Genomic DNA, 139,355 nt, shown 5'->3' on the forward strand with positions numbered 1-139,355 from the left:
CTACCAAAATCCCATATCACCACCATGACAGTATCAGCCTGAAAAATCATGAAGCCTTAACAAGAGTAAAAATAATTTCTGAGGCTTTTCCTCCCCTCTCTGCTTTTTGCGTGTTCACCTCCCGTAGTTCCCAGCAGCAGCAGAGCAGGAGATACACCACTGACCTCTAGGACTCAGCTGGATGTAGTGCCCGACTCCATGGAGACCTGCACCCCGAGGTTTTTGGATCCTCAGCCACTGATGATGTCCAGATGTTCTTAGCTATCCTGGTGTCTTGCTAAGCATGGCAGTGATAGGGGGATGCCCAAGAAGCTCAGGGTGGTGGTACTTTGCAGTCAGCGCTGCGGGCCGGCAGAAATCTGCTGTCTTCTGCATCCATGCTGTAATGCAGAGGGGTTTTGCAGGCAGTTTCCAAGGGCTTTTTCCCTCTAAGGTGTGTTTTACTTGTCGTTCAAAGGGTCTCTGGTTCCAGACACTGTGCGAGCCTTGCCTGGCCCTCGCGAGGGGTGGAGGTTTGGAGCTCAGTGGGATCCCAAAGCCGGTTCTCTGGGAGGCTGGAGCCCAGCTTACCCGCAACGCTTTGCACAAAGCCGCAGCTCCTGCGCCTGGGGAAGCTCAGCAGGAGCCTGGAGCAGCTGCTCCTGCTGAGCAAGATGCAGCAGCCGGCTGTCAGATGAGCACCATGAGGCAGAGCTCCTCCTGAGCTCAGAGCCAAGCAACCGAGGTTTCCCAAGCTCTGCGTGGCCTCATTTTTTATTGCAGGTGTTGCTTTGGTGGTGAGGAGCCACACCAGGGCACACTTCTGTGCTAGTGGGCCAGCACCACTGTCCAGACTCTGTATCTGCATCCCTCCTCAGCCTGCCAACCTCATTCCCATCAGATTTTCTCAGGCAAAACAGGCAATTTCATGCCCCTGCTAACTTGATTCACTCCCGCTATGTTTTTGAATGTGATGAAAAATTTGTGTATTTGTGGCAGGAAGAAAAGGTCCCCGTGTCACTGGTGGGAGGAGAGGATGGGAGGGGGATGCCTGGCCCTGTGCTAAGCGTTACTTCTGTGTAGACGGCTTGCCTTTCTCCCCCATTTGTGGATGGCAAGCCTACATCTCCTCGTGCCCATGACCCCTAAGTCATTATCCTAATGCCTTTAACCAAAACTCCAGCTGTCACTGACAGCTCTTCCTTAAGTAGATAATAGGAGCCCAGAACAACAAGATGTCTCTCTCTCCCCTGCAGCCCTGGTACCCTTAAGGACGTCAGGCTTGTGCAGCACTGGGAAAGATACTGTTTGTCTTCTGAGATGGGATTGCTGTGTGTGTACTTTAGCCCTGGACTTTGCTCCACTACCTTGGGTCTGGAAGAAGTGCCTAGATAGCTCCTGGGTGGCTGCTGGTGGGTCTGGCCTTGGGCAGGAAGTGTGCCTGTGCCTTGCGGAGGAGGCACGTCCGTGCTTGGGCAGGAGGTACACCCGTGCCTTGACCTCTGCGCTTCCAAAATACAATGCAAAGATACCATCCTTGGGTGTCGTTAGCCCTTAGCTGGTTCTGTGCACATCAGCCACATCCTTGGTGGGGAGAACCTGGAGGGGACCTGTGGAGGTGGAAGCAGCAGCAGGAGGCTCCGGCTGGGCTGGCACTGCTCTCCGGCAGTGTTTGCAATCTTGACAGCTAGTTCTGCTCTCCTCTGGGATGGTGTGGAATTCGGGATGGTTGCTGCCCTTGGAGGTGGTCTGCATGGCTTTCGTGGATAGACATGGCAGTGTGAGGACCTCTGCTCTACTATGCATGTTCGCACCCACCAGAGATCCCCCAGCCTAGTGCTCAGCATGTCTGAAGAAATAATGTGTATCTGGAGGGGGGGGTGGTGGGAAAAAGGCCATTTTGGCAGTGGCAGTTCATGGTTTTGGATCAGCTTTGACTAGCTCTGCTAGGAAAGGGGCAGTGCAGTCTGCACTTCTGGATCAGACCAAAGGCTGCCTCGGCCATCTGAGCACGTCGGCTCTAAGCTTTCCTTGCAGCCCCAGGTCTCTGTGTTCCCACTGTGTTGCTGAAGCGTGAGTGCATCCCACTGCCTGAGTTCCTGGCTGCCACGGCAAGGCTGGAGGAGCTGGTCCCCGAGTGCTGGAAAGCGGAGGCAGCGGGAGCTGCAGCCAGCCGGGCACGGTGGCTTGTGCCTGTAATCCAAGCGCCAGGGAGGCTGAGGCTGGCGGACGGCTTGAGCCCGGGGGTTCTGGGCTGCAGCGAGCTGTGCCGAGCGGGCGTCCGCGCTAAGTCCGGCATCGATATGGTGGTCCTTGGGGAGCCGGGGCACACCAGGTCGCCTAAGGAGGGGTGAACCGGCCCAGGTCGGAGACGGAGCAGGTCAAAGCTCCCGTGCCGGTCAGTAGCGGGATGGCGCCTGTGAACAGTCCCTGTAGCTCAGCCTGGGTGAGAGAGCGGGACCCAGCCTCTTTTGGCGTCTGTCCCCTGCACGACCCTGCGCTTGTCAACTATCTGTGCTGGGGAGCAGTCACAAAAGGGTCAAGTAATACTGGGGAAAGGCAAAACCATCTCCCACAGATATTTGAGCTGAAGGTGCTGCCCTGGCCTTGCTCACTCAGGTGTGCTCATATTTTGGTGGCATGTGCTACGATTTCCTGCAGCGGTGAAAAGCCACAGTGCAGGACCCAGCCAGACCTTTGGGATGTAACTACTAACATGGGAAATGACGGGCAGCAGAATTTCCCATCATGTTTCTGGCTCAGAGACCCTGCACACCTGTGAGTCAGTAAGCATCCCTCAAACACAGCCCGCTCCAGACTGAGATGGGGCTCCAGCTCCCAGGAACGTCTCATTAGTCTGCTCCAACGGGTATTTCCTGTCACAGCTCATTTATGTCCTCAGCTCTGAGCTTTACGCTCCTAGGAAAACACTGGTAAATCAAGAAGCCTTTCTCTATGAGGGGTATTTCAAAGCAGGGAGTGGCACATCTCTTATCTGTTCCTCAGTAAATAAAGCGTACTGAGCTGTCCTGGAGATAGAGCTCCCTGATGCGCCTCACTTGGCTTAAAATGAAAATAGAGCATCATGATGTGCCTCTTGTGCCTCAAAACATGAAGTCTGGGCTTTCTCAGCTGCTTAAACCTGCTTGTGCTTTGAAATCTTTCCTGCCTATCCATCCACCCATTTTTAAACATAAAATACAAAGCAGCTCAAGGATGGTCTCTCAGTTCCCCACTGCCACTATGTGGCCAGGCAGAGCCCGCACAAGACGGATGTCAGGAATCTGCAAAATCCTGAAAAATAGCCGGGCACGGTGGCTTGTGCCTGTAATCCAAGCGCCAGGGAGGCTGAGACTGGTGGACGGCTTGAGCCCGGGGGTTCTGGGCTGCAGCGAGCTGTGCCGAGCGGGCGTCCGCGCTAAGTTCAGCATCGATATGGTGGTCCTTGGGGAGCCAGGGGCCACCAGGTCGCCTAAGGAGGGGTGAACCGGCCCAGGTCGGAGACGGAGCAGGTCAAAACTCCTGTGCTGATCAGTAGTGGGATCGCGCCTGTGAACAGTCCCTGTAGCACAGCCCGGGCAAGAGAGCGGGACCCAGTTTCCTTTTGCCAGGGGAACGGGGCAGCAAGGTACCGAGATCTGTTACCGCTGAGGCACGAGCGGCACTAACACACCGGGGAATCCCAGCCAGGCCAGAGGAGCAGCGAAGGGGCTCACAGGGGCTTCGGGGGAACAGAGAGCAAGAGGGAAAAAAAGGAGGTGTCTCTAAAAGAGGAGGGAGGGGGTCCAGAAACACTCTTCTAAAGAAATTCCTTCATCAAAGAGATACCCCCGATCCTCTGCTGCCCCCCAGCAAGGTCCCACCGAGACAGCAAACCGCAAATCATGTGAGAAACAACGATTTGGGGTTTGCGCAGAGGAGGTGCCAGCTGCCCTGGAAGGGGCTCCCTTTCCTCCATCAGCCCCGAGTCCGGCCGCCCCCTCAGCAGAAGGGCACCGAGCAGGGGAACCAGGACCCCGAGCCGCCCCGCCGTGCCGCCCCGGGCGCTGTGCCGGCATTAGAGGCGGCAGCGCGAGGAGCCCAGCGCCGGGCGTGGTGGCGCGCGCCTGTAGTCCCAGCTACTCGGGAGGCCGAGCCCGCCGGATCGCTTGAGCCCAGGAGTTCTGGGCTGCAGTGCGCTATGCCGAGCGGGCGTCCGCGCTAAGGCCGGCATCAATATGGTGAGCCCCGGGGAGCCGGGGCACACCAGGTTGACTAAGGAGGGGTGAACCGGCCCAGGTCGGAGACGGAGCAGGTCAAAGCTCCCGTGCCGGTCAGTAGCGGGATCGCGCCTGTGAATAGCCACTGCAGCGTAGCCTGGGCAACACAGAGAGACGCGGGTTCCTTTTGCACGCAACACCCACCGCACCCACCCCCTTTTGCCGCCCCCACGCACCCACACCCCCCCAGCACCATACCGCCTCCTGCTGGACCAACGCGGAAACGCGGGCACAGCGCGCCACCGCCTCCCGGCCCGGCCCCGCGGCTCGGCGCATGCGCGGGAGGCGGCGAGAGCGCGGCCGCGGAGCGGAGAGAATTGGCGTCGGGCGCGACCCGTAGGGGTCGTTGGCGCAAGCGCGCGGCGGGGAGGCCGGGACCGCCGTGGGCCGGGGCGGGCGGCCGTGGCGGTGTGGGCGCCATGAAGTCCCGCTTCAGCACTGTCGATATCCGCGCGGTGCTCGCCGAACTCCGGCAGAGGTACCGTTCCCCCCGGCCGGGGCTGCACCCCCGGTGTGGGGCCTGCTCCCACCCTCTGCAACCCCGAGGAGCGGAGCGGGGCCCGGCCCGGCGGTTCCAGGCCCTGGCCTGGCTGCCCCCCGAGCCCGCCGTGGCACATGTGTGGGGCGGCTCTGCCTCCCGCCGGCAGCCCGGCCCTGCCTCTCCGCGGTGTCCTGCCCCGCTCTGCCTGCGCTGCCCTGCCTGCACTGCCCCGATCTACTCTGCCTCCTGCCTGTGCTGCCCTGCCCCACTGCACTGTCCTGCCTGCACTGCCCTGCCTTCTGCCTGCACTGCCCTGCCTGCATAGCCCTGCCTCACTCCTGGCCTGCCCTGCCTCCTGCCCTGCCCGCATAGCTCTGCGTAACCCCCGCTCTGCCCAGCCCCTCTGTATTGCACTCTCTGGCACAGCTCCACATAACCCCCCTCATCTGCTCTGCCTGCCTCTGCCCAGCTCTGCCTCACTGCACTGCCCTGTATGACAGTCCTGTGTAGCCCCCCGCTTTGCCCTGTGCTGCCTCTCTGCACTGTACAGCCGTGCCCCCGTGCTGCCTGTACTGCGGTGCTGTTTTGTGCTCTGCTGCATCTCCGTGCTGTTCAGTGTTGCCATCGTTGGGAGTGCAGCCCTCCCCAGTTCTGCGCTGTCCTGGGGTGATTCCACCATCTCTACACGTGGACTGCATGACTCCTCTGGGGACCCCAGCCCCACGTTTTGCTGGGTGGTGGGCTGCCCCATGGGGCTGTGCAGGTCCTGTCTGATGCTGCCAGAGCGGCCCCTAGCACATCTTCCTGCCACAGAGCACTGAGTTCTCTCTGCCTTCCCTGTCATATCATCCAGGAAGGCCTGGTGCTCTTGCTTCCCCCCTTCATTGTCCTGCTCCTGTCCCCCAGCTTCTCCCTGGGGAGCAATTGAGTGCTCTCCCTTTTCTGTTTGCATGGGGAAGGTCCTATCACTTGTCATCTACTCTCCCACCTAGCTGAGAAGCTCTAATGCTTCTCACATCCATGCCTTTACCCTTGAGTGTCTAGGGCAATCTGTGTATTCAGCCCCATGCTGAACAAAGCGATGACGAGATTGACCGCCCAGGCCATTTCTATGCTTCTACTGGGAATACTTCTGCCCCGTGCTGGCAAAGGGCTCCCCAGGTGATGCAGAAGTTAGCCCGGAGGAGCAAAGTGCTCCAGCATAACCAGTAAATTTTGCATCCCTGCCACAAAAAGGAGTGCTTGCAGGTGCCAGCAGCCCGGCCTCCATCCTGTGCTGGAGATCCAGAAGCTGTCTGGTTGCAGCCGGTGTGTTTGCAGAGGCTGTTCTTCCTTCAACTTCTTTCACTTTTTGCACTTTATCCATTAATAGCAATATCTCCATCTTTTGGTTGTTTGCCTTCCAGCTCATTCCATTAATCTTCTTTTGCTGCTTCTTCAGTTACTGCTTGGTAATTTATCATAACTTGCACTTCTGTTTATTTTAATTAACACTGGGATTTTTTTCAGCCACGTGTGGTTTGTGTATTGTATTCATGTAATCATGTGTTTTCTTTTTGACAGCTTATTGGGAATGAGAGTAAACAATGTTTATGATGTGGATAATAAGACATATCTTATCCGCCTTCAAAAGTAAGAACTTCTTTAAATTTCTTTATGCTGATACTGTACATATGAGAACTAGATTTTGTTGTATGTATGTAAATTCTATTGATAGGTATTTGGTTTTTCTAACTAATTTTCAGTGAAGTTGTATTGTTCTTTGATAAAACGCAGTAATTTTTACCCAGGAAGTTCTTGGGAAATAGCATAAGAAGTGTGAAATACTGCCGAAAATATACAGAAGACTGAAGGTGTTAGTGTAAAAACACACAATTGTCATTATTTCTTTTTGTGGGGAGGGGAGAAAGGAGTTGGAGGAATGAAAAGCAACACTTAGTAAGTGATGCTGGTGCCCAGGCCAGATGGGAGGTAGGGCTTGTGTCGTGTCACTAACCTGCCCACTCCAGTGGTGTCTGAGATGGGGCCTTGCTCTTCCGATTCCCTCTGGTTGTGTTGGAGAATTTTTAACTGTGTTGCTTTCCAAGAGTTTTGCTTGGCCAAATTATCCATAAACTTAAAACGTGGATGTCCTTTCTCTGTCAGCCTGGCTGCGGCACTATGGGCTTTACTGGTTTTGGCAACGGTGTTTTCTGTAGATAGTATGCTGCTGGTTTGCGGTGCTTTGGTCTCATTGCAGTACAAACTGGCATGTGGTAAGGGGTGGCTGCTCACATGCCAAGCAGTGAGTCTTTATTTTGTTAACAGACCAGACTGCAAGGCCACACTGCTGGTGGAATCTGGTATACGCATTCACACAACGGAGTTCGAGTGGCCAAAAAACATGATGCCATCTGGCTTTGCAATGAAGGTAAACTAACCTACGATTTCTTTTTAATAAGATGGCTGGATATCAGAAAGCAATGTTCATCTTCTGTCCTTGGAGGCAGAAGAAAACAGTGGAAGGATTTTCCTGGTGGATCCTGATCAAGCAGTTGACTGAAGACAAAGGAAGAGGAAATGTGGACCTGGGGTCACATCATTAATGTTCAGTGCCTGAAACGATGACAATTTAAATTTATGAAGGTTAATATTAATCTGCTGGACATTGTCTGGGCCACCTAGACCTTTTGGAATTTTACTCCAGCAAAGTCCTTGTCATTCCAGTTGGATTGTTCAAATTTTTAGACTGTGGATGCAGCACCCTATGTTAATAGAGTCCTGCTGTCCAGTCTGCTGGACTTTGAGGGTTCAGATCTTGCTGCAGACTGTCAGGCTGTGTTCCTGCAGGTGGATCTACAGGGATGCCACCTGGGTGCTGACTCACACGGATCTGCTTAGCCCACCGCCTCTGGATGCGTCCTCGTTGAAATGACTCAGCAAAGATTCTCAGAGTGGCTTTCCACGTCATTTATAGATGCAGGGATAATCCCAGTTCTCTTTGTAAAATAAAGCCTTTGAATTTTAACTAGCTGCTCACTTGTTGCGCTAAACAAATAGCAGTTTTTAATGGCAAAATGGCTCAACGTTAAGAATCTGGAACAATTATGTTACCTATAAATATCAAGGTAGTGTTTTGCAAAGAGCTGCCTTGTCTCTGTATTACCAAGATGAGCATTTTTACCCTTATGGTATTTGCATTAAGTAAGAAGTGATCAGCGTCACAGGAGGGATCTATAGCTAAGAATGTATTTCAGTATAAAAAGTCACAAGCAGGTCTGTTTGCATCATCTCAGACATTTTCTCCGTTATTGACAGTGCCGTAAGCATTTAAAGACCAGAAGACTTGTCAGTGTAAACCAGCTGGGTATAGACAGAATTGTGGACTTCCAGTTTGGAAGCGATGAAGCTGCTTATCACCTCATCATTGAGCTGTACGACAGGGTGAGTGCAAAGCTCCAAGTGCGTCCTCTGTAAGGAAGGACGTGAGTACGGCCTTTGCTGATGGTCCCCTGCGCTGTGCTCGCAGGGTAACATTGTCCTGACAGACCACAGCTACATCATTTTAAACATTCTGAGGTTTCGCACGGATGAAGCGGATGATGTCAGATTCGCTGTTCGGGAACGCTACCCAGTTGACAGTGCAAAAGCGCCTGCGCCTCTGCCAGCCTTGGAAAGGTAATTGCTTTTGGGTGGTGCATGTATTGGAATAAACCCAAATTACTTGGAACTGTGAAAGGTAGCATGTCTTTGGTTAGGCTTTTTACATATTACAGGCACTTCTTTTTTAAAAACTGAAAATGTCTTTAGCTTCTAAGCAATACAGTGTAGTCTTAAAACCCATTGTTCTTTGGAGTTACAACTCTCCATTATCTTTCGCAGGTTAACTGAAATAATATCAAATGCACCCAAAGGGGAACAACTCAAGAGGGTTCTTAACCCGCATCTTCGTAAGTAATTGTGCTTTATTACAAAATGAAATGGGCTCAGTATGCATTATGTGTAGATGATGCTGAACGTTTGAACAACTTCAAGCAGTCTTTTTTTTTAATGTTGTTCATGACAGTCTGCTTTTATGTATGTTTGAAAAGCAACAAAAACCGTAAGCCTTTGAAAACAGAGCAGATTTTTTTTTTATTCTAAGCCAACTGCGCTAAGAGATGAGCTTTGCTGTGATCCTGCAGTGATGCAGTAGCTCTGTTAGAGCTCTGACTTGATGCATTTTGCCCAGTGTCTCGTGGTACCAAGTAGAAGATGTAAGTGTAAAGTCAGGGCAAGAATGTTGTTAGGAAGTGGTTGGAGGATGCCAGTGCTGCCAGTCCCTGGAACAACTATCGATGTGGTAAATCCAGGATCCTTGATACATCCATCTGGGTGTTCTCTGGTAGCTGGGCAAAGCACCCTGTGCCCCGGTTCTCCTGACCACAGAAGCAGATTTGACTTGCGTGACATGGTGGGAATATGTTTGGTTTATCCTCTGATTTGGCAGTGTTGCTCAAGCACAGGATTGCTGGGCAGGTACCCCTGAACAGCTCAAATCACATGATTTGCAGACCTAAATATTACTTGCCCCATTTCTTGATTCTCTTTTTCACCGCCCTTGTCCCTCTTTTTTTCCACCCTGGTGTCCTCCTAAATAAACAGCCCGCTGCTGATTACTTTCCCCCACTGGTCTCAGTTTTGCTATATCCATACTCAAATTTAGTATTTCTGATACTGTTATTCAGGTAACCTTGGCCTCCCATAGTGTTACTGATCTGATTACCTAGGCACAGCTGGCCTGGCAAGGCTCCACTCTAAAAGGTCCCCAATTCTTTCCTTCGGTTACCATGTGAGTTTGGCTGTTTCTCACCCCACTTCTCCTCAACCACCTATGAAACCTGGCCATCCTTCCTGCCGCTTCTCTAATTTTTGCCACTTCTCACGCTGGTAACTGTCATGTCGAGCAGTTTCTCACGTTGTGTCCTGTAGTTCCTCACAGTACTCGGATAGCTTAACTTTGGGCCAGCGCCTGGTCACCAGCCCTGTCATTAGGCTGCAGCCCTAATGGGGACACTGTTATTTTCCCAGAAGAGTCTCAATCCCGGCAGTTTCACATCTTGGAGGCTTCCCATGACTGATTAGCAGGCATCTTTGTATTTAATAGCTTGGGTTGGATTTTCCTTCCATGCATTTACCAAATCTCTTTTTGAACCTGTATGAACTTCTGGCATCCACGGTGGTTTTGTGTCACATGAAAAGTCACCTCCTTTTTTTTTTTGTTTGGAAATTCATCTCACCAGTTTCACTTGGTGCCCTAGTTTTGGATTTGAAGAGAAGGTGAACAGTTACTGTCTGTGGACCAACTCGCACCACTCATTTTATGTCTGAGTAATTTCTAGGTTGACCAGCCTACTGCATAGCCTATGTAGTCTTCTCTCGTACAGAATCTGTTCCAAGCCTGTGATGATCCCTGTTGCCCTTCTCTGTGCCTTTTCTAGCTCTTACCCTTGAAGCAGGATAAGGAGAAGTGTACATAACACTCACAGTGGAAGTGCACCATAGATTTATATTGTGGCATGATTTCCTTGTTCTGTTCACTGTTCCTTTCCTGATAATTCCCAACACACAGCTTGACTCTTTTGTGTTCACTGACAATTGAGCTTATGTTTCCACAGGGCCATCTGTTGTTAGGTCTTGCTCCCAAATAGAAATGATCAGTTGGGCATATGCTTAAGTAGGATAGTCTTTCCTCATGTACATCATTTTCTGTTGTTTTACAGTGAGTTTATGTGTCAGTTCTTTATCTAATCACTCACTACTGCTTGGTCTCCTCCAGTTCTTCACAGCTGGCTGTTGTCTCTGTTGCTTGGCTGAGTTGTGTTTCAGCAGTCGGCTTTGCCTCTTGCCCTTTCTTCCCCCTTCCCGGGTTAGTTAGGTGCATGTCAATTAGTGCAGGTCCTCGGAGAGCTCAGCTTTCCTCCCCTCCCTCCAGGGTACAAGCTGACAGTTTGTACCTTGTTGTATATCATCCCTGTTTCTTGTCTTTCAGGGCTATCCTATTATCCAGCGGCAACTTGTTTTCTGTGAAAGTTTTGGGGTGAGCTTCGCTAAATGCTTTCTGAAAATCCAAGTAGACCTTATCTATTTGACCTCCCTTGTCTTTGTGATTTTTAACTGTCTTGTAGAGTTGTGATGCAAAACACAGAACTGTGCAGCCTCTTCTATGTGTAGTGCAAAGTTCTCTGCTAGTTTTAGTCTTTCAACTAAAAAGAGTTGATAGTTTTCTAGTCTTTTTTTAAATTTGCCTGTGCATTATCCTCTTTGTGGCTCTGGTGCTAAGGTAAGAGAGATGTTGCAAGCTACGTTTCAGTTTGGCATCTCCATCCTTGAGTTCTTTTAAACGCCTGGCTGAGTACTGCATGATCCTGAGGATTTGCTGCTGCTTATTTTGTCTGTTGAATCCATCACCTCTTCTGACAGCTGGATTTGAGGCAGATTTTTCTGACATACTGCCTGCAGTGAAACGTTCCAGCCAGAGCTTCCCTGTGCCCCTACACTGTGCAAGAAACTCAAGGCATTAATTTAATATCCCTGCTCTTGTCATATCTGAGTGTTCCTTTTACACCTTGATCATTTCTTGAACCTACTGATTCTAGCAGGCTTCCTGCTTATGATACATTTGGAAAAGGCTTTATTATTAATTTTGATGGGGTTTTATTTAGATTTTTTTTAAGATTAATTTTGACCAGTATTGCCGTGTTTTACGTTCACCTGCCAGAGTTTGGTCTCCCATTTCCCACAAGGGACAGATATCTTTTTTCCCCACAACTTCAGATACCTTTTTTGCTTTTAACAGTTTCTCTTAACCTAATGTTTAGTCTTGCCAGCCTTCCTTGGATTTTTCTGAAACACTGTTTGACAAGTGGTATGCATTTGTACTGAACCTCCAAAATAGCATCTTTAAATAACCTGCAGGTTGTTTGCAGGCATTGCCTTTTATTGTCTTAATTTCTTTCCTTCTAAGAAGCTTTCTTGCTTTATGTAATCTTCCCTTTTGAGTTGAGAATGCCTGTAGGAGATTTCTCTGGCTTTTGTTGTGCTACTATGGATCCAGGTAAATTTTAGCATCAGCCTTGTACCATGACTTGACATCTATCCAGTCAGGCTGGGATGCTTAAAACCTGACTTAGGCGTTCTGTGTCTGGCTTTCAGAATCTCTGGGCTGTTGCTCTGCACGTTGGGGTGAGCAGCAGCCATGCTCAGGCAGTCAGTACTGTAGCCCTAATACTGCGTGTCCCAGATGTAGGTCTGGGGTTTCATTCCCATGGGATTGTGCTGTTTTTTTTCAAGTGGTTATCTTGTTAATTTGTTTGGACTCTTAAGATCCTGTTCGCCTACTCTAAGGTCAGCTATGTCATTCTAAGCTTGATGCAGCACTGTCCCAGTGGTTGTCTTCCTTCATGTTTCTGTTTTGCTCATTCTTAGTGCTCTTAGCTGAACTTGGTTTTCTATGGCCCCATCTTGTTCCTTAGTCTTTAAGGATCTTTATAGGAGCTTACATCTGTTTTCACTTGCTGCTGCTTTGCACCCTGTTCAGCGGAGCTGCGCCTGTTTCTGTTGTCACTCGTTTCATGTTTGGCCTTGCCAGCTTTTTCCTAATTCTTTATTTGAAGCTACAGAGTTTGTGTGGCTTCACCCCTTGTAATACCTCATTCCAAGGCAGGCAGTTGGTAGGCCGCCCTCGTTGGGTTTCTTACCCTCTTCAGTTCAGAAACCTTCCTACCCCCCCGTAGGTAGATTCATTGTATGTTGGCCAACATGAAGCCCATCCTTCCTGTATATCTTCACTCTATCCTTGACCTTTCCCAGTTCCAGAGGAACCTAAGCATCGTTAAGTTTGTCAGAACTCATCAGCTGTGAGCTGAGACCCAGCTGCTCAGCCCAGGCAGCGAGGTGGCTGAGGGCCACCACGGAGTCCTCATCATTTGCTCTCTCTGAGCTCTGCCTCCTGAACTTGGGATCACAACTCTCTCGCTCTCCCCAGCCTCCCTAAGGATTGACTGTCATTTCACGGCCACAGCTCGTTGAAACGCTTCTCATGATTGTAATGCGAATACAAATTTTGTTGTGAATGTTTTCTGCAGGTGATTTTTTTTTTTTTTTTAAACAGCTTATGGAGCCACTCTCATCGAGCATTGCCTTATAGAAGTTGGATTTTCTGGTTATGTCAAAGTAGATCAGCATATGGAAAGTAAAGGTATGTAGGAAATAATATTTTAAAGCTGTACTACATACATGGCAATTTTTATGCCTATGTAGTCTATTTTTCCAAAGAGATGAGTAATCCTTAAACCTGTAGTTCTGACCATATGGTTATATAGTGTAATGTTTTTAGGTTGGGGACCAAGCTTGTTGCCATTAAAACTCTTGAATTGTGCATATATCGGAATTAAAACATCAGACTCCTCCTATAGTTTAAATGGTTTTATAATGAGATACCACCTTACACGTTAGGTGAACTCTGGCTATGTAAAGGGGTGTTTTACAAGAATGCTGTATAGTAGCGTTAGCATCAAAGTCATCTATAGCAAACACAGTGGGGATTTGATAAAGTAGCAGCTTTACATTTATTGGGAAATTATGGATTTGGGTAGTGAAGTCAGAGTAGATTTTTCCGTAGTCTTATTTTTCTTGTGTGCTTTATATTTGCTATAAATCAAAAGGATTTTTTACTTCATACTGCGTTATGGTGCTGTAATAAATGAACTTTGTAACAAGCAAGTAACTTCTCACAGGTACTGGTTTATGCTTTGCCTCTGTAGTTTGATTTTTATAAAGTGCTAACATTTTTCTGGTCTTTTTTTCATGAAACTTTATTAATTATGTCTTAGAAGTACCTCTATAGATTTTTTTTTTTAATTAAAAATTCCTCAAATGTAAAACGCGTACTAAGGCTCCTGTTTAAAATGAACAGTAATTGTTGTAGTGAAGCACCAGGGGTAAAGGATATCTGCGATTTTTGTTTTGGAGACATGCTAGCTCAGCATAGCTAGGTTGGACAGGTTGCTTCGGGCACTTAATTGGAAGAGCAGTTGCCTGGGTCTTTTGTTGATTTGCTGTTGTGCTATGTTTATATAAAAATATCTTTCTGTTCTAGGTCTTTTAAAATATTCCTCTCCTTCCCCCTCTCTCTTTAGAAAATATTGAAAAAGTGCTTACTGCTTTAGAGAAAGCCGAAGGATATATGACACTAACTTACAACTTCAGTGGAAAGGTGGGTTCTCAGTTGGGCAACTTGGTTATCAGTTATGTGGAAATTGCAGAATTAAAGAGGTTGGCAGGTATTGTTCAGCACGTGCTTGTTCCTGGTGTTATAAGCTACACATTTTATTCTGTGAGCTTGGGCTCTGGGTAGTCATGGGGAATAAAAATTGCTTCCTTGCACTGGATGTGCAGCAATAAAGTTATTTACAAGCAGATTATGTAGATCCTATGAGAACTACATTTGTGCTTTAATAGCAGGTGACTCTGTTCTGCACGTATAGTGTGCATTAGGGTAGTCCTGAGGTTTGTAAGAAGTTTGCCTTTTTTTCTGGAAGAAGTTGGGAGTCAAGACAAGCAAGTGGTCAGGGCTTTACTCAGTTGCATTGCTTCTGCAGCAAGATCCCCCTGCTAGAATGATTTACTGTCTCATACTGATCAGTAGGTTAGCACCTAAAACTTGCTGCCTTGCCAAGATAAGGGGGATCCTTTTCAAAGACAAATGCTGATGACATATTTATGTATTCTTTTAGGGTTATATTATCCAGAAAAGGGAGAAAAAGCCAAGTCTGGAACCAGATAAACCAGCAGAAGATATCTACACGTAAATTTTTGAAGTATTTATTTCTTTTTCTACTAGTCTGCATAACATAAATTAGTTTTCAGGTGATAATATCAAATGTGTATTTTACAGATATGAGGAATTTCATCCTTTCTTGTTTTCTCAACATTCAAAATGTCCGTACTTGGAATTTGACTCATTCAATAAGGTACAGTGCTTTTGCTGATACTGTACTTAAGTGCTTTAATTGACTGATGCTAAAAAGAGTAATTAAAATACAGTGCAGAGGCTGTTAATGAAAACATAGACCTTGGAAGAGATAATTAATGTTATAGATAAATGTTTTATGCAGAAAAGGCCAACTAAACCAGGGCCTTTAGGCGGCTGCCAAGCAGTGTTGTCCTTATTAACTCAGATCCTGTAGCTGAGATATGGCATGTAAATATGGAATGGAGGTGTGTATCGAGCCTGTAAGGGAGGTGGCTGTTATCAGTCCAGGTCAAACATTCTGTTAGTGGAGAATTCAGGCGCTGAATTATCGCTGGAGGCAAACAGTCAACACATTTATACTTTCCCAGTTACTACTTTGAAAGCTTCAGACACCTGATTTAGTATTTCCTTGAGTGTTGTCCTTCCTGGTCCTTGACTCAACATCTGAAACCATTAACTGTGTGCCGTTCCAGAATTCCCATTTCATTTTCTTACCCTGCTTCTTGGCGGAATTTCTGTCATCTCCTTCGCAACACTGATGATCTAAGCAGCCTAAAACCTTTCTCTTCTTTTGTTTTAAGCACACTGTCTTAAGCAACTGGAACACCAGGAGCAGTTTTTAGGCATACTTTCTAGGATTTTTGTGGTTTGTTTTTAACTGACCTATTGAAGCAGCAGGAATTCAGGGCAGACAGGTCTATCATTGCAATCATTTAGTCTGAAGAACACACTGTGTCAAACAGCAGTTTCCTTTTCATCGTTTCTTATCCAAAAATGTGGGCCATAGTTTGGCCGCTTATTTACTTGTGCATAGCCGCTGGTTTGCGTGAGACATATCCTTGAGCATCTTGCTGAACTCGCCTCGTGTGAAGGTAAAATGGAGGAAGATACTGAACCCTGGTTTAGCATTTGTCTCCTCTTTTAGTGCTTCGCAGCCACCTCTCTTGAGTGGAACCTTCGCTGCCTGCTTGTTACTGGTATAAGTTAGTGCAACTTGGAGATTCTTAAAACTGATTTTTCTCTTGCAGGCAGCAGACGAGTTCTACTCCAAGTTAGAGGGGCAGAAAATTGATCTGAAAGCGTTGCAGCAGGTATGCTCTCATCCCAGAGTGGGGCAATTGAGGTGGCACTCAGCTTCAGATGCTTCATTTGATTCTTGTAGCCTGGGCTGAGGGAGGTGTCATTCCTTGGTTTTGCTATGGAAATGCTGAGTCAGGGGTGGTCAAGGAGTGGATTTCAGGGTGTATAATGTAGCAGTTGATTCTGCTTGGAATACAAGTAACAGCATTAACAACGATATTTTGGAGACTCTGCACCTCTTATGCCACTGTATTTTTCTGTGCTGGAACACACTTGAATGTCTTGCAGTGATTAGATGATAAGATGCCATTTGTATGTATATTTTTCTATCTTTCTTGTTTTTGAAAGGAAAAACAAGCATTGAAGAAACTTGAAAATGTCCGCAGGGATCATGAGCACAGACTAGAAGCTCTTCAGCAAGCTCAGGTAAGACTGAGATTTTTAATTTTTTTTTTTAACTAAGAAGATATGTAATATTTCTTGAAGAGTTGTACCTGTTGGTCTGCATTGCCACGGCCAGTGTTAGATCCCAAAGTGAAGCCTTCTGTCATCACTGAGCACCGTGTACCCCTGGGGAGCCTAGTCGTGCCCTGTGGGGCTCTGCTCCCTTACGAGCGCTTCGTACCTCTCTTGCCAAAATTTTCTTGTGCTGCTCTGCTTGCAGGAGTCAAGTTGGCTGTTGTCCTATGTGATCACTTCTATGCCATTCCTGGATTTCATCTCAATATTAATCACTACTTTTATTTTTTTTTCTTAAACTATTGCTGAGTGTGTGTTTAGCTTCAATGGGTATAAACTCTTTTTCTTTCCTTAAGGAAGCTGATAAGATAAAAGGAGAACTTATAGAAATGAACTTGGAGATCGTTGACCGAGCCATCCAGGTGGTCCGTAGTGCGTTAGCCAACCAGATTGACTGGACAGAGATCGGAGCGATTGTTAAAGAAGCTCAAGCCCAGGGAGACCCTGTGGCAAGTGCAATCAAAGAATTAAAGCTTCAGACAAATCATATCACAATGCTGTTGAGGTAAGTACGCTGCAGGTCACCTGTACCACATGCAAGTAGGTCTGACTGTGTGAACTGCGTAGGAGAATGGGTGTCTCTTTAGCTTGCATTTTGGTATTTAAATTGCTCCGTTTTTCTTACAGCAACATGAAGAGAACGTAGATCTGTGAGCAAAGAGGGATGCTGCCTTTTTTGCTTTCAAAAAGAATAGTAATCTGGTTACTGTAATAGCTTTTGGTTTAGTATTTTTAGAGTATGACTATATTCTAAACCATTGGAATGTGTCCTAAAGGCAGTATAGGTCCAAGGCTCCCATCTGTCCGTCAGCAGTTAACTCTCTTTGATTTACTCTTCTTTGATCTAAAATTCACATGAGATCCCACCTCTTTCGAGGCTGCATTGCAGCTCTTGTGAGCTGCAAGTTTTGATGCTGGTTCTTGTCGAGGTCCTGATGGGAGAGCTGGCAGTGAGGCAGTATTTGGAGTGTCTTTAAAAACATTTTCTGACACTGGGTCAGGGTGTTAGAGATAAAAAAGTGAGAATTTCTGTTTTATAGCTCGAACTTTTGGTCTGAAAGCTGTAATGTGGCAGTGTTAGTTTATGAATTTTTAGTTAGCTTATTTTCAGAAATGTTAATGTATAGAATAAACTTGTATTCAGGAGTGAGTTCCGCGTTGGCAACTGTGTCATCAGTCCCTCGCTCTATCTGTTTTAGTAGTGAGTAATGATCACTTTGCTGATCAGACCGCTCAGTCAGTCCACCGAGTGCTGAATCGTGCATCCTTGGTCCAGAGGACTATGGAGATCTGTTTCCCTTTATGAAGAACATTATTTTGTGCTGCTCCAGACTTAGTACAGCTGTGTTGAGCAGGATGTAATGTCCTAGTGAGAAGCAAATACAAATCCAGCTAGTGTGTGCTGTTTGAAAATTGTGGAGCAGATATTTTTTGCGGTTTTAAACAAGCACATTGCTGTCCTGTTCACTAAGTCAGTACGATGATGTAACTGTTCTGTTTTCATGCAGCGTTCACACGTAGAATGTCTTGTGTTTGGTTTACTTTATGAAAGTAGATCTTTGGAACTATTCTTAATTTTAAGTCTAGATTTTTCTCTGGGTTGATAGCATGGCTGTGTGTCTTTTGATAGAAGAAATTGCCTTGGAAAATGTCACTTCCTTGGATTGGAAAATTTGGGCTCTTCTGCTTTTGTTTTCTTTTTCCCCTGAAACTTTGACTGACTCCAAGACATAAATGGGCTTGCACGTAAGGCATCCTGGGGCCTTCCTGAGGCTGCACAGGGAAAATGGTTTGAGGGTTCCTTAGGCTGTTTCAACTCTTCATGAGAGAATAGACATAAGAGTGCGTTGCACTATGATGTTATGTGTTTTTAGGAACCCGTATGTGTTATCTGAAGAGGAAGAGGAGGAGGAGGATGCTGATTTAGAGAAAGAGGAAACGGAAGAACCAAAGGGAAAAAAGAAAAAGAATAAAACCAAACAGTTGAAGAAGCCTCAGAAAAACAAACCGTCATTAGTAGATGTTGATCTCAGTTTGTCTGCATATGCCAATGCCAAAAAGTAAGGTTTTACAGTAAATGTGTGCTTTGGGAGTAGAAGTTTCTGTATGCTTGCAGTTGTTAGTAGTAGCATTGTAGGCAGGGCTCTGTGTTTATCTTGTGAAAAATAAAAATTAGAAATGGAATCGGGTAGCTTGCCCTGAGCCCTCGGATGTGCATTTTCTTGGTCCAAACCCAGTATCTCACTGTTGCATAGCAGCTAGTCTCTAGTTATCACATGAATTTAGTTTTGAGTACAATTCTGCACAGTGACACATGGATCAAAGTGGCTACCTTTTGCCATGCTTGAACCCAAACACAGGGCTCTGTCTGGCTGAGGAGGGGATTTACTTCCTCTGGCTGCTTTTTTCAGGTGAAGACTAAGCTGAAAATCTGGGCTAAAAAACCATAATCTCAAAACTGAATGCTAATGTCAAATGTAGAGGACTGTGATAAGTACCTTCTAAAAATGGGTGAATCTGCCGGGATTTCAGATACAAACTAACTTGTGTTTCGCAGGTACTATGATCACAAAAGGCATGCAGCTAAGAAAACTCAGAAGACAGTAGAAGCTGCAGAAAAGGTATGTTTTCTTTGTTTTTTAGAAGATATTTAAAAGCAAAGTCCCTGTCACTGATAAGTGGAAAATCCTAACTTGGTCTAGGTAGTGCTAAGGAGACGTGAGAGGTGAAAACAACCGACTGGGGTTGTTTCATTCTTGAGCTTTCAGCTGACCGAACAGAGGATTGCAGATCCCTGCGGTATCATCTGGTTTCCACCAGTAGCGTTGTGAACACACAAGACAGGTGCTTGGTGGGGATACTGATGGACCAGTACGTATGGAGGCAGGGGTGGAAAATCAATGGAAATCCTTACGATCAAAGAGCTGATAATCTTCGCAGGGGACAGCTATCCAGGGCAGAGATTTATGAAGATTTTAGGACAGCTATTTTAGATGTGCATGAGGGGAACACAGGCCTGTGAATAGCAGCGTGTGGGACCTGCGCTCTGAAGAAGTTCAGAGATGTTTCCTACCAACTTTCCTACTGTTCAGTTATCAGTTTTGTGATTCCTGTGCTGGCGGATTGCGATCATGCTTTCTGTCTAAATAGGCATTTAAATCGGCTGAGAAGAAAACGAAGCAGACATTGAGGGAAGTTCAGACAGTTACCACCATTCAGAAAGCGAGAAAGGTCTATTGGCAAGTACAGTTTCATTGTTGTTATCTAATGTACTGTGAATGTGCACAAATTTAGAACAACTGTGTCAGGCTGAGCTTTCACTAGCTTAGAAACAGAGCTAATTACGATTTCTAAGCGCTGTACTTTGTATTGAGTGTCCTTACAGCTGAAGGTGCCCTGATCAGGTAACCCTGATCCTGTTTCTGCCTTTGCCTGGGAAAGTTCCTTGCAGTGGCCATGGGCTTGTAGTTTAGCTGAGGTTTTTTGCTTTTAACACAGCTAGGAACAGGGGCTTAGTGAAAATACGGAACTTCACTGGTACTTTCTGGTAGTTCAATATCTGAAATAGTAACAGTAGATTTAAAAAACAACAATAAAAAAAACCCCCAAGAAACTAAAGCTTTTTATAGTCTAATAACTGAATTATTAAAATAAAAATAAACAGGAGGACTTTGTGGTGATGGTACATGTTGTTTCATCTCAAAATATCGTTGGCAGTGATGTTTTAGTTGTACCGTGCCTTGTTTTTATGCCCCAGGTGTATGGATGGATGTGAAACTATTTGCAGTGTCTTTTATAAGTTGTAGATGCTAAGATGGATATTCTCAGAGTTTGGTATGAAAAAATACCTCTGTACTGTTCTGTTAGTTCCAGATGTTTTTCACACAACGGATTGATGTAATTTGGCAGGTTTGAGAAGTTCCTGTGGTTCATTAGTTCTGAGAATTACCTTATTATTGCTGGCAGAGATCAACAGCAGAATGAGCTGATTGTAAAGCGGTATCTTAAACCAGGTGAGTCTGATCAAGTGGAGTACATCGTTTTCTCTCTTACTTAACAGTTTTGTAAATGTACAAGGAGGACATGGAAAGGTCTGTCTGCATTGTTTCTAACTTGGGTCTTGGGTGAAGGGGGACTTTGGTAAGTCCTAGAGACTGTGCGTGTGTTGTCCGTGGAGGGCTGGGGGGCTGCTGTGGGAGGCTGGGCCCCCAGCACTGTGGGATCAGAGCAGGTTGGACAGACACTTGTCAGGAGCAAAGGAGCTGATTCCCCTGGGGCAGCTGGGATGGACTAAAAGGCTTCTGTATCCTCTTCCCATCCTTCTCCTTGTGGCCAAATGGCTGTTTCCAGCTAACCTTCACCTTAGCTCGAGTTATCTGTGTAGTTACCACGTGTATGGCTGATTTGAGTCGCTTCTTTTCCAGGGGACATATATGTGCATGCCGATCTCCACGGAGCCACGAGCTGCGTGATCAAGAACCCCTCAGGTACCTCGTGTGGGGCTGGTGCGGGCACTTGTAGAAGCCTGGGGGCACTGTGAACTGGCAGTCTCTGCGTCGCGTGTCTGAGCCCAGACCAGCGAGCTGCCTTTTCCCCTCGCAGTGGTACTCAGCTCCAGCAGACCTTTCCCTTGGGATGTGAGAGGCATCAGTCCTGTCACTGACTGCTGCCGCTTCCCAGCCGTGACTGGCTGCTTGCAATTGCTCCGTTGAGCTCCTGGTGGGAAGGAGCACTGGAGATGTGCTCACAGAGACAAGCGTTAGTCGCTGGCAGAGGGGGTGGTGCAAGTGCTTGCTACTGGCCGCAGGGACTGGAGTCCTGCTGAGGCTTTTATTGGTGGCATAGGCAGTGTGGGTGCTGACAGAGGGTGCTGATCTCAGCCGGGAAGCATTACCGTGGTGGGATGGATCTCCTGGGAGACCAGCTGTGCAAACCCTGCCTGTGCCATGTTCCTGGGAGGTGCTGGGAGTTGGCCTCGTGTTGTGAGGAGCAGTTACTGCTCGCTTGTTGGAGCTGGGCTGAGGAAGGAGCAGTAGCACAGCTGGCTGCAGCATCATTTGGGGATCTGGGAAGAGCAGCTGCTGATGCTGCTTCTGCTCTGTCTGTACTGCCTTCAAGCTTAGACAGGCTGTGTTGTCTCTGCCCAGGGCCCCAGGGAAGCCCACACACTGGAGTAGGGCACCTGTGGAAATTGGGGAATTTAATCTGTTGTGCGTGGATTGCGCTCACTGATGTGCTGAGCGTTACTTTGTAGGTGAACCGATCCCTCCACGAACCCTGACGGAGGCAGGCACGATGGCCTTGTGTTACAGCGCTGCCTGGGATGCCCGTGTTGTCACCAGTGCTTGGTGGGTCTCCCACAACCAGGTACGAACACTCGTGCATGAGCTTTGCAGACAGAACTGGTGGGTGACTGCAGACGAAGTGTCTCTGTGTGGGAACTGATGGATGCGGGTGAAACTTTTCTCTCTGATACCATTTCTTGGGGGTTCTCCCTGGCTCTGCTGCACTTAGGGCCAGGGGTGGAGGGGTAACCTCTGATGTGACATGCACATGACAGAGGAAATGTTGCAGGCTTGGCTTCTTACTAACACAGGGGAAGGACTTTTATTGAAAAATGAAGTTTTCATTTTTTTTTTCAGTTGGGCTTCTAGCTTGTGTAATAACTGCAGTCTTGCTGTGCTTCCAGTCAGCTCAAGTGTCAGGGTTGAGCTATTACATTAAACTGACGGTCACATTGCCTTCAGTGTTCTTATTTCCTGAATAACCCTGTTACTCACCCAGGACTTCTAAAAGGTAGTGCTAGTAGTGTGTGATTGAATTGAAACATCTCTTGGGGAAATACCCTACAAAGGACAGGAAGAACCCCTCAGAAATGGAGTCCTCCTGCAAACTGTTCCCAGAAGTTAAAAATGCAGCTTGCTTGAATGTTGCTTTTGTTAGTGCTGTTATCAAGCAGTGCTGGCCGCCTATGACAAATACTCTTTACAGTATATCACGATTTTTTTAGGTTTCTAAAACTGCACCTACAGGAGAATACCTCACTACTGGAAGCTTCATGATCCGAGGTGAGATGCAGAGGAATGGTGTGAATGTGATGTTGGGCATTTTGTCTGGAGATGCTGTGCTGTCCTGCAGTGGCAGCCACCTGAGCTGCCCCCCTCACCGTGGCTGCTGACAGATTCCGCTCTTCTGAAAATCTGTTCTGAGTGGTTTAGACTGAATGTCAGGCAGCTGCAGCAGCATTTCTAGCCGAGGCCCTGGGCAGAAGATCATTAGCTAAACTGCTTTTGGGTTTCTCCTGTTACCCAAGAGATAGAACAAGCCCCTGTGTAATTTTTTGGTAGCCTAAAGCCTCTAATAAAAATGACTTTTGAAAATACATCATGTAATACAGCTGTTAGACCTCCTCATGAGAATCTGCCTTTGTTTTTCAGGGAAAAAGAATTTTCTTCCACCTTCATATCTGATGATGGGCTTTAGCTTCTTGTTTAAGGTACTTTCTCTGTGCAGCTCCTGCTGGCTTTTGTAATTTGGTTTGAGCTGTAGGAGGCTTATTTTCTGGTTCTTGCTTATCAGTATATTCCCAATTACTTCTTTTCCCACTGGGACAAATCCCATAAAACGCTACTTGCTGGAAATTACTCTGCTTTCATTTCCATTTGTCCCCAGTTTGCGCTGTCTTCATGTAAAACAGACACTGCGAACATTGCTACCTCTGCTAGATTTTTATACCAGCTCTGTTGGAAGCACGTGCACGTTTAGGGAGTTCTGTGGTTCCTCACTAGCCGTACTTTCTAGGTTGTCAGACTTGGGTTTAAATGTGCTGGTGTAATTTTCTTGCCTTTTGAATGGCAAAAAGTGTTCAAAGGGAAGGAGTAAAGCTGAGTCAGGTGTTCTCTGAATGGGCTAACAAACATCGCTGGAGCTGGTACTGGCCTGACGTGACGCGCCTCTGTTGTTAGGTGGATGAAAGCTGTGTTTGGAGACATCGAGAAGAAAGGAGGATCAAAGTACAGGATGAGGATCTGGAAACGGTTTCCAGCAGTGCCAGTGAACTGGTGTCTGAAGAAGTGGAGCTATTAGGTACAGTGGATGTGCTGGGCGCAGTGCTAACAGATGGGACCATTCAGGGTTTGGCATTTAGTTTCCTGGACTGTTGTGGGTCCGTCTGGCATTTCTAATGTGACGTGTGTTTTCCTCCTCTGTGTGCCCCAGAAGGAGGAGACAGCAGCAGCGAAGAGGAGAAAGCAGAGGGTCAGGAAGCAGCAGAGGACGTGGAAGCCACGTCTGAGAGCAATCGTGATGAGGGCGTTGCTGACCTTGACCAGGGCAGAGGAAACACACCTCCTGCACCAGAGGCTGACTCCGAAGAGGATGACGGAGAATCCGAAGATGAAGCGGAACATCCGGAGTCAAAGAGTGAAGTGAAGGAGGAAGAGGTAAATTACCCAGATACAACAATCGACCTGTCGCATCTTCAGTCTCAAAGGTAAGTGAAGAAGCAGCTGCGCTTATCAGCAATGTGGTGCTTCTGTGGGTCTCCATACTGTTACAGTGCTGCCAGACAAGGGCTGTGATGCGTTGCCATCACTTCTTTCAATGCTCGGCTCTGCAGGCTGCCAGAGTGCAGGGCAGCAAGCCTGTCCTGTGGGAATACTGCCATGCTGTGTACCATTCCCTGCCGTTTTCCTGCACGGCTCTTTGCAGGCTGCTTGCTCCTGAAGTACACATACACACACACGCACACAGGGGTATCTGGCTCTTTCATCGCTGCTATTCCCTGTTTTGGCCTAAGCGTCCCTTGAATACCATGCACTGATTGTGCTCCTCAGGAGATGGCTGCCCCTGTTTTCTTTTCAGAGCTGTTCAGACCTGAGAAACTGAGTCATGAGTTGTTTCTGCTCTGCCAAGCTGGTGCTGAGCTGCTGCTCTGCATGTGGCCGTGAGATGAGCTCATCTCCCTCTTGTCCCTGGAAGTGGCACTCCTTAGAGGGTGCGAGGAGACGGGATTGAGTGGGTGGAAACGGACAGCTTCGCAGGGAACACCACGGCCGAGCAGGGCTGTGTACATGGGAAGCTGAACATCAGGGGTTCCTTTAGCATGTACCGTGCCCAGGCTGTCGTTGTTGCTTGTTTGTGTGTGTGTGTGTGCGTGCGAGACAAGCTGGCAGAGATCTGAAGACTTGTTTTGTAAACTGCAGCCTAGTATTGCTGCCCTTTGCCATTCACCAAAGCTGAGATTTTCAAGAACTAGAAAGCCGAAAGTGCTGCAACCATGTTAGCCGATGTCTGGGCTGGGGTAGTGTGTCCATGGTCGAGCTGCTCTGTCTCTGTTGATGAGCTCCATTTTGATCTCCCCACAGATCCCTGCAGAAAATCATCCCCAAAGAGGAAGAACCCAACTTGGTAAGATCCCAGCTCAGATGTTTGGCAAAGAGCGGTGTGAACTGCTGCTGGACATGGTGTGCTCTAACTGCGTTTCACTTCTTAGAGTGACAGCAAGTCCCAGGGGCGAAGGCATCTGTCTGCCAAGGAGAGGAGGTGAGAGCCGTTTTGTGTTTGCAGCGAGGCGAATGCTTCCTCCCCATCCCCTCTCCAGGAGGGGCGCAGGACATGTCTTGCACCTCCTAGTCTGGGCTGGTCCGTGCTCGTCATCTGTCCTGCATTTCCAGTGTGGGTCCCGCCTGTGGGATGGCGGCCGCTCCTGTCCTTCGGGAGTGCTGGTTGTGAACAAACAGTTTCTCGTGTGCTTGTGGGCTCAAGAGGTTTTACTGAGGGGGGGTTATTTCCAGTGTACGTGCCTCAGGTTCCCCTGTGGCTGGGAAGCGGGGAGGTAATGCTGGCAGGAGAGCAGCAACCTCTCTTGTCAGAGCAAGAGGCAGTGTATCAAGTGATCGTTTTCCTTAGAGAAATGAAGAAAAAGAAGCAGCAAAACGACTCTGAGAACTTGGAGCTGCCCGAAGAGAAGCAGAGAGAGTCAGAGACACCACCTCCCCCTGCACCCAACACCAATAAGGGTGTCCCGGCCCCTCAGCCCATCAAGCGGGGCCAGAAGGTAGGCAGGGACCAGGGTTACCTGGGCATTGAGCCGTTGCCATGTCAAGTGTGGACAGAAACACCAGGATTCTGTCAGACATCCGTGGCTGCCTGATAGTTTTAGACTCTTGGTGGTATAGAATCCCAGACTGGTTTGGGTGGGAAGGGACCTCCCAGCCCATCCAGTCCCAACCCCCTGCCATGGGCAGGGACACCCTCCACTAGCCCAGGTTGCCCAAAGCCCCATCCAACCTGGCCTTGAACACTGCCAGGGAGCCAGGGGCAGCCACAGCTTCTCTGGGCAACCTGTGCCAGGGCCTCAGCACCCTCACAGGGAAGGATTTCTGCCTCACATCTCATCTCCATCTCCCCTCCTGCAGCTTCAGGCCATTCCCCTTGGCCTGTCACTCCCTGCCCTTATCACCAGTCCCTCTCCAGCTTTCCTGGAGCCCCTTCAGGGACTGGTTTCAGGATGATGGTGCTGGTCCATTAGCATTGAGCATGCTGTGTTTTACTTGCTGAAACCACAGTCCGTTGGTTACTGGTGAACTGCTCTGAAACAGGTTCGGGAGACCAAGAAGGGAAGTACCTGTGGGGTCAGCATCTAGGTGTTCGTGGATGCAAAACTCTGCAAAAGTGATTGTTTCTAAAGCTGTTGATGTGTTTTCTTCTGCAGAGTAAAATGAAGAAGATGAAGAAGTACAAGGACCAGGACGAGGAGGACCGGGAGCTCATCATGAAGCTGCTGGGGGTGAGTGAGAGGAGTTCTGCCTCCCACCCACGACGTGGTCGCTTGAGTCACTGGCTCTGACCACCTCTGTGTGTAACCACAGTCTGCAGGGTCAAACAAGGAGGAGAAAGGGAAAAAAGGGAAAAAGGGGAAGACAAAAGAAGAGGCAGCGAAGAAGCAACAGCAGAAACCCAAGGCTGCGCGTCAGGGCGCTGGAGGGGGCAAGGAGACGCTCCCAGCAGGAGTCCTGCTGCATGAGTTGCAGGACCCAGCCCTGGAGGAGCAGCAGGATGAGAAGGTGAGCAGCATGCTCGCCTCAGTTCTCCTGTCCACACGTCTATCCCTTCTCACCTTCTACTGCGGCACTCCTGGCTCTGTGTAGCCCTGTCCCACCAGGGAGGCTGAGCAGCTCTTGCCGGTTTTGGGCCACTGTGGAGAACACTGTGCACGATGCCATGACTGGGAGCCCATTGGTGTCAAGAAGCAGCAAAAACCCTGCAGCAAAACCCCCTGCAGCAATCTGTGTGCACGCTGCGTCCCCAGCACAGCCAGAATGAGGGCTCGGAGGAGTACCGAGCCTCGCCTGGCTGCTGAGGATCCAGTTAAGTCAATACCTCCCACTTGGCGCAGCTGAAACTTAACTGAGCGCTCTCCAGAGCTGGTGGTGTGAGTCAGTGTCGCTGAATCACAGCCCATCTTTCTCCTCCCAGTTTGGCGTGCGCCAGGCAAATTAGAGTTTTGAAAGAAATATTCCTCCCCTCACCCACATAAACGTGCTCTTCTCACCTTTGCGTTAAAATAAGTTAAATTCTCTTTGCAGTGAGAATGTGGCTTTCTGTGTACTGCTGATGAAAGAATTTATTTTCTCCAGGGGCTGGGGGAGAAAAAAGCAGTCTTGTGCTCATTTCAGCTCTGATGTCTCCTTTGTTTGTGTGTACAGGAGGAGCAAGACCAGGATCAGCCGGGAGTTGAGGTAAATGCTCATCTTTGAAGCTCCAATAAGTGCTGAGGAGAATTTTTAAAAAAACTTAACCTCTTTTTTTTCTTCCTACCCTGCTTATCACGTATGTCCCCTGTAGAAACTAGGGGCTGGTTAAATTGAAGTTTGTCCCTCGCCTTTGCCTCTGGAGGTGTTTGCACCCCCCAGCCACAGTGGCTCTGGGCTGGCAGATGGCACAATACTACACAGTGCAAGTTCCTCTTCAGTTTACAAGTTTATTTACCTATAAAATTCCTTCAAAGTTTTCTATAATTACAGACTGTGGGTGTTGCCCAAGGCTGAAAATAAGTGGAGTTCTTTAAATTTGTTAATGAAGGAGGCTAACGGTTGTCTGGAGGGGAAAGCTTTCAGTGATCCTGTGAAGTTGTAACTACATTTGGGGGTCCCGTTTGGGTCATTCCAAACGAAAGCCATCCTGTTTCGAATGATGCGATTTTAGCAAAGATGGTCAGTAACGAGTCACAGCTTGGTAATTCAGTGCCAGTGAAGTGAGGGATGAAGCTGGATGTAGTGTGTTTCCTGTAACCCCATCAGGAGATGGGACACACGGTCCCTGTGGGGTTGCAGTTCAGCTGGAAGGGGAAACCCTTCAGCCTCTGCCCCAGCAAAACTGGTAGGTAGGGCCTGGAGAGACGCTGTCTGGTTTCAGTGAAGCTCCTTTGCCTGTTCAGGAAGGCGAAGCGTTGCTGGACTCCCTGACGGGCCAGCCGCACCCCGAGGATATCCTGCTCTTTGCTGTTCCCATCTGCGCTCCCTACACGGCGATGACGAACTATAAGTAAGTCGCAGAGTTTCTGCAGGCAGGGTTTGATGGCAGCCTGCATACTACTGACAGAAACCTTTTCTTTTGAAAGGTATAAAGTCAAGCTCACTCCGGGCACCCAAAAGAAGGGAAAAGGTACGGTATTAAAGTACTTGAATCCTTGTCAGTGCTCTACCTATTGAAGCCAGCATGTTTTTACCTACTGTTTAAATCTTCCCTGTGTTTTTTACAGCTGCAAAGATCGCCTTGCATAATTTTATGCAGTCCAAAGAAGCCAGTGCGAGAGAAAAAGACCTGTTCCGCAGTGTAAAGGTGACTAGTTTTTCAACATAGTTTCTCTTGTATGAACATAACAGCAGTAGCAACATGTCCACTAGTGCCATTTTGGGAGTAAATACTTCTAAACCAAGTGTGCCATTGCTGGTTATTTAGCAATGGAAAGAATCATTGGGCCTTAGGTTTCTGTATTGCATTGCTCTCGATCTAAAATAACGTATCTGACAAAACCAGCATCTTCCAAGAAGCCCTTTTGTTTTGGGTGGGGGAATTCCCAGTCCCGCTGGCAATGTGGGGAAGGGGCTGGTACTTGCCCTGGGAGTTCAGCTAGGCTGGGGTGTGAGGCAGCATCCTGCTGTGCTGCTCACGGCGGGCTTTCGCCTGCCCCTCTCCCCTGGCAAGGTGCTTTCCACAGGCTGGGTAACCGTGTGGTCTCTCTGCTCAGGCAGGTCTGAGCCCACCCCTGCGGTTTTCTTCTCCTCTCTTGCCATTTCCTCCCATTTCCTTCTCAAATCGGCTCCATCAGCCTCCAGCACTGCCATACCTGCCTCCGGGGCAAGGGCTGGTTCCTTGCCGTGCACGTCTCCCGTGGCTCGGTCAGCCCTTTGCACCGGTCCCCTCGCTCCACCTCGTGACTTTCAGTCCTTGGGTGTTTATTTCTCATTTCGGGTCAGTGCTCCCCGGTTATCGGGCAGCCCAGACTGCTCCGTGACAGCTGCTTGCTGGTCTGTAACAGTTCACTGAGCAGAAACCCTGAATAGCTGCAGACTCAATGTTGACTTTTCGCGGCATTCTGCTAGAAAAACCACAATTGATGGTTAATGACCTTGAAGCAAACAGGTGGTGCCCAGGGAACTGCTGACCCAGCCAGCCCATCCGCATGGAGCTGATGTGCAGAAGCTGCGCAGAAAACCATGAAGTCTTTCATTAATAAAACACAGTGCGAGAGCAGAAGCCTGACCTCAGCCTTATTTTCTTTGGGGGGGAAAGCTGGCGGAAACGGGCACATCAGCTCCTGCCAGCACCAGCGGGGGTGAGGAAGATGGTTGCAAATGCTTTTCTGCTGTGTTCAGTTTCTCATTTTAATGTTTTGTAGGATACTGACTTGTCACGAAATATTCCTGGTAAAGTGAAAGTGTCTGCACCTCACCTCCTGAACAGGAAAAAGAAGTGATTCCGTACTTGGGTTTCTTGCCACCAAACTGCCGCTGCTGCAGTCAGAATCCAGCACCTGCAGACGGGACGGACGGACAGACCTACCTGGACTGTCGTGAATTGACTGAATTTAGCTTCCACGGTAGCTGGCAGACGAGGACCAGTTCCTGCATCGTGGTTTAGCCGGACTCTTTAACAGCTCGATACAAGTAGCATAAAAAGATGCAAGTAAAGTGCTGGCATTTGGTCAGTGACGCGATCTCGCGCTGTTCCTTCTCTCGTGCTTTGCGTGCTGGAGCCGAGCGCTCCTTCCCCACACCGCTGGGCCAAGCCACAGCAAAACTCTGCGAGGTTGTTTCCCCCCAGTACTGGCTGCTTTCCTCTTGAGGGGACGGGAGGTTCTAGCAGGAGAGTTTAGTGCTTTTCCCAAAACACGCCGCCAGCTGCCAGGGGAGGGGAGGTGCGGTCCCAGCTCCAGCCGTGCAGAGCACCCAGTCCCACCAGCATGGCCAAGCTGTGCTGAGTAACTGGAATCCCAGGGGAGGGGAGAACAGGCAGGGACAGAGAGCTGGGGCTCAAGGGTCAGAGTAACCCCCCCCCGTGCTGTATTGGCACCCCCAGAGATGTCAAACCACTGCTCTGCACCACCCTGAGCACTCACTGCAGCCATAGCTAAAGCTTGCACAAGAAATACAATACAGGAATTATTTTGTTCTAGAAGTCAGTGTTTTTATTTTGTTTTGAGGACAGCTTAAACATGGTTTCGCCCCTTCCCCGCAGCAGCACAGCCTGCTCCTTGGCCCCGCTGTCACCGCCCCCTCGGGGGTACCTCTGCCACGCTGAAGTGGCTCCGGCTGCTCCAGCTGTAGGGGAGCTCCACAGGTCACTGACACAGCCGACAACAGGCTCAAGCACTTTCAGTTACACTTCTCAGGGCAGAATATCTGCTACCTAAGGTTCACAATTGAAGTTCCACAACATAAAGAGTTCCAAAAAAAAAAAAAAACACCCACCAAACTACAAACAAGCAGAGTAGTGGTGCTTTAACAGCTGAAGGGTTATGACAGTTTATCAACTCGACAATGTACAGTTTGTAAATCCCATTTCTCTGACCATAAGCATTTCTGGTAGAATGTTAAGCAGTTTCCTAATGCTGTAGGCTACCCCAGGACTGTTCACCTGTCACAGCAATCGTCAGCCCAGCCTAAAGCAACACTCCTCTTCAGTATTTCCTGCGCAACTGCTAAAGTCTGCAGCTAGGGACTCTGTAACAAGTGTTTCCACACATGCACGCCTTGGGGCTGGCCCTCACGCATGCTTCAAGGTGGACAAACCCAGAATTAGTTTTAGCTTAAGCACAAGCTACATCTCCACTTGCATTAAATACATTTATTGCAAACATCTTTACACAAAAATAGGTTCTCTCTAGGCCATTCACATGCAACTTAAAGGCAAGAAGCAACTACCTACGATACAGATATTTAACCTATACAAGTTTACGTTTGCCACACGTGGTATGATTATTACATCTTCTGAGAGCTGCTCATCTGGGCGCAGCTCATTCAGCAGTGCCTGCGGAGGCCTCAGGAGCCCGAGGTGTTGTTGCTTCCAAACCGCTGATTGACGCTGTGCAGCAAGTGCTTGGGGAGGCAATTCCAGGAACTGGCCAGCATCTCCTTAAAGCAGATGACCGCTTCCAGGCACAGCCTGGGGAGAGGGAAACACCCTGTGTTAGCACCGGGTCAGACAAGGGCTGCGAGGCAAGCTCATTCTTTGCAGCTATTTAGTCTCCTCGTCAGTGCCTTTGTGTGCTTCTGGCAGGAAGCTTGCTCTATCCTCTCACAACTGGCTGTTCTTTCAGCGTTCTTTAAGGGAAGAAATGTTTTCAAGTATTTTTGGAAACATAAGGAACAGATCTGGCAGTAACCCTGCACTACTTGTCTTGGCTAGAGATGCAACAGTTGAATGTTGAAGACTTGCTTTCTTACCTTACGAGAGATCTTGGTTGTAGAGAAAACACGAGTATTTCATTACTGTGAGCCTGGGGGGGAGTGGGAGAGGGGGGGAGAGAGAGAAAGGCAGTTTGGTTATGTGAATTGGCATCCTTACAGCAGGAGCCAAACCAGCTGAGGCTCAGGCAGACACCTGGAAGGAAAGGCAAAGGGCAGGGCTCCAGGGCTGGTGGGGAGGGAGTAGCCTGGACTTCATGTAAATCACACAGGCAGTGGACAAGCTGAACACAGAATTGCTCACCAGTTCTTACAGTGTGGGAAGTTGCGGGCACTCAGGGAACTACAGACGACTCAAATCCCAGATCTTGTGTCAGTTCACAGAAACAGCTGGAGGAGAACAGGCACACAGTGGACAGGCTCAGGCGCCATCCCTGTGCCACGTCTCCAGTTGCTGTCACCGGGATGGGGCTGGGAGCCCTGGCCCGGCCTCTACAGTCGGCACAAGTGTGCACGAGGGGGCTGGGAGCCCCAAGTGCCAGCTCTGAACCTGGCCAACACTCGTACTTGGGGGAGAATAGCAACACAACCTGCAGGTAGATGTTCCAAGTCCAGGGCTCTGCACTGAGGGACTTTGGACACAAGGACTGTCGCAGGCTCAGCAGGCAATGCTTGGGGTTTTTTTAAGATGGTTGCACCTGCTCCTCAAGCACACAAACCTACCACCCACCAAGTTGAAGTGTTGGTGCACAAAGAAGTGTTGCACCACTCTGGTTTGCCACTTGCCCATTCCAGCTGACGCCCACTGGTTGGTACACTACGAGGTGCTTGTTCCCAGTCTGCCTTTCCACGTGTCTTTTCAGCCCTCAGGACACCCCTGTCCTAAAGAGCCCCCCCTCTGCTCAGCCTGTTCTCACCTGGCCTCGTTGTAGGCACCACAGTGAAGAAATTACTTTGGGAGTGGCTCCCTGAAAACACCCCCATGAGAAGCAGAGGGCAAAGCTAAATGCTAGTTGGGAGACAAGGACAGGCTCCAAGTGAAACACACGTGTGAGGGAAAGTAAGTCATAGTTTAAATAATGAATAACGACCTGGTTTCCAGAAAAGCAGCAAAGCATTTCCCCTTCAAGTTTTGTTTGTGCACCTTTGTCAGCCCTCCAGAGATCACGCTGCCAACTACAAGCATTTCATGCTCGCTGGAGTGATAAGACACCCCAGCTGCAGCAGGAAGGGCCGGGCTGCGCAGGAAGGGAAAGCTCCACATAAACTTACAGCTTTAGAATGGGCAAGTAAGTTGTTGGCACAGCCCCCAAAGATGATCACCTCTCCCTCTTCGCTTGCACAAGCGGTATGCCACAACCTAGAAACAGAAGTCAGCGCTGTATTAAACCAAAACAACACCCTGCCCAATAATGCATGTTTAGGATTTGTATTTAAAGTCAACACACGCAAGTTTGCCCTTCCACCAATATGCTGCAGGCGTGACTAACTCAACAGGAGTTTATGTTCAAAGAAAACTGGTCAGCAAACCATGAGCTGTGCGAAGTGTCCTGGCTACAGCAGGGCTGTGGGGCATGCTGCCTGCAGGTGCAGGCGTGTGTAAAACCCACAGTCCTGTCACTTCTGGTGGATGGCTGTAACCATCTGCTTGCACAAAACGTTGTTATTGTGTCCCACTTGAGTCAAAAGACTGAAGGAACGCAGTCAGTCAAATTTTGGATTGCTCTGCTAAAAACAACTGAGCTCACCCATGCGTTCAGCAACACCAGGGCACTGTCCTGCCGCTCTAAAGGGGGGAAGCGGGTGGGGGCAGCCGCTCAGCCTTGTTACTGCCCCAGGGGAACAGGCCCCTCTTCATCCCCAGCAGGAGCAAGGCCAGGAAGCATCGCTGCTTTAACCCATTTATCTCAGAGCAGAACACTTCCCTAAACAAGACAGGTCACAGTAACTCATGTGACACGAGTGTTTTCAATGCCATACACATACATCACAGTAGTTCTGATGCTTTTAAATTGCAGGTCATCATCTCTAATTTACGCAGCAAGACAAAAATATCCTGGGTGTGCACAGGGTTAGCCACCAGCGAGGATGCCGCCAGTGACACCTGCCTGTGTCCAGTTTGCTGGCAGAGCAAGAACACGCAGGTTCGAGTTAGCTCCTGTGCTGGCACTTGCAGCTCGGACGCTGCTGCAGCCAGATCAACCCTCAATCCCCACCTTTCCTGCTGTTTCATAAACACTGAGCTATACGCTGCCCCCAGCACCAGCCCTGCACTAGTATTCATCTTGTATTTTTGCGTACATTCAATACACCTGCATTTCTGGGGCAGAAGGTAGCATTTGTATTGTTATAAAAATGAGTACTGTGCATGTCCTCTCCCTGAAAGCAAAAATGAAAAGCCTCCTCACTCTTTTTTATAAGTCTCCAGGGAAGCATCCACCGTACCTTGGTTTTTCAGAATAGTTATGCTCAAACTGTATCCACTCATTCTTGCTGATACAATAAATCCAAGCATCACCTGGAAACAAGCAAAACCCCAAATACAAGCAGTAGTCTGTTAGTTCTTTCATGTTTGCTGCAATGCACATCTACTCTGGTGTAACAGTCCATTTTTGTTCTTAAATAAATCAAGTTTTTTTACGAAAAACTCTATGGAACTTTGAGCTGGCTATTTGAAAATAGGCATTTAATAATGATTTATGGGAGCGAAGTCAGAAGGGGAAGATGGAGAACTGTAAAGCTCTTACTAATTGCAATTTGTATTAGATACAATTTTAGAGTAGATTAATTTCTATAAATAATAGTGTGTCAACACATGCAGTGACTCCTGCTCCGTGAAATTAGCTGCTGACCATAAGGAGTGGGATCACGAGTGCATGGAAGGAATTTAGCGAGAATTTAAGGTGACTGGGCAATAATTCAAGCTTCTGTGCACAACTGTTTAAGAACACAAAGACAACACAAAGTGCTTTTGGAATGACTTACTTAATGGCTGCTTGTCAGTGGTGAATCCTCCGAAGAGGAAGAGGTGATCTGAGGAAATTGGTGTTAAAGAATGCCACGATCGGCCAACTGGGCAAATGCCTTGCGTGATTCTGTATTTCAATAAAAGCACCGTAAATCACACATGCACTACAATAAAATACTGCTGCTCTTTTCTGCTCTGATTATTTTTCAGATATTTGAAGGATGCTGCTTCATACTGCACATAGCTCGTGACCCAACAGCAAATTTAATTTCTTTAGACACAGTAAGAGTTTTTGCTCATATTAATACTTCAAAGATCCTGACAGCAAGAGTCAGCAACTGATCAGGAGGATCCATTCTACTTGAGTTTACTGCTTACTTAATTCTACCACGTTTCACTAGGACGATTAGACATGAATAAAAATGACATCTCTGTCTCACTTTACAAACAAAAGAACTCAAGTTTTAGTACCTACATTTCACTCCACTCCCATGTATCCAAGTTCAGATAGTACAGATCATTCATTCTGGACTCCTACAACAAAGCAGACCATGGTTGAAACAGAAATACTCCATTTAGGTTTCAAGTAACACATTGTTAAAGTGGGCTGGGGCTTACTCTGTATCTGCCACCAAAAACGTAGCCTCTGTTCCCAACTGTAGCACAGGCGTGAGCTGCTCGCGGTGACGGAGTTTTACCCTGGGAAAAGAAAATGGTGAAGTAAGAAGGTAAGTTTATTTGATGCGTTAACAAAAGAGAGAAAATGCCATTTCACTGGAAACCTGCAGTAGATCGAGCAAAGAGGAGCTGGGCTGAAGGTGCCCACTGCAGACCCTAGCAGCACGGCTACGCCAACGCCAGGCGAGCTCACCGGGGGTCCTGCTCCAGGCAAGCAAGGTCTCGCAGTGCCGCAAAGCAGGCACTCGAGCAGATGAAAGGCTGAACTAAACTCAGGTTTAAGGCCAACAAGGAACAGAAAGTGAAAAAACATCCAGTAAGTCATTTTGTGTGCAGGAACTTGCTTTTTTTGATGGATGGAAGATCAGAAAACTAATTAAAAATGGAATTTTTTTTTTTTCCTCTTTAAGTGTCAAGATATAAATTTTGCTTTTAGAAGGGGGTTCAGACAGTCACAGAAGACCTCTAACGGTGAATGAGACAATGACATAATGAACCATTCAACAGTATTTTTCCTGAGTTACTTCTGCAATATTTGAGATCAGTACATAGTAAGACAAAAAGCAATTTTTTTGTAATCTCAGTAAGGAGTTACTTATCTCAAATTTCATTTCCTCTCATTCTGTCACAATATGACTCCATTTGCCTGCTCCTGAATACTTCTGGGACACCTCAGATGGGGTACATTTGTAATTACGGAGTGTTTTGTTTTGTTTTGACCACAATCCAGCACCCAAGTGAGATGTACCAAACTGTCACGTTAGAGCGAGGATGACAGGAAACCACACACTTCGTTTTCCTGAGCTCTCCATGAGAAAAATGCCACTGAAGCATGAAAGAAAAAGCAAGTCAACAGGAAAAAATGATGAAGAGAGAGAGAGAGCAAAATAAAAGACAAGTTTTTTGGAGAGGAGAGGAACTAGGTAAATGAATGGTTTAAATTCAGTTTAAATGGCCTCAAGAATGCTACTGAATAGGCAGCAGGTAATTTTTATTTTGAGGAGGTGTTTCCAAGGCTAATTCTACCAATGGTGTTTCAAACCCCTCTCTTAACAGTTCTGCCCCTACAAGCATGTTATAGTTAAGACTGCAAACACAAGCTAATGACACCTCACAGACTCCATACATAGGAAAGAAATTAACAGTCCCACTTTGCTGGCATTAGAGTAAGGCACAGGGAAATAAGGCAGCTGGCTCAGGAAGTGTGAGAAGGGAAGAGAGCCCTGGTCACACAGTCCTGAGCCAAGTTTCCTCCCTGGGTTGGGTCAGACAGACTGCATGTCCCGAGAGGGAAGCCAGAAGAGCAGAAACCAGCAGTGCTGCAGACACAGCGCTTCCCACCAGCTAGAGTGAGCGGCATTTGGTCATCAGCCTGTGATTCATCCCATGGAGAAAACAACCCTAGCGAGCACCACGGAGACAAGCTCAGCTCCACGCCGTCCATTTGTGGAGTCCAAGTCTTACAGCTCTGCAGGGCATTTCTCACATCCTCCTGCTAGCACTAGGTATTTCAGAAAGTTCTTCTGTCTTTTCTAACTCCTAGCATTTAGGGACTGGTCTATATCCAGAAGAAGGGAGGATCACAGAGCACCTGACAACTGCTCACTTGGCAGTTAAACACTGGTGACATGTGAACAAGGCTGCAGGGCGGAGCAGGAAAGTAGAAAAAATTATTTTGGGTGAATTTCCATGCTTCTTGCTTGCAAACAGCTAACCACGTCTTCTAAAATAATGCCAGGGAGATGCAGCCTAGAGACAGGACCCCCCAAGAGATACAACAGGTTAAGATAGCTTCATTCTGCAAGGAGGCCCTTCAATCAGCACGCTCTTCTAACTTGACACAAATTAAAGCAGTAAACTCAGGTCTAGCAGACTCATGCTTACTTTCACAGGATGCTCGAAGAGATATGGCACACAATGCACACATTTCTTAAGAGCTGCAACTTAAAACAACTGACATAGGATGAATAATTACCGTAGTTATAGGCTGGCTCCAAGTAAAAGTTTCAGTGTCCAGAACATGCACGTGGTCGTTCCACCCTCTAGGAAGACCTGAATTCTTTAAAAATATTAAATAAGCAACAAGTTTTAATAAGCACTAATCAAATATTGAAGTTTAAATACAAATTACTTCAAGGTTTACTTACCCAAAAAGACGTTTCATCAAATTCAAAAGTTCCCCGTTGTTTCCCTTCAGGAAAGTAACCATAGCCTCCAAAAAATATCAGCCTGAAACAAAACATGCATCAACATCTATTAGAAATGCTATCACATCTGTGGCTACAAATTAAAGTTCTGTAAAGGCTGTGCTCAAACAGAAAACAGGAAAAACAGGGAAGCTCCTTTGGCTTCATTACTTCCAATAGGTCTACAATGCAAGTTTCCCAAGTGTGGGGCCCTGTTTCTTGCCTAATTGTCCCTACCACCCACATTAAATCCCTCCCCAGCTGTTTCCCAGGTCTCAGGCTTCCAGGCTTTGCTCCGGTTCCAAACGTGTGAAGCTAACAGGCCTGCTGCTGTGTTTCTGCGCTTCAGCCTTCGCTACTGGGGCTCCCACATAGCAGCTCCAAGGGTTTATTCCTGCAGTTTCCCACCTCCACCCTTCCCAAGCCCTCTGCCCATTTTCCCTAAGCCCAAAATGTTCACAGACACTCCTGCACGAAGCAAAGGGGAAGCATTACAGCTTGTCACTGTGGAGATGTGTGCTAGGCAGAGCAGGGCAGGAGGAGACCAAGGCATACTACATGCAGCAGACCTTCTACCAATGAAGCTTCCTGGGAAGTTTTTAGGGGGTTTTTTTGGGAACTATATTTTTCTTTGTACTTGTTGCATTTTGTTTCAAAGCATGAAGAACAGTTGCAATGAGCAATCACTCATCTGGTTTTACTGTTCTTTTTTTTTTTTTTTAAATGTAATTTACCTTAACATTTTATGTTTGGGTTTTAGCACTTAGAAACGAATGGCATGGTTTTATCAAAAAGTCTTACTGAATAATGAAGAAACAGAAAACAATCTATACCACCTAACTGAATACCCAAAACTCCAGTCTTGCACAGATTTACATCTAAACTGATCACATCAAGTATCATAACAGTAAGCTTTCTCTCCACGTCAAGAATCTGAAAACTAGCACCACAGGCCATTTCCTATCTTTCACGAGTCTCCACAGCAAATCACACAGCAAATATCCTAACAGTGGGCTTTCTCTCCACGTAACGGACAAAGCAGCACAGCCACCTGCAATCTTACACACCAAAATCACCATACGTGGCTCAAACACAAGGACATACAGCATCCTGGACTTCTCTGCCTCAGTAGAGCCAGAGATGATACAGCCAAGACCAGCTGTGCTAAGAGGCAGAAGATGCCTGTGCTGCCCAGTTAAGGTTTTGTAGTTAACAGCTTTAACCCCTGCCCTGACACGAGAAGACAGTAAGAACCTGTAACTGGTGCCAGCTGTGACCAAAGAAGAACCAGGGGCCCCTGACCGTCACCCCATATTCACAGCAGCAGCAGCACTGCCAACGCCAGGCGCCTGGCCCACAGCCTGCAGGGAGAGCCCTGCTCCATGGGGATCAGCCTTTCCAGCTTCTCCTGCAAGGGGACAATTCTGGCCATGTGAGCTGTCACTTGTGCCAGACCATTCTGGAGTTCTGTTCTCTGGAAGCCAGGAACCCTCGGAGAAACCAGCCCTGGGCAGATGCTCTAAGAAGAGAGCCAAAAGTCCCTGCCCTCCTCTGAGATAACTCACTTCCATCTCTGACCTCCTGAGCAGCTGGGATACAGCAAGCGTGTGGAACCAGGAAACTACCTACCACAGGGGCTTTCCTCAGTCTATCCTCTGGAACGATCTCATCACACAGCTCCCTGATCAGGGGGAGGACCAGCACTACACTAACTGAACGAAGGAGGAAGGTGCAAGGCAACAGCAATGTTTTGCACGTCAGCTTATCTGGCTTCAACACGTTCTCCTTGTCTTCCTCATCTTTTCCAAGGTTTGCAGTGCCAAAAGGCCTCCTGGCATCTCTGGGACACTATCCCAACACATTAAATCAGATAACATCAATAGCAGTTCATCTAACGCATTCCTTGTTTTGTGCAACCGGCACAACACATGCTGAATGAAGCATGTGCACAGCTGAAAAAGCCACATACAATTTTAAAATTAAAATGGCTTCCTGATCTTCAACTATCAAAGAAACACAAGCTGTCCCACAAGACATGACCAAAAGATCGCAATCTGTGTGATACCAGGAATCCTTTACAGGATTAGTCCATGAAGAATAATTCCCGATGCAATCGCCAAGAGGAACGACGCTGATACAAGTAACCACGATGCAGTGCCTTTAAAGTGGTGTACTGAGAACACACTGTGGAAGATTTGCCTGTCATGAGCCTACATTTTGGACTGTGACTCACTGAGATACTTTGCAGCTTACATATACCCAAATTGGGAGGGAGGTTTTTCACTTATCAACGGTTAAAGGATGGAGCAGTTTTAAAAGGCTGGATGGGGAAGAAATCCATCATCTTCCTGAAGCATGTATGTGCTGCAGGCAAGAAGTCCTTCCGCAGCTCTTGTTCAAACAAAAAGACATAATGACAAGACTAAGAGCGATTAAAAGCAAACACACGCGCAAGGATAGCTGTGCTGACTTTGTCGCTGGAGCCTTACTTGTTTTTGTAAACCCAAACGCCAAGTTTGTCCTTTGATGAAGGGGGTACCCCCTGACACTCTACTCTGACCCACTGCAGCACTTTGTCCGTGGATCTGGAATTTAACATGTAGAACTGTAGAAAATAAAAAGATTTTTTTTACCCACACAGTTAGCTTAAAGCTTAAGTCTGACTGATGTTAAAATACTAACTTTTAAATAGCATGTATTGGTATAGAAATACTTTAAAAGTCCTTTTCCTAGCTGCACAGAGCACTGACAATGTTTGGAACAAAGTACGGATCCAAAGATCCTCATCTTGCTGCAGACCCAAGCCCCAAACACTTTTTTTTACAAAAGTATCAGGACTATGGACATGGAGTTTTACCATTCAAAAGCTGGGATGGGATACAATGAAGCCGTGCACAAAGTAGCAACTATCTTACAATAAAAAGAAATCTGGTTAAAAAAACCCAGAAGTATCATCCCTTCTCTGTGTGTTACATCATTTTACATGGAGAGAAATAGCTGATACAGACATATAAGCTAACTGAAATGTAAGAATACCACAGCAGGAAGTCACACTTTATAAACGTAGATTGTTTCAAACTGTTTGCAAGCATTGCATCAAGCTACTTTCAGTTTATACTTAAGAGCGAAGCCAAAACTATTTAATTGAAAACACACTTCCAGAACATCAGAAAATATTATCAGAGACTCCAGAGAAGAATAACATTTCAAACAACTACAGAGCAGTTACAAATCACCTCCTGGTATTATTTCAGTGAACTCTGGAAATTCCCATCTTTCAAAAGAAGCAAACTCAAAGGCACCAATGCAATGCGATTTATAGGGTGAATTGCACAAGAACAACTGCAACCAGAACAAATAATAGGTCATGGTGTTTCTTCAGTGGTGTAAAACTACCAGAGTACAATCATGTGAAACGATGCAAAGCTAAAGGCTGACCTGTTTTACAAACACCACATTATCTGACCTGTTGCAGAGAAATTAATACAGTGAACTGGTAAAAGTCAGCCAGGTGATCACCTGCATGGAAAAAAACATCCAAGCAGTAAGCACCGTATTTTGTTAGTCCAAACTTTTTCGGCAAGCACAAAAAGAATACAACTTCAGTTGTAGTTCGCATCTGGGGAAGCTGCTGACAGGATGAGAAAGATGGTTATCTACTTCCAAGAACTAGAGAGCCAGTAGATGAAAATATTATGCTGCAGAAGCCATGGAGGACACAGTGACTGGATACATGTTCAGCATCCCGTTACTGACATTTAAGCTCTGAAATGAGATCCAACCTGTGCAGTCATTCAGAAGGAAATATTTCCTTGATTTATTAAAATGATATATTCCTTGCTTTGGATGGATTTTAATTAACTGAAAAGGCCATCTCTAGTTTATAAAAAATGGGAACAAAAGCTAATGAGAAGAAACTTATTTGTGAGGAGGGGTTTATCTTTAAATTACTAACCTTGTTTGTATTGCCACGTGCATGATGTCCTCCAAAGAGGTACACCACTCTGTCTACACACACGGCACAACTTCCAGACATGGAAGGTGGAACATCTCCCTCTGTTTTACTCTTCTTCCTAGAAGCAGTTTAAAATATTTTATCTGATAAGAATGAACAATAACGATTTCATCTGGAAAGGAGTTTTATAACACTGCCAGTATGTTTTTAATTGCAATAGGTCACTGTGGACCATTCAGTTATGAGTTCTTCACACCCTTGCAAGTTTAACAATTTACAACACTAACCTGGTATGACGGAGGGGGGTGGGGAAAAGGCAATTTAATTAATACATGTTTTGTGGGGGAGGAATCCTGTCTGCCTAGTTCAGGAGTTCGGTATGCCTTTCACGTTGAAAATCCCAGAAAGAGCCTCAGGCAAAGAGGATGCACCTGTCCAAACCAAAGGTTTCTGTTTTGCTACTGGATTTTTAATGTTTGTAAACATTACAACCACAAAGATGAGCTTCCGGCTGGCATCCAAGGCTTCCCCTAACCGCAACAAGGCGTGTGAGCCCTTCTGAAACTGCACTTTCTGCAAAGCGCAGCGGGGACTTGGCTTTGCTGCGCAAGGCCCCAGCTAGCTACGCAACTGGAGCACTGGATTCCCTTGTCTCGCACTATCAGGCACGAGGTTTCACACAACTTTTGTGCTCCCAACAGTCTAAGATGACACAGTAGTTTCTCTGGCTGCATCAACATTTAAAACAAACATTAAAAGGAAAACAAATAAAAAACTCAATATGGGTTCCCTCATCAACATACCGCTGTAATCACAAGTGGTACAATCACAATTTTCAGGTGCTATATCCTATACCAGGCATCCCAAAACACTTCACACTGTTGATCACATACTCCTCTACAAGCTGCCTGTCCAAGCTGCCTCTCCTACTTCACCCTGTGAAAACATATTTGTTGTTTTCACAGGGAAAAAAAAAAATTGGAAATATTTTACACGTTTACGCAACAGTTTGATAGGTGGGAACAAAGAGATGAAGGAATTCTCTCTCTGTCCACAGACCCTGAGTGTGCTTTCTATACCAGTTTAAGAATTTATCTTTTTTTTCCCCACCAAAACCAATTAAGTTAATTATTTACTGTACCATCTTCCAGTTTCCATGTTGTAGATCCATATTTCATCTCTAGGCAGATAGAAGTCATAAAATCCCCTAACTTGGGCATTCTGCAGAACAGGTCAGAAAAGAAAAAGCAACATTAGAAGGATGCTTGACACACTGAATTACAGACTCCTGCGAATGTTTGCACCCCCTCAGAGATCTCATCGTGGAACAGAAAACAGCAGGAGCAGTGCCTGCCACACTCCTGTACCCCTCACCTGCACAGCAGGTATTAGCCTATTTTAGCTTCTGCTGGGGACCAGGCAAGCTCCCAGCAGAGCCACGGATGGGGTAAATGGAAGCTAGACCTCCTTTTCATAGCCCAAGCAGGATATCTAGGGTGCATAAATGAGCCAAAATTTCCTTTTTAGTTCCCCCACCCCCCGCACAACACCACCAGAACAATACACCAAGGCTTTGCCTTGAGCTACCAACTTATTTACTGAGTCAATTCATCTTAATTCCTGTCAAAATTGTTAAATGACTTGCTTCTGCTTGCTCACCCCAGTGTGATAAATAACCAGCCCGTGACCATTAACACACGATATACAGTTGTGCTGATAATGCTGTAAATAAAAGCACCATTTTGCACGGTGTGCATTTTAAATCAGACAGTATTTCCTTCTCTTCCAACTGACACGTGAGTCGACAAAGGCAAACAACACCCTGCATCCCACAAAAGTTATGTTTGCCAAGGTCTGCATTTAGCACTCACAATTTATTTCAGTATTTCAAAACTCTTAAATGTCATATTCTAATTTGTTAACTTGAGCTTTTCTTTTCTGGGGGAGGGATAATTTTACACTGTCACTCCCAAACTAATGGGATGTAATTACCAGCACCAGGGGTGGCAGAAGGCTTACTTAACAAGGAGAGCAGCGTACCTTATAGCCTCCCCAGACATACATGCAGCGTCCATCAGTGACTGCCACGTGCCCGCTGCGCTCAGCGGGGCTATCGTTCTCCAGCTGCTCAAAGCTCTCCTCAGCTGGAGCCGGGAGCTCTTCATCTGCCTGCAGATCTTCGTTATCATCGGCCATTTCGATACAGCACTACGTGCACAGAACAACACATAGTATGGAGCTTTGAAAACCATCAGGAGAAACCACCAGAGAACACAAAAAGAGAAACTACACACTGTTGTTTCTTTCACAATGATGTTTTAGCGGAAAAAGTTGATATCAGTTGAGAAAGTTTCAGATGGGGATTCCTCAGTTGGGTGTTATTTCTAATCATTTCAGTTGCCAATTTAAGACAAGGTCTCTTTTTTTTTTTAATCACACTTACCTATATATTAATTGATGACTAAAAAAACAACCCACAACAGAATAAATTTGAAAGCTCCGCCTACAGTATGGTTTTCACAAAAGTGAAAACTCCTGCAGCTTTTCAGGCAAAGCCCCTCTGGGCTGCCTCAGCCAAGTCTCCTGCACACAAACCTTCATATAGCTCTTAAATGCAAGACACGTTACCTACATTTAAAAAAAACCCCACCCCCAAACCACAAAACAAAGACCTTTGCTCCAAATCTTGCTGGCACAGAGAAGGCCAAAACCCAGAGTGTCCTGGAAAGACAACAGCTATGCACACCCAGCCTGTGGCTCCTGAGCGCTGTGCAGCTTCGGGGTCAGAGCAGCCTGCACGCCAGGGCTTTGGTACGCGAGCAGCCCCAGGGCCGTGCTGTCACTGGGGTCACTGGTAATTCAAAGCCCCAACTATGGGAGGAATCCAGCCAGGAGGAGATGCTGAAGTCAGCCCTGCCAGGTCATCCTGGAAGCTGCTCGCATGCTCTCTCAGCCCGTAATGGAGCAGGGGGACCCCTGAAAAGCCAAAGTTCCCTTCCACTTACAAGCCATTCCCAAGTCCAAGTGTAGCATTCCTACAGCTACAAGTTGAAACCATCACCACACAAAGATTTTCAGACACAGATCAAAAGGTCAGGGCAGCTGGACAATCCAAGCAACGGTTTTGTGCAACCAGGCAAAGTGAGAAGTGAAAAGGACCTTAAGGAGACTACCAAACCCTGCACTCACACAAAATCCTCGACACCTACACCACTCCTAACAGCTTTTCGTTTAATTGGAATTGCTCCCGTGATAGAGAAACTGCACCACCCCGAGCTTTAATTATGCTTTAAATTAAAACCTTTACTCACACCTCGGTAACATCTGTCTGCTTCAAGTTTACCATATTTTTACTGACGTCTCCCCAGTGACCAGCATTTTTATTTTTTTAACAACCCAGGACACACTGGACATCTCCTGTCCCCTTTAGCCATTTTCCAGTTCCATACGAAACGCTTCCCACACGTCTCTGCAATTCCCAGCCCTCTGTGGCTCTGCCCCGGCTGTCCACCTCCCTCACGACACCCCGACTGAGCAGACGTGGTCTCCTCCCGTGCTGAGCCCGATAAACATTACCTGCCGGGACATACGCATAACCCGCGCCCCAACCAGAGCAGCAGCCGCGCAGAGCAATGCGCCATCATCGCACCGACCGGACCCGTTAACAACCCCCCCGGCGCTCCCCGCTTTCTGTCTAGGGCTGATCCCTCCCGGAGCCCCACAGCGCGCAGCCCCCTCTTCGCTCCAGCCTCCCCCCCTCACCCCGCGGGTCCGTCCCTCCGCGCCGCCTCGGACCCCAGACCCGCGCTCCAGAGCCTCCCCCCGGCGCCCTGCTAAGCCGCCTCCCCACTGATCCCCACGGTCTGGTCCCGCTCCCCCGGGGCCCAGACCCTACCGCGGCGGGAGGCTGCTGGGCGGACGGCGCGGCCGCCCCCTGCTTCCCTCCCTCACCTCGGCGGGCCGCGCAGCGTCAACATCCGCCGCGGGCGGCCGCTTCCGGCAGCGACGCGCAGGCGCCGTCCCGCCCCGCTGCTGCCCCGGGAGGGGACCGGGACCTGTCGCGGTCCCGCCGCGGCGGAGGGGGCTCCCCGCTGCGGCTGCTTGCAGGAGTAACTCTGCGGTGCGAGCGGAGCTAAGCCGCAGCACATCGCCTCAGGGAGAGCACCGTCCGGCAGCGAGGCTTGTCTGCGGGAGGGGGAGATGGCAACGCGGCCGCCTGGTCTCGGACCGCCCCCCCCCCCCCCGAAAACTGGGACCAACGATTTGGAGTGTTGAACCACGTTCACCGAGAGATCGGAACTTCTCAGTTAAATAAAGCCACCAAACGAAGAGTAAATGCTTGAGCTTAGCACATATAAAATCATGGCTCAGCTACAATACCCAGTCACAAAACTTCCCCTTGGGATATAATTTTGCTCCAAAACCTCCTTTCCCCAATTAAGGAAGTTATGCAGATTGTAAAACTGTCAAAAACTAGTCAAAATTGGTCTCGATTCAAGTCTCTATAAAATTTTAATGACTGTGCTCCTGTTAACTAAGTATTTGAAACGGAAAAATAGCAAGTACTACATATGCTCTTTTTAAACAATAAATAAGCATTTTTTTTAAACAAATTAAATATAAACTTTACACATCCAAAGTACAATATACAACCTATTTCAAAAAGGACTCATTGATTACAGAACCATAGTAAAACCATATTATGAACTGCACGTAAGCTTTCCTATACAAACGGTAATGCTGCTCACTGCAGCTTTTTCTTCAAGTCCCACAGTTAATTTATTGATTTTCCTACTTCGAGTAAGACGTCTAGCTCCATCATTTGACTAAATGGTCAGATGACAGAGCCTGGTGGAATCAAATAATAATTGGGTGGTGTTAGCAAATTAGTTGCCTTTTTCAAGACTAAGTGTGAATCTTCCAAAGAAACTGCATTGAACTTATTTAATCTTTTCAGAAAGGCTGATGTGATAAGGCTGTAATAAGATTTTAGATTTAAGCCATATTTTATCCAGCGGAAAACATTTTGTATCATTTGTCATTTCAAAAAGAACAAGTTGTATGGACTGCCTCATTAAGACCACAACAGCAGAAGTTAACAATATATACAAATGAAGTTTTATCAGTTTTCTATAATGCAGAAAACAAAAGAGACTTCCATAAAAAGGATTTCTTTGTTCTCAAACTTCACTTAGAAACTCAGCTTAACATACAGTTGTTCTGTAGCATTAGTAAAGTTCACTAACAAAAAACTTTGCTTGTACGCTGTAAATAAACCAAAGTGTTCAACAGTTTTCTTGCCATTGTTCATGTGGTATTTAGTTGACTTTGCCTTTCGGTTTCAGCTTTCTTCTCTTGCCGGTGGTTAACTGCAGCCCAGAAGGTTATTTTTTTCAGCACTTGCTGCAAAAGTTTCGATGGCAAGCATGGTATTTGATTCTTTAAGAGAGTTGCATTTTTACCAATGCAGTCAAGACACAACCTGAAGAAGGAAAAACGGAAAGAGAGAAGAAATAAAGGAAGATTTAAGTAAATGGTCTATAACCTAAAGACAAAACCTGACATCTAATAAAAGCTTGTGATGTTCATTACACACGTGCTTGCACGTGCAGGAGAGAGTATTAGACGTGACCAGTGTTGAAACTGTTACGGACTGCCACATTGCGTGTTTCAAATGTTTACTGTGGAAGCAATTTTCTCTTTTGCCTGCCTCTGTAGGAGAACATGGCTAAAAACCCACGTGTAAAAGCCCAGTGCCACAGCGACTTATGCCTGACTCTTTGTGCCAATAACCTCAACTCACCTGAGGAGCGAATAAGGTTGAGTCTGAAATATCAGCAAGTCACTGCAGTGACCCTGATCAAGAGAAAAAAGAACCATTAAAATGACAAACAGCTTATCTCAGAAATGCTGCTATTTTCTAGATTAACATAACATTTATTACCACAAGCATAATTTAAAACTGAGAATATTTAAATAATTATTTATAAAGAATCTGAATAACAAATTCCTTTTCATGAGCCTAACAAGGGCAGGAAAAACCCCTCATAAATTACTTTCCAAGAACACCTAAGGTCACATCTCGCACCACCATATGATATGAATGAACCCAACAGTATCAGCAACGGTATCAACTGTATTTCAATTTTAATTACTATAGTGCTAGGATGTCATTATTCAGTTTACTGACTGTGTCCATGAAATGCAAGTCATCTTTGCTTCCACCAAACACCATCACTTCTCCTTCTTTTCCAAGGCAGGCTGTATGCCACAATCTAGAAATAAAATTATAAATAGCATTAGTGACCACGTAACAACAAGCAGTTGTGTGTTACCAGCAAAACAAATCTAAACCCGACATGTTTTTAAGGGTTTCAGAGAAGATGTACGTTTACTTGCATATTCACCTCTTCACCTCACAGACTCTCCTCCATTCTTCAAGTTTCTTTTCAAAGGACATAATCTCCTTTTAACTAAAATGGAAAGGTCACTTTTCTAATCCTGTGATTCCACTACTTATGCACAGGGCCTTGAAGTCTTACTGGCCTCACTACTTACCCAGAAGAATTTTACAATTTTAAATACTGTATTTGAGTTGCAGAAACAGTAAAGCCTGTTCTTTATCAGCTTGGGTCTCAAGGCAGACCTTCCGTTCTTAGGGAAGAATGGAGAATAAGAACTGAGCGCTCACTGGAGTGAAGCGATTATGAGAATCTCTCTTTTCTGCTTGGCCATTTATTTGCACAGAGTATGTAGGGATTTACTATCTCTGAGCTTCCTAATTTTTTCTCAAAAATTACTGAAATGGGTCAATTGATTCATAATGTACATGGGAAGGGGAGGCAGCCATGCATGCACAGAGCACAATAATGTAACCCATACTTCTTAGAAAACCAAGACAAAGACATTATTTTAAAAGTCTTTAGAGGTAAAAAATAGTATCTTAAAATATATTACTCATTTCTTTCACAATATAAAAGGAGAGAGCAATGTGACTATCCATCTCATGAGAATCTTGCTGAATGATTACATTCATACAGACTGATATATTTTTGTCATTGTTCGACTTTTCCATACTCTCGTTATATATACTTTGTCTTATTTATCACTACTTCAACAAAACATTACAGTGGAAAATTTTTAGAAAATAACTATACAAAACAAGGTTTTGCTAAGAACAGCTTTTATTTTTTTTTTCTTTTTAATTTTTCCACTGTTTCTTTAATTCAGAACTACAGTTCTAAGGGCTTTAAGGTTGTGGGGTTTTCAGTACTGACTCTTATCCCTGAACACCAGGATGAGAGCTTCGGAACACAAGTTATCCTGTTTCAGTTTTAAGCTTCCCCCAAAGATTCCTGGGGATCGCTTTCTGTGTGTCAGCTACTTACATCACGCCCACAAGCAAGTTTTGTGTTGTGCACATAAAAGCATATGGTATAAAAAACACCCCAAGCCAAACCAAAACCTGACGTGTAACATCTTGCTTTAACAAAGATTCTGCTACTTCAGCAGCTACACCTTGCCAGATTTACTTTTTAATGTTAGCAGATCAAAATCTCTAATTTTTCTACTGGTGCATCACCACTGAAGTCAGTATCACAAGATGATTATCACCACAGAGCTCTGGCCCTTTAAGTCTACGGAACCAAAAAAATACACACCACTACAACTTTCATGCAAAAGGAAACGTTCTCACTTTCTTACTCCATTCACATCAGTAATTATTCACCCTTCTCCTTAGGCTAAACTGTATCCCACCTTTTCTCTTCCTCATACCTGGAGTTAGATCTGTCTCTGCCTTATCTGCATTAGGAAAACTCTGGCTTGGACTTCATCACCGAGGAACACTGGGAAGCCTTTCCTGCCTCGACTCTGTTGACATCCTAGCTCGCAACCTGATGCTTTCTCTACAGACTGACAGAGTTTATGTCCTCTCACAGCTGCTCTAACTTATCACCTAAACATTCTAATAAAGCATGTTATTTAAATCATACAGATGCTGAATCAAAGTAACCTTTTTACACAGCTCTTCTAACTAAAATAACAGAATTACATAGTAGTGAAAACACTTGGAATCTGTAAGTTAAACACACAATTTGTTCTCTATTTTAACCTGGCATGCAAAATGTTAGCTGAAGTACAACTGTTGGACAGAAAGAAAAAAAATATTTTCTACCAATACAGAATCACAGATCTGTAACCTGGAAGACAATTTTTTAGACATTACTAAAAATGAAGGTTGAACGAAATTATTCTTTACAAAATTTAAGGAGGGAATCAATTTTGTAGAAGCATCAGGAAAATACACTAATGCATGTGTGATATACCATGTATTATTATAAAAAAATACAAATATATAAAAGAAGTACACATATACATATTATTGCCAGTGCATTATAAGTCCTGCTGTAAAGTCATATGAGCAATAGAACAGACATAAACAATTTCAGCTGCAGAGATCCTGCAGTAATCCTGTGTAAGAACAGGGATACAATCACGGTACAAGTACGTACTTCACACTCAAACTAGCTCAATATACAGACAGACTCTTGGTATGGCTCCTTTTATCCATGTTGCTAAGACTTTCTGAAAAAGGTTACTGAAGGTTTGCTGTGTTTTTTTAAAGGGGAGAGATCATTTAGTTCAATAAAGAATTAGGTCAATGAAAGAAAACTGTCCTCAGCCTACAAACTGTATACCAAAATCTTCAGATGGTGGAGAACCATGGGACATGTTTGGACTTGTGGGAGCTCCAAGACTCTTGTCAGCATGTGACCCAAAAGCTCTGCTCTCTCAGGAGGGTTGGGGCTGCCTGTGCAGTGCAGTCCCCAGCAAATTTAGCAGTGTCAACCTCAGGAACCCTCTCTGACACTTCTGCTGCAGCAAGGAAGGTGGCTCTGCCTCTGCCAGCACAGCCAAGTGACAGCTCCACTTTGTAGCCCAGTATGGGATCTGCCCTTGAATTGCCTGAAAGCCTCTTGGGGCTCCAGAGTCACAGGTTCCCAACATCCAGCCTGACCATGCAAATGTTACTCCAGCTTAAATGCAGAGTAAAGGCTGAGCTGCAGCTCCCTGGGCCGCTGCCTGTAGAAAAAGCACATTCTGTCCTTTCCTGATCCTTTCTCATGATGCACCAGTAAAAATAATTACACAAGGCGAGGCAGTCCACCTCAGCAGTTAAGTTGTACGAGACCATCCATGTAAAAAACTGAACACAAAGACAGGCATGATCCCTGACTGCTAATGATGTGCTTTGCTATTTAAGACAGTCATTGGTCCCTTCGTGTATTAGTTCACTAATCATAAAAAGACAGAAAATACTCTATACAGCTAAGGTGTAAGTTTATTTGGGCTTGAAAGAGTTAGAAACATAAGGAAGCAGAAAACTTGGTCTAACAGTGCTTTTAAATATAAAAGATGCCCTAGAATAGCATAAAACATGAAGAAAATTAATTCAGGTAAAGACATTTCAGTAATAGGAAACAGAACGTAAGACAGGAAGCATGCAAATGCCAGACCAGAATTGTACACTATGCTATAAGAATGATAGAAAATTGTGCTGAGAGTACCTGGGTGAACAAATAGAATGAATTCCATGACAAACTGAGTATTTGCTATCTACCACAAATCAGTTCAATAGTATTTACATTATAAATACAGAGAATGCTTCAAACACTGTTAAAAATAAAAGTCTCTGCTCTGATACAGCAAGCATCTGTTTGCATGGCAGCTTCTGATTCAGAACATGAAACTTGCTTTCTTTAGTGAGAAAGAATCTATCTTTTTCCGTATTCTTAAACTAGAGAGGGAAGGGGAACAGAGTCTGGAGGAGACAGTGTTGTTGCCAGGATGAACAACACACGTTCTAGAACTAGGTCCTTTTTGGTTGGCAGTTAAGTCCTTGAAATAATAAAACTCCACCATCCTTTACTGTGCTATTTAGTACTAAATTTGGTTTTGCAAAACTGTAATCATAATTAGCTGCTTCTGCTCAGGAAAAAAAAACCCAAACAAATAAGGTATTTTATAATACTTTTGAACCCTGAGAGGTGCATCAATATTTTCATGGTTGTCTCCCACATGTTTCTAATAATGTATCATCATTAATCAACTTTTGTTATTTTCAGAGGTTATTAATTCCTCAAAAGTTATATAATATACATTCTCTTATATAAAATAATCTGGCTATAGAACACCAGGTTAGTTGGACACCCAGATCCTTCATCACAAAAAATCTTTTAATGCAGGTAAGCATCAGCTACAAGAAATACAGAAAGTAATAATGCTGTATCAGGTATGAAGGAACTTAAGTTAGTAAAGCAAACTATTCAATCATACTGCATTAATTTTCTAAAATATTGTTATAATGTAGTTTAAAAATACTGATCAATAATTTAAAATTACTTAATTTTTTTAAATGCCTAGATTTCAGCAAACATTATCTAGTTTTGTATACCTAGGCCTACTCTTAGGCAAATGGGTAAGTTGTTTCCATCCATTCGTGGTAATGCTGTGAATCCAGCCATCACCTACAATATAAGAACACACATCAGTACTTTTTCCTGGGACAAAGTATTACCTTTTTATTTATACAAAGTATTACCTTTTTCATTTATACAAAAAGCTCTGTGTTCTAAAAGCACATTATATTAAGATAACAGTAACATCATCCCTACATTAACTCGCATCTCTTCGGTCTTTGTAATTTAACTTAACCATTCAGCCACAGAAAGCTCACTGCATCAAGATCCGGAATTAAAATACATTTCCTTTTTTCCTTTTGGATGTATTCAGAAAATCACTCCCTCCCAGTGGAATATATCCCAGTGACACTCAAAACTGTTTTCACTCATTTCACATTTTTTCATGAAAAGAAGTTGCCTTTTCTAGAAAAGGAACTCAGAAGATGACTATTCTACTTCCTATTTAACATTTTGTAGCTGTGATTTGTTATTCATCCAAAAATCTACATTATGTTGACATTATTATTTGTATCTTCTCCCTGCAATTGCTATTGATATCAAAAGTTACCCCTTGTTCATATTGAAATGTGTGCAAGTCTTGCCTTCATTCTTTCAGATGATAGACAGTTTGATGAAAGATTTATTATCATACATTCTCATTGTACCACACAACGTGCTCCTGTATTTCTACAAAAATAGTAATATAGCTAGAGAAATGCTCAAGTGCCATGAAAATACTGTAACAAGATTTACGTCTAAGTAGTTTGAGAAAGACAACAAATGTGCACACTGCACGAGGTTAGTACTGAAGTGCACAATAGAATGATAATTTCTAAATTACTTACTTAAAGGAACATTATCAGAACTTAGTCCACCAAAAAGAAAAAGTCTGTCATCTCCTATCGGAGTCAACGTGTGCCAGGATCGATCTTTTGGTTTCTCTCCAGTGATATTAATTCTTGGTGAAACAAATAAACAGAAACAAATTTTCAAAGAATGCTGAAAATTAACCTGCCAGAAAATTTAATAGTTAATTTAGTTTGTCCTAGAACAAGCTTGGATATTTTCCCAGTGACAAAGCTGCACTTAGACAATCTGAATTTACTCTCTAAGCAAAGTAATTTCTTGCAGTAACTGTTCTCTGAACAATCAGTTACATAAATATCAAATGTAAGGACAACAGCATTGCTTTGTTATTTTGTTTGTTTTGTTAAGATCACTAAAGCCACTAATGTACAACTGAAGGCACTTAGGACAGCAAAGAAATATATTCAAATAAACTGCACAGTACATGTAGGTAGACAGGCTCAGTTATTTGAGATAAAATTTAATGAATCCTGAGGGGCTATGGTCTGTACTCCTAGGAAAATGATCTTAAATGATACAAGGATTGTGGCTTTCCTTTTATCCAAAAGCTACTACCTCTTCAAACATTGTGCCTTTTAACACAATGGTGGGTCACCCAAACTTTGAGGTAAGCTTTTTACAAAAGTGGAATTCCTATGTACAAACAGGTGTAGGTTTATTATTCCAAAAAATCTGCTCATATTACAAAAATACAGATTTGATACTGATTTCATTTTAGCTGCAGTTAGGTATGCTTGAGATGAGAATCTTAACAGTAAAGAACCTGAAGATAAGGGATTACCTATAGTGGGTAGCCTGCATTCACATCATCTCACTTTAGGCACTTAGGTGTACAGTTGTCTCAGGAGGATCCCAACAGAGTCAGCAGAGAAGAGTAAGGACCTCCAGAGGGCATCAGCCCACCTACTTGCTTGATACTAAGCAAAGAGGCAACTCCTGTTGCGAAGTACCTAAAGTCAGACACAAAGAATCTTGGCCACTGCATACTCGGTATGTCCTCATTTTGGAAAGATGATGGAAAAAGCAGGTGTAAACACCTGTAAGCTCTCTTGTGGGGTCAAAATCTTAGTCGGAGACTGTCCAGAGCGAGTAAGAAGGGAATGTTCAATCCAGGTAGACTGTATCTCAAAGAACCAGTTACTTTTTTTTTTCCTCCACCTTGCTAAAGTGAGGTGAGTGTAAGATACACAGATGTGTGCCCAATCTACAGTATGAACACTGCAGAGAGAGTCACCTATATTTCCTGTATAATCAATGAAGAGAAACAGGTCCTTGAAAAGCACAACTCGTGATTAGTTCAGATGTCTGCCTTAGCAGCAGTTGCCTCATGCCCAAGAAGTGCCTGTTTCTCTTAACTGTGCACAGAGGAAGCCTAGGGTGAGTAATACAGGCATCTGCAGTTCGGTTAGAGGACTTTCACTACTGGTGACTGCCAAGCAGTTCTCCATCTGGAAGCAAAGACTGAAGAATCATAGCTAATTAAACAGTGATTGCAAAACTGTCCTACTAAATTTGGCACTGAAGTTGGAGCCAAGTCACAATGTTTAAGTGCCTGCTTTGCACAACTCTTGTATAAGACGCTTCTAAAATTGGCAAAGGGGCAGACTGTGCTGAGATACAACCGGAGCTGATGTTTAGAAAAATATATACCAGATACTGATGGGTGATAATGTTCCAATCTTTCATGCTACTGATACAAAAAATTATCAAAGTAACAGAAATAACATAATATTGAACATTTTGAATAACAGGTCAGTGGAGCTCAGGGAAGGAGAGGTAACTTCTGGGTAGTGGCGACTAAAATAAATATTGCAATCTCATGCTGGAAGATACTGCTGGATTAGTAGGTTAATATCATGCAATTCCTTAAGAAACTTGCATAGAGTTGAATAAGAAAAAAAACTTGACGTAACTCGTTAATGAAAAGCTATGGGGCTTTAAATAAAATCATCATTGCCTTTGGAATTTTTCTTTTACGAGAGGATGTCCAATAAGTGAATTTGAATGTAGGACTGTACAAAGCAAGTCCTTGCTGGGAGATCTGTACTTTACAGAAGAACTTCAAATAACCTCCAGTCTTGGTCAGCAGCACTCAGACAGCCAAACTTTTTAATTTGTATTAAATCTCCAAGTCTTATTTAGTGATAATTCACATGGGCAAAGGCAATCTCTCTGCAGCTGCGGAATTACTGAGATAATTCTGTTACCAAGTTCAAAAAGGCTGTATTCTGCCCAATTTTTAATTCATCATCTGATCAGAACTTTCAGAACAAAGGAAAGGTTCCTTGCAAGAAACACCTAGATGAGAAAATACTCTACCAGCAAACAAGTCTGAAGGAATTTCCCCTTAAAATACTTGAATGACACTAGGGCTTTTTAGAGGCAGTTTTCAGCTGGAAATGGATCGTCTGATTACACCTATTCAAAACTATTACTGGTAATCCAAGGATCTAGAGTGATTTTCTTTACTTCACACTCTCAATACGTAACTTTATTGGTCTCAGCAAGCACTGCTCTGCTATATAAATTTCAGACCAAAAAAAAAGGGGAGGAGAGGGAGGAGAGGGAGGAGAGGGAGGAGAGGGAGGAGAGGGAGGAGAGGGAGGAGAGGGAGGAGAGGGAGGAGAGGGAGGAGAGGGAGGAGAGGGAGGAGAGGGAGGAGAGGGAGGAGAGGGGGGAGTGGGAGGAGAGGGAGGAGAGGGAGGAGAGGGAGGAGAGGGAGGAGAGGGAGGAGAGGGAGGAGAGGGAGGAGAGGGAGGAGAGGGAGGAGAGGGAGGAGAGGGAGGAGAGGGAGGAGAGGGAGGAGAGGGAGGAGAGGGAGGAGAGGGAGGAGAGGGAGGAGAGGGAGGAGAGGGAGGAGAGGGAGGAGAGGGAGGAGAGGGAGGAGAGGGAGGAGAGGGAGGAGAGGGAGGAGAGGGAGGAGAGGGAGGAGAGGGAGGAAAACACCCCAGCCTGTTCATCTTCTCTCTCTTATTTTACAGTCTGTGTGCAACCATGGGACTTTTGGGACCAAGTTATTTATATTGGAGATGATCCCTACAAATGCCCAATTTCTAATACAGCCATCACTACTGATGTTATGGAAGGAAGTGGGTAGCCAGAAATAATTTTCCAAACAGTTTGTGCAAAGACAGACTGTAAACCGGAGTCAAAATATAAATACTAATTTGATATTGTCCTGAAACATGCATTGATTTTTGCTCCTCTTCTAATTAGGAGATGAAATCACGCTAAGAGGTATTCTATGTTTGTGCATGCTGACAGGTGGCCTGGTAATACGAGATGATTTTACTGTAGTAGATAATTAATAGCCACAAATAAATTATTTGGACAAAACAATCTAGCCCTAGGAAAACACTCCTCTTTTTTTTCCCCCCTGATCTGCAGCTGACAATGGCTAATCTAAATTCTTCCATCAATGACAGTCTGAATTCTATTTTTCAGTCACTTTAGTAAGGGAAGAACAGTGCTCAGGCCTGTGAAGCTTCCCATAATACCAGTCTTTGATTAGTTACCCCTCTAGATATGAATAAATATGAACACTTTACCTCCCATGAGGTGCCACCACAGTGGCAGACACTCTGCGAAGACTCTTTTTTAAAAAAAACCTCTTAAATCTCATTTTTTGGTCTCTCAAATATCTTTTTTCAGTCTCTCAAAGACTCTTTGCAGAGGTGCTATAGAATGGCTGGATGGTAGGCTCCTAAATTTCTAATGATCTGAATCTACATTAAATCATAGGCAAGTCTGGTAAGCTATTCTTGGATCACATATAGAAATAATTGAACAACACAGAAATAATTGGAACAATCTTCAGGTTTTAGGAATGGCTGCATTTAGTATTACCATCCTTAGTCTAAGGATATATGTAAAATCAGCCTGTTGTATTCAGGTCAAGAACAGAAAACACTTTTTAAAGCCTTCAATATTAGCTTTCATATCCCAAACAAAAGGGAACACTGGCTGACGAGGACTTAAGACAAAACTTTGACATTGACACCCCTCCTTCGGGGCTTGAAGTTCCTCTCACTGACTTGTCACTCAACTGTCACAGGTTTCCTTTTTCAAAGCAATAAAAAGCAAGCCGAACAGCAACCGCTCATGCAACATTAAAAAGTAAGCAGCTAAAGCAATAATCTGAATAATCAATCCACTCACAGGTAAAGTTCACAGTCTAAGAGGGACAATGCTATCATTTAGGTAGAACATTGTTAATTTAAAATTAACCAGCAAAGAAAAAGGGGAATTAAACTAACGAGTTAATCATAACTGCTAATTAATGAAATCTTCAAAGAGAAGTTTTTTTGAAAGGACACTGTGAGACTTCTTTGTCCTGCTGCTATCAGCAGCAAGAAAGAACGGATGGAGGACCGTGTCTACTCCCTGGCTTTGCTCTCAGCTCAGAGGAACACACTTGGTGCAGGATCACAGCAGCATCACAGGTGATTAAAGATGCCCATCATAGGTGCATGAAACACAAAGACCTGGAGAAGGATCGGGACTGACATACACTCAGGAAAGGTGTATTTCATGGTCTTTTAGGAAATTATTATTAGGTTATCTTGCTAATAGGACCAGAACAGTGGTTATCACCCATCAGTTACTGTTTATCTCCTGGTTTGTCTATCAGCTAACAATACATCCACTGATTCTACACATGTAGTAGGCACTATCATAAATACTACATGCAAACAAGCAAATCTTAGGAAGTATACTAATACCTGATTTAGTTTTAAATTGAAATATTTAAGTCATGCTTTTTACTTGATTTTTTAAAAAATTGTTAAGATGCTTATCTTGGAGGGGAGGAGATCCTTCCTCATTCTGTACTATAACGAGCAAAACATAGATAGTAAAAACAGTATTCAAAATGACATCAAAACGAAAATTCCATACGGATAAATGTACTTGCCTTGAAAATGAGGATGTTAAATCACTACATGCTGTGCTTAAAATAGCATCATCAACGCTTTGGTGCAGAACAGAAAAAGCTTAGTAACCACTATCAAATCAAATTAAATTAAATTGAAATCACAATAGAACAGCTGTTAAAATAGTCCCCAAACTCCCATTCTCCTCTTGGAAAAGCGACAAAATTAGCACTGGAACTACTTAACAATATGTTTCAATCTGCTACATTCAACTTTAAGTGTTATAGAGAGAAACCTACCTTCCAGACCAAGTCCAAGTGTCTAAATTCAGGCAGTGCAAATCATTCATTCTAGTTTGCTAAAACAAATAAATAAAATCCCAGTTGCGTTACATTAAGCAAACAATGAGCAAAGTATTTCAGCAAGGCCTTCCCAGGACAGAATATTCCAAGTAACAATATTTTGAAGAAAACTGCACCCATGTGTCTTAAAACAACTCTCTATTATGTGGCAGATGAAAAGCATTTCTTCTCAAAAAGCCCGGGCAACTCTCAGAAAACTGTCAGGAATATTTACAGTAATGCAATGGCAGTATGGGGCCAATTGTAGCCTTTAATAGTAGTTTAATAGTGAAGAACTATGTGATATTCGGTTCCTGCAGATATATTCAATTTTCATCCATAGAATTCATGGCAGGTAATTGCAGAAAGTATAATACTCTACATATAGTTTCTTCTCATTATTGTTCTTTGCATTCTGATCAGAACTATGGATCCTCCTGCCTGGTCACTTATTCCTTGAAATATTCTAGTAGGTGCTGTACTCAGTACATGACATCCCACAAAAAGTTCATCACACCTGTGTTTTTCTCTCTTTTCCAGAAGACAAGCCCTTTCACAAAGTTACTACTAGCAACAACAAGGTTTTATAACCCTTTAGCATTTGCCATAAAAATAATAAAATGTGTCAATAAGAACAATGGGAAATCAATACACTTGCATATCTGTCTCTGTTTTGAGATGAAGAAAGTAATTGCCTTAGAAACATAAAGGGGGGGAATGTAAGAAAGAATTTCTTTGCTTTAGACTGTAGCAATATTTTCAATGGCTCACAATACACTTGACTGATACTTGTGATTCCCCTAGGTACTACAAAACAATATCTGAGAAGTAGGGAAATATATCTTGCCTTACCTTACAATTTCTTTTCTCCTAGGGTAGTCCATAGATCTATTAGAATAAGCCTTTCTCCAGCTTGCAGATCCTTTGAGGCAGAAACTAGACTTGTCATTTAAGTCAGAATAGGAGTAGTTTTACCCCTGAGAACTCAGCCAGTTAGTGAGTTTGAGAGACTTCCAAAGCTGTCCATCAGAGCTATGGAAAGTCTCTCAGGGTATTTCAGGAAACAGTAAGGTTTTCAGGATAGCTATGGCCTCCTCTGATCAAGTACGTGTTAGCCCTTTTCTGTCCTACGGAAGAGAATGTTAACTAGCATTTTGGAAATGCCTTCAGAGAGGCCAACAGGCTAAAGAAAAGCAGAACGTGAAGGCTTTTGTGCATTGCCTGAGAAACTTTATCCCTGCAAGAGGGCAAAGGTAACAATAAAGCGTGGTCCAACTGACAGCTAGTAGAACAGATCTGTCTTCCATGACAAGTCTATTCAGTTTCCTACTCATTCAGGGGGCTTTGAAGGAGATGAGGAACAAATTATACAAGCAAAAAGCAAAGTGCAATTACTGAGTATCTTCTGCTGTACCTGTACACAGCTAGACACTTAGGGGCAGGGTAGGGAAAAAGCAACATCCTGGCCTCTAGAACTAAAAACATTTAATCATCTTGGAATAACACAGTTCAATATGGAAGACATCTATTAAAGAAAGGGAAGAAAGAAAGTTGCTGTTATGTTGGGAATTAAGGTTTCAAGAAGATCCTGTTCAAGACCTCCTCGCTGACTTTCCTTTCCTAGGCATTAGGCAGAAGATGGAGTAGTTTTCAGTTTCTCGGTCCCTGGGAAATCAATGTATTATAATCTTAAATTCTCATGATTCAACAGATTGACAGATGCATAATTACATCAACCTCATTTTGAATTCAAAACACAGTAGCATTTGAACATTTACGCCTAAGATTCAGTCCTTTAACATATCTTTAACAAATGAAAATGCCTTTCTACCCGACCCTCATTTGGGAAACTGTAAAGCACACAGTCAGCTTATAGTATCATCACTTGCCATATGCAAAGTTTTCTTGCAGTTTCTCATGGATTTCTCAATGCTACCTACTATATTTAATAATTTAGCTGACAATCCCAAGATGATTCTTAATTGGCTTAAAAGCACTGAGCCTCTTAAGAGGGTTTGCATTTTCCTCTGAGCTACAAGGACTCCTTAGACATCCTACTTATCTATGGCACGTTCATTTATGTGCAGGCCAGTAAACATTAACCAGGATCTGCTTTGTCTCAGGATTAGCTTTCTAGCACAATGAAAGGCATTAAGGTGACATATTTACAGCTCACTGCTGTTACAGTAAACTCTGTACAGCTCTCCATTCTGAGATTTACAATCAAACAGCTATTACAGCTCAAATTTTTGTAAGAGAACTGCAGTTCAATGTATCTTCTGATCTTCAGTGGCAGAAAGGATAACAGGAAACATAAACATGCATGCATTAAGGCATCAGATGTGTGAAGAGCTGCTGGAAAGACTTTATTACTTCGTCATTCTTTACATGAAAACTTTCCACTTAAATCAAATATGAGACTTGCATCAACTTTTGCACTAACTCTCCTTCCTTCCCACTTTCTCCCATTTCTGTTTTTTCAGGGGCTTACCTGGAGGAACAGAGTCCACATAATACTTCTGAGCCTGTTTTCAAATGATTCCTGGTACAATTGATTTTGATCATCATCATCATCATCTTCTTTTACCAGTTCTAGCTCCAAGTTTGGAAAAAGGTGCCCTTTCCTCCCAGAAAGATGAATAGGAGAAGCCTCATGACACTTCCTGGCCCTTTCTGGTTCCTTGTAGAGCCTTTTCCCTGGGAAGATTTGTATTATGGTGAACTAGGAAAAGGAGGAGCAGAGCAACCCCGTATTTGCTCCTTAATTTATGGAGAAATGCAAGACTTCATCCTGGGGGGAGGAGTTACTCCTGTTGTCAGGAAATGTAGTGTTTTTCTGATGTCTTTGGCTTTCCTTTCCTGTTTCATGACTTACATTAATTCCTCAAGTCCCACTGAATGTTCCCTAACCTTTCTGAGTTTCCTTCCATTTATTTCTAGGATAGAAAGTGAATCAGTAATAGAGTATCACTAAGGTGAAAATTAACACTTGCTGCTCTCCTACAAAATTAAATATAGCTTTCCAAAATTTCCCTCTTCTCTGACATTGTTCCCAAGTGGTTTCACTGAAATTTAGCAAATGGTTATTAAGGAAGCTGATGCTACCTGAGGAAGAGAAAAACCTTTTCAGATCAGAGCCTTCTTGTATTTCTGAATCCTGTAGTCAAATAGCCAGAGTTAAATAGAAGCCAGAGGGCATGTCCTCTTAGGGCACATCTAATCATGCAACAGCACAATGGAGAAATGATAGGTGAGCTCCAGTTTACCAACAATTTCACTTTCAGAGGCTGCATGAGAATCCTAGCTTGAGTTACAAAGCAGTTCAGTTGCAACAGGCACAGTGCGGCAACCCTAACTAGCTTGGAAACAAAACTCAGTGCTGTTCTGTTGCTGTTGTGAAGACCTCTGCACCACACAGAGATGGCCCTTCTAACGAAAAGCCAGAGGGAGTAAAGCTTTAAAGGCTGAGGAAGTGTTCAGAAATAAAGGGCAGGCCAGAAGGTCCTGAGCTGCATGTTTACTTTTTCACACCTAGGTTTCTTCCCCCCTCATGTCTGCAGACTTGCTAAATGAGGAGTGGGATTCAGTGGTAAGCAAGAGTTCATTTATACAGCAGACACCAAAGAGCAAGTCCATAGCAGAAGCAAAGGGCTCACTTAGCCTGGCACAGCTAACCCTGACACACAAGATTTAAGTAAGACCAGATACTTTTTCAGTCTCTTCTAAATATCCCTTTATTTCCTTAGTTGTTTGCAAATCAAGTTTGTCCAAACCTACAGCTCTGGAAACTACTGTGTGCAGTTCTCTCTCAGTCAAGAAGTGGGGCTTTAGCAACAATTCCAGAGATCATGAGCCTGTACTGAAAGGCCACATAACACAGAATAGTAAGAATCAACAGGATCAATTGTGGTTACTTTCTTCTCTGATTGCTCTGAAAAGGTACTTAGGGAAAAACATTTCCTGCAGCTGTGGGAGGTGATTCAAACTGAAAACTGGCTGGATATTGCGTGGCCATTCTGAACCTGCCTCGATCTGTATGTCTGGTTTCTGTCTGAGCAAGCAGGAGTAAGCCATTTTGTAACAGAACTGTAGACTTCCCCTGAGAAGAACACTGCATTAGAGTACAGCTTTTACAGCATGAAAAACAGGGGATAAGGAACAAAGTGCAATTTTACACTGTTTTATTTGCAAGTACTTGAGAATACAGGGTTTAGGTTATGGCAGCTTTCCAAGATGAAGTTGGCATATGTTCATTGTAAGGCATTTCCAACCAACAGTTAATTCCTTCTCTTTCATATAACTATAGAAGCACAGCACTGAGGGCTTTCAAAAGCTTCTTCACTGTTACTTTTCATAGTAGTAGAGATAGAAAGCATCAAGTCTCATCCTCTAGTTGAATATGATTAAAGGTTCTAAATTAGCTACAGGTAAAAACAGCTAAAAACTTAAATTTAAAAAAATATGGAAGAGTACGCAGTAACTTAAAGTAGCAGGTTTTTTTTACTTGCCTTACGGAATCTGTTTCTCACATTCCTGATAAACTCCAGCTCCTACAGAGACCTTTGAAAATATTATCTTCCCTACGCTTTTGCAACAGCTCTAAAAAGAGCTGGTACACTTTCCAGCCCATAAAGAAACTACCCTTGCAAAAAATTTACGAATGATAGGGCAGCTTGCAATAGTTAAGATTATTATCATCCTTATTTTCAGATAGAAGACGGGAATATATTTTTTGTATTGGGTTGCTCCTTCAGGCTTAAATTCTTACATTAATGCTTCAGCAGAGAACTAAAGAGAAAGACTCCTTTGACTAGTTCTAGAAAAATTAAGTGTGTTGCTGAGAGGTTTTAGTATTTTCTTGCTTGCCAGTGGTGGCTTCAAGTTTGTTTGGTACATACAACCAGGGGGGTGATGCCTATGACTTTTTTTTTTTTTTTTTTAAGTTAGAGCTAGGAAGAGTGAAGATTACATAGCAAGAATCCAGCCTGATTGCATCTATACAGACAGCTCTTACGCTGCCTTTGAGTATTACCTAAGGGACAAGAGATTTAGATCCCCCCACAGTGTATTAAATGGTACAGTCTTGGATCAGCTATCAAGAAAGCAAATACAAGCCTTACTCTTGCAGTAAAGAGCTTATGCACAGAATAAAGATGTTGACGGCAATCTCTACGGTGTGCTTCAGGTATTCTGTATCAAGGGCACAGAGCATACCAAAGGTAAAGACTGAGACTGCAAAACTGATACTCGGAGAGCAGAGGAGAGGCTTAAAAGGACTGGCATTACCAGCGTCTGCAGTGGCCTGTGCTATCAGGTAACATGCTGCAGCATCCTGGACCAGCTTGAACATACAGAGACTAATAGCTTTGTATCCAGATATTATAATCACATGCTGCTCTTCCAGACATCTGTATTTCAGTTGCTTATGTGCAAGAAATGACAAAACTTTAAATTATAAAGCCAACCGAAATATGTTATTTCCTGCCTTTCAGAACCACATCTTGCAATTATAAATATAAAATACTGTATCCCAACAGCTATTCTGAACTTCACTTTCCTAGAAGGTAAAGGTCAGGGTATGAGAGATGGGTTTGTGAGAAATTCACTGTTCTTACACATTTTCTCTTTTTTAGCGGGGGGTTGAGGGGGAGGCCAAGCTAAAATCCCAGTTAGATTTACTACTTCCTAGAATTTCATTAAGTGAAATGGAGAAAAAAGCCAGCAGGTTTGATGTATATATCTGCTAAGCTGTGGTAAGCACAGAATGCTAGCATCTCATCATTTATTTATACCCGGTCTATCAGCAGGCTTACTTTTGCTCCACTCTCAAAGAACCAGCTCCTACAGAGGTTACGCACACATCAACCAGTTTTGTTGATTTATAAACATTTGCATTTACCATACAGTCATCTGTTTTTTTTCCCTTTTTGGGACAATGTATGCTTCATCATTAATACTAGAGGCAGAAAGACAGACTTCTTTTTGTAAGCTAAAGGGGGATGAAAAGAAGCATCCTGGATTCAACACCCCTATCATACAGGTTAGGCCAAAGACATTTTAGATTCTTTTCTGCTACAAAAATGACTTGCTATAAAAAAGATAACTGCCAAGAAAATAACATTACTGCCAATAAAATGTTTTAATTCAAGACTAACCAGCACTCGTCCTCCAAAGATGTAACCTTTATTTCCCAGCACAGCACATGTATGAGCTGCTCGAGGCTGAGGTGGATCTCCACCCTGAAAGAACCAAAATAAGATCCTTCAGAATATCATCGAAGTGCCAGGCAAGGATAATGGCAAGTTAGTACCACAGAGATTGCAGAAGTGAGGCCAATACGCATCAATATGCTGACAGAACTGCAACTTTCAAAGGAAATAATTTGTACTCATGTCAAGACTCCACAGACATTAGAAGATACACATATTTGCCAAGGACAGCTGTAATTGAGTTCCCTCAGTAGTTAGTGTTTAATATATTCCCTCTTGGTCTGATTTATCATTGCTTTACTGAAATGAAATTCAATTAATTATCTTTAATTCCTAAGCATAAAATTACAGTAATGCATCAGTTATTATTGATATGTCCTGTGCAGCTTTATTTTTAGAAAGTGTTAATCACCAGAAACTGGTACAAAAATTTCTGGAAATTGTATCTTAAAATTTGATGTTACATCTAATAGCCACATGCCAAAAAGTATTCCCTGTGTAAATCTGAAATAAAAAGATAGCAAAATTGGCTTTTACTTTTCAATGGCATTTTCATTTTTTGCTTTTAGTTTTATAGGAATTTTAGAACATCCTATAAAGACCATAAACCAGTGTCAGACACTCATTACAATATACTACTTCTACTGAGTTCTTATATAAAGGATTTTATGAATCTTTCTAGTATACTATCATATTAATATCAATAAATAGAAATGTGTGCATTACTATTTTACTGGGAAAGTAAGTATAGATGCGCGCTTGGAAGACTATTAAAATAACTTATTTCATGAAGAGTATAAGATCTGTTTATTCTAACAGCATAGCATGACTGGGAGATATTTGTTCAAAAGATTTTTTCAACATTAACTCTTGAAGGGAATACAGCAACTCCATATACACAACACTCAGTGAGCGTATAACCCTCGCATACTAAACATGTATCTTTACTTCACAAAGAAAAAATGAGGGCCTAAACTAGCAATACAGCAAGTTTACTATCTCTGCCCTTGCCTTCTTTAAGTCTGTGAAAGCTGAATGGTGAACCAAGAGAGGTGTCAAGGCCAGTAATGTTCTTCCAGCCCAATATACTATCCTTCACACTGACCTATCAGCTTTATGAAAAGGGGCGGAGGTGGAAGGAAGAAATCCCCAGGCAGACCTTAATCTCTCATGTGGTCAACTCTCAGTTATCCATGCTAGGTTACCTATGTTGCAGATTAATTATACACAGATATAAGCAAGGCCTACGAGGATACCCGAAGTTGGTGTAATTGCCATAATCCATTTCTATAGGACCCAAGCTTGCTTTGGGAGGAGCCACAGAAATGCCTCTGCACCCCATTCCTCAGCCCCACTCTGGTATTCCTACTAAATGGTTTTCTGGAGTATTCCAGTGACTTGTCTTTCCAGTAACGGAGTGCTGGCAGTAATTTTGTATTCCCAACAGCTGTCTTAAATCTTGAATACAAAGCTTTATCTCAAAACTATCCCCTAGATACAGAATACTGTATCATCTTCTAATGCATCCAGATTTCTAATGCCTCTCTGAGGCTTACGATATTTTTTGCATCACAATCACGTTACGGAAAAAACACCAGTCTAATAACATCCTGTGGGAAAATAAATTCATATCGGTTCTGAATTTTCCACGTTTCAGATGCAATGAGCGTCCTCCTGTTTAATGTTATAAGCCTGAGCAATACCAAGCATATTCAAATTACTTTTCCAACATCAATTTCTAGACCACAATAAGTATTCAAAATGCAGTAAAATCACAATTGTGTCAAAAGACAAGATTCAAAAACACTCACTCTAATTGCTGGTTGAGACCAAGTTTGTGTGGTTGTATCAAAAACATGAACATCATTATGCCATCCCCAGAATATCTGTCCTTCCTAAAAAACAAGTTAAATAATTAAAAATAAGTTTATTCTATTTTAAAATCTTTGTGCTTATTAAAGGACACAAACCCAGAAGTGAACTATCAAAAGAGAAAATAAACTAAAATACAGAATTTTATTAAAAGAAACATATGGTAATATTTTTAATAATGATGCAGCAGCTCAGGTCTAGTTGAAGGTCAACAGCATTCAGGAATGTTAGGGCTGATGACACATTTGAAAATGGGCTTTGGGCTCCAACACAAGTCACTGCAGTAGACAAATTCTACCTTCTGACTTTTAGTGTAACATACTGAGAAATAAATAGATTGTATAAAGTAATACATTTTTCTAAGTCAATATTTAACATTTGCTATAAGGATCTATACTCCCTTGAATGCCTATCTATTTCTAATTAATTCCTGTCACTAGATAATCAGTCTCCTCCCTTCTATTAACTGTAAGAAATCATTATAGGAAACTAGCTAATCCAGGCATCTTAAAGTGATGGCATTTACTCTGGCTAACAAATTTAGGAAATTAACTGAAAGTATTTGTCAGTTAGATTTCTGAAGCTATAAATTCCCTACCAGTACTTCAAGGAAATAAATTCTGAAATTTTCTGGGAGTTCAATATTTAGAATATGTCTTCAGATTTAAAATACTGCCTTTGTTCCTGCTTCAACACCATTTTGTTCCATTGCACTCAAAGCCTATCACTGGTACTCAGAATACACTGAACACCCACTGCTCCCAACCTGCAATATCTGAAATTTCAAATCTAAGTAGAAGATTCTAATTTGCCTTGCTGCTGATGCTACAAATAAAAGAAAAATCAGACAGATTTTCATACTTACTGAGTATAGTATAGTATAAAAGATCACGTTTTGACAATCAGAAAGGACAAATAACTCTGAACTGTTACAAATCCCTTACCCAAAATGCATCATGGACATCAAAACAATCACTCAGTTCATTATGCTTCCTACAGCCATAGCCACCAAAATATATTAGCCTAAAAAAAAAAAACCAACAAAAAATAAGCTCAGGTAGCTGTTTTGTAAATAACATTCAAATGAATAAGCTGTAATGATTAATTTCAAATTTTGGTTTACCTATTGTACTATTAATAATATAAGCAACTTAAAATATTTCATATTGCACCTAATTACACAGCAAACCTTACTGAGATGAAAGTAATAGTTACACTCCTCAACAGGCCTGACAGAAATCCACATAAGCAAGGAAGGAGGTTCAAGATACCTCAAAGTCCCTATTCTCTATTCCTCCATCCACAAGCTTATCACAGTCACATTTTCACATGAGCCTCAAAACGACACGTAACACACAAGACCGTGAAATGCCTATGTTGCTGCTAGAATTCCTACCCTTTCCTATTGAGATTCCTACGCTCCTGCTGAATGTATTAGCCTTCTGTATACATCTTTTCACAACAAATGTTCCCAAGGTTCAGCCCACAGACTGTCTGTGACCCACAAAGTCTTTCTTTAGCTTATAAAGAGACTCTTTCAGCTACGCACTACTGAACATATTGCATTGCAAGTATTGTTACACACCTCCCAGCCTAATATTCCACCCATGAAATGGCCATCCATAAGTAATGGTTCCTAAAGTTTTGTTTAACTTCAACATTTGAGGATATTTGGTATAGTTGTTAGTGATCTTGGGAGAAGGCAATTTAGGAAATGATGGGATGGTGAAGGTCATTCCAGACTGACATTCCTAGGGAAACAGAGTTACTGAAAGCATTGTGCAATACACCAAGACATCCTGATCTGCAAATTCACATCTTGTGAAATTTTAAGGTATACTTCTGAAAAGGTGCATAGCTTGTCCCCAAATACTTTTGTTAAACGAAAAGGTTACACCTCTGCCACCTAAAATAGGTAATTTTCTCACTACGCGGATTACATGATATGCCAAATAGATTAATTTAGTTTTGAATAAATTTGTTGATAGCTAAGAAGTTGTTCAAATACATTTCCTTTCATGTATCTTGCAGTTAAATTGGAATTACAAAACCAATATATAGTACTGAGAGGCATTATATAGTTTATGCAAAACCTCGTTAGATGTGGAGTCCAGAAACAGATAAATCATTTACATTTTATCATGTTCACTGTATATCATAGTCTTACTTTTTTACAATAACTTTTATAGCAAATCACTGACACATCACTTTCTCGTGACCAGATATGCCACAATATCCAGACACTTTCCATAATAAACACAAAATCTGAAGTAAAATACTTATTTTTAGCCCAGTATTTGTTTTAAATACACTCAGTAACTTTTACAACACAAATATCTAGGCTGACTTGGTTCTTATAAAGACACTCACTGAAATGTCTTTGCCATTGTCAGTATTTGTATGCTATTGAAATCCATGAAAATCTACTAAATATATTTTATTGCAGGTAATAATTTAATGCTTACATAATGCAACAAAAATCAATGTAATTTTTATACTGATTTTTAACATTGTTAAAATTAAAACCGTAAGATATGCATAACGATTTTTATCTAAAGTCTCAAAGCATTCCAGAAACTTTCACTAAATTCCCCGATCCTCTCCTAAAGTGGGTTCATACTTACCATTGATTCAGCTCACATGTGATAAAACTCTGGTAGAAAGTTGTTAGGAGAGTTACACAAAATCCCATAGCAAGTCAAGCTAAGACTTAGAGTTTCATGAATCCCAAACCTGTGTTCTCTTCACTTTATAGGACTTCCTCTCTGCAATTAACACATATTAAATATTCTTAATGTGTTACCTGTCCTTATACACCCAGCAGGAAAGCTTGTCACGTGGTGTAGGAGGTTGACCTTTAAAATTTGTAATTTTTTTCCACCTATAGGTTCCATTTTTTGTTCGCAAATTAACATAATACAGCTTAAAAGAAAAAAATTACAATATTTTCAGTATAAATGATGTTGAAGGATCCAGCACAAATCACCAGCAAAAAGAACAGCCCACCACCCCCAGATTACACTACTTCCTTTAAGAAAAAAAAAAAAAAAAAAAGGAACTGACAGTGAAGTTTACAATATGTAGCAACACACAGGAAGGATCTGATACACAACAAGAACACAAAAAGCGTGAGAATTAGCAGCACATTCCCTTGCCTCCCCTCAGTCAGACCAGAACACTAATATCCTGCTCCTCCCAGAGTCAACTGAAGCCTTGCAAAAAACCTTCTGCAAGACAAACAGCTCTCAGTTTGACAGCTCTCTACTGTCAGTAGTTCTGCCTAACCTAACCAGTTAACTGCACAAAAGTCAGCAAGGCTTGGGAAACGAGTATTAAACTGAGATCTGATTACAGGCTCCATTTCAGTTATTTTCCAGTCAGGACTGAACCCTGACTTTATTTACACTAAATGATAAAACAGCTCATTTCCTCTACTTTGCTACTCCAGCCTTCAGTTCAAGAAAAACTGGTAGCTATATTTTAACTTTAATTATTACCTGATTATATAAGAAAGGTAATCACTATCAAAGAGCAAAAATAAAAGTGATATTCTGAGATCACTTTCAATTTTGGCTGCCAATATATTTAATTAAAAAAAAGGCAATTGGGAAAACACTAGCAGTTTTTGGAAATAAATACAGAAAGTTTCACATAATGGGTCTCATTCTGAAGCTATGATTCAGTGAAAAATCCCAGAAAAATATATGGAGTTGAACATTAAAGCAAAAACTAAAGTTTGTCAGTTTAAAAGTATACTTTTTCTACAAAAATAAACCTTTTCCTCAAATTTCTCCTTAATTCAAATGCAAAGTATACCAGACAGCAAGGTCAGCATTATTATTATTCAAATACAATGTTATGAAAGAAAAGAATACAATACCCGATTACTGTATCCTTTATCATCAAATCCACCAAAAATGTACAGCTTCCCGTTAATGCTTGCCCCACAGCTTCCTGACATGGAGGTAGGTAACTCGCCTTCCATTAGGTGCATTGTCCTGCAATTCAGCACATACATTTAAGTCTTATAACAGTGCTTTCAAACCTACTAAAATTAACAAACCCAAACCAGATGTATTAATAATTTTTATACTTAAACCTAAAAATACAGTTGCAATGTTTTGGCCATAACTAGCACAAGAAACTATAGCTGATATATGAAGTCAAGTTCCTGTGGTGTAAGAGGACTTTCACGTGCATATTGTGCAGGTGTTTGTGAAACACCTCAATTTTTCTGAAGGTGAAGCCCATACTAAAAGAGCATTAGTTCAGCTGAAACATTAATTATTCAAAAACTGGAAATATGATTAGCTCCAAACACTCCTGAAATGAAAGCATGTTATTTTACAACTGGAAAACTGAGGCAGAAGTAGAACTAAAGGTCAGAAGTACTCACTCATTTTGGTACCCAATACGCCACTCTTAAAACTGCATTTTGCACTGTATTTAGCATAATAGAAAAATCTTCAATAACGCCAATTTTAGCAATGAGTTCTCTGTTCTTCAGCAGCAGCAGTTCCTAGCCTTTGCTAGTGTCAGTTACAAAGCAGTAACTTCCTGTGATGGAAATTCTAAGATCACGCAATCTCAAGCACTACACAACTACCTGACAGAACTCGACTTCTGCTGAACTCATGAGGCTGAGCATTAAGCCATGACTGCGCTTAGAATCATTACTCCACACCGAAAACAGCTTTCCTAGGATCTCAAATTTCTACAGAAAACAGGGACCTGCATTTCCCTCGTATACGCACAGAGGACATGATTTGTTTAGGATTCCCACCTTGTTGCCACACCTTCAGTCTCTATAGATTCAGCCAAATCCCAGCCTCTCTGTGCTGGCGCTCCAACGTCTCGCCCCAACTTTGCTGCCAACATCTCAGTTGCTTTCACCCCACGGTTTCAGGTTAGATTCCTCTTCCTGCCATTCCCATTCATTTTTCTCAGCTCTCCACTTGACTCTAGGCCTTCCAAGTGGGTCCTCAGCCCAGTCTCCCTCCTCAGTCATGGTCTCCCACCTTCAAACTGATTCAATTTTTCCTTCTGTCTGCTAGGTCTAATATCACCACACTTGTTGACCCAGTCAATTCCAGTTCATTCCCTTCTTTGATACATCCACATCTAGATCAGATGCCTTCATTTTCTATCACTGGTGGCTATACAGAAGACAAGGATTCTTACAGCTTTGAGTTCTGACAGTTGACCTTACCCCAACCTAAAAGAACTGGAGGCAGCCATTAAAAGGAAAAGCTTTTTATGCGCTAAATTACCAGATCAGAGTGATGCACACGTAACCTGTCCTTGTGGAAAACTGCACTCACTAACAGCTGCCCAGGGCACTGCTGCCAAATATCTTCGTTCTGGCACGGGCCAGCCCACCTTCCCCTTCTCTGCTCTTGCTTTGTCATCCCTGCTTGTTCCTGTGTCGTGCGGTGCACTCGGCTGTATGTGTACAACTGTCTGCGCTGTAAACTGAAGAAGATCAAGAACTGATCCAGGTTAAAAATAAGCCTGAAAAAAGAGAGGTTATATTTAACCCAGATCACTTTCCTGATCCAATTTCCCGTGTGACCATATAAACAGCTGTACCAGTACAACTGATACAGGGACATCAGGGGTGAAAAACAAGAGAGTATGAGGTTGCTTTAGCCAACACTTTCACCAAAAGAAAGAGACGCAAACCATAGTCTCAGTGAGGGCCCAATCTTAAAAAAAACAAAAAAAAGAAAATATAAAGTGCTTAAATATTTCTTTTAACATAAAAGTTAATTTATGGAGAACTAAGCCAAAATAAATGCACAAATAAAACGCACCTGTTTTAAAAATAGAGACTTAAGCCAAACATTTCAAACATCCTCTTGAAAAAAACCAATGATACTTAAGGAATTAGCATGTTTCCTAGAGCAATTTGCAAGTACATATGTCTGTTCTTCAGTCTTCACATTAAACAACTGCTATTTAAACTCCAGAGAACATGACCAATAACTCATGTAAATGAAGTAAGTCTTTTCACTGCAGCTAACTGTAGTCTATGCAAAGATCGACTTTATATATTAATTAAATATAAATTATGCAACTTACCATAACCCGCTATCCATTTCATAGATCCAGAGCTCGTCATTAGGCAGATAAACTTCATTTTCTTCAATTGACTACAACCGGAAAAAAAAAATTGCAAGTGTTAAATCAATTATGCATTATACACCATACGCTTTAAAATGAAATACCAAATCATGTTACTTAGCAACACAGAATAATCTTAAGGAGATCATCTACCAGAGCATAAGTCATACCCCAACATTATTGCTCTGATCATTACAGTTTTAAACAGGTAGCTCAATAATGCTAATATTTTGCATTTTATACTAGAAGTTCAAAAAAGATGTTTTTCATTTTTTGAAGCTATTAAAAATACTGCGCTAGGCATTTCCTGATGTCATTGAGCTTTGCTGATTGTTAATAGCATCTTTAATCACTCATTTTAAGGTGTGAAGGTTATAAAAATAAGTTTGGTGTATCAGAGGTACGGAGAGAAGTGTTTCAATATTCACAAAGTAGCATGAATATAATACAATAGCCAATTTGTAAAAATAAGAAAATAACACAGGTGAACAATTAAGTCATTAGGAAACATACATAACTGCTACTAACAGGTAGCACAACAGTAACGTAACGTGACTATGGATTTACAAAACCCAAAAATCTAAAGAGATAAAGAAGATGCTTCCCTCCTCTATTAAAATGCTGTTACTAAAGGAAGTATTTTTTCAGTCGCTGATGTGATCACTCAGAGCAAATTTTGCCTTACTGTTAGCCTTCACACCTCCAAATACAGAACATCAAAGATGAACATCAAAGCAGTAATGCTGTTCTTTGGGGCTTTTTGCATCATTAAGGAAAAGAGCGTTCTCCTTCACCTGAAGGATTTTCTCCTCATTCCACAACTCTTTTTTATCTTTTCCAGAAACTGAGACTTTGCCAGGCTGTGTAGATGGGTAAAGAACCCAACAACTAAATAGAAAGTCAGAAAAAAGTACTCATTTTAAAAACAAGGAACTTAATTCCTCAGGCCCACTCATTAAAGGCACAGCTCAACCAACTTAACGTTTTGCCAAGAAAGATGTGTGACAATGTAAAACAGACCAGATTTGAAGCTCCTGAATCAAAACTCATTATCTTTTGTTTTGGAAGATACTTTTAATTAGGAAGCAATTCTTGGCATGGTGGAAAAATATAGAGAAAAGTGTAACTGAGAAGCACAAAAAGAACAGTTACTTGGAGTGACTGAAGGAAGGAACTTGAAAGAATAAAATGTCAACTATGAGAGCGCTTAACCTATGCCATTACATGAAGGAGAAAATTCCTCTGTGGAAAACAGATCTATGAAGACTCCCTAACAGAGGCCATGTAAGAAAGAAAAATAATTTCAGAAATAATGATGAGGAAGAACAACAAACAGGAGAAGGAAACCCAAAAGAATGTAATTGCAGCACTGATGCCGAGTAACAATTACACCATTAATTACTGTCTTAGCATTAGAAAGAAATGAAAGACTGTGAGGGAATAAGCAGCCAGAGTCAGTAAATAAAAAAACATTAGATCAAAATTAAATGGACGCGAGGAAAAGAAGTTAAATACAAAACCGAAATTTAATTATTAACAATTCAGTTACTGATATTGATTACTTGCCTTTAAATGATGCTTTATTTTCACCTGCTCAATTTCAAAGGTGCCAACCAGGCACGTATGCACTACGTTTGGTACAGTTTATCCTGCCAGGGACCTTTCCTGAGGCAGACACTGCTGCTACACGCATCTTGCAGCTTTCACAAAGTGCAAAACTCTACTCCATTTAATTTAGATACAGCAGTGGTCAGAAGCTGAGCATTTGCTACAGAACCAGCTCTGAGCAAAAACACTGATGCCAAAAATAAGTTAGCTGGGCAGTAGTCCACCATAAACATGTAAAATGTAAAAACGTGAAATTATTTACCTGTGTAAAGTGCTGCTCAAAGAGTAACAATGATTTTCACAATACTCTCCGCAAATAAATATGTAAAGCTACTAAAAACATTTGCAAAGTTTATCTGCTAACTTAACACACGTCCATTTTGACTGTGCCATGAACCCAGGATCCTTTACTAGAAAACCTTTGAAAACACTGCGCTAGCCAGTCCAACCTTAGTTTCTAAAGCCCAAAGCAGATAGAGAATCACTGAGTATTAACCAGTGATTTACGTGTTGCATCGTAGTTATATAGAGTATTATGGAGTTTAAGGCCAGAAAAAGGTACTAAAAGTTCCTGTACATCAGACAACTCACATTATTTAAATATATGCTTATTCTAAAGGTGGCTAACTTCTTGACACTACATAATATCTATTCAAATCCTTACATGACTTGCAGTCACAAGAAACACTGCCTACCAAAGACCCACAAAGGGAAGAAAAGCTATGGAAACAGTTGAGAGGCTCCTGAGAGTTCCTCCATTCCATTCCAGGTTGGTATTGGGCAAGCCTGGCCTTGCAGTAGGCTAGAGCAGGCGTGCCGAGGTAACCCAGGCAGCGGAACCCTGCTGCCATGCTTCCTACCACAGCTGAGGGTTTGTGTTGCCGTACACAGTATTTCTGTGTATTTTCTGTATTTCAATACTCACTAGCAGCACAACCCTTTCCAGGGGAAATGAATCGAGCTCAGGAGCAGAACTCTTTAAATTCCACAAGATGCCCAGCTCTATCCTATTAAGCTCAATGTTTTCAGTTAAAGAAAAAAGAACATTCCAATTTCCAGAAATTAAACTATAACGTGCTTCAGGAAGTGACAAGAGACAACGAGCCAGTAGTGTCCAAAAGCCTTAGAAATGTCCTTCCCCTGCTACTGCATGCCCTCATAACAATGTTTTAAAATTTAAATCCAGGAGTCCCCAACTAGAATTCTTTGCTTGAGTACAGAAGGACAAACTTAGCACATTTGAAAGTTTACCTTAGATCACAAAAACATAGAGAGAAGAATACAGAATATGTTAATAGAAACATGTTTTCAATGTATCAAGACCAGGAATAATACCAAGCACAGCTGCTTTCACATTTTAGGGCCAACATGTGCAGACATTGTGGATTAAATAAACCGGCTACATTTAATGTAGTATCATTCATAGTTTTCTTTTGGACTGAATTAATCCAGAGCAGAGTCACAAAGATTTACTTATACCAGAACTGGTAGTGATCTTTCGATAGAGAAAAGCAGATGTGGTTTTAGTCTGCCACCAGCTTGTTTTTGAAGCGACAGAGCTGCCTTCTGAGGGAGAAAATCTGTAACACACAGCTACTAACAAGTAAAAAATGCAGGGACTCAGGAACAAGAACACGAATTACACCCTGGAAAAACACAGCCACAAATTATAGCCGTCACCCCACACAGACAGGGAGAGAAGCACTCCCAGAGCACACAGGAGCCATACGTTTGTAAGGCAGAGGAAACAAACCGGCTCCGCCAGCCCTTCCCCAACACGTGCTCTGTGATGGAGGCAGCTGGAAACAGAGCAGCAGGCAGCCACAGGCACCGGCCAGGGCCACCTATGCTTAGAGAAGGGGACCAACAGGCGAGAAGGGAGAAGCACACTGTAGAACTCCCTCTCTTCTTTCGCGCCCTTCTCCTCAGAGCAGCCGCCGTCCGCAATACACGACTCACGCGCCGCCGTCGCCGCCATTTAAAACGCCCGCCCCTGCGGGGCGCGCTGCCCCGACAGCCAATCAGCGCCCGCGCTGAGGTAAACAGCGCTCCGCTCCCGGCCTGCCGAGGGGCTGCACCGGCTGAGGGGGCGGCTGGGGGCGACGCGGGGCCAGGCAGGGCAGTGGGGAGCCCCCTCTGCTCCGCTCCCCGCTCCTCCCCTGCCTCGGGGCTCTTCAGTCCGGCTCCCCCCGTGAGGCGGCACGCCGCCCCGCCGCGCGGCTTCTCGCGCCCCCCCTCGGCTTCCCTCCCCCGCTCGTCCTCGCCCCCAGCGCCCTCCGGCCGCCTCCTCCCGCCTTACCACGTATCCCCCCCACACATAGAGAAAGTTCCCGTCCACCACGGCGCAGTGGCCGCTCCGCTCCTCGGCCACGCAGAACTGCTCCGCGGAGTCTGCCGCCATCTTAGGTGGAGGAGAAGGAGGAAGCAGCTCGTCTGCCTCAGTATTCGCGTCCCGCCACCGCCTCCTCCGGGAGAGGTTGGGGCTCTCCGCCGGTCGCTCCCCTCAGGCGGACGGGAAGCGAGGAGGGTCCAAAGTGTGGGGCGTCACCCTCCCCTCAGCGCAGGGGCCGTAGCAGCCTGCCCTCAGCCCCGCCGCCGCCCCGTGTGGAGCCCGGGGGTCGCTCCGCGGCCGGAGCCGCCGGGCGGGGGTTAGAGGCGGGCGCTGCGCTGTTCGGCGGTGCCTGCGGGCCGCGGCCCTCCCGCTGACCCCGGCTGGAGCCGGAGCAGGCCGGGTACGGAGTGGGGCGGGGGCACGGAGGTAGCCGTGTGGATGCGCTGTGCTCTACCTTTGTTCTTGCACTGCTCCGGGAAGGGGCCCTGTCAGTGTGGGTACAGACTCCTGCCGCGGGCCCGAGGGCAGCTTCTGCCCAGTGAGGCACACTGAACGCTACAGTGTGAGATTTAAGGGCTAATAAACCACATAGAAGGGTGTGAATGAAAAGCATGACAGGAGGAAAAAAGCACTGATAATAGGATACCTAAACACAAACCCAGTGCAAGAGTCAAGGAAGAGCTGGGTCTCTAGGCAGACTTCAACATGGGAGGTGGTTTAAGACAACCAGAGCAGAACTCGCGGTCTCTGAAGGTGACAAGAGCCACGCTCCAGCCAGAAATAGCAGCTATGAAATGGTCGCTGATATTAATTGAAACAATTGTATAGGAGTTCAAACTGTTGACCACAAAGAAAAGTATCCTGTGAATGCTGTCCTCTAAACTGCAGCCTGGAAGCAGTTGAAGCAAGAGGCTACGTACCGTGATGTGGTAGAGTACTTGAGAATACCAGAGGTGCTGCACAGGCCCTGTGTATTGGGGGCAATGCCGAGCTAGAGGTAATGAACTGAATAAAGCTGGTGTTGGGATCTCAATGGGCCATCTCCCATCGTGTCCCAAACTATACACTTCCCATTATTTGAGGGATCTCCACTCCCTGTTATCTGCACCATTATATAGTTTTTCCTATATGTTGACTTGCCCTTAAACAGCAGGCTGGGAAAGGCACTAGCCTCTTATGCTGCTGCCCTTCCCACTCTTGCACTGTTAGATCAACAACCCAGTGAGTTCCAGCTGAACTGTGGATCTAGCTGGAGCGAATGGAATTCACAATAAACACAGCTCTTAAGAAAGACTGGTAGAGTAGAGCTTGTGAGAAATGAGCACTTTAACATCTTGTAGGACACCAAAAAGCAATTGTAAAGATTTTCTTGTAAAAGCGGGATGTATACTTCCTCTGTTGTATCCGGAAGGGAAGACGTTAACTATTCCTGTCAATAACTGCTAATATTAAAATGAAGAAATGTAGTGGTGATGCACTGAGATGATGGTTAATACATAGGAATAAGCATTTGGAAGAGTTAAGAAAAACGTGGGTAACAGGCAAACTTTCTCTATAGATCAGGCAGAGCCACAGTGTAATGTCTCAGAGAACAGTGCAAAGTCAGCAGTCCATGGTTTTGCCAGTGGGGCAGTGACAGACATGAAAACAAGATATTTGTCACACTCAGTTCCATCGATTCACCTTTGGCATGAGGTAGATGTGGTGTCTGATGATGGTCCATTAGGCTGTCTCTGCTCTCCAGCCACATGTGCTGAGACAGCAGTGCTGTGATGGCCAACAAAGCCACGGCAGACGGCAGGGAGGAAGAGCTGGGCATGGCTTCCAGAACTCAAGACAGATGGCTCAGTGGAACAGAAGTCTATAGCTTATGCTGGAATACTTTTATATCTCTGGTGGGAGGCTCCAGGCAACCTAAGAGAATCCCAAATACAGCAGGATGCTACAGGACTATGCTTTATATTCCCCATTTGGTCATAGCTTAAAATTAGTTTCTTTTTAGATGAGGGGTACATTCCTTCTCCAGGTGTACCTTCCTTCTTCAGGTGAGACATGAGCTGAATGGCAAAATCAGATTTTCTTTAAAGGAGAATAAGCAGTAATCTCAGCAAATAGAAGAACTTACATAAGGATTGGGTTCATAATTTGCACCTAGCTGCATGCCTGAGATGAAAAATGGATCGTATTTCCTGCCAAAATATCGAGACCTGTCAGATGGCAGCTTTTAGTCTAAAGAGAGTAGATGCAGCTTCACCCATGAGCTTGCTCCCAGATGAGGAGCAATGATTATACATTATGTAGTTGAGAATGGACTACAGAAATCAGGCTGACATTTTTTATCCAGCTTAATATCCCTGCAGTCTTTTGATCAAGGAACTTTCTTTCAGAGTTGCTTTGGGAGCCTTCTGTGGAATAAAGCTGTGCTTTGAGAGATGGAGCTCACAGGGTTTGAATAAAACATCAGTCATTTTTCATCTGGAGAGAAGGCAGCTGCCCCACAAGACTGGAACTGTATGAGGCGCAGTGTATTTATTTATCACACTCCATACTGGGGGTCGGTATCTTGCAACAGACTTCCAACTGCTTGGGGCCAGAGGAAAACATTATGTGTAAAAACCGCCGTGGAGACCGTCGTGTGCTTGTTGGCCAAGACAGAACCAGCTGAAATTCACTCAAGAACAGCGGGCAGCCCGGCACAGAACGGTGCCGTTCCTGGGGTGGGTGATGCCGCAGCCATCCCGTCTTCCAGGAAAACACAGCCCTGAGCCCGCGGATCCCTCCTGCCCCCCGCCGGGGGGGGGGGGGGGCGTCAGCCGGGCCGCGCTCCGGAGTGGGGGAACCTCCCCCCACGGTTCTCCACGCGGAGGCCCGAGGGGCGTAGCGGGGCCGTCCCGGAGCCTCCGCCCGCCCCGGGGCAGGGCCAGGGCGGCGGGGGCGGTGCGGTGCCATTTGGCGCCAACTGCCTGCCATGGAGCCGGAGCGGCTGCGGCGCCGCTTGGGCTCTGCGTTCCGGCTGCGCGGGCTCCTGCTGCGGGCGTGAGTAGCGGCGGGGGGCGCGGCGGGGCGGCCCGCCCGGGGGCGACCAGCCGGGACAAACTGCCCGGGCCAGGCCCCCGGCTGGGCCCGGCAGCGGCCCCTGGGCCGTTACGCGCTCCGCCCGGGGGGTGTTCTCATAGCTCCTTCAAGCCCACGTCCTGCTTTCGGGGCGCGCCCCTGGGTCTCGCGTTGTGGGATTTGGTCAGGGACAGGTCCGCACTCCCCGCATTGCCTCCTCGGGGATGTGATAACGCCTTTCTCTCCTCTTCCTCACCCTCGCACAGAGGACTTGGGAATCTCTCCTCAGAAGCCCTGTTGTTTTGCCTGTCCTGCTGCTGTGGGCCTCTTCCATCCATCTCCACCCGTGACCTGAACCACTGCAGCACCTGCAGTGCTAAAAGCTGCCCTTGGTCTCCCCTTGGTACCCTCCCTGATGGCGGTGCTGGATGTTTTATTGGGGTTTTTTGTCTGCCACTGGCTACTGCCCCTGACAACTCTGGGATCTCTTTCCTGAGTTGCGCTTGACTGTTCTATGTTCAGCATCTCTTACTATAGGAAGAAATGGTATTTCCAAAGGTACATTATAATGTTTATTAGTTAGACATTGCAAGGTCAAAGAAAAGTGATTTCTGCTTGCAGTGGAAGGTGTCATGATTTATAAGAGTGCCTTGGGCTCTATTGCTCGTATTTTTCCTTTAAAAATTGTGTGTTAATATTAGTTCCATTTTGTTTCTGGTGTGGATGGGATGTGATTATTTTCGACAACGTCCTGGCAATTTTGTTAGTGAGGAGTCCAAGTTCAGAGCTCCCGACTCCCACAGTTAAATGAACTGAGACATTTTGAAGGTCAGGCTGTTAACCAAAATGCCAGTTTTGATTGGCCGACAGATGATGTTAATAAGAAATTTGTTATCTTTAGGTGCGAGACTGTAGTCCAAGGGTGAGGGAAGAAGTGGACTTCTAATTCTCCTCTTATTTAGAATTAAAATAACGCCAATCTCAGAGATACTGATAAACTGGAATGTAACCAACAGAGGGCTGTTAAGGTGGTCATGGGCTGGAGCCCGTGGTGCGTAGGGGAGCAGGAAGAGCTGTGTTTGCTCAGTCTGCAGAAAAGAGGGTAAAGATGATCCAGCTGCCTAATGGGGACTTAGCCAGTGCACAGAGAAGGGGTGAGAGCCAGCAAACGCAGATTGCAACTGAAGGAATCCCACTTGGGATTCTAGTCCCTTTGATTCAAGAGAGACATTAAAAAAATGGAGAGGGTCTACCAGAGGACCACCAAGATAATCCAGCTCTGAGGTCCTCAGCACAGGAAAGACGTGGACCTGTTGGAGTGGGTCCAGAGGAGGTTACAAAGATGATCAGAGGGCTGGAGCACCTCTGCTATGGAGACAGGCTGAGAGAGTTGGGGTGGTTCAGCCTGGAGAAGAGAAGGCTCCGGGGAGACCTTAGAGCCCCTGAAGGGGCTCCAGGAAAGCTGGAGAGGGACTGGTGACAAGGGCAGGGAGTGACGCGACAAGGGGGAATGGCTAAAGGAGGGTTGATTCAGGCTAGATATAAGGAAGAAATTTGTTACAATGAGGGTGGTGAAACACTGGAGCAGGTTGCCCAGAGAGGTGGTAGATGCCCCATCCCTGGAAATGCTCAAGGTCAGGTTGGATGGGGCTTTGGGCAACCTGGTGTAGTTGAAGATGTACCTGCTCACTGCAGGAGGTTGGACTACATGGCCTCGAAAGGTGCCTTCAACCCAAACCCTTCTGGGATTCTGTGATTAGAGGGCTGGAGAACTTGATGTGGAAAAAATGCGAAGGATCTGGGTTTATTTAGCCTCAAGAAAGGAAGGCTCAGGAGGATCTAATCCCAGTCTTCCTAACAGGTGGTTATAGAGAAGACAGAGGTGCTTCCTTCTCAAGGATGCACAGTGACAGGGCAAGAGGCAATGGGCACAAGCTTAAAATAAAATCTGTGCTGTCAGTACGGTTAAAGTTTGGAGTAGGTTGACTAGAGAAGTGGTGGAATCTTCTTCACTGGAAATACTCAAGATTTGGCTTGACGGGGCGCTGGATGGCATAGTATAAGTCCCTGCTTTCAGTAGAATGTTGGACCAGATGGTGTCCAGAGGTCCCTTCTAATGTGGACTTTTCTATAATCCTATGAAAAAGTTGTTTACAGGGAGAGTAGTTAAGCACCAGGACAGGACTGAGAGAGGTTGCGAGATCTCTCCATCCTTGGAAATGTGGCTGGAGCAATGTGGCTGGCCTATTGGAGCAGAAAACTGGACCAGGAGGCCTTAGAGGTCCCTTCTGACATGCATCTTTCTATGATTGTATGAAGATGAGGTTCTCTGTACCTGCTTCTTATCCTCAGTGTTTTCTATCCTGATGATTTTTTTTTCTTTGACTTAAACTAGTGCAGTATTATACAGTACTAATTATTTCTACTTTTTTAATCACAAGCTGTTTAGTGATTATGTGCACATCTGCCAACATTGGCATAGTTTGTATAAACTGTATTAAATATTAATTGCTCTTGGAGCTGACTTTCTTCACTGGAATTAGGGATGCTCTAAAGTATCTTACCGAAGCACTTCAGTCCATCAATGAAGTAGAACTTGACGATGTAATTGAAAATGTCATTGATGCCGTTGAAAAACAGCCTTGTAAGTAAACAATTTCTTTTTCTTAAGCTTGCTAAGTTTATCTTGCACTTAGGTTATTTAGACAAAGACGGAGTTACTGGCAGCATGTGCACTAAGGTATCATTCTAGCCTACTGGGTTGATGAAGATAAATGCATTGTTGACATTTTGTTCTGTTAAATACTGAAGTTTGTAATGTCAGCAAAAGACACTATAATTTTGCCATTTAAAAAGTTGGCAGCCTGGTACCTCCTGACTTTTCCAAGAGTAGTGAAATTTTTCAGTGCCAGTCACTAAAAGCACGTAGCTGAGTTTGTATGGACATCTTTGCATTTGAAACTATCATTTTAAATATTAAAATAAACCAGGCCCAGAAAAGGGTTGGTGGGGTTGTTGGCAGTTATAATCTGAGGAGCCTAGCTGTGACTGCAAGAAGCAAGCAGTAGCATTCCTTCCTTCAGAGATCACTGCCATCACATCCACGCAGAGTGGGAGATACAAGTGCACCAGTATAATGGTCCAGCATATTAACTCAAACCAACTGCAGATGGAGTGTAATCATCACCTGGATGTTCTCTGAAGCAGCAAGGCAGATGCTGACGTTCTGTTATGCCAACCTGACATCGTGGTAGTAACATTGGGCAGAAGGTGCTAGTAACAGTTGGGGCACTGCAGTGCTGGAGGAGCTGTATCTGCTTGGCGTGTGAAAGTACATCAAATTCCATAAATTACTAAGTCCGAAAGTGCAATCCAGAAAACTCCTGGAAAATCCCATAAAAACATGAGACGCTCAAAGAGCCGAGCTTTTGCTGGTAAAGTTCTCACAACCCATTTGGTTCTGAGCATGCCTGAAATTCCAGCGTCCGGTATTTTGTCTGGGGACTGCCTCCTGCTTAATTGGGACAGTATGTCCTGAGGTACACAGATCCAGTGTCCCTGCCCCTGAGCGCCATGAAAGGCATGGGGTGGTAGCTCAAAATATACGTGACACAGTCTGACAGCACAGAACAGGAGTTGTAGCACCTTTGGTTAAACAATGTGACTGATGGCGGTGGCACTGATGCCTGACATGTGTGTGTTTACTGATCACAGCTCATGAGAACTAGGAAACTTGGGCTCACTTCCAGTTTTTGGCCGAGGAGATTCAAATCCATATAAATGTGTTCTGAACTAAATATTAGGCCTCAGATCAGGTCAGGAAACCTTCCCGGCCTATCCTAATTAAACAGAATTAAATCCAGGGTGGGCACATGCTTGCTTTGTAGTTTTACTAGAGCACAGACTACAGAACTTATGGCTTTATATATTATATTCTTACTCTAGCCATGGGATAACAGATCATAGCTGAGCAAACAGGGAGTAAAAGCAGTTTGAAGAACTAGTCCTGATCTAGCATAAAGCCCGCTGGTACAAATTACTGCATCGACATTTTTGAACAAATTTGAATTGGTACGAGAAGCTCCAGGGCCAATGTAGTACATGCAGTCAGTGCACTTGCCAACACCAGTCTTTGTCCAGGGCGTAATTTTGTGCTATAAATTCCCACGTTGTTGAGCTAACATCTGCGAGTTGTTTGAAGTTAGGGGTAGAGATGCAATTCAGGCGTGCTGGTCTCTCCTGTGATTCCTGCTAGCTCCCTTAGTCCCTTTTTTCCTCTGCTATTCATCACTGTCTTACAGGAATTGTGATTTTAAGTCCCATGCCCCAGCTAGGGAACTCAAGGGCAGGTTTTCAGGTACTGATTGCTGTTCCAGGAGCCCAGCAGTTAGGCTTGGAGATGCTGACCAAGTCCTTTTGTGAATCTGCCTTGATTGGTCCTCCCTTCAAATTCAGCAAAACATTAATGTTTAGAAACATTTTTAATTTCAATTATCAGTTTAAATCCATGAAGACAACAATGTGCCTATCTCCAAAATTATGTTAAACTGTTTGAATACTTATTTATGACAGCAATCTGTGTGATAATGTTCTGGAACAAAATTAACCTCCAGAATGTGAAAGCTCAGATCTAACACATTTGTAGTATATTTGGCAGCTTTGCATAAACTATAATTGTCTTGTTCTCCATGTTTAGTGAATTAATGGTGGGCACAGCATGTGTGTGGATTATTTTTTCACTAGAGATGTATCCTTCTGGTAAGAATATTAAGTGATCCATTTGTAAAGAGAAAACAGTGTGTGTCATTAGCTTACCAAAAACATATTTATTTGTGTAATATATTCCTGAGAAGACCAAACCACTTGTTTTAAAATATTTGAGACCTACTTTCTTTCTTTCTTACTACTTTCTATAGGCTGCAGTTTTCATCCTTTGAAATCTTCTTTTCAGTGTCATCTAATATGATTGAACAATCCACAGTGGAAGCAGCCGTCCAAGAATGTAGCCAGGCATCAGATGAAACTATGTACGGTGACATTATTTTTTTATTTGAGGTTTATGGGAGTTGTATGCATTCCTGTATTTCTTCTTGGGAAATAAATGTCAGGCATTTTCTGCAGTGCTACACATGCAGTAATTGCTTTGTGCTTTTGTCTTCCTGGTACTGTCTTTGAAGGTTAGTAATGTTCCTTCTTGGAAAATTTGTTCTCGTGGATAGGCCTCCAGGGGATTTTAAATATAATGCTGACATTCTGGAATTGAAATGGTATGGTTATGTGTTACGTGTGATACAGGTTGAATATTAACCAGTAAAATAAACCAATAGTTAAAATGCAGAGAGAACTTGTTACATCTGTTCATGTCTTTATTTCTTTTTCTCTAGTTGAGAATTATCTAAGGTTATTTTTGTGCCTTTTGTAAGATACTTCTTTTCTGAAAGCACTTGGAAAAGTTTCCTCCATGGTGCTTGTTTCTGCTTTTTTTGTATAGCAGGGCTTTTTGTTGAAAACCATGATTGATTTTCACTCTCTGATAACAAAGCGGAGAGCAATTACTTGAGCTTCTGAGAACTTTATTTGTGATTGTGATGAATGTGTTTCCTTTAGTGTTTACGTTGTGTATTGACATTGTAATGCAAAGCATGAAAATGAAGGTTTGCTAGGCACGTCAATTAGATACTGTCATCCCACAGTTTCTCTATATGAAGCAAATTTGGTTTTTACTTTTCTCCTTGTCGCTGGAACCTTTATGATGCAGATGGTTTGAGTGTGACTTTTCTTTGGGTTGCTTTATATACTTCATGTATTTTTTGCTCTAGAAGTGAAGAGAAATCTGTACACACAGATTCTCAGTACAGAATCCTGAAGGGAGAAGCTCTACACATCATAGAGTCAGCCTGGACAGCTCTCTTGAATTATGTTGCAGAAGGCTTGAAGGCAAAGTTTTGTAAGAAATGCATTCTGAAGCCTGAGACATCAGTGCCTGATGGTTGTCCTGTGCTTGGAAGACTTACTGACAGTTCATGGGATAATTTTATCTACTCTGATTAATTTGATCCACTTACAGTAAGAGAGAAATGAGAGGCATCAGAGGAGAGAGCTGAACCAGTGAATATAATGGGATGTATCAACTCGATTAGTAGTCTGAAGAGTTGTGCATGTCCATTGTTTAAACCCATTCACATTAACCACGCCGAGGCTGTTCTGTTGTCAGAAAAGGTAGCAGAGGATGGTAAGGGAAGGAGATGTATCCCTCTCATTTCTAAATGAACTTCCAAAGAGTTTCCTTTTTTTTGAATTAGAAGATGTAGTAGTATCCAATAGGTAGAGTGTTGCAGGAGAAATGGTGATAACACAGGGTGATAGTGAACAAAACAAATACATTTTATTCAACATGTTTTGTTTGTTTGATCCACTTCAGATAATGTTGTAAATATATTCTTCTTTCAGAGAAAATGTTTTCAACATCATTGGAGCCTTCGATATTCCACGTTATATTTATAATTCAGAAAGAAAGAAGTTTCTACCGTAAGTCTTGCATATTTTACATTTCAACCACTTCTTGTTTCTAGAAAAAATCCTCTATTTCTATATAGCTAAAAGTCTGTTTTCTAATCTTTCCCATTTGGGTCTGTTCATTTCAAGCTTGGGTGAGAAAGTGAGATAATTTTGTTTCTTAGTCTCTGAAGAGCCAGTCAGACTCTATGATGAATGCTGGCTTATAAATAAATGGGCCATTGGGGTTTTCCTAGTCCAGTAAAACGAAGCTGAAATGGGGCCTCGTATCTCCGGTGGCAGTGTATTCTGTGCTGCCTATGGTACTGGCTCTGAAACTTTGATGTTTATCAGATAGTAAAATGTCCAACCATGTTTATGCCATCTAGTGAATAAAAGAGACAGTAAGGCTAGGGGCATACATCACGAAATGTAGCTTGGTTTCCCCCCCCCCCCCCACATCTGGCTGTTTAATTTTTTTTGAAATAAATTTGGTCTGTTGCATGTATTTATTTCTTAGACTGTAGCTTGCAACTCCCTGAAGCCCTGGAGCATTTCTAAGTAGAGCTACAAATGCTAAAAAAGAAAAATTAGGAGCAACTGGTGGTCCCCCAGGTTGGAGAAAGCAAGAAGTAGTTGGAAGAATTGGTTGTAAGTGTTTTAGTAGCTAAAGAATTTACCTTTAACAGCAAGCAGCCCAGCTGCTGAGACAAAGAGGCCATGCTTTTAAAAAGCTGGAAGTGGCGTTAGCTGAGGAATGGATAGTGACGTTCATTGTGAGGGATTGCAGCGACCTTCATGTAATGTTGAACTCATTTTCTAGCTTTGGCCCATGATTTTGCCAGTCCAGCAAAAGCAATTTGTGTGTTTACAGTAGGTGTTTAATTCCAGTGCTGCTTTCTAGCTTTCCAGGCTGTCGGAAGCAGAGAATTCCATGAAGACAATTTGCTAACCAAGAGGAAGAAAATACTCTTGTTCATGGCCACTTGAAAGACGTAACTGCTTTTTTAAAAACTGATTTCTGCAGAGTCCCATTCAGGTGGAAAGATAAATTTCAAGGCTTGTGAGTTAGAGAGAAATTAAATGGATGTAGCCTTCAAAATGCAGAAACATAGGTTGCCTAGCAGAGATCTTCCTCATTGAGTAAATAAATTATGCAGTAGTGTTATAGCTTTTGCAGCCTCCTACAAGTTTTAGATCAATAAGTCATTTTTGTTTGTGGAATGTACCTTTTTTTTAATCTTGATTGTGTTAAACTTCTTGTAGTCTGTCAATGACCAACTTTCCTGTACCAAATTTATTTGGAACTGCCAGAGATAAAGCGGAGTTGTTTCGTGAACGCTACTCCATCTTACAACAGGTCAGAAAAAGTTTTGCTTTGTTTAACAAAACACACAAACAAAATGCTGTTTTTTGTATTCTTACATTTACAACAGTGCTTTGCGTTGAGGTACTTTTGTGAGCTACAGTTTAAACAAAATCTGAATAAGAACAGGGTCTGTACTAAGATTCATCAGTCTTCTCAACTGTCACCATACAGCATGATGGAGTCACGTGTTTCTGCATTTTAGTATCATGTCGTAAGAGGGAATTACGTATTCTGCATGTGTCTTGCTCTTTTCCCTCCTGTAGTCTGTCTCTGTGCTACATTTGATTAGCATGTCGTTGTACGTAGTGCTTGTTGAGATTGTGCAAACCCGAAGCCCCGGGAAGGTCTCATTCAGGCTGCCCTTGAAGCATTGAAATTCTCTTCTGATTTAGCCCATTGCAGTGGGCTGATGCACAGCACAGATCCTGCTCGGTGCTGGCAGGTACTGTGCAGACCTGACCCTGACCTGAGGTGTGAGTGAAGTGCCTGGACACAGGCAGGCAGCGAGCACGGCTCTTTGCGCTGCCCTGCAGGCAGCAGGGAGGCACCCAGCTGAACAGCGTGAACTGCTCATCCTTTGGACCAGTGTGGTGGTTGCGTGCACAGCGTCAGATACCCCAGAGCAGCAACAACTCTCTGTCTACCAGGGGATTTGCTTCCACTAGGAGCATGTATACTGCAATTTGGGAACCTCTACCCTGGGATGCCAGTTAGCCGTTAACTGAAGAAGCTTTAGTTCATACAAACAGTCATCAGAATTAGTGAAACCTGCTGGAATCGGCACACTCACGCAAAACAGCAGCAGGAGGTGTCCACAGGGCGTATCCTGTTCCTGAACTGTGTTGTGCCATTGCACCTCTTTGCCTGATGGTTTTGCATAGGCTCCCTGTTGTACCGGTTTTGTGTTTGGTTGTCATATGTACTCCTTTCCCACCTCCAGAAAAGTGAAGGTTCAGGTCACTATGTGGGGGAGGGCTGCTGATACGAGTTACTGCCTGTGTTACACAGGCTGGTAGCGATGGGTTTGTTCCAGGGGGAGGCTTTCAGACTTCATGAAAAACAGTGAGAGAAGTGAAAATTTCTACAATGCATTTTCTTCTGCAGTTTATATGTTAGTGTAGCTTGTTCTGTTGTGTTTTTTTTTTTTTTTTAAAGTGCTTACTTCTAATAATAGGCCCTGCCCCGAAGAGAAACCTGCTCTTTTCCACATAGTTAGCATTTAATACAATTTACCTTCCCTTGCTGTCTCACCCCTTCCTTCCAGGTAGTCAGAAAAAACGTTTTTTAAAAGCATTCCAGATTTGCTGTTACTTTTTGAGCTTAGTTTTATTGTCCAGTATTATTGATCATCTATTTCTTAGAAGCAAATTCTTGTCAAAAGAACTGATTATGCTCAACAAATTAAGCATTGCTGGATAAAATAGAGTAAGAGAACTTTACAAAGTATTTTGTATAGTGGCTGACAGTGCTCATTTATTTTTAAACTGGATTACTTCAATTTTGGTTTCTGCAGAGGACTCATAGACATGAGTTGTTTACTCCTTCAGCAGTCATTGCTCATCCTGATGACAGTGGGAGCAAATTCCAGGTAAAAAATCTGTTTGTTTTTTCTCTTGCAAAGGGAACTGTACTTGTGTCACATTTTAATGCAGTAATAGTTCTCCAGTGACATCTTAGTTTTACATCCCATATGGGTAATCGATGGAAATGAGTTATTTTCGATCATTTTTAGCCTGTGTGTCAAAAATGCAGTTACTTGGCTCAGATCAGCATGGTGACCAGGCTACTCAAAAGTAGCTATGAAGTGCAAGAGAAACGTGGCTTCCTGAGGCGGAAGGGCTTTAGCTGTTCAGCTTATTTGCTTCCTGCTGTTTGGAGATATTTTCCCCACTTCTTTCTTTCATAAGCACTAAATTCACAAACCTACAGCTGAATAAGGTCGTAACTTTAGTCTGTTCTGTTCCCATCTCAGCTTTCTCATATCAAATGCTCTCTCTATATTATGTAGTCATTACATATTTAAAAAAAAAAGATGAATGTGTGTGTATGTGTGTGTCACTGGGTACCAAATAACAGCTTTTGCTTTGCTCAACTTCCCTGTTTCTCCCCATTCTGAGCATGCCATCACATAGAAGAAAAGTGGCTGACCTGAGCTGAGTTGAGCCTGCATCTCCATCCAGGCTTTATAGGTGTCTTTCTCCCTTGACTGCTTCCCATCCTCCCTGCCCAGCAGTGGCAAACGTGTTGCTTAATGCTGGTGTTGTAGGAGGATTGTCTCTCTTAACTGCAGCTTGACGGACCAAAATAAGTTTGTCCAGAAACCGCAGGCAGCATGCTATGCGATGTCACCTGCGTTACTCTGGAGTGTTCTCTGTCATCTATCTAAGGTTCTTCGATTAAAATAATCAGAGTTACTGTACGGGTGCAGGCTGGCCCTGTGGTTCAGATCGGATCACGCTGAGGATCCAATTACTACAATTGACATTCTTAGGCAAGAGCAGAAATTGCCACTTGTTCTTTTCAGTTTTAATCCACTTGTAATCAAAATAATCACAATAAATATTTACTTGCTAAGCAGTTCTTTATGCTAGCAGTCATTATTGGAAATCTTTTCCTCAACTGTGCTACATTTGACATTCAGAAATGCGTCCCTGATTTTTGTAATGAGCCTGAATTCTCTCATAACTCATTTGTGTATTTATGTAAACACATGTGCTGTGTGGGGCTTTGTCTTGCTTGCTTAAGGATAGATATATGAAGAGTTTGATTTAATTTTTATTTGATTTTTTGCCTTTGATTACAGCTTAAAACAGTAGAAACTCTGTTGGGCAATACAGCTAAAGTGGGAGAAGTGATTGTGCTTGGGATGATAACTCAGCTCAAGGAGGTAGGCTGCTTTTTATTGTGGAGTATCTAAGTCACCATTCATTCAGTTTTACAATATATTAGAAAATGAGAAGGCTTGAGTATCTCACCACTTTATTCTGTCATATATGTCAGCGGCAGAAAGTGGTGCAAGATCCATTCCCTAAGAACAGAGTTTTCCACAAGCAGTGGATGCTAGTGTGTGAGGGAAAATGTTTTTCTGGTCTCACTACAGAATTTTGTAATGCTTTATGTCAGCAACCAGAACCAGTTACGTTTTCTAGGCATGCTCCTTCTTGAAATGCTGGAGCTCCCAGTGACTGTGTTTGGACTTGTGGCTGCATTGGACTGTGATTGTGTGTGGGGGTGCACCGGCAGTCCACACTGCAGCAGCTCCAAGGGAAGGTGCTAAGATACACTTACTATAACCTACGTGGTTTTTAGTTTTGCCGGTGTGTTCTAAGCTTGGAATATTAAGAATGGCTAAATTATTTCTAAATGCTGACTGATAGATGCTTCTGATTGAAGCATTTATGTGTTTGGGTATATTTTACTTTATTAATTAATCCTGTTTTTTTAGGGGAAATTTTTCCTAGAAGACCCTACAGGAGTTGTCCAGCTAGACCTTAGTAAAGCAATATCCTTTTCCTGTGATGTAAGAGTTGAAGAAATTTCCTGTAGACCTGGACAATTTCAGATTGAATAATACATCAATACTGACTGCTAGAAATTATGTATTGAGAATTGCAGCTCTGTCTTTTTCCTTTTAAAATTCCTTGGTTGCTGCAGCTCAGTGACCTTTCACAGAGACTCTTAGGACAAGGTTAGTATTCCTCCTAGTGGAAGCAGAGTGTGTTCCCGTTTGCAGGCTGTTCGTGAGCTTACCTACTTAGCTACCAGCGGATTGCCGGGCTCGTAAAGCAACTCTCAGTAGTGTCCAACTGTGTTACACCAGCTGGAAGGCAAACTTTGGCTAAAGAACTAGTTTAAGAGTCCCGATCTAAGAAAAAGATATTTCTTAACCTTTCTGCACCAGTTCCACAGTGGTTTATATACTGAATCATGCTTTGTTTTGGCAGAAGGTAAAGCAAACTATTTTTCTTAGCTTGTAATAAGTTGTTCTGTTAATGGTTGTTGCTGCAGTTACGTGTCTGCCAGGTGTGGCTGAACAGACAAGTCTCATGTTGATGAGGCTTGACCATGAGCTGAGTTTGTGGCTGAGACTTTAGGCTGTAAGCCTTTCCTGTTTCGTTGTGGGGTCTGTGGGCAGAGAACAGAGCACTATGAAATTTGTTGTTTTCAGTGATGTCGGTGGGATGTGAGCATCTGTAGCAGCTTTGAGGATGGGCCTTGGTTAGCCTGGCTCCAATATGCGTGGAGGAGACCTGACTAGATTAGGAAGAGAGGCTAGAATGACCAAACAGTTTGATTTAACAATCCGAAAATGCTGCTTTCTGTTGGCAAAGCCTTCAGAGACTTTAATGAATCTTCTCATTAAGATGCTGTAAGCCCTTGCAGTTTTGGAGCCTTGTTTTAGCAAAACAATGGACATTTCTGTTTGTAGAATATTACTCTCTGCAATATACATAATCCCAGTCTATTTTCTAATAATGCATTTTATGTTTAAAACGTATAAAGTCAATAGAAGTTAGGCGCACAAATGGTAGTGGGGACAAGTATCACCCTGTTACTTCTGTTCCTCTAACAGGTGGGACAGTTCTCAAGGAAGGGTGCAGTTTGATGGAGACTCTTCCGGGGCAGGGCCAGCAAAAATGATTCCTGTTCCCCTACATTCTTAGCTGAGTTGAGAAGGTTCTTTATGTGGCTGTGCATTCAAAGAAGTGACTGGGGTGAAAAAATAGTTGGTTTCTTGCTCAGCCCGTTTTTCAGCCAGATAGTTCCCTGGTCTGGTTCACCACTAAACAGCGCAGGGCCTGGTGCTATCACAAGAGAGGGATTGATGGAGGCTGGGACTAGCTGTGCGGCACAGCTGCCAACTCTCTGACTAATGTCTAGGACATGATGTTGTTAGAAAAACTAAAGGTTATTTTGTTGTTCAAAAATCCTCTTAGGTTGGTATGAAGATGAAGTTTTTCATGTGAACGCTTTTGGATTTCCGCCTACTGAACCTTCTGCTACCACTAGGTATAAAACTGACTTTCGTCAGCCTCGCTCCATATTTTGTTATGGGTTTCTAAGTAAGCGCATTATTATTTTATAATTTCTGTGACATTAAAGTATGGTATTCTTCCTCCTCCCCAAATGCTTCAAAATAAATACAATTTTAAGGAAGCAATTCTGGGACTTGCTGGTCTACTTGGACCAGTACTAAATCCTATAGTGTAGCAGAAATACCCTTCCAAAGGCCGTTGGGTTCTGCATGTTAGTAACAATGGAGATCTAAGCCCTTCTCAATTGCAAAGGTAGGTAACTATTACATGGCAATAAGAAAGTCCTTGTTGCTCAAGGAATGGATGGGGGAGAGAACTGAGGATAAATATTACCCTGAGATGATCTGTTAAATTACGGCAGGGCAGCGCCCCTGCTCTGTATCTAGGTGACTGCCATTTATCTTCCTTGGTTTCTCCATGAAGTGCTAGATGATTATTGGTACCATCTGAGCTACCTATCATCATAATAATAATTAAAATGGCTTATGTAAGTCATAATCAAAACTACTAATGATTTGGGAAGAACGCAGAACTAACTTGAATATTTGAATGATGTAGAGCCTTCTATGGGAATGTAAACTTCTTTGGAGGGCCTTCTTCAGCTTCAGTAAAGGCTTCCGCAAAATTAAAGCAGCTGGAGGATGAAAATGAAGATGCCATGTTTGTGTTTGTTTCTGATGTATGGCTGGATCAAGCAGAAGTACTGGAAAAGCTTCACACAATGTTTTCGGGTAGGTGAGAACTGCTTTGACTCTGAGCCTTGTTTTAGAGAACTTTTACCATTTTCCTCAGTCCTTAGCAGCGCTGATGGGTAGAGGTGACGAGTGCAGCAAGGCAGTCTGATGGCTGGCTGGTCCTCAGTCCCCAGCTGTGGCTGTGCCCCCTCCTTGGCATGGGCTGGGAAGTCTGTACCCACAGTGAGCTAATTCAGGGAATGTCCCAGCAGAAAACTAATGGCCTTTGTTGGAGAATTAGTTTTATGCTGGTTTAGCTTTGTGAACTCTTCATTGTGGTCACTCACATGAGCATCCCTGTCCAGGCAGGGGAAGCTGGACAGTGTACGACTGGCAGCAAGACAATGGCTTGTCTGCCTTTTTTTTTTTTTTTTTTTTTCAGACATGCACTTTTAAATGAAAAAGTCAGGCAACAGTTTTCAAGAGTCCTGTATTACTGTATTGTGCATTTTTTTATGAACTTCCATTTTGAGAAAGCTAGAATAAGCCCAACTGTTGCATTTTTTTGGTAGGATCCCACTGAACCCAAGCCCAAAGCCAGTGAAGTCTCATTTTCAGTTTAGTGACAGCTATTTGTGTTTCATGGTTGCTATTAAATTTCTTTTTGGGTCTTTCTCTAACAGTGTTAAAAATTGGATTGTATTATATTTTTGCAAGCTGACACTTCCTTTTCATAAATCACTCAGTACTAATATTGTTTTGGACAATGGTTTATGTGCTGTGACAAGAATGTTTCCCTTGCTAACGAAAGTTCTTCCTAGGCATAGTTTAAAGAAAACATCTTACTTCATCGGAGATTAGCAGTCCCTCGAATGCTTCCTGGTTCTAGCAATGAAAAAACGTCAGTTACTCTTAAAATATGAACTGTTTCTTCCATGCATCATTACATTAGTAATGTGGACAACATTTGGATAGCAAGCATCTGCGAGATCTGTGAATTGCTTCTTTGTATTCCAGAGCAGCTCGTCCTGTCTGTCTTGGAATGGAAGTGCGAGAGGGTGGCTGCTTTAAAAATAAGCAACATAAAATGAAGGGTGGGAAACTGTTACTCACCTAAAGAAAATTGGACGCAAATTATCACACTCGTCCAGAAGCTACGAAACCAGTTCACTATCTTGATCAAAGTTGGCAAGATCCTTAAAGCAAACTGAACTTGACCTTGATTGCATATGCTGAAGTAATAAAGGGACTTTGGGCAGTGCAGTTAATAAACCGAACTCAACTGGCAAAGATGCTTACATTGCATTTACTATTTTGAGACCTTTTTTTAATGGGCAAATAATAAGCTTCATAATTATAAACTAAAAATAATAGCTGAGTGGAATAGCAAGAAAAAAACCATTGATGAGCCATTCCTCTGGTATAAACAATTCTGTCCTATTTACCAACTGGATTGAAAAATAGTGAAGTAAATCCAAGTCTGGTACTGCGTGTTAGGAAAATGGAGAGTAACTGGGAGCATGAGATGAATGCCTGAGTAGATGGTTTTATTTTTCTTTTAGGGGTAGGAATCAGGTTTCTTTTTTCACTCTTTGCTATAAAGCATATGTTTCTGGGTGATTAGTGATATTGTGAGGATTCATCACCTTCTTAAAATGCTCAGGCAATTCCAATTACTGTTGCTTTATAATGCCAAAGAGCAAATTAAATGTTGGTAGAGCCCTTGAATTGGAATGATGCATGGAGGTTAATAGTAATCCATTGCTACCTACTCACTATTTTTCTCTTTAAGGAGGAAAAAATGCATTTTTAAATTGTATTATTTATTATAATTGTACTTTGTGTAATTATATGACTGGGTGAGTAGTTAGTTGGATACGCACAAAAAATATTGTTGGAACTGGGTCTGTAAATAACAGAGGGCTCCCTTGAGGTGACATTTGTACATTGCCATCATCCTTTTTAAGCTTACAAAAGCCTGTATCAAGAAACTAGTTCAGGTGTATTAATAGCAGCACAGCTTGAAGTGCTGTTTCAGTTTGTTGTGGTTTAACCCGGCAGGCAGCTAAAACCACCACACAGCCCTTTGCTCAATAACCCCCTGCCGGTGGGGTGGGGGAGAAAATCAAAAAGGAAAAGGTAAAACTTGTGGCTTGAGATAAAGATAGTTTAGTAGGACAGAAAAGGAAGAGAATAATAATAATAATGATGATGATGATAAAAAAATACACAAAACAAGTGATGCATGGCACAGTTTCTCACCACCTGAAGCTGATGCTCAGCTAGTTCCTGAGCCACCCCACCTCCCGGCTAACCCTCAGTTATATGCTGAGTGTGATGTCATATGGTATGGAATATCCCTTTGGGCAGTTGGGTCAGCTGTCCTGGCCATGTCCCCTACTAGCTTCTTGTTGGCAGGGCAGTGTAAGAAGCTGAAAAGTCCTGGACTGCTTGGCAACAACTATAATACTAGTGTGTTATCAACATTATTCTCATCCTAAATCCAAAACACAGCACTAACTAGCTGCTAGGAAGAAAATTAACTCTATCCCTACTGAAACCAGGACACAGTTTCTGCCTTTCATGAAATGGACTAGAGGCTGAATGCTGAAAGATACTGAAGTGAATGGATGTTATACTCACAGATACTCTCTTTTCCCAGGTTATTCCTCTGCACCTCCAACCTGCTTTTTCTTTTGTGGAAATTTTTCATCTGCACCATATGGAAAAAATCAAATTCAGTCACTGAAAGGTAGGGAAGTCTTTATATACAGTCAGACATGTATGTTAAATTAAAATGATGATGACAAGACAAATTAAGAGAGCAGAAAAGAAACCCGTATTTTCTAAGTGACACATTTTTAATGTACTGAAGTGTAGGAGTGATTCATATAATCTGTTTGTTGTCTAACCAGGTGTTGTATCATAGATTTATTTTTTTTTCCTGACTCTAGGTTCCTTGAAGGCTCTTGCAGATACGATATGTGAATATCCTAGCATTCATAAAAGGTACACAGCAAAGTGCTATGAAAAGGGAAATTTATTTTGTGAAACCTTTGTTTAAATTACTTTAAGAAACTAACAGATGCAATGTTTCCTCATGATTATGAGCCAGCTATGATCAGATAGCAAGCTGGGCTTGTAACAGGCCTGTAAGTTTGTTTTGGGAGCAGTGTAAGGTTTTGAATTTATCTAAAACAGCTTGGTCATGCAAGCTACTATTGAGTGAGCAAAGGTGAAACTGCCTCTCCCTGGAACATTTTCCACGTGGACTAAACATGGCCCATGATTCCCCAAAAGTGCTGTTTGGGTGAGCCCCTTTTTTCTCTGGAGTTCCCTTTAAATCAGCAGGGTTCTGCCCAAGCAGTGCTGCATTATAAACTGATGTTGAAGTGTTGCCACTGCTGCAATCACCTACAGGCTTTCTGTACCAGCCACAGAAAATGTCACCTGAAACACTGAGCACTGCCTACATGGAGATATCTCATTTTGATCTTTTCCATTCTTGCACACACGGTTCTCCACAGCTAGTTAGTTTGAGAACTAACCAAAGCAACGCAATCCTGCAAAGAAATCTTTTATTTATCTCTTCTTGTGTCCCTGCTCCATGAGAGCCCCATTCCAGGCCTGGAGAACTAAATCCCTTCTACAGAGATTTGAGTATACAAAGGAAAGTAAAACAGGGAGGTGGCCAGGCTTATCCTTCCTGGCCTCTGATCTTTGAATTTGTAACAGTCACCCTGAAGTAGAGCCGGCTCCTAGAATGGGCCCCAAAAGCCGGAATGGCTGCAGCCTGCAGCTCTTGAGCTCTGTGTGAGATGTAAGCAAGCTGTGGGCACTGATCCTCCATCCCGTGTCCCGGTGGGGCTCTCTTGGTGTGCCGCTGCTGGGTTACCTGGGGTCCCTGTATGGGATGATGGAGCCCATTACCACCACAACCTGCTCTGTCGTCCTTCCCACAGTTGGCCCCTGTGCACGGTGAACAGTTTTTAAGGTTCCTTCCACTGTAGTGAGGAGTGGCATCTTATGCCTTAACTGTGATTTACGTGGTTCTTAAGGCCAGGAAGAGCTGTCATCTCTGCCCCAGAACAGGTTATTTGCATGCCTCTGTGGAGTGACAGCAGGATATAACCGATGTTTAGATACTTCTGGGATCATTTTCTATAAAAGTGATATGTTGAACTTTTTACAGTAGTCGATTTGTGTTTGTTCCTGGCCCTGAAGACCCTGGTCCTGGTTCTATTTTACCAAGGTCAGTTTGCTTTACTTTTTATAATTTTGGAATTTTGAGTTAAATAGTTAAGGAAGGTAAGAGTCTTAGTTGATACATCTGTTGCTGTTTATTTTAGACCTCCCCTGGCTGAAAATATTACTGAAGAATTCAGACAGCTGGTGCCATTTTCAGTTTTCACCACAAATCCTTGCAGGTAACAGTGTAACTTACTGCTATTTTTAATGTTGGGTTTTTTTTAACCAAATGACTAATTTATGTGCAGATGTAATTTTCAAAAATGACAAATTCTAGAAAAAATGGTCTTAAATTTTTCAAATTATTAGAATTTCTTGCTTGCATTAATTGTAACTAGTTTTAAATACATTCATACATAGATAAGTTAGTGATGAAAGGAAGTAGTGCTAAAAGTTTGATAGCGAGTATCAAAAGCATCGTGTTTTTTCTGAATCTGGAGAGAATGAAGGGAAGATGGGAAAGTATTATTTTAACTGAAATGTGCTTTTTCATTGTACTGTATTAGATGGAGAACAACTTTATAGTGCAGCTCCCTATCTTTTAGTTTCATCTCAATTTATTTAATTTCATTAATGTTTTCCATTTAGGGTTCAATATTGCACTCAAGAAATAATTATCTTTCGTGAAGATTTGGTAAACAAGATGTGCAGAAACTGTGTCCACTTTCCTAGCAGCAACATGGATATTCCCAACCACGTGAGTGAGTTGTTCAGCGCTTCTGACTGAGATCTCCTTGGCTGCTTTTTTAACCAGCAGGTTTTTAATCAGGGTGCTCTGATCTGCATTCTCACAACACGTTGCAAGAGTAACCAAGAGGGATTACAAGAAGGATCTATACACCTAGTATTACTACCTTCATTTCACAGAATCCCAGACTGGCAGGGGTTGGAAGGGACCTCTGGAGATCATCTAGTCCAACACCCCTGCTAGAGCAGGATCACCCAGAGCAGGTTGCACAGGATCGTGTCCAGGCGGGTTTTGAATCTCTCCAGAGAAGGAGACTCCACAACCTCTCTGGGCAGCCTGTCCCAGTGCTCGGTCACCCTCCGAGTGAAGGAGATTTTCCTCATATTGAGATGGAACTTCCTGTGTTCCAGTGTGTGCCCATTGCCCCTCGTCCCGTCACTGGGCACCACTGAGAAGAGTCTGGCCCCATCCTCTAGACACCCACCCTTTAGATATTGATAAGTATTGATGAGATCCCCTCTCAGTCTTCTCCAGGCTAACCAGCCCCAGCTCTCTCAGCCTTTCCTCATACCAGAGATGCTCCAGTCCCCTCATCATCCTCACAGCCCTCCACTGGACTCTCCCCAGTAGTTCCCTGTCTGTCTTGAACTGGGGAGCCCAGCACTGGACACAGAACTCCAGATGTGGCCTCACCAGGGCAGAGTAGAGGGGGAGGAGAACCTCCCTCAGCCTGCTGGTCACACTCTTCTCCATGCACCCCAGGACACCATTGGCCTTCTTGGCCACGAGGGCACGCTGCTGGTCATGGAGAGTTTGTTGTCCACCAGGACTCCTGGGTCCTTCTCCACAGCGCTGCTTCCCAGCAGGTCAGCCCCTAACCTGTACTGGTGCCTGGGGTTATTCCTCCCTAAATTCCATCTTAACAATAAAATAACTGGAACCATGATGCTGACTGATGGCATGGAGTCAGTGTGACTGTCCCACTGCAGGCACCCCTGACGGCAGAGCTTTACAGCAACTGACTCTTGGTCTATGTGCACCAGCAGTGAATGTCATACCAAGAACCATTGATTCCTTAAGGCAAAGTTTAATACAAATCGCCTTTTTTTTTTTTTTTAAGGTTTGATCAATTAACCAGTGACATTTGCAGTAAAGCAGCATGTCACTTTTCCAAAAGGCCACCTGCGTTTTCTGCCTTCTGAGTTGAAGCCTTAATCCTGCTTTTGATACGTTGCCACGGCACTCCGAGTTATGATCCTAGTTAATGAACGCACAGCAGGACTTGATGGGACTTGCTGATATAAGTGAATGAGAACAATCCAGGCAGTGCTGGCTCACTGCAGTGATGGCCAGAGCATGTTTCTATTTATTTTATAGGGTTTTGTTTGTTTGTTTGTTTGTTTGACTTGGGAACTTCTTTTAGCCCTTTCTTCCTTTGCTCCATCATGACAGCACCGTTTCTTTGTGAACGTTAAGGAATTCAATGTGGACACCGATGCACGCATTCGCAGACGCGGATGTGTGCGCTGCAAGCCGTCGCTTCCCTGTGCTCACACACAGCTTTCTCATGCTTGGAAAGGAAGGAATCGTGAAGGAAATGTAGAATTATGTACTGCAACACTTTCTGCAGATAAGAGTATTAGGTTGCTTTTGCATACTTCAGCTTTGCTCTGCCTTTTCTGCCTCTCATGAGTTTTTTAATTCAGCCATCAGTGTAAAAAGATGAATGAGAGAGGGAAATTTTCTTACTAACATTAGATGGAATTAATCGTGACTTTGGGCCTTGTGCAGTATTAGTGGAATAGCTGGGCCAACGCTTGGTACATCATTTTCTGTCAACAGCAGACCGTTCCACCAAGTCGCTGCAATGATTTTGGCCCTTTGGGAAAAATGGACCCTAATGGCAGCTACGTGATTGATTAGAGATAATAAAAACTTTCAAGGGGCTTGAGGAGTTTCAGGAACCAAAATGCCCTGGTTGGAGTTTGCCAAATGAAAAAAGCAAATGAAAGGGAGCAGCTGGCATCCGGAGCAGGGCAACGCCCAGAACAGCCAAGGGAATCAAAATCATTTGGGAATCAAATGATTTCCCCAGTTCGGGGAAAAGACTGTGTTTATGTGTGGGTCTTGTGGTCATTGGGTACTGCAAGGAAAGGCCCGAGGGGAAAACACCCTACAAAATAAAAGTTAGGACAGCATTGGTATTCTTGGGTTGGAGGAACAGGTAAGCAGATTCTACGGTTTGTTGGAGAGTCTGATGGATGAAATAGTTTTGACACCTTCAAATGTTGGTTGATAACGCTTTAGAAAGGACTTTGTGTGTTTAAAACCCCCAAACACCACAACAAACAAGCCAGCAGCTGACTGCGTAGGGGAGTTACTGCTTGACTCTAGAAATCATTAATAATCAGAGGGAGCGAGATACACAAAGAACATTGCCAGGTTCAAAGCTTCTTTATTAACAGCAGTAGCAGCTGCAGGAATGAATTTGACTTGTAGAAAATGGCTCAAACTCTTTATGTTTATCTTGCAGTTTGTAAAGACTATATTGTCACAAGGACATCTGACGCCACTGCCGCTGTACGTTAGCCCTGTGTACTGGGCCTACGACTACGCCCTGAGGGTATATCCTCTGCCAGATATGCTCGTTGTTGCAGATAAATACGACCCGTTCACTGTCACCAACACCGACTGTCTTTGCATAAATCCTGTAAGATTTCCTTACGCTTTACCAAAGATAAGGAGGGAGTGCAGTTACGCTCAAGTGCCTCTCTTACTATTTGTACAGTATTTTACTTACACAGGTGTGGTATATACATTTTTCTTTACAGGGTTCATTTCCAAGAAGTGGATTTTCATTCAAGGTATTCTACCCCTCCAATAAGACAGTTGAAGACAGGTAAATATATTCAGTTTCTCATTTAAAAGGAAATATTTTATTTGCCGACTTTCTAATTATCAGGAAGAACAGAGAAAATCAATTATATAAACAGAGTGAATGTCAATGTTCTAGCAGTTAACCTAGACTGATGCTCATTCCTAGGCAGTGTAAGAAATCCAAATGCCTAGAACTAAAATAATAAATTTAGAAATTAGTCAAATAACGATGATGAGAAGCATGATCCAAAAGTCGAAGGAAATATTATCAAATCTTTCATAATTCGAGAAATAGAATAGTATTGTGAACTATCTTTAAAAAAAAAACCTAAATATTGTTTTTGTTTGGTATTTTCAGCAAGCTTCAGGGTCTCTGAATTTCTGCAGGACTGCAAAAAGGGAGGAAGCCTTTGTAAAGCCAGCTGCAGCTGGATCTCAGATGGATTGGTTTTATGATGTATTACCCACTGCTTAATGTCAAGGTCAAAAATGGTGGATTTTGCACCCAAATAAACTTTTACAGGAAAAGATACTGGTGTTAGTTTAGATAACAAATGTAGAGTCACAGCGAAGATAATTGGAAAAGCATAATAAAAGAAGACAACTGGGGGAACCAGATGCGTGCGTATCAAACAGGAAATCTCTCTTTTAAACAAAGAAGTTAAAGATAGGGAGAACTTTGTCTTTTACCATGCTGAGTTGAACTGAGAGCTAGTTATCTGCTGAGATAGTGGAAAGGTCTAGCAAAGATTTATGAGGTGTGATTTACTAATGGCAGCGCATCATCTGTGGATGGCGTTGGTCAGACGAGGTGAGGAGAGAGGAACGAGGACAAGGTCCTTGGATACAGTTGTGGAAGGCCAGGAGGAGGAACTCCTGCTGAAGGAGGGATTGGGAAGGTGGGAAAGAGGCAGGGCCTGGCACCGCAGACTTCCGCATCAGGTCTGGCTTACAGCGGAGATGGAAACCCAAATCCAAGTGTGCTCCCCAACCCCCGGCCAGGAGGGGAAGGCAGCGCCAGCTCAGGGATGCAGGAGGGGAGGGGGAGCGTGAGCGGCCCCTGTGGCAGGCAAGGGCGAGGGCTGGGAGCCAGCACGAAGCCAGTGAGGGGAAGGGCGGGGGAAGGCTCGGCGAGGCCGGGAAGTAGAGAGGAAGCGACTCGGAGAACACCCCAGGGGATAGCCTGCCATGTTGTTTGGCGTCTCCATAGCAACTGGCCGGGGGGGTCAAGCGCCGCCATCTTGTTTACTATCACCATAGCAACGAGCACAACCGCGCCTCAGCCGCCATCTTGTTTGATGTCTCCACAGCAACGCCGGTGGCCGGGCCGGGGCCATGGCCATGGCGGGCGCGGGGCGGCTAGAGGAGCTGGAGCTCAGCGCCGAAGAGGCGGAGCGGCTCCAACGGGCCTTCCGCGACGAGCAGTTCCGGGCGCTCTTCGCCGAGTATGCGGCGGAGCTGGCCGACCCGGAACAGCGACGGCTGTACGAGGAGGAGGTGGCGGCTCTGGAGCGGGAACGCGGCGTCGAGGTCCGTTTCGTCCACCCCGCGGCGGGCTACGTGCTGCGCACCAGCCAGGCCGGCTCCCGCCGCTGCTACCTCAACGTCTGCAGCAACCCGCACGTCGGGGTGCCCCAGGCCCGCGCCGAGCCCGGCGGCCAGCGCTGGGCCCTGCCCTACAGCCTGGCACCGGGCCGTGAGGAGCTGGGCCGCGGCGGCCACCGCCGCCTGGTCTACGACGTGGTTTTCCACCCGGCGGCGCTCCGCCTGGCCGCCCGCAGCCCCCGCTTCCGCCGCCTGCTCAGCGACACGGCGCTAGACGCCGTGGAGCGCCACTGCGCCGTGCAACTCGACCGCGCCAACGCCGCCGTCCTCCGCGGCTCCAAGTACAAGGGCGTCCCGCAGGCGCCCGTCATCCGCACCCCGCTGCCCGGCGGCGCCCCGCCGCCGCCCGCCGCCGGCGACTCCCCGCTGCCGCCCTTCCCCTTTCCGCCCGCCGCCGCGCCGCCGCCGCCGCCACCAGCCGACCCCCCGGCGGCTCGGCCCGGTGGCCCCACCACACCGCGCTGGAGCATCCGGCACCGCTCCTACGTGGACCTGCAGGACCACCGGTGCTGTCGCGACTCGGCGCCCAGCCCGGTGCCGCGGGAGCTGGTGGTGACGGTGGAGCTGCCGCTGCTACGCTCCGCCGCCCAGGCCGCCCTGGAGATCCGCGGCCGGGAGCTGCGCCTCGACTCGCAGCGTCCCGCCTATCGCCTGCGCCTCCGCCTCCCCTACGACGTGGACGAGAGCCGCGGGCGGGCCGCCTTCAACAAGGCCCAGCGGCAGCTCGTGGTCACGCTGCCAGTGGTGCCGCGGCCTGGCCCGCAGGAACAGCTAGGCCCGGGCGGGGAGCGGCTACAGGAGGCCGAGCCCGGTGCGGAGGGGCTGGGCGAGCCGCCGGCAGCTGAGGGGGGCAGCAGGGCGGCTCCTCCCCCGGGCCCCGGCGGAGGCGGCGCGGCCCGGAGCACGTGTGGCGGCGGGGAATCTGCCGAGCACCCCGCGGATCCACCCGCGGGCAGCGACCCGCCGCCGCCCCGCTCCGGCGCCGCTTCCCCCGCTCCGAGCGCCAGCCCCGAGCCGGCCACAACGAGCGGCCTCGGCGGGGACGCCACTCTGTGCCCTCCCGAGAGCCAGGCCTCGCCAGCGGCAGAGAGCAGCGCTGGTGACATGGCTCTTCCCCAGGGCTCTGGCAGCCCCGAGGCCGCCGTGTGCCCTCCCTTCCAGTGCCGGCAGGACGAGGCCTCCCTCACCCTGCTCCTGCATGTGCCTGGCATCCTGCCCCAGAGCCTCAGTGGGGCTGTGGGCACGAACCACTACCACCTCCGCTTCTCCAGTGACGCTGGCACCTATGCCCTCTTCTTACAGTTTCCTCCCGCAAACAGGCTGGCGTCCCCCGAGACCAGCGTTAGCGTCTCTGCCCACAACGCTGCTGTTGGGCTTGCCAAGGCCCCCGGCAGCACCGGGCCCTGGGAGAAGTTCTGCTTCGGCCTTGATGCCTCCGCTCTGCAGGTAACAGCTTTGAAATGGCAGGGTTGGTGCGTCACGCTCCCCAGAGTGCCACTGCTTCCCTGCAGTGCGTGACTTCTGTTTGGATTCGTTTATGAATGATGTCTTGGGGAACTGTTAGGTTATCGGTCTGAGTTCAGAAGTTGGTAGTGATGGAAGCTGCTTCCCTCAGAGAGCCGTTACCAGATGTAAGTGGAACAATCTAATTAGCGCTAGTCTTGTATGAGCAGTACGAAGGTCACATTGCAAAGCTGACATATTCGTCCTTGGAATTGAAATGACTTCTACCTCCCGCGCTGATTTTTTTCTAAGGGAAATTATGATGAATGCAAATGGAGCCTGCCCTGTGTCCTTAGTATCAGACCATGTAAGCTGCTCATGCAGCCTATTCACCTGAAGAAAGGAGATGTCTATAATACACCAGACCTACACACACATGCACAGAGTGTTGTGAAATGCAGGTGTGTGGAGTGAGTGTACCTGTGGCTGTATTTCAGGACAGAACTCCCATTTACAGCCACAGGAACACCCTTTATTAGTTCAGCGAGAGCAGTACAGCGAAGAGCAGCTGTGAACTGCTGTCGATTGCCATTTTTCTGGGCTAGTTCTTCATCTTCTTACCAGTCTGGATAGGATTCTAGTTTAGATGTTTTATTATTTTATGGGTCATTAGGCAGTGATGCTCGCTGTGGCGGGAGGAGGTTGGCACGCTTGCCGAGAACTGGCAGTGTCCCTGCGAAGGGATGCTCAGTGCTTCAGCCACATGATTTTTGAGATTGTCTTTGTTTTAGAACAATAAAATACTTTGCAGGTTGGGTCACTGTGGGAGTGCAAGTCCAGAAAACCAGCAGGCTTAAAGTATATCCACTGGGGCAGTGGCTTGGAGTATCCTAATTGCTCCATCTCTACAGTTAGAAAATGCTGCAAGATTCTGAAAGATATTTATCCAGTTAGTATATGTGCAGCTGAATCGTCACATTTTATTTCCCATTTAGCAGGCTGCATACCTTTTCTGTAATAGCAACTCCTCAGAAGGAGGAGCTGATCATTTCAGGTAAGTATCGAAGATGATGAATTTATTGCGAACCACCTATGCTGTGCGTTTCCTTTGCTTTTACCGGATCAGGAGCCTGCACGTCTGTGCAAGTGGGGCCGCAAAACATTTGGCGCTACTGTTAATTGGTGTGATCAAGTACTGGGTGCCGATGTGATGTCAAATAAGCCATCATGCAAACTACTGCCCTTCTCTGTATAGGTACAGAAGGCATGGGGTAGGAGCTACAGGCGTTGTATCCGTTTTTTCAGATAGTCTGAATATCCATCAATGTGTGTCTGTGTGCTTGCTTGTTTTATGGCGTGTAGGCCTAACCGCGGGTTTTCAGGGAAAACAACAGCTTTCTGTGACTCTAGCTGAAAATTCAGTTTGGGAACAGGAAATTCTGCTGCAGTATCTCTTTAGTACTGTGATTGATGGACATTTCTGTGTGCTTTGATCTCTGTGTAATGATTGAAAGCAGTTGGTATGTGCATTTGTTATTGTGATTGGAGGAACATCTTTCGAGTAAATTGTTAAAAGGGCATGCAGTAATGGGATTTTGGTCAATATTACATTTTTGTGAGTTAAAAAATCTTTGAATGTGCTGAATTTATTATGTATTGCAAAATGTTTTGGGTGGAGTAGCAGGAGGAGATTTGGCATTAGTCATAGGCCTCCTAGCTATTCATTCATGTAGCAGGCTAAAAACGATTGATTTCTTCTGGAGTTCTTTTGGATACAGGCCTTGCAAATTGAAGCAGCTGAAATAGTCTGAAGTCATTTGTTCTGTTTTCTTTCTTCTAACTATGCTATTTCCCAAAAGTGCCTGTGCCAGCACTGATAGCTGCCTTCACTCAGAGTGAAGTGAGAAAAATTAATATTTAATTAGAGCTACCATTATATGCTGTCTTCTGTCCATTAACTATTTGCTCATGGTAGCTTCTCTTCTACTTACGTTGATTTCTTCCGTTTGTCTGCTGTCATCTCTGGTGTTTTTCTGCTTTGCATCTCTTTGTATAAATCAGAGCTACGGTTCTTGCATTGAGATCTGCAAGGAGTTACATCAGTCATAGAAGAGTGTTTTAGGAATGCACACAGCAGCAGCGCTGTGTTTAATGACTTTAGGGAGCTTTCGGCAGCCCAGGCGAGCAGGAATTTTATCCTGCACCTCCCAGTCGCACTGCTGTCTACTTGTGTGTAATCTCTTCTCCCACAGTTGCCAGAGGATAGTACATGGCAAAAAGAGAGGCTGGTGTTTTGTTACAGATATGAAATTCCTATTCTGCTGTCTTCTGGGAAGTTGCTTCTTGCCAGAGACCAAGGGTTTCTGTGGTGTGTCAGGGAGCAGATTCCTCGCCGAGTTAGTTAACTTCAGAAATCTGCCCGACTCGGCGACGGCTCGTGCCACAGTGGCTGTTACAGGACCCCGTTAGGCTGCCTGTGTAATTATCTCCCATTAACTTGCCAAACAGCCGGGAAAATGTGTTACGGTAATTGTTCACTGCATGAACAGAACGCATCTCATCGGCATCCTTGTCCCTGGACTGTGATGTAGTGCAGCGTGTATCGCTTGATTTCGATTGCCTGTGGGCCTCTGCCCAGATCAACATGTACGATAACGGTGCTGGTAATTGCACAGTCCAGCCTTGTGTGCTTGTGATGTTCCTCTTACCGCACTGGCCGCCTTTCTTGTTGGAAATTGGTCCAATACAGATATTGGTAGAAGAGTGTGTTGAACTTGTCCTTAGGATACCGTTCTTGAAACAGAATTTCAAGGACTGGTTTTCCTTTTGTAGTCAGATAGGTTTGAATCCCTGTGCTGAAAGACGATATATTTAGAGCTCAGTTTCCATAGATGCTGAGCAGTCTGAATTCCCACCCCAGCAAGTGCTTATTTTGAGCAAGTCTTTACAGTGCAACAGTCCTCCCCGGACTTTAACTGTGTCATTGCAAGAATTCCTTCTTTTGGTAGCTCTTGATGTTGCTTTGGTTTTACTGCTTTCCCATATGATTGATAGTCAGCTCTCTGCTAACTTTTTATCAGCGGTTGCAGCCGTTGCTTCTCTTTCTCTCGGAGTAGTTTTGCTCCTTGACTAAACCTTAACATCCACACACTTGTCATGGTGAGCAGAAATCCTATAGATAAAGATCCTGTAACTTTGGACTTTGTGGACCGGAGTCACGTATTTCAGGGGTTTAAAAGTTATCTTTTGTCCCCAGCCTTGTGCTCAGTCGCTGCCCCAGAGACCACACGGCATTGATCTTCCTGCCGGGCTGGCTCCAGGCCCTGTTTTTCCAGGGCAAGAGGGACCCATGACCTGAGGAAGTTGCCTGGCTTCCCCGCTGCCAGAATCACTGTCTGCTCTCTGCCTCAAGGACCAGCTGTGGGCTCTGTCCCTCCATTGCTCTCTATCGCAGTTCATCCACTAGTGCCTTCAACATTTCTCACTTCCATTTGTTTAAATCCTCAGGCCTAGGAAAACTCCTGTGTCAGAGAGTCCCCCTTCATTTTAAGACAACAGAGCCTGGGAAGTAAATGATGAAAAAAGAATGATTGAGAGTTCAATAACCATTAATAACATTTGTAAGCCTGCCAGGCAAGGTTTCCGAGAACAACATGTCCCAGAATGTCCTGGTTTATGGCAGAGCTGAAGTTGGGAAATTACTGAAATCATGCCTTTGTAAAGCACCACCGTGTAATGTTTGGTCTCTCAGGGTTAAATGCTCAGTTCTTAACAGAAATAAAAACCAGTTTTCTGGTGGGTGTATCTGAACTACTGAGACTTGGAGGTTTAGTTATACTAGCATGTGAAACACGTTTGGTAGATAATTAATTCTGCCTGCGGTTTTGGGGTCATGTGTGCTGATTTTCATGTGATTGGAAAAAGATTGGTTAAAGTAATAATTCCCTGTCATGCTGATCCACACCCTTCCTGCCCTTCTCCGTGGACTGAAATGACTTTGTTCAGAGGATGCGTGCTCGCTCTCTTGGTTGGCGCTTCCCTCCTGGGGTCCCCTCCCTGTAGAGGGAATCACTGCAGTCAGCCTATCCCTTTTATTATAAAAGCCTGTGTTCTGTTATGGAGAATATTTAGATTTGACTTGGGTAAACCCCCATGGGGCTCCAGAGAACAGCCGGGAGCAAGCAGTGTTTCCTCTGCTTTACTATGCCTTGAGATTATGGGGTTTTTAACATTTACAGTATGAAAAATATTATACAAAACATTAATGCTTCATTCAAACCATGAGCTAATCAGGAGTTGCACTGTTTGTGAGGATTACTCAACACAGGTATGTAAAAGGGAATTGCATAGCGATACGAAAGCTTTGTTTAACTTCTGTGTGAATGCTGATGCCTTCATGGAGAAATGTTTTAGACGGATGTGTTACTGAGCATAAAAAAAGAGGTGTGATTTTTCTGCTTGGCACAGCCACCAGTGCCTTGTGAAGGAGGTCCTTTCGAAGCTCTTGCTGCTTTTTCCTTCAGAAAGCAGCTGGGAAATAACGCTGAAGCCCTGTGAGCTCTGCTTGCTGCACGTACCTACTGTCACGTGTTGTTTCCTAACCCTTGGACTTTTGTCTGCTACTTTGGCAACAGGTATGCTGTGGGGCAGCTCCTGCAAGACAAACACCCGCTATGACCGCTTTGCACAAAAACCCCCATGGGAGCAATATTTTTAGTTGTCTTTACAACAGAGGGACTGTCAGTCCTTGTAACTAATCCTCTTGTTGTCTCGTTGAAGACTGTATTTGTCTTGTATGTGCTGTCGGATCCGTTGCACCCAGGCAGACCTCGTGCTCTCCAGCCATGCTGGACACGCGCCTGGCATGGGGCTGCTGAGAGGCCACGTATTCCCTGGAAAAGAAATCATCTGTGGGTGGCAGGGCTACGTTGTTCCCGGCACTGAGAGCCACGGGCTAGATATGCTCCCCTGGGCACGCTGCCTGGGGCTGTCCTTGTGCTCCCTGATCTCAGAGCTGGGCTTTTGTGGATAAATGAATTTCTTGGTGTGAGAGTCAGCCAAGCATGAAACCTTGAGAGCCGTGTTGGGAAGTATAAGATGCATTGACATTTTAAGCCTGTGCCACCTTTCAGGGAGAAATCTGTACCCGAGAGCTGCATGGATGCTGCGGTATGCTCGCAAGTCCAAACAGAGGTGCTGGACCTCAGCTGGCTGGGGCAGTGCGGCTAGCTGTACTGCTGCATCTAGGGTTTGCCCCTCGTGCCAAGCTATTTTGAGTGGTGTTACATGCTTTTTTCGAAAGTCAGGGTTGTAATTTTCAACTTCCAAGCTACTAGAAAGGGTTAATATAATAGTTGGGGGCACTTCTTAGAGGATGATGCTAGAAACTGGGACCGTTGTGTTTAATCCTTCAACAGTTTATTTTTGGTTCTATTAATTCTGTGCTCAGCATTTCAGGACTCTTGGCAAGTTTTTTGGGAGGTCAGAGGAGGACAGGAAAGGAGAACAGAACAAACTTATTGTTTGATTATTTTCAAAGTTATCTCTTTCCCAAACTATATTAAGAAACAGAATTAGCTTGCTTCTGCTATAAAACAAACTAATTTCTGAATAGCCTTTAATTGGTAGATGCATTATGGCAATAATGTACTTACACAAAACAGTTATGTCAGGAAACGTTATTAACCTGCTGATGAAGCTCATGAAAGCTTCTTTTGAGCTATTTCATCTTTGCAGTCATGAATACCTTATAAAAGTTTTCACCCCCAGAACAGGTACTTTCATTCACCAAAACTTTGAGCTTCAAATTCTTGTGCTGAGCTGGTTTGCAATGGGATGTACAAACCGAGAGGCCACGAGATCCCTAGATCCAAGTCCCTTTTCATATTGGCATCAGCTTCTCATTACAGAAGCCATGGAAATCATTTAAGCCTGAAATCTCTTCCGTTTTTAAAACTGTTACAGCCTGTGTGGGAGGTGACTCTGGATGGTGACTGGGTACAAGTTTGGATAAAGTAATGGCGAACAAACTGTATCTGAGTGTTAAGGACAGCCATGGGGCGACTGGCTTTGTGCTGCGTCTGCTGGTGTTGCAGTCGCTGCTGCTATGCGCTGTCAGTGCTGTGCGATACAAGGACGGTTTCGAATGATGAAGCGTTCTGGAAACCAAAGTCATTCCTGCGAATGTTTATGTTAATTTGGTCTCAAGTTTAGTCACAGGGAAAAATGAATGTGTACCAAACAGCAGATGACAGTATGTGCAGGGAAAAACAAATTTAATTCTAAGTTGCTAAGAGAGTATAAAAAAATAAACTGTTTAAACTGAAGAATTATTTTACAGGGTCATTGAAATCATCTGCAGATGGTTGTCCTCTGCTGCTCTTCCAAGCCAGAGCAAACAGGCTTTAAAATAAATTCCTGAATCCTTTTTTTCAAGGTCTGTGCTTTGATAACATCTGCAGTAATATAAATGCCTCGGTATATACTCACGGTGAATGCAAAGTCTGAATTACAGTCGCTTGCTGTCTGAACAGGCTAATGATAATCATTGTTTTGATAACAAACAGCATTGCTTGTGCGTACAGCACCAGGGACTGTGATCTATGGCAGGCCACTGGGTAATGCTGTGATAAAATTTTAAATACTGTGAAATGTTAAGTGTAGTGATTTGGGAATACAGTGCTGAGCTGCTATGAAACCTGGTAAAATTGGTTTATAGTAATTAGTGAAAATGATAGGAACATCGTCACGAGCAGTTACTTTTTATCCTCGTGTAAAGTACTGATCAATAAACCGTCCATTCAGTTTTTCTTTTTTAACAGTATTTTCTGTGAAGAAACCAAACGATTTGGCTTTTAATCAGGGAGAAAACTTTCAGAAAGATTTATTGGGTTTGCTGCCAAAGTGCAAGGTTGTATTTGCATTGAGGACGCATGGCTGTCGCTCTCCTCTCGTAGCCATGATTGACACACAGCGCTGGCACTCGCACCCCTGACCTGGGCAGGCAGTTTCTCCGTGGAGCTCTCAACCTCACGTTCACTCATAAGGGTCCTCCCGGTTTTCTTTGTAGAATCTCTGCTTTGCTGCCTGTAAACTGTCTCCTGCTATTTCAGAAGTGCTTCCATGAAATGGTTCCTGCGTTTTCCTGGGATGGCGGGTGCTGAGCCCCGCTGCAGAGCGCTCCGTTTGCCACCGCTGCGGTTTCTCCATGGCACTGACTTTGGCTCTGCAGCATCTGCAAGTGACCCTGTGGTTAAAGTCACTTCAAAGTGATCTGAGGATGTGATTTGCTGTATTTTGACATAACAGAAAACTTTTCATTACCTGTTGGCTTTTCAAACTCTCTCCCAATTCCTGTACCTGTTGTTTCTTTCCATTGTTAAAGCTGCTTATGGACGTGAGCACGGTCAGGCACCAACTTTAAGAGCAGAAATGCACAGTAAGAGAGTCCTTTCACAAAAGGCTTCAGCTCTCACTAGACAAAACAAATGCAGGTTCAGATGGAAAAAAGATTGTTTTCCCCATTTTATATCAGAAAAATGGAGGCAAAAAGACTTACTCAGAGTCATAGCAGTCTGGGAGAAAGCAGAGAATCGAAGCAAGATTGCGGAGACCTGAAACCCATGGTGGTTCTTATCCCAAAGGGGTGCTGAGATGTGGAGATCTCGTAGCAGTTATTTTGGAGGAAAACCAGTAACAAACACTGGTCCTTTTTTTTTTTTTAATCTTCACTCAAATTGCGAGTCTCCATCTTTTAGGAAAACGTTCTTGCCCTTAAAATGAAAACCTGGGGTGCGAAGGAGTGGAGGTGGCAGCTAAAGGTGAATTACTGGCAGGTGACTTAAATTTCTCAGCTGGGTGAGGAGAGTCGTCGTGCTGGAGCAGAGGGTGCTCTGCTGCACCTTCCTTCGAAACGAAGGCAGCATGCCAGGACGGGCTGATCCACCATCGCGCTTGGCAGCGTGCCGAAAACCCCACGGAAGGGAAGCTGAGCTGTTCTGTCTGTGATGCGTGGGCAAAGCGATACTTGGCGGAGGTGGAAATGTGTCTCCTGTGCTGCCCAAGGCCTTGCCGGTGATCTAGTTCGTGAGCTTGTGGGAGTTTCGATGCTGCGCAGATTTTGTGTCTGTACTCCTTGCCTTCTTTTGAACTCTGCAGAATATTTCTACAAGCCTAAAGCACTGGCAGGTCCCTCTCTGGCAGGCAAGAAAGGATGCAACGTGAGGGAATGAGAACTTGAGGCTTTGTATACAAAAATGCAAGAAGTAGGTGTGTTACCAGAGGGTTTTCTCTCAGGGCAACCCTGCTGTAGTTTAATCTTTCCACAAACTGTCTCAGCATCCGATATTGGATGCTTGCCTGGATTGTAATCTTTCTGGATGGAAAATGAATTCAATCCTCTGGTTTTGAAAACCAACAATAGGTATGTTATGGCTTTCCATATTGTGATTTCTGATTTAAATAGTGAAAAAAAAATAGGACGCTGTTTTATTTTTCCCACACAGAATTTTTTTTTCAAGATGACAGTTAAACTTTGTACCTTAGACACAGTGCGGCATCTGGCTGTGCATAAGGCTACATCCACAGGGGGCCAAAAATGTGCTGAATCGCCTTTTTGCTTCTCAGTCTGCAAGATGTCAGTGATAATCGAATTCAAATTTCATTGGGTTGACAAGAGGGTAGAACTAGTCCGACAAATTTAAAAGTATGACTTAAAGTTTGCAACTTTTTCCTGCTATTTCCAATTGAACAGTTCATTGTTAAACAGGAAATGTAATTCACAGAACATAAGAACAGTCCTCTAGGTTAGACTGTTCTTATTGTGCCAACATCTGTCCTTACCCACAGCCTACAGCAGATGATTTAGGAAGAGTATGAGGACGGGGAAAGCTCTGTAGTTCTTAGGAAACAGGCCCTGGAGGTTATATTTTAGGACCTTTAATTACCTGTAACTGATTTAAATCTTTAAACCTGTAGCAACGTGTTTCACGTTGTTTGTGAACTGCATATTAACGGCCTCAAAACATGTCCCAGACTGTCGTCTTTAACTGTGGATCCTCTCCATTTCTTCCAACTAGTGTTAATGCTTGTGTAAACGGGGATCTGAGGAGCCTCCATGGATGGATGTGAAACGGATGTAGCCGTGCATGTTTCACAGCTTTGGCTTTAGAAGGTCTGATCTTGAAGGCCGAGGGCAATGACAGTCCGAGGAGGTGTTTGCGTTTTCCCGAAGTAATACACTGAAACAAACCCATAAAAGCATAACACCTTCCTGATGTTAAGACAGGTGAGGACGGTGGAATGATGTTGGTGGAAATCATTCCTCAGGAGTCTATATCTTAGTCATGCATCGAAAGAGAAAAAACTTTGTCTTTTATTTTTGTGTGGGATGCAGATCCTTACTTTAAATGAGCTAAGCACTGGTCTCCACCGCGTTACTTCTGAACATCTGGCTTAGAATTTCTCCATTGAGACGTGAGTGCGCTGTGAAACTTCTGTTGTGAATTGCTGTCCTGGCTTTGTTTGGAGTGACTTTCTTCCTCCGATATCGCTGAAGTATAGTATGAAAAGAACATAACCTGCTCTTTGTTTTCTTTAGGAAAGATTGTTTGTCAGTGAAGAAAACGTCGATGGATTTCTAGGCACTGTTTTATGCCCTTCCTTTTGCTCCCAATCAGCACTGGAAAGTCAGCCATTAATTGAAGTGCTTGATGTTACTGAGGACAGAATTCAAATCAGGTTGAAGGTAAGGAGATCTCGGGCAGTAGTACGTATTGCTGACTGATTTATGTACTTCAGCAAGATCGTATCAAATCTGACCGGAACAGCTTTGTTCCTGTTTTGTCTTGATACAGTGGGGAAGACTGTGGTGTAGGGTGTATTTGCAAGTATAAATGTCAATTTTCAGAAACACAGGTTCACATTTGTGCCATTTGATGTGACCAAGGGATTGAAACCTCTTATATTTCATTGGGAAGGAGGAGAACTGTGATACAGTCATTAAAGACGGTGCTTTCTCCTTGCAGGAATACAGCACGGCATGCGCACGCTAAATCTCTCACTGGTATTAACAGAAAGAAATGACTAAGTAACTACCTAGTATCCCTCGCTCGAACCCCAAGTGCTTCCAGGTCAGAGCTGATGACAATGTGCTGTGAACAAATCATGGCAGATGTCATCAGAATAAAAACCAGAATGTTCTTAAAATGGAAATAAAGAAGTGAATAATCCATGTCCTTCAAATACCCCAGAGTTTGGGCTCCTGTACTGGAGCCCACGGTTAGACCATGCAGTGTTTTGTACAGACACCTTTCTGGATGTTTGGTGACCAGAAGTGAACTTACCTGGAGGGACTTGGGCTCATAGAATCACAGGACAGTTTGGGTTGGAAGGGACCTCAAAGCCCATCCAGTCCCAACCCCCTGCCATGGGCAGGGACACCCTCCACTAGCCCAGGTTGCCCAAAGCCCCATCCAACCTGGCCTTGAACACTGCCAGGGAGCCAGGGGCAGCCACAGCTTCTCTGGGCACCCTGTGCCAGGGCCTCAGCACCCTCACAGGGAAGGATTTCTGCCTCACATCTCATCTCCATCTCCCCTCCTGCAGCTTCAGGCCATTCCCCTTGTCCTGTCACTCCCTGCCCTTGTCACCAGTCCCTCTCCAGCTGTCAAGAGGGACTGGAGAGGCAAAGAGCCTGGCTGCTGGGAGCGGGAAGCGGAAAGAGCTTCGTAAGATGGACAGAGGGTGCTCAGTCCTGGCCACTGCTTCACTCTCTGCCTTGTCACACAGGTACAGAAAACCTTGAGGATTTTGTCAGTGAAGAATTGGGTCTCATTCTCTTTATTCTGTCCAAGTGTTCGAATATTTGGTGGTTTCCTATGGTGTAGGCAGATGAAGAAAACAAAACTTTACTTTTGTAAAGAGGAAAATGTGAAGTAAAACCCCCAAATCGACTGGGATTTTTTGGTAAAGACTGTATCAGAAATTAATTTGAAACTTTTCTTAATGGAAAGATAATATGCAGGGACAGTCAGGTTACTTCTGTTGCCGTAAACAGAACGTGTAGATGGCTTCTTGGAAAGCAAGTTCAGACGAAGCATGTGACCTCTGGAACCGTGCTGGATGACTGAGCAGTTTACCCTAAAGATAGCGGCTCCAGCATTACTTGACAGGTTTAACTTTTGTAGTTAGTGTGGATTGTACGAAAAAAATTAAAATTCAGGTTGTTGGAGAGCAAATATGGGTGTTTTGGTACCGGAGAAAGGGAAGCTAAGGTATCTTAAATTATTCACAGATTCATGTGGAAGAATCATCCAGTGCCGAGAAGGACTCTGTAGTGTTTCTTTCGTTTCTTGTTGGAGTGAGCAGTGGTTTTGGGGTCAGAGAGGGCTGGGTGCTGGAGAGGGCAACTTGGTCTTTGAATCCGTGAATCTCGCTGCTGCTGGACAGACGCCTGCCTGCCCCTCGCTGCCCACTGACGGGGACATACGAGTTCCCAGCTGGTTTTTGCTAAAGCAGTCAATAGCTAATGGTGAAATTGCTATTTAGACAGCACTGGGTCTCAAGTTCAGGCAAACTGCAGCAATTCCAGGGTTAACTCAGGCCGATTGAGAAAGACAGCTTGCTCACCAGTTACACCTTCCACGTACGACAGGATGGTAATTTCCCTAATTGCAAAGTTAAAACACACTGCTTGTAGTAAGAATTTAGATCCCTTGGCTGATTTTTGTGGCCCCCGAGTTCTAGAAAACAACGGCCTGGGTGTGGTGAATCACAGGTGTTCCCTGCTGTTAATTGTGACAGAGGCTGTGGCCACTTGGCAGCTGCCCGGCGGCATTTCCTATTGCAGAGGAAACCCTCCGGAGGCAAACCACCTCCCTGCTGCTTATTCCGCCGCATGGTACAAGATCAGGAAAACCTCAGCACCATACTGACGTGTCTTTCTGGAAGTAGACGCTGGAGAAAGCGGTGTCTTGGCCTGTCTTTACAGTGGTTTTGTATGCCCAGTCTGTTTCAACTATAAAAACAATTCATTTATTTTCTCAACAGCCGCAGGAAGCAGTCCATTCTGAACGTGATGGAAAAGAACAAACACTTAGCAGCTCAGGAGGAAACCTCGCCGAAAAGACAAACGGCGACTACTCCCAAACAAAGGCAGAAACAAACTGTACTGCCGCTGACACAGCTGAAGGAGAACGTGCTACAGAAACCAACAAAACTTCCACATCTTCTGCAACGGCTGAAACAATAGGAAAAGTAGGTTGTAGTTCACACCATTGTTTGCAGCATGAACCTTCTGACACCGGTTCAGCGATTCCTGGCGAATCTAGGAGAAAGGAACCAGATTTAGAAAGTGCTGTCACAGTAGGTGAAATGGCCGCGGCCGCAGACTCTGAAAAGGCAGCAGGGCTTCTGCTGGAGGGGCAGGCGAAAGCAGAAGGGGATGGAGCAGCTGCGCCCGCAGGATTGGCACGGGGGAACCAGCACAGCTCGGACAGCAGGCCGGCCTCCCCGCTCCTGCAAGAAGTGAGCACGCAGGACGGGAGCGTGCAGATCATTAGGGATCATGTAACGCACTGCCCGGTTGCATTTCAGAATCCTTTGCTGTATGAATTGGACTAGTTTAATTATTTTGGGATTTCCTTCTGTTGCTTGATGCTTACTGTGGCTTCCACGTGCTGGTTTATGACCTCAGGGCTAAGAGTAGAAAACGGTTTCCTACTGACGCTGTTTTGTGTACATCAACTTAGAATACTTATGTTGTTAATAATTTTTGAAGTTTTCAGGTCTGAGTTTTCTAATCACACGTATGGGCTCAAATAGTTTTACTTAAAATATGCAGTTGAAGGTGAATTTGAGCTTGTGGAAGAAAATGCGTTTTTATTGTTTACTTAACTTTCATAGTCTCTTGCTATGTGACAGGGAGTATTTGTATGTATCCTGTTTCTAATGGCTCCCTCAGGACTTGCTGTGTTTAGTCCACCTAGAAATGAGCTGTATTCATCATTTTTCAAACCTTTCATTTTGTGATAACTGCAGGATTAGACTTGCACTGATTTTTAGCAATCAAATGAAATTTCTAATTACACGGAGAAGTTCTAATTAGTTTCCTAGAAATAATCAGCGTTCATACCATGTATTCCATCCTAGTACATTACTTCAGAACACAGCATCCAAACATAGCCCAGTCTGTCAACCGAACAAATTCAATTGCACAATAAAAACGTCCTCTCTTGTTGCACGTCTGCTACTAAGTATTTACAATTTGTAAAATGGATTCACTTTATCCAGATTAGATTTACTTTGCAAAAAAAGTTCCCCAGGAGCGTGCTGTTGGGCAGTTCATCTCTCTAAAGTGCGATAACCAAAAGAACATATCTAATAATAATAATAAACTTTCAGTTCCCTTTCTCGGTGCCTCTGAAATAGCTTCTGTTTTCTTTTGAGTTACACCAGACACAAATGTGCTGTAGAAGAAAGTTAAATGTGCCTTGTTTTGCAGCTGCTCTGGAATTACTCTTACGTTACCACGTTAAACGCAAGCGCTTGCAGTGGGGGCGTGCGGTGTAAGCGTTACTTCTGTAAGTGCAGCGGAAGCCACGGCTGCCAGAAGCACCTGCCCTACCCGCTCCCTTTGCCAGGTCGAGTTTAACCCCACTCAGCTCCTTGCGGGAGGCAGCGAAGGGCTGAGGCACAGACACGGCATTTTCAGCACCGGCCCTGACTTCGTGAAACTATGGGAAAGAAAAAAAAAGAGAGCATCTTATCGCGGTCAAAGTAAATGCCTGCATACTACTTCACGTGTTTCAGAAAACATGGCACGTTCTCAAATGAACGTTTAACCAATGTAGTCACAACCCCTAAAGAGGGTGACGTGTGGTGGTAAAGCCTTGCTACATGCCCTTCCATCCAAAGGAACTGTTGTAGCCAGAGCCCTAAGAGCACCAACCCCATTGTCTCCAATTAAAAAAAAAAATATGAAGCTTTCCCTCCCCCCACCCCAAATCTCTTGGGATAAAATCTACCTCTAACTATCGCATGTCTGTCACTTTAGTGTAGTGTTTTCTTGCTCTAACATACCTCCCTGGTCTACAAAAACCTTGTGCACCACTGCTACCAGTTGTGCTTCAAAGCAAAGTGCCGCTAAAGCAGATGCACCGTTAGGCTTCGAACAGGCCAGGAAGTGCTCGATGCACGAACAGCTCTGTTCTCTCCTGTTCGTGGCTTTCAGCGCCAGGTCAGCGTGTTTCCATTACACAGCACTATTTTTTACTGGTCGCTTTATGCAGCTGACTAAGTTGAATGTGAACTTTTTTTTTTTTTTTTCCTCCAAACAAAAGAGGTGTCGTGGCACGCATTTGTTACTCTAGTCTGCCTCAATTAGTGAGTAGCATTAAAAATGTAATGAAGGTAAATGCACACTACTAGAAGGGGTAATGGCACGCGTTCAGCCCTCTGAAGACAAGACACCCCAACTCCCCCGCCCTGGTCCTGACTTTCTTTCTAGCAACACAAGATGACATCATCTTTTTGTGAGAATCAAGAACTTCTCTGGTATTTATTACAAAACAACTGAATTTTATTTCGGCAGAACTAAAAAAATCATATATTTATCTACATTGTAGTAAAAACAATGATTATTATTTTTTTTTTCCTTCATATATTCATCAACACATCGCAACCAAACCGGGACGCAGGTATCGGGCGTGAGGTGACCCTGGGCAGGATGCGCCGGTCCCACTGGTGGACACGACGCGCGACTCCCGGCTCACCACCCCCAGCACGGTGCCGCGGGCACCACCACCCTGCCCCGATGGAGGGGGGGGGGGAACCCACACCAGAGCACCGTAAGCACCAGAAAAGATGCACTTAAAATTGAGTTTTCTCCTCCTCTTCCTCCCAGTAAACACAGCAACGGTCACTTTTTGCGTAGGGGCTGCGATGCTGCTCTGAGCGGCCCGGCAGCAGCCAGTAATAACCCGTTTCCAGAACGTGGTTGCCAAACATGAAAGATTACTATTTTGGGACACCTTTTACAAGAATGTTTATTCATATTAAAGCAGAAACCAACTCATAAATGCTTTTTTATACACGTGTGTGCCTGTAAAAGACAGTATGGAACAACTCAAAAAGAAAAAGGCTGCGAGAACGCTCCTCACTGAAGTCTGCGGTAACTTTTACAGAGTTCGTGGTCCCTAATATCTCCCCACCCTCCGTTTTTCACATGAGGGGAGAGGGGTGCCATGGAGTACCTTTTACTGACACTCATCGTTTCGGGAAACAGGTACTGTTGGTTGCTGTTCAAAAGAGAGTCGATTTTGGCACTCTGGGTGGACGGTCTGCAGGATTTCTTGTGGTGCATGCCACAGTCCCCCGTGTGAAAAATCCTGGGGATTTCCGGAACCAGCACTTTCCAGAACTTTGGAAGACAAGAGACAGTCAAGTGCTGCAGAGTCCAGTCCCAGTTGTAGTCATCGTAGGTGCAGAAGGCGTCCGTGCACTCGATGAGCTTCTGGTAGGTGTCTCTGCCGAAGGCCATGCCCATGTTGTGCTCCGTGGACTTCCACGTCTTCATCTCCACCTTGTCGGCGCGGCCGGCGAAGCCGCCGCGGACGGGGCTGTAGGTGCCCAGGGAGACGATCTGGCACTCGGGGCACTCCCGCTCGCGCAGGGCCCAGAGCTTTTTGAGGACGTGGTAGAAGTCGGGCGCCAGGTAGTGGTCCTCCTCCAGGAAAAGGACGGGCCCGGCGTGCTCCCGCAGCGCCCGCACCCGCTCCCAGACGAAATGCAGCTTCCACCACCAGTGGTGCTTGGTCTGGGAGAAGCGAGCTTCGCGGTAGTGCCCGAAGGAGTCGGGGTACTCGGCGTTGATGCAGCCCAGGCGCAGGGCCGCCGCCTTGCCCACGTCGCGGGGGCAGTCGCGGGGGTCGTGACCGGGGAACTCGCGGGGGTAGAGCTGGATGCTGAAGGGGAAGAAGACCTGCAGGACGGGACAGAAGTCCACGCGTTCCGCCAGCCGGTTGAGCTCCTCGGCCCAGAGGTCGTGGCTCAACACCAGCAGCACGTTCTCCACTCCCGCCGCCCGCCGCAACGACTCCAGCAGCAACCGCAGGTGCTCGGCCCGATCGTGCACCTGCACCACCAGCACCACGTCGGCGGCGGCACCGGCGGCTCGTACCGGGAAGCGCCCTACGTTCCGCACGGGTTGATCGAAGTTCAGTCGATAAACTAACGAACGATAACTCAGCGTCCCGTTCTCCGTAAGCAACGGTGATACTGAAGACACAGCAGAAACGTTAGCAGCGGGGCGGCGCGGCGGCGGCGATTCGCTGACCCGCGGCGCTTCTCCGGTGGTACCGGTACCGCCCCGCTGCTGCTGCTGCTGCTGCTGCTGCCGCCTCCTCCCTCCTCCGCCGCTTCCCCACAGCGCCAGCGCGCAAATCGCCAGCGCCAGCGCTAGCAGCAACACTTTCCGCTTGTAAATCCGTAGCCGCATCCTTCCCGGCGGCGGCGGCCGCCCCTTTTCCTACCGCCTCCCTCCCGCCGCCGCCGCCGCCGCCGTCGCCGCCGTCGATCGTTGCCGCTCCCGCAGGCAGCGCGCGCGCGCCGCCACCTCCCCCCTCTCCGCCCCCTCTCCCCCCCCGCCCCGCGCTCAAGACGTCGCCGCACGCCATAGGGCGGCGGTGTCACCGCCGCTGTCGTTCTATTGGACGCCAGAGACGTCATTCGTCGGCGCTTCCGGTTGGGCGGGAGAAGGGAGGGGGGAGGCGCTGGCAGTCAGCGCCTTGGCCGGGACGCGGGCGACGCTGCGGGACGGGCTCTCCGAGCCCGTCCCGCAGCGTCGCCCGCGTCCCGGCCTCTATGATCCCCTCCCGCCGACTCCGAGGGATGCTCTGGAAAACTGCACGGTGATTGGTCAGCCGTAATTGGGGGGGGTGATGAGGTAAAGCGAGCTGGAGGGTCGGAGATGAGCGTAGGAAGTGGGGGGGGGGGGTTTGAGGAGGTGTGAGGGGAGCAGAAGGGATTGGTGCTAGATCGGGAAGAATAAGGTAAGGAAGCGATCCTAGGTGTGCGAGAACGGACGGTGAAATAGTTGTAGGGTTGTGGAAGTAGTACGTTCAAATCATTCCAGAATTGCGAGACTAAGGAAACGATCCTGGATTCGCGAGAATCGCGTGCAATAAAATAGCGACGGAATTGCAAGAATAAGGCGAGAAAATGAGCCTGGATTTGCGAGAATAGACAATAAACTAGTTCTAGATTTGAAAGGGTAGTACGCGAAATCATTCTAGAATTGCAAGAATAAGGTAAGGAAATAATTCTAGGATTGCAAAAAGAAGAGAAAATCATCCTAGATTTGCAAGAATCATGTATGATAAAATAGTTCTAGGTTTGCAGAAGCAGGATGTAAAATCATTCTAGAATTGCAAGAATAAGAAAATGATCCTAGATTTGCAAGAACAGAACGTAAAATAGTTCTAGATTTGCAAAAGTAGTACATAACATCATTCTAGAATTGCAAGAATAAGGAAATAATTCTAGGATTGCAAGGGTAAGAGAAAATTATCCTAGATTCGCAAGAATGGAAGATAAAATAATTCTAGATATGCAAGAGTAGTACATAAAATCATTCCAGAATTGCACGAATAGCAAGAAAATAATTCTAGGATTGCAAGAAGAGGAGAAAAGAATTCTAGATTTAAAAGAACAAAATCATTCTAGGATTGCAAGAGTAAGAAGTTCAGGCTAGGATTGCCAGAGTAAGAGAAATTAATTCTAGAATTGCAAGAATAATATATAAGGAAATAATTCTAGAATTGCTAGAATAATACGTAATAAAATAATTCGCAACCAGGGCTAGCGGGGGGTGTCCCTGCCCAGGGCAGGGGGTTGGACCTAGATGGGCTTTGAGGTCCCTTCCCACCCAAATCAGTCCGTGGTTCGATGAATTCTACAAGAATAATAAATCATAATTCTAGAATTACAAGAATATAAGACAACAGTCGTTCTAGGAGAATAAGATGACAATCACTCTAGAATTACAAGAATAATCCATAATAAAATAATTCTACAATTACAGTAACTGCAAGAATTATTCTTGGAATTCTGTACCTTGTGTCCCAGCCCCTCTCCTCGGTGGGCACAGGCCAGTTGCCAAATCCAGTGACAAAACTGTGCAGTACACGATGTGTGCTCCTGAGGGTCAGACACCGTCACCCACGCCGGCCCTTGGGACCCGCCGGCGGCGCAGAGCTTTACCCCCGCAGCTCCACTTTGTGATCGCAGAAATCGCGCCGGTTTTCCTTCAACAAACTTCACAAACCTGTCAGCCGTCCCCGATTCATGGTGGTGCGGTACCGATACACGCAGGCTTGGGGGTTGTTTTAGTTTTCAGTCTGGGTTAACATCAATACTCATTTCCATAATTTTAAGTATTTCTTGCCCCCAAAAGGCAGCCTGCGCACCGCAGGGCCGGATTTAACGTCTCGCACAGCCATGGGCAAAACTCCGGCAACTGAAACACGGTCCAGGTGGGGTAACGGTTTCCCTGTCGCACCGGCAGCGCACAGAGAAACACGTTAAAGCTCGCAAAGCGCTGGGATAACGCAAAGCGGCATCAGCGCAGCAGAATCAGGCCAATTAAAGAGTGAGCCAATCTGCCGCCAGCCCAGCTTGCGGCGGCATTCGGGAGTATCAAATCGGGATCTGCCATCAAGGCTTCTTCCCCCAGGCGAGAGGGGGAAGTCCAGGTTTCAAGCACATTTAAAAGCATCTCACATCAGACAGCGCCCTCCGATTCCGGGCGAGAGCCATGGGTTGCTTTAATCTGATGAGACTAAGCCCCACACTACTCTGCTCCGAGGAAACATCAAATTTCTCGGGCACAACGTTAACAGAAGGGACCAGAGCGATGCTTCAATGTTTAGGACGCGTTTTTAATGACAGTTTCACAGCTTAACCTTTGCTGACCACAGCTGAGGTTTGCCTAATTCAGCAAGTTTCTTTTAATCGCCCGGGCACAAACGATTTTCAAGTGAGGCATTAAAAAAAAGAGCACTCTCTTAAAGAGAGAGGCTGGGCTCTGCAATAAAGTCGGTTTGATTCCATCAGATCGCGTTGCTACAGACAGGAAACCCCACGCCAATGGCCCTGCAGAGTTCCCCACAAGTACAACAGACGAGGTAGGATAGTTTCTTTTGAGAACAATTTTTGCCCGGTCACGTTTTCTCTACAAAAAGCCCTGGGCGCAGCAGTTGGGTCACGCGTGCTCCCGCGCGTGCAATGTCAGACAACAGAACTGTGCCCGTCTTTTGCCGCCTGTGACGGTGTCCACACCTGCTAATCTGCCGTTTCCCCAGATGGGCCCGGCGCGAGCTGAAGGGGATCCAAGAGACACCACAGCTGTCTTGCTGGCGGGCAGGGCAAAGCACTGGAGAAGATGCTCCTGAACGGGGCGATTTCTGCTTTGGCTTCACCTCATCTGAAGAACGGCGTTGGCTGTTGGCTCCTCTGCCACCTCCTGGCTGGCTGACGGCAGGCAGCATCGGCTCTGCAGAGCACGGAGCGCTGCAGCAGCCGCCCCGGCCGCTCATCCCTCTGCAGCCGGTGAGACTCCAACCCCAACTAACTCATCAGGCACCTCGCTGCCATCAGAGAACTTCACCCTGCTGAGAGAAACGCTTTGCAGCACGGAGGGAGCTTGTTTGTGCGGACTGCAAGGCACTGAGAAAATGAAGTTGGCTGGAATGGATTCCCGAGGGAACCTGGGGATACTGAGCACCCCTCCAGCCCACCTGCGTGGCTGCACAAGACTTCCCTTGTCTTCGTGTTTTGAGGGACAGTGGGAAAGCAGGGAGTTTAGAAAGCTCCTCTGCACATTTGACCTCTGTGGAGATGGTGAGATCACAGCATGCTGGGTACGTTGCTGCGTTGCTAGAAGGTGCTCTGCTGCTACCGCAGTGATGGCTGGGGAAGAACCGCTGCGCAATGGGGCTCCAGCACCCGACCACCCTCCTCGACGCTGCGTCAGCTGCTGTAGTTTCAGAGGACTGAGGGAAGGCAAGTCAGTTTTGAGGATGACATTCTCTTCGGAGATAACGGCACCCCAGTGTACACACAGGGGATGAAAATAAACCCAGCAGTAGGTGCAGAGCTGGCAGCAAACGTTCCCATACAGAAAGCCCTTTCCTGCAGTTCACGGCCTCCTTTCATGCCCAGAGAGGCCACCCTCCTCTTCACGCTGGCCTTTCCCCCCCTGCTGCTCCCTTCTCCCAGCACAGCGGGGCTCAGACAGGACTTTGCAGCCTACCCCTCCTGGCAGGCTGCTCCCCTCCTGCGCCACGCAGGTGCGGTTTCCTCCTCCGCCCAGCACAGCTGGCTCCCTGGGAGGCTCTCGGCCACTGCACGGACACCCACACATCTGCATCTAAAATTCCTGAGGACTCCCACAGGAGGCCAAATTTCTGTGTCTACTCCACTCCCCTCCTCTTAATCATGCACTCCACCTAAAAGGTATTTTTCCAAATGAGTAATCCTCAGGCTGCTGCAATCAGGACGAGATCTCTCTCCCTTTACAACCGCATTAGCATACGACTATTTAAAACCTCCCAGGGTTAGCTCTGCAGTGCTTTCTGAAGATCGGTGTGGAGGTAAACAGGCATGCTTGGCCGCCTCCTTCACCAGTTCTCTGTAGTTGAAGAGCAACATATAAGGAATGATTCATCCAAATCTTCCTATAGTTGCTTAAAAGTTACTGTTTCGCAAATACTGTATGAAGAGAACACAGTCAAGTTATTCTGACATTTGCAGAAAGTTTTAATGACACTCAGTATTTCTAGAAGAAAGGCTCCTCTTCCTCAGGAAAATGTGTCCCTTGGCCTTGTCAGAGCAAAGCCCTTCAGTAGGCGTGCTTCAATATTTATTTCTGCTGTGAATGTCTCGGTTAGTGAAGAGTTTGAAACCGATGATTTTTAAAATGCGGATAAAGGTTATGTTCACGTAGGAGACATTAAACGATACCTGCAAGCCTGTGCTTTCTTCCAAAACTGCTGCCCTTTCAGGCTGCTCCTCCCTCAGGCTGTGCATTGCATTTAGTGGTCCCTTGAAGCCCAGCCTAGCTCAGTTCTGCGCTCAGAAACTACGGATGTCTTGTTTTCCCATTGAAACTACATATAATTGCCACAGCGCTGTGTTTATCTATGACCCGAAGAGATGCAAGATGTGCAATTTACTCCTGGGCAGCCAATACCGCTGTAACACACTCCCCTCAAGCCATCACATGTTCCAGGGCATGCGATGCCTAAAGACTTCCCAAGGGACTTTTGTTCCACGCTGTTTCAATGCCCCAGCCACAGACCAGCTCACAAGACATGAAATACGGCTGCGTGGATACTCTCAAGTATTTCATATCGTCACCAGGAAAAAGGCCAGGAGCTAATTCCTAGAATAGACTGGATGAAAAACTCATTAGAGAAAACACAATTCACATGTACATAGAAGGGTTTCAAAATTTAATAAGTTGACACAGTGAACAACTCAAGAATCTTTAAAATGTGAGAGTTAAGAAACAAAGTTTAGGTCACATATTTAAAAAAAGACATTTGTTGTACAACAAAGAGAGAAAAAATCCCCACATTTGCTCTGGTAAAACACCAGCAATGCTGGTCCCCGTTTGAAGTGAGAATGCTATAACAGAACTTTTTAAAAAGAAGCACCTGGAATTACATGACCAGTTTAGAACTGCTCACACCGTAATTCCTTCTCACAGTAGACTACCAAGTTGCTCTACAGTAAACAAGTAGGGAACTCGAGTCCAGTCCAGTGATAAAATCAACACAGTCATCTTCCATAGGCAGAGTTCAGGGCCTCAAGTGTAAGCAAGCACAGCAGTTTGATATAAGCTCACCTTCCCCCTCCTAGCAAGGAGAAACCACTTACTCCAGAAAACAAAGAAAACTGTCATGATACTCCGAACAAAGTCACAGTAATAGGAAAAAGAAAGCAAAATACATTCTAAGGAAGATTCATTCAAGCTAAGCATTGCTTTTTATTCCAACCAAAGAGAGATTCCAGTGATGGGGGAACAGTCAGGCCACCGGATCAGGCTGACCATGCCCCCTCACTGCAAGACTCACGTTTGCTATCCGCAGCAAACGCCCTACGACAGCACATGTGGGTAACAAGCAGAAAACAATTTCAGGCTCCTCCGTCGCTGGACAGAACATCAGACAGAGCTTTTGCACCTGATACCGGTCACCCGTTACTCTGCAGGTACCTATCCAGGAACTGGGAATAGCAGTCTAGAGAACAGAAGTAGCAGATGATGGGTGCTTCCGTACCTCCCATGTTATCCACGAGGACCACGGTGTGAGCTACGTGATGGAGGTTCATGGTCACCGTGATCTGAATGAAGCTGCTCAGACAGGCACTTCCGCACTGGCATGTTTTAGCCACTTCCAGATCTTCACAAAGGTGAGAAGGAAGGAGGTGACAACCATAAGGGATTCTGTTGAACAAGAGGAACAAGTGTGAATTCACTACAAAATTAACCGATGTCACTCGAACGCAGTGACACGCCATATGCACCAGTTGGAAGAAACGCTGTTCCGAGATCATAGACAAGGCAAATTGGAAATGTTGCCACTTGCAATATAGGACCAGTTAGGAATTAAATGTTGCTTTCCAAGAGAGTCACTAAAAATGTGCAACCATGTTACCGACCCCTAAGGACCGACACCAGAAGACACTGCAACAAGAACCAGGGAATTCACACAAATCATAACAGCCTATATCACAAGAATAGAGAATTAGAGAATTAAAAAGAAGATTAAGAATAATGAGACAACTGAGTACACATCTGCTCTTCCCTCACATTAGCCAGGAAGATCACCATACTTCATCCTGGCCTGACAAAGCACCCACAATTTACTCCTCACTCTCTAACATAGGGAAGTGGTAGTTGTGTAAAAACACCATATCCAGAGGAAATGGGAGATAAAATGAGCCTCTTTACAGTAGTACTACATTGCAGGCAATAAAGTAAGGTTCTCTTAGTATAACCGCGCTTTTTGTCCATCGTGTCAATAATGACATCCAGAGACAGGAACAAGAATTGCTTCTTTTTAAATTCGCAGAGCAGCATTGTGTTTGGGGTACCAAACAAATAATTTCCCTGAAGTACTCTGTTAACTTCAAAGTGTGGGTATCACGTGCCCAGCTGTCACTCAAGACTCACAGAATAGGTCTCACTGACTCACATCCCGACTCCACCTACACATTCCCAATTCTTTCTACATACCATCATTCACACAGCTAAGACTCCTGTGGGGTTTTTCTCACCACCTCAATTTCAGGACATCCTTTTTTCTGGTCAGGAAAAATATTATCACAGCTCTGGTACTTGCCCAGCATGCTATTATAAAGACTGATTTCCAAATATTTGCTTTTGTGTCTTCCCTCCTCCTGATTTTTTCCTTTCTTAAGGTTTTTGCAGCCCGTCATCGCTCCTGTTTCTCATTCTTTGTTAATTCTCACCTCCGGCAAATGTCAGGCAGAATGTCTGTTGCCCACTTGTTAGACTTTTTTTTTTTTTTTTTTTTCCTTTTCTATTTAAGATAACCAGGACCGCTCTGACCAATGCCGTCTCCTAATAATTACAGACCCGTGGGCAAGGGGACTGTTTCCATTGCCCCATGTCTCACCCAGATTCCTGGAGCAGAAAGCCTTTTTTTGTTCTGTGTGATGCCTTTTTTTTTTTTTTTTTTTTTAAAAGCCTGCTGCATGGGGGCCAGGGGCTGGGTGAATGACTAGGTACCCTTAGGTAGTCCAGTGATGTAACTGAGCACCAAAATCTGACCAGTGTTGAAGGATGATATTCTCTAGGAAAAAAAACATGCCTTAATAATATAAAAATGACTGCAATTTATATAAAGTTGGGAAAGGAGACACGTGCAGTTTAATTACTCTAATAAAATCAGCAAGGTCAGAAGTGGATAAGATTTGAACCAGAACATTGGTTCATGGTTGCTCAGCTCATTTCCAGGGTGTGCCCTGCATGCCTGTGGACACCTTTAGCACAGACATCTGAGCAATTAACCCAGGTTTATGGGGCACTCCCCACCCCCAAGGCAGGAATGGGCACAGAATGTGGATGAGGAACACTTCAGGTCTGTCTCTCACCCCCTTGCTGTGCCAGTGACTCTTTTCAATCTTCCTGCTCCCTTTCCACCCAGAAAAGGGTGGGAGTAGCAGCAACTGGTACTGGAAGGATCCCAGGCAGCGGCATGCAGGCAGAGCTATCTAAGTGGCATGGGAGAAGGGCAGAAAACTGATAATAAACAGCAGCCTGGCAAGCATGATGTTTACTCGGTGAAATAATCACTTTAAAATTACCTCAGAACTGGGCTTTGCTGTGTAAGACAGACCATCCTCACTCCAACACCAAAGGGAATTAAGAGCTCAAGGAAAATCTAAGGTAGGGAGAAGCCTAACACCAACTCCAGCATGACATTTGCCCTCTGAGAAGCCACCTCGCAGTGCCTTCCTAACATTACTCAGCTTGGGTAAGGTCCCATCTAAAGCAGAGGCTGACCAATCCACGTCTGTGACTAGGAGCTGTATGGTAGAAGGTAACCTTTTGCCAACACACTATTCTCACACGGGAAGAGACAGGGACAGGCTGATGGGGTTTACACACGGTTTTAGTGTGCTTTAATGTGAACACAAGATGAAGGGCAACCATGTTTGAAAGCCATTTCCGAGCTAGAGCCCAACACAAAATACGATCTGTGCCACAAAATCCACTGTCACGTAAGCTCCTCAACACAGGCTGCCAGTAGCAGTTCAGGGTTGCAGAACTGACTCTCTTTTCCCATGGCTGGGCAAGAATATTCTGTTAAGGTGTTCCCATTTTGAGGATAAAAACATTTCAGTCTATAGCTTTCTCTAAATACTTCCAAGTCACCAATTTATTGTGTTATCCTGTATAACAAAGGGATGATTTTACAAGTGGAATCAAAGCAACTTTAAACTTAGGATTTTTAATAAGTGAAAAGCAGTAGCCACTGACAGGAAGAAAAAAAAACAAGTCGGGAAAGTTTAGACTTGACAGATTTGAAACAGATAGGTGCACGTGTACCTGTCGTGCTAATCTTACCTGTAATTTACGGTTGCTCTTGCAGCACACTCTAATAAAGTCAATGGTATTTTCAGTTGAATGTTGGGAACAAGCGGATTAGGCTGTTCAAAAGGATTTCCAAAGAGGTCCAAGTTCTCAAGACAGAGTTTCCTAAAATCACTGGGCAAGAAAGGAAGTTTGTTTCGAGCTGCTGACAGAAAGCGTAGATGATGTAACTGGCCAATCTTGAATGGCAACCTAATCAACTCATTGTCGTCAAGCTTTAAATTAACAAGTTCTCGCAGCTGGCAAAACTGAATTGGAAGTGCTTTAATTTTGTTTTGGCTGAGGTCCAAGAACTGAAGAGATTTCTGCAGGGTGGAGTTGCACAGAGCCCCACTGAAGGACTCCAGGTGATTGTCGTGCAAATTAAGCTCCTGAAGACAGATGAGGTCACCAATAGTAGCTGGCAGCTGCTTAATATGATTATGACTTAGGTCTAGTTTTCGGAGTTTCTTCAAACAAAGCACACGCATGTCGATCCGAGCAAGTTTGCAGTACGAGGTTTGGAGATGTTCGAGGGAGTAAGGAAAGTTTTTGGTGAGAGGATAGTCCCTTCTCGAAGTTATGATCATTTTTGTCTTGGGTTTTTCAACTTCTGAGGTCTTTGCGGGTACCAAAGCTGAGAGCGGGAGAGCTCCTATGTCAGTCCCTTGGTGAGCCAGTCTCACAGCTGAAAGGAAATTCTTTAAATTGCTGGCATTTGCCTACAGGGAGACACAAATGTGGAATTAAAAGTTCATTATTCTTGTGCTCATTTGTACTAACACTTTCTGAACTATTTTGTACACGTACCAGGAGATACTAACTCAGCAGGGCAATGAAATGGAAAAGGGAAAAAACTGGGTGACATGCTGTTTACAGTATTTAAGAACAAATGGCATACAGTTTGAATGGTAAGTTACGACCTCTCTGAACAATCTAGATAAAACAAACTGTGCTGCATTACTCAGAAAAGGAAGAACAAAGCATGGAATTCACAGCTGAAAATAAAGTACAGAAAAAAAGCCTGATGCACTGTGATCTTCCTAACCTGCAACCTGATAAAAGGACAGCTTAAAAACACACACAGGGAAATCCGAGATCTAAACCTTGAGGCAATCATTTCTGAATGTTGCGAGGAAGGAAAAGGATGGAAGATGAGGTTAAATTTGACATAAAGGAAGGTAGAAAGCTTCAAGGCAGGTTAAATAAGTGCTTCTGGTCACGCACACTGCTCTTTTTGGTTGTGCCAGCATCAAACAAGAGGATAATTATTTGTGGTCCTTCTGCAAACAGCTGACCAATTCTGCTTTAGGTGGGCTATAATATAATGGCAGTAAGGACAGAGAGTCAGATTAATGGAGTATCAGATGACCTATATTATAAATAAAGGTCCAGAAAGCTGCAATACATTTGTTGTACTGATATAATTAACTTTTATGAATAGGAAGGTGACCAAATATTTCTCTTCTAAATTTTCCAGCAAGTCTCCACTCAATCTGAAGTGCAGCTGACAGACATTAAGCTATAAAGTAACTTCTAAAATAAAAAGCATGATGCATCCATACAAGTCAGAGTCATCTCTCATTGCAGGAAAGAACAAACTTGGAGTTTTGGCACGGCTCAGAGTCAAGAGGTTTGCACTCTGTTCCCAGCTGTAACTTGCCCAAGCCTAGTGACACCCATTTCTGCACCCAAAAGACAATTTTGCTAATAAATGTATTTGTTTATATCAAGTTCTAGAGCATCCAGAACTAGCTTACATAATATGCTATAAGCACCTAGCACAACAGAACAATGATCTTGGAAACTTCTGGATGCTGATGTGATATAAAGATAATAAAGGTCAAATGTACTTGACTGCACTGCTAATCTAATGACTGGTCTCCTTAATCATCCCATGCGCATCTACTCTCTTAACTCCTGTTGTGATGTCCTCCAGAGATGAGGAAAAACCTTTGTTATCCAAGACCACCAGTGTTCATTATCTCAGCCAATCTAACTAAAAGATTTAGCTATGGGGCTCCTAACTACAGATTCGTCACGTTTCCAAGGGTAATAAGTAGCTAACTAAATTTGGAAGTAAGGAGGCAAAGCTCTCCAGATCTGTAAAGACCAAGTAAAAAAATAACTGTACATCAGAATTGAGTTACAGGCAATATTTCTTTGATCTTAAAGCACGAGACACAACAGATACCCATTCCTTGCAGCCAAAAGCTCTATCTAGGATGTTAAGAATAAGTTTACGCTGTTCACGTGACTTGAAAATAAGAGTACTTTGTATTCTGAATCCTTGAGACAGATTTCCTCCACAACACCTTCATAAAGGTAACGTAGTATCTGTAAACCCATTGTTGAGAAACCTTGAATACATTGAGAAAAATACTAAGACACATCTAAGAAAATAAGCAAAGAGTTAGCAAAGAATCAGTTGGAAGTGCTCAGGATGCAATTTTCTGCCACAAGCCTGAAGTCTCAACCACAGAAAAGATGTTGGGAAAAGAGGTTAATCTGCGTTGATGCCTTACAAGTCTCTTGTTTCAGAGCTAAATGAATGATGACAAGGCAATCGGAGATTACACGGATTTCAGACCTTGCGTGCAACGCAGCAGGCACAGGCTTGCTGAAGGAAAAAAAAAACCAACAAAACAAACCCGCAGTGACTTTGTTATTTTTGCTCCGGGGTTGAATGCTCCAAACCCAATGTTTCTCAACTCAATTTCAATTTCTGATGTGCTAAATGCAGCAAATTGCACTGCCTGGCAGAGTACAAAGAGTGGGGTTTTGCATGGTAGCTGCACGCAATCAGTATAGTCATACCTGGAAATCTCTTTTCTACAAAGTGTTTGTCCGTCTTTAAGAAGCCTTTCTGTAATGAAATTACGAAAGACTAGTAGAAACACTACAGAACAGTTATCAATCATCTTAAACTGGGTTTCTGGATTTGGAGCATTTAAGAGGAATACATACTATCACTGGCTTTGGAAGAATTTAGTGGATTTGGTCCTGGAGCTTGACAGTATGAGGGTGAGCCTTATGCTTAAAATGGGGAGCGAGGATCTAGCCTCCTTGGAGCAACTCTGGCCATTATTCTAACTCCTGTTTCATTAGATTTGGTTGAGACTTTCTTTTCAGTCTAACAACATTGTGGACTATCTTCTCATACAGAAAACAAGATAAGTAGTTCTTAACTAAATTACTACCCACACTGAAAGAATGTCTGTTGCACAGTTTCCTTACAGGCTCTGTAAGTGGTCTAAATCAGATCTTGTAGCACTAAGACACAGACCTTTCCTCTCTAATTTTATACTACTAGTAGGTCCCATCACAACAGGCCTGCTTTTGTACCTTTGTTCCAAGATAAAACTTTCTGACTTTTCACGCTTCAGCAGAAATACTCGGAGTAAAGGATGTAGAACAAGAAGTTATTCTGGATCTAACGCAAGATGCACGAGTTTTCTTTTTTGCAAGATACAGAGCACATTTGCTGCTGACAAGAAAAACATCATTTAATTGGATTTGGACATATAGTGATTCTTTTCTATTTAACCCTGTAAGGCAAACTGCTCTCTTCATCAAATTAAGGCTGCTTTCCTTACCACCATAGCCTTCACTCTTGCACAGACAAGGTATTTCCAGATCACCACAGTGCTGCGCCACATTCTGCAAACTCTTGGGCTGCTACAACTGTATTCAGGTTTATATTCAGTTATTGGTTTTATTCCCAATAAAATAAGTGCTTTTTCTTTCTTGCTGGGTCATATTTGTTTTCTTTTCAGCAAGTCACTGTCCCGAGCACAGATTCATTCCCCTTGTTTCTCAAGCAGACCTCGCAGCCTGCCCCGAGCTGCACTCCACTCAGGCAAAACTGTTGTCAGTGCCTGTTGCAGCTGCAGTTTAAACACACCCTGTGCATTTCTCCTTAGACAGGCCCTTTGAGAAAGCATTCTGTTTGCGAAGGAGTAAGCTTCACCACTCATGATTACAGCTGCTCGGACTGATATCACTGAAATTATTAAAGGATCTCCTTCAGGCCAAAGAATCACAGTTGCAACAGAAAGTTAAAGTGATTTCCCAAACAAACAAACAAAATAATCAATGCTATTTGCCTTTATTTACACATTCTAAATCTAAGGTTTTATCAAAGCTGTCTTGCTTTCCTCTTCTACAAGGCTACTAAAGATTAGTGGAACGGGCAGAGAAAAAACAACCAACATAAACATTGAACAGTGGTGTGTGATTTTTTGGGTGAATTTAGCACTATTAAACAGCTTCCAAATATCCTACGAATTGCACATGAATACATTGCTGAGTCTGATGCTAAGCATTAAGGTGAGATGGTGCCTGTATCGCTGATCCATCCATGTGTCTCCAGCTTGAAAACCCCAGTGGGCACACTGCTTGTCCACCAAGACAAGCGTATTCTCCAGTTTTTTTATTAGAAAGACTATAACCAATAACTGTTTCATAGAATTTACAGCCAAAGCGCAATATATTGCATCAGAGAGATGAAAAAAGTTGTTCCCCTTTAAACAAATGAAGAACACCATGAAAAATGGGCTTTTCCGCTCCTGCTGTTTCTGCGGAGGGAGCAGAAGGGACAAGCAGAACACAGCCCAGCAAAGAAGCTGGGGACCCCCCGGGGCCCGTCCAGCACGGTCGCAGAGCGGACCCCGGCCAGCCGCCTCCACACGCCGCTCGGTTTCGGGCACGGGCACGGCACCGATTCCTCGTCCGCGTCCCAGGCCGCCCAGCCGCGGCCCCCGCACCCACCTTGCTGAGGCAAACGTCCACGGCGGGCTCCCGGAGGCGCACGGTGGCCTTACCCTCCTCCACGAACCGGGTGAAGAACCGCTCGATGTTCTCTTGCACCTACGGGGCACAGAGGGCACTCAGCAGCCGCGGCGGGACGAGGGGACCCGCCCCGGTCCGGTCTCCCTCCCCCCCGCGCCACCGTCCCCACCTTGTAGCGAGAACCGACCCGGTCCCGCGCCGTGCACACCATGAGGTAAACGCCGCCGCCCCGCGCCCGACCAGGCGGGCGGCCGAGCGAGAGGAGCGCTCTGGTACCGCGGCCGCGGCCCCGCAGCCCGCAGGTGGGCAGGAGCCGGCTGACCACCTCCACCTCACACTGCAGCCGCATCGCCGCCCGCCCCGCCGCCGACCAACGGCCCGCTCAGGGGCGGGCGGCGCCGGGGGCCTCCCGCGCTCTCCGCGCACAAGCGCCCGCCGCAATGCCTGGCCCCCCTGACTCCCGCCGGCCGCCCGCTGCCCGCCGCCGGCCAGGGGGCACGGATTCGCCCGGCGAAAGGGCTGGCAAGGCGGGAAGGGAGAGCGGCGGTACCGGCAGCCGCGGGCAGCCCGAGCCAGGGGCCCTCAGCGCGGGACTCTGCGCCGGCGCCCTCTGGAGGAGGCAGCCGACTCGGCTCGGCGGGAAGGGTCGAGGACGGCGGCGGGAGTGAGGGGGACACGGGGGAGCCGAGGGGATGGTGGGTGTGAGGGGACACGGGGGAGCGCCCCTGTGGGTACGCTGATCCCTGAAGCCCCCCCGGCTTGGTGGCCAGGGTTGACACCAGGTGCGGCACACTGCCCGTGCTGGCAGCAGCCGGGTGCCCAGGCCAGGGTGTGAGGGACAGCAGGGACAGGCGGGTTGCCCGGCCTCGGAGGCAGGACATGGCTGCTCACCAGGACAGGCGGCTCTGTGCCGCAGGCCTAGCGCCACTGGCAAATCTTTTGGGCAATTTCTACAATCGTGGTATGCAACAGAGAAACACAAGTTTTACCAGAAATCCTCCTGCGCATTCATTTGCAAAGGTACCAGCGCTCCCTCTGAAGTTCTGACGGCAGAAACGACTGCCAGTGACAGAGCATCACCTCGGTGGTGGGCTCTTGTCCCCAGCGTGGCAGGGCTGGGTCGGCTGAAGGGTGGGTTTGCTGCTAGAAGATGCTCCGTAACACCGCCAGGAATGACAGTTGTGGGCATTCAGAAACCGAGCTTGGCTAAAAAGCCGTGTTCACCCGCCATGACGCACGGTTGCCATTTGGTTGATTTAGACGCCGTGCCACCCTTTGTCCACCTGCTCTGGAGGTAGCGGTGGCTCAGACTTGCTAAATGACGGGAGAACGCAGGGCCTCGTGGAAAACTTGTTACCAAAATAACAGGCAGAAATTCAATAAAGTGAAACATTTGAAAAATTTCAGAATTCAGGTTGTATGAGTGGATTGGTGGAGATAGGGCAGGTTGGGATAGGGAAATTTCAGCATCTGGGAAGAGTCGCTGTAAAGAAATCGGAATAATACCCCTGGATTTAACAGAACTCCTAGCTTGAAGGCACAGGCCAGGCGGGAGCCAGCCCCGCGCACAGCCCGGGCTGTTCAGTGAGGGGATGCGGCCATGGCTGCCTCACAGCCGGCAGCGGCCAGGTGAGGGCTTTCACTGCATTCACCAGAATTAGGAGAAAAGACCCCCAGTGAATCCTTCCAGTACTGGATTTCCACATTGATTTTTTTTATTATTATTATTTTTTAAGACAAGGACTTCAAAACTTGCTCTGTAATCTAATTTTTAAAGCCAATTCTTTGTTCTGGGATCGGAGCATGCGCACACGACAGGGATGCCGGCGACAACCAGCAGGGGGCGGCGCGGCGCGCTGTGCCCGCGTTTCCGCGTTGGTCCAGCAGGAGGCGGTATGGTGCTGGGGGGTGTGGGTGCGTGAGGGCGGCAAAAGGGGGTGGGTGCGGTGGGTGTTGCGTGCAAAAGGAACCCGCGTCTCTCTGTGTTGCCCAGGCTACGCTGCAGTGGCTATTCACAGGCGCGATCCCGCTACTGACCGGCACGGGAGCTTTGACCTGCTCCGTCTCCGACCTGGGCCGGTTCACCCCTCCTTAGTCAACCTGGTGTGCCCCGGCTCCCCGGGGCTCACCATATTGATGCCGGCCTTAGCGCGGACGCCCGCTCGGCATAGCGCACTGCAGCCCAGAACTCCTGGGCTCAAGCGATCCGGCGGGCTCGGCCTCCCGAGTAGCTGGGACTACAGGCGCGCGCCACCACGCCCGGCGCTAAGCTCCTCGCGCTGCCGCCTCTAATGCCGGCACAGCGCTGACGTCACGCCTCGGACGGGCGGGGGAGCGGGGCCGCTCTACGCAGGCGCCGCCCTCACCCTCCCGGCTTCCTGGCCGCGCCTGCGCCCTGCCGGGGTGGGCGCCGCGGTGCAGGTCGGGATGCGGGGCAGGGTTGAATAGCGCATGCGCGGGCCGCCATCTTCCTCTCGTAGCCAGGCGCGCAGCAGGCAGCATGGGGCACCAGCAGCTCTACTGGAGCCACCCCAGGAAGTTTGGCCAGGGCTCCCGGTCCTGGTCAGTCCGCATCCCGGGGATCGTCCGGGTTGCTGTTGGGTCCCCTGGGCCGCGGCAGCCGCCTCGCTCTAGCTTTCCTTTCTCCCCCTCACCCCCCCCACCCCGTGCCGCCATTACCCGCCCTGACCGGCCTTGCTTTCTTCTTCCCTTACAGCCGCGTGTGCTCCAACCGCCACGGCCTCATCCGCAAGTACGGCCTGAACATGTGCCGGCAGTGCTTCCGTCAGTACGCCAAGGACATCGGCTTTATCAAGGTAAGTGCCGGCACCGGGGCTGTGTGGGAGGGCTGGGTGTGCCGTTTCCCGCTGACATCTCTCGCCTTTCTTCCTCTCTTGCAGCTGGACTGAGTGCCGGGAGGATGAGGCTGTCGCCAGAAGTTCCGGGGCTTCCCTGGGTCTCCCTAGCACATCTCCAGCATCTCAGCACAGCCTTACTTAATAAATAGTCTCCCCGCCCGACTGACGTGTGCGTTTGCTTTTTGTAACGGTTCTAATGGCAACGGGGCTCCTAGAGGTCCTCCCGGAGGGGTGGGTGCTGTGCAGGGGACAGGTCTAAATGAGCCTGGCCTGGTGTCCTCAGCTTCCACCTGCAAAACCAGGTGGTCTCAAGAGTGGTGATGGGTGTATGATGCCACTGAGCTTTCAGGTTTGCAAGCAGAGCAGTGGAATGGTCTCTGTTAAATGACCAGTGGGTAAAGGGCCAGGCAATCAGCTGCAGCACAGCTGCCAGTAACACAGGGCTTGTTTGGGTGCAATACCTGCAAACTTGGCTCATTCTGGTGTAGAACATGGTGGTGCAGAGCTGTACCTCAGGCTTTATGCCCGAGTTTTCCTCGCTTGTTGGGAGGTCTTGTGCTTCAGGGTGTGGGAAGCTGTGGGGAAAGGTGCAACTGATCCTGAAAAAAGGTAATGGTGTCCTGAGCCTTTGGGCAGGGCAGAGGGCAGCCCGAGCAAAGGAAGGGAGTTGATGGGGTTGGGGTCACACCCCCCTTCGCTTCATCTCAGGTTTTCAGTGGCTTCCAGGTGTGGTGTGACAGGACTGAAGAGTTGGGCAAAGAAACACTTGCCAAGTATGCTGAAGGCATGGAGGTGGTGGTGTCCAAAAAGCGGATTCCTTGCCTGGTGTGCATTAAGTGAATTCTCACATGTGCAGGAGAGAGACTGCTTTTTGTTCAGGCCTGGGTGCTTGGTGGATTTCCACAAATCAAGCACACCTAATCCTGGTTTTCTTGTCATATTTATACACAAAAATTACAAATTGATACACTCCCAATTACAGGGATTGGTTCATATTTCTTCACCTAGTATGCAAACTAGAACACATGCTCAATTCTTTTCTCTGCCTTTATCTTCTGAGTAGGTGGTATAATTTGGGTAGGGGGCTTGTGGGTTGGTGGTTGTGGGGACCCTGGCCCAAATTACCTCTTACTGACTCTGTTCTGGTGTCAGTGGTAGCAGAGATGTAACAATCCGGCATGAGCTCAATGCTGAGCTGCCAGAAGCAAGTGTGCATTCATGACATCATAGGCTCAATGTCCACCTTCCCATGAGGAACCTCTGGAGACACGCAGCTGCTGCTTGGGGGGGTTGAGGTATGTTCACAGCAAAAGCACAAAGGCTGCGGGGAGGATGCTGCGGGTTGGCAGCAGCAGCACGGAGCTCAGCGAGCTGGCTGCGTAAACCTGTGCTGAGCTGTGTGCTGCTGTGCTCAGTTGGTGACAGGGGTTCAGGAGTTAGCTGGAAGTAATGAAACTTGGAAGAATACTTGGTAGGTAACAGAAATTGAACGTGAGTTAAAGCAGCCAGCTGGGTTATAGCTACATCTGGGGGGAGATGTGGTGGTGTCATCCCAAGAGCTGCTGCCACGGCTTCACTGCAAGGGGGCTAAACCTGCACCCAGCCGCAGGGAGAGAACAGCTAATCCTGGGATACTGGATAAGATAGATTAATAGTTAAAGCCTGATGCAAAAATTAAAAGGTAACTCTGTGAGGCTGTCCTGCTCAGAGGATTTCCACCTTCCCCTGGCCTTGAGGCAGAAGCTTTAGACTGAACGGATTTCTGCAAGGGCTCCCATGTTCTAGCAACGCACCAGTCTCAAAATGCCACGCAGACCGTCGGGCGTGAAAGTGCTGACCGGCCGTGGTGTGCCTGCTTGGCTTGGGAGGGTGGCGGTGAGCAAGCCGTTCCTTTGGGCTGCTCCCTGTGTGGCACGCGGGGGTGCAGGTTTGGGGTCACTCGGGGAGCTCTGGCTGGTGCTGGAGTGGGGAAGGGGCAGCTTTGTGGCAGCTGGAGGAGGCTGTTGGGCCTGTCTGTGAATGAGAAATGGTTAAATCTCTGGTTCCTACCTGGAAACTCTTCACTGTAAAGGTGAACTTCTGTGCTAAATATGTAAATCAAAGATTTAGTTCCTCCAGTGATTTTCCCCCCCCCCCCCCCAATTTCTGCTGATATATGGAGCCAAATCCTATGGGGTGCACTTGTTTGGCTTCAATGTGACTCTGAAAAATTGGAAAATGCTAATCGCCTTTCTAACCAAGTGCTGAATTTCTTATGTTAGGGGGATTCTTACTGGGGAGGAGTAAGTCTTTTGTTCTTAAGCATTATTTCAACATACGCTACAATTGGAAAGATTTGTGCTTTTTCCAGTGAGTAAACTGGTCGGCTTTGTCTGCTGCTCCTGATCCCAGCAGAGAACGGGGAGCTGCGGTGCAAAACCTGGTCTCTCTACAGCTGGTGGGAATCCCCATGAATGCTGCTGGGGAGCCGCAGGGGCGGGGGAGCTGGTAGCACTCGGTTAAGTTGTTGCTTGGGCTCTACGGACAAGGATAACTGGGCAGAAGCATGAAATGCAACAGTGGCTGTGATACCAGCTTTGTATTTGAGAGCTTCGAGCTTCTTACCCTCCTGTGAGGGGTGTGTGATCTACACACTGCATCTGTGCTACCGATTAGAGGTGCACAGCTGTGCTCGTGGTGGAAAACATCCGTGTATTCCCATCCCCACTGACGCGTTGGTGACAGGAGGATGCTCCCGTGCCGGGTACCAGCCTGGGAGCTTTGCAGATGGCAGCAGTATCAGAATTATTGGGACACTCTGAGCTGCAAGGGACATTTGAGTCCGGTAGGGATTTGTGGGAATCTCTCCCTCTTTCCTGAGTAAAGCTCCTTTCTGATGGTGAAATGGCTTTGGGGGCACCTTCGTTCTCTGCCCTGAGTGGGTGCTGTTGTGGGGCAGTGAACTGCGCTGCTCTAAAGCAGCGGAGCATCTGCTCCCCAGGCATCCGTGTTATCTCCGTGGTGGAAAACAATAACAGTAAAAACCTCCTCTGTACCAAATAGCTAGGGATAGCAATTGAAAAGCAGCTTCCTACTTGAAAACCAAGCTAAAATATGTTTTTGAATTACTTTGTGGACATTAAAATACCTGAATCGTCACCTTGCAATTTTGTAAACGCTTTAAATGTTCTTGCCTTTTTCCTATTCTGTTGTTCCCATCTTTTAAGTCTGGTGGGAAGGCAGTGTAGTACAAACTGTAATGCCTTTTTACCTCATCGCTGCCTTAACTAGGTATTTATTGCCCAATATACAATGAAGACTAGGTGCCAAAACCTTGAATTTCCTGAGCTCATCGTGAAAATTGCATTTTGTTTCTTCCTAA

At 45.2% G+C, this 139,355-nt stretch overlaps 8 protein-coding genes across 15 annotated transcripts; 4 read left to right on the forward strand and 4 right to left on the reverse strand.

The window, feature by feature from the left end:
* Nucleotides 1-4,561: 4,561 nt before the first annotated feature.
* Nucleotides 4,562-29,532, forward strand: NEMF (nuclear export mediator factor). Its single transcript, XM_054825754.1, has 33 exons — nt 4,562-4,716; nt 6,283-6,351; nt 7,027-7,129; nt 8,017-8,142; nt 8,228-8,376; nt 8,581-8,648; nt 12,851-12,937; nt 13,878-13,954; nt 14,475-14,545; nt 14,636-14,711; nt 15,742-15,804; nt 16,142-16,219; nt 16,609-16,817; nt 18,187-18,372; nt 18,870-18,933; nt 19,463-19,551; nt 20,222-20,325; nt 20,737-20,799; nt 21,567-21,679; nt 22,323-22,380; nt 22,750-22,808; nt 23,278-23,398; nt 23,531-23,804; nt 24,679-24,721; nt 24,807-24,856; nt 25,223-25,370; nt 26,028-26,102; nt 26,185-26,379; nt 27,022-27,054; nt 27,753-27,859; nt 27,936-27,979; nt 28,077-28,156; nt 29,217-29,532. The coding sequence occupies exons 1-33, from the start codon at nt 4,658-4,660 to the stop codon at nt 29,292-29,294; spliced, it is 3,219 nt and encodes a 1,072-aa protein (XP_054681729.1). The 5' UTR covers nt 4,562-4,657; the 3' UTR covers nt 29,295-29,532.
* A 450-nt stretch (nt 29,533-29,982) lies between these two features.
* Nucleotides 29,983-45,099, reverse strand: KLHDC2 (kelch domain containing 2). 5 transcript variants are annotated; one of them, XR_008577178.1, is made up of 15 exons: nt 44,963-45,099; nt 43,052-43,219; nt 42,153-42,232; nt 41,012-41,129; nt 39,546-39,661; nt 37,018-37,099; nt 36,846-36,929; nt 34,811-34,891; nt 34,668-34,726; nt 34,210-34,319; nt 33,670-33,742; nt 32,497-32,584; nt 31,529-31,614; nt 31,264-31,316; nt 30,902-30,982 (listed from the first exon to the last, which is right to left on the reverse strand). XR_008577178.1 is itself a non-coding variant. In XM_054825755.1 (14 exons), the coding sequence occupies exons 2-14, from the start codon at nt 43,205-43,207 to the stop codon at nt 30,859-30,861; spliced, it is 1,224 nt and encodes a 407-aa protein (XP_054681730.1). In that variant the 5' UTR covers nt 43,208-43,219; nt 44,963-45,098; the 3' UTR covers nt 29,983-30,858. The 5 variants fall into 5 exon arrangements, 4 of the variants coding, with proteins under 4 accessions (XP_054681730.1, XP_054681731.1, XP_054681732.1 ...); XM_054825755.1 differs by lacking the exon at nt 31,529-31,614 and having other exon boundaries at nt 29,983-30,982; nt 44,963-45,098; XM_054825756.1 differs by lacking the exon at nt 31,529-31,614 and having other exon boundaries at nt 29,983-30,982; nt 44,907-44,981.
* A 408-nt stretch (nt 45,100-45,507) lies between these two features.
* On the reverse strand, nt 45,508-75,993 carry KLHDC1 (kelch domain containing 1). The gene is made up of 13 exons (XM_054825823.1): nt 75,665-75,993; nt 71,716-71,786; nt 69,515-69,632; nt 68,438-68,556; nt 66,579-66,657; nt 65,574-65,657; nt 63,709-63,792; nt 57,512-57,570; nt 52,320-52,432; nt 51,468-51,540; nt 47,202-47,286; nt 46,815-46,867; nt 45,508-46,493 (listed from the first exon to the last, which is right to left on the reverse strand). Exons 1-13 carry the CDS (start codon nt 75,764-75,766, stop codon nt 46,319-46,321), a joined length of 1,215 nt encoding a protein of 404 aa, XP_054681798.1. The 5' UTR covers nt 75,767-75,993; the 3' UTR covers nt 45,508-46,318.
* Nucleotides 75,994-78,610: 2,617 nt separating this feature from the next.
* Nucleotides 78,611-100,668, forward strand: POLE2 (DNA polymerase epsilon 2, accessory subunit). Of its 3 annotated transcripts, XM_054825819.1 has the most exons (19): nt 78,611-78,733; nt 81,295-81,395; nt 83,703-83,778; nt 85,202-85,279; nt 86,513-86,606; nt 88,129-88,203; nt 89,419-89,502; nt 90,061-90,117; nt 90,514-90,562; nt 91,553-91,625; nt 92,210-92,382; nt 94,988-95,077; nt 95,280-95,334; nt 96,518-96,577; nt 96,675-96,752; nt 97,162-97,270; nt 99,795-99,971; nt 100,093-100,160; nt 100,497-100,668. In XM_054825819.1, exons 1-19 carry the CDS (start codon nt 78,666-78,668, stop codon nt 100,513-100,515), a joined length of 1,584 nt encoding a protein of 527 aa, XP_054681794.1. In that variant the 5' UTR covers nt 78,611-78,665; the 3' UTR covers nt 100,516-100,668. The 3 variants fall into 3 exon arrangements, with proteins under 3 accessions (XP_054681794.1, XP_054681795.1, XP_054681796.1); XM_054825820.1 differs by lacking the exon at nt 88,129-88,203; XM_054825821.1 differs by lacking the exon at nt 78,611-78,733 and having other exon boundaries at nt 83,668-83,778.
* Nucleotides 100,669-101,473: 805 nt separating this feature from the next.
* On the forward strand, nt 101,474-116,592 carry DNAAF2 (dynein axonemal assembly factor 2). 2 transcript variants are annotated; one of them, XR_008577187.1, is made up of 4 exons: nt 101,474-103,189; nt 112,785-112,931; nt 113,792-113,974; nt 115,235-115,370. XR_008577187.1 is itself a non-coding variant. In XM_054825818.1 (3 exons), exons 1-3 carry the CDS (start codon nt 101,474-101,476, stop codon nt 115,805-115,807), a joined length of 2,436 nt encoding a protein of 811 aa, XP_054681793.1. In that variant the 3' UTR covers nt 115,808-116,592. The 2 variants fall into 2 exon arrangements, 1 of the variants encoding a protein (XP_054681793.1); XM_054825818.1 differs by lacking the exon at nt 113,792-113,974 and having other exon boundaries at nt 115,235-116,592.
* Nucleotides 116,593-117,742: 1,150 nt separating this feature from the next.
* MGAT2 (alpha-1,6-mannosyl-glycoprotein 2-beta-N-acetylglucosaminyltransferase) lies at nt 117,743-119,791 on the reverse strand. Its single transcript, XM_054828708.1, has one exon. The coding sequence runs from the start codon at nt 119,679-119,681 to the stop codon at nt 118,341-118,343; it is 1,341 nt and encodes a 446-aa protein (XP_054684683.1). The 5' UTR covers nt 119,682-119,791; the 3' UTR covers nt 117,743-118,340.
* Nucleotides 119,792-124,680: 4,889 nt separating this feature from the next.
* LRR1 (leucine rich repeat protein 1) lies at nt 124,681-133,717 on the reverse strand. The gene is made up of 4 exons (XM_054828403.1): nt 133,306-133,717; nt 133,116-133,214; nt 128,340-129,067; nt 124,681-125,690 (listed from the first exon to the last, which is right to left on the reverse strand). Exons 1-4 carry the CDS (start codon nt 133,483-133,485, stop codon nt 125,438-125,440), a joined length of 1,260 nt encoding a protein of 419 aa, XP_054684378.1. The 5' UTR covers nt 133,486-133,717; the 3' UTR covers nt 124,681-125,437.
* A 1,820-nt stretch (nt 133,718-135,537) lies between these two features.
* Nucleotides 135,538-136,156, forward strand: RPS29 (ribosomal protein S29). Its single transcript, XM_054827478.1, has 3 exons — nt 135,538-135,698; nt 135,853-135,952; nt 136,037-136,156. Exons 1-3 carry the CDS (start codon nt 135,637-135,639, stop codon nt 136,043-136,045), a joined length of 171 nt encoding a protein of 56 aa, XP_054683453.1. The 5' UTR covers nt 135,538-135,636; the 3' UTR covers nt 136,046-136,156.
* Nucleotides 136,157-139,355: the final 3,199 nt, after the last annotated feature.

Source organism: Grus americana, chromosome 5 (genome assembly GCF_028858705.1).
Source record: "Grus americana isolate bGruAme1 chromosome 5, bGruAme1.mat, whole genome shotgun sequence".
Classification (NCBI taxonomy): Eukaryota; Metazoa; Chordata; class Aves; order Gruiformes; family Gruidae; genus Grus; species Grus americana.

Bases quoted from the DNA above. Each gene is read 5' to 3' on its own strand.
- LRR1 (XM_054828403.1), bottom strand. From the start codon at position 133,485: ATGCGGCTGCAGTGTGAGGTGGAGGTGGTCAGCCGGCTCCTGCCCACC. The intron at 133,215-133,305 runs GTGGGGACGGTG...TGTGCCCCGTAG, and splicing joins GGGTCGGTTCTCGCTACAAG to GTGCAAGAGAACATCGAGCG. The intron at 129,068-133,115 runs GTGGGTGCGGGG...GTCTCCCTGTAG, and splicing joins TGGACGTTTGCCTCAGCAAG to GCAAATGCCAGCAATTTAAA.
- KLHDC1 (XM_054825823.1), bottom strand. From the start codon at position 75,766: ATGGCGGCAGACTCCGCGGAGCAGTTCTGCGTGGCCGAGGAGCGGAGC. The intron at 66,658-68,437 runs GTAACACATTAA...TTTTTTTTTTAG, and splicing joins TGCTGGGTGTATAAGGACAG to GCTAATATATTTTGGTGGCT. The intron at 46,494-46,814 runs GTGAGTTGAGGT...TTCCTTCTTCAG, and splicing joins CAACCTTATTCGCTCCTCAG to GTTGTGTCTTGACTGCATTG.
- MGAT2 (XM_054828708.1), bottom strand. From the start codon at position 119,681: ATGCGGCTACGGATTTACAAGCGGAAAGTGTTGCTGCTAGCGCTGGCG.
- KLHDC2 (XM_054825755.1), bottom strand. From the start codon at position 43,207: ATGGCCGATGATAACGAAGATCTGCAGGCAGATGAAGAGCTCCCGGCT. The intron at 36,930-37,017 runs GTAAGTAAACCT...ATATTTTTAAAG, and splicing joins TTGATGAAACGTCTTTTTGG to AATTCAGGTCTTCCTAGAGG. The intron at 31,317-32,496 runs GTAAGTTTATGT...ACTCCCCCCCAG, and splicing joins TACTTGCCCATTCTAAAGCT to GCTCACAGTAATGAAATACT.
- DNAAF2 (XM_054825818.1), top strand. From the start codon at position 101,474: ATGGCCATGGCGGGCGCGGGGCGGCTAGAGGAGCTGGAGCTCAGCGCC. The intron at 103,190-112,784 runs GTAACAGCTTTG...TGTTTTCTTTAG, and splicing joins TTGATGCCTCCGCTCTGCAG to GAAAGATTGTTTGTCAGTGA. The intron at 112,932-115,234 runs GTAAGGAGATCT...TTTTCTCAACAG, and splicing joins GAATTCAAATCAGGTTGAAG to CCGCAGGAAGCAGTCCATTC.
- NEMF (XM_054825754.1), top strand. From the start codon at position 4,658: ATGAAGTCCCGCTTCAGCACTGTCGATATCCGCGCGGTGCTCGCCGAA. The intron at 15,805-16,141 runs GTATGCTCTCAT...TGTTTTTGAAAG, and splicing joins ATCTGAAAGCGTTGCAGCAG to GAAAAACAAGCATTGAAGAA. The intron at 27,980-28,076 runs GTACGGTATTAA...TGTTTTTTACAG, and splicing joins CACCCAAAAGAAGGGAAAAG to CTGCAAAGATCGCCTTGCAT.
- POLE2 (XM_054825819.1), top strand. From the start codon at position 78,666: ATGGAGCCGGAGCGGCTGCGGCGCCGCTTGGGCTCTGCGTTCCGGCTG. The intron at 86,607-88,128 runs GTCAGAAAAAGT...TGGTTTCTGCAG, and splicing joins GCTACTCCATCTTACAACAG to AGGACTCATAGACATGAGTT. The intron at 97,271-99,794 runs GTGAGTGAGTTG...TTTATCTTGCAG, and splicing joins ACATGGATATTCCCAACCAC to TTTGTAAAGACTATATTGTC.
- RPS29 (XM_054827478.1), top strand. From the start codon at position 135,637: ATGGGGCACCAGCAGCTCTACTGGAGCCACCCCAGGAAGTTTGGCCAG. The intron at 135,699-135,852 runs GTCAGTCCGCAT...CTTCCCTTACAG, and splicing joins GGCCAGGGCTCCCGGTCCTG to CCGCGTGTGCTCCAACCGCC.